The sequence below is a fragment of the Thermobia domestica genome, chromosome 4 (genome assembly GCF_964235325.1).
Source record: "Thermobia domestica chromosome 4, izTheDome1.hap1.1, whole genome shotgun sequence".
In the NCBI taxonomy this organism is placed as follows: Eukaryota; Metazoa; Arthropoda; class Insecta; order Zygentoma; family Lepismatidae; genus Thermobia; species Thermobia domestica.
Genome location: NC_137457.1, coordinates 270316880 through 270461058, shown reverse-complemented (window position 1 = coordinate 270461058; position 144179 = coordinate 270316880). Strand labels below are relative to the sequence as shown.

Here is a 144179-nt window from a genome sequence, read left to right as displayed (position 1 = left end):
TTCGTGCAGGTTAAGGATCTACCGTTGATAAAACAAACTTCATTCTTGTGTTAGAGAATGGCTTCAAGTTTATAAAGGTAGCTCTGTTAAATAATTTATGGTTATACCTGTCGTTGCAAAGCTAAGACATGCGTGTGTACAGATTAATTAATAGAACTATGTTTTATTTTGAAATCATCATGTATTAAAGTATTCTTCTTGTTCACTTCAACCATAGGTTAGTGTGCAACATGGAAATTTTAAAACTTTTCTCTCCCTTGGAAGAGTTGTTTTATACTTTGATAAGGTCTCTCTTTCGTAACTGCATCTAGATATTCTATCCTTTGTCTTTCTTCTGTCTTTCCCGCTATCAACACGGTGATCCTATTGGAATGCCGACGGTTAAGATGGGCAAGCATGCTTTTTCTTCTTCTTTCTATTATCTTCATGATCTGTCGTCCTTCATTAGCTTCCTTTAGTACGTCTTCATTCGTTTTCTTTCGGTCTATGATAGCGCAGCATTCTGCGCCAACATCACATTTCAAATGCTTCCAGCTTGGATATTTCAGCTTTTCTCAATATCCACTTCTCTGATCCGTAAAGTGCCGCACTCCATACCAGAATCTTAATAAATCGTTTACGAACGTCCAACGACACATTTCTTGATGTTAACAGTCCTTTCTTCCTATTGAATGCTTCTTTAGCCTGCGATATTCTTAAACTAATGTCTTTTTCATTTCTTTTGTCCGAGGATATTAGACTTCCTAAATAGGGGAACGTCTTCGATTTTCTCTCCATTGAGCCATACGTTTGTCCCTTCCTGTCTTGCTCTTGTGCACTTTATCACATTCGTTTTCTTCTTATTTGTCTTCATTTTGCATGTTTTTATCAGTTAATCGTTCAAGTTTGAAAGTGCTTTCTGCAAGTTCTTTTCGTTCTCCGCTATCAGTGCTATATCAGCTAACTAACTAACTAACTCTATGGCCTATGGAGCCCGGAGGTTCAGTGCCGCGTTCACAAAAGCTCTCCACTGACTTCTATCCTTAGCTAATTGGATCCAGTTTCTACTTTGTATTCCTATCTCTGCGAGATCCATCTTAATATTATCCTCCCATCTGCGCCTAGGTCTTCCTAATGGTCGTTTTCCTATCGGTCTACCAGTCAAGACTTTGAAAGCGTTTCTACTTTCTTCCATTCTAGCTACATGACCTGCCCACCTAAGCCTCCTAGACTTGACGACCCTAACAATGTTGGGTAAACCGTATAAACTATGTAGTTCCTCGTTATGAAGCTTCCGCCATTCCCCATTCTCGTTCCTCTTGGGTCCGAATATTCTTCTCAGGATCCTGTTCTCAAATACTTTCAGTCTATGTTCTTCCCTCAGAGTAAGCGACCATGTTTCGCAACCATACAGAACAACAGGCATGATTATCGTTTTATATATTTTAAGCTTCAAATTCCTCGACAGAATTCGCGACGACAAGAGATTTTGAACCGAATAGTAACACGAATTCCCTGCTTTTAGTCGACATTTAATTTCTTCGTGAATATGATTTTCGTCTGTTAATATTGATCCTAAATATTTGAAAGTATCCACTTTATCAAAAGTATTATTTAATATTTTAACACCTCCACAATTTGCCGTATTACGGTTCCGACGCACTTCCATGTATTTAGTTTTCTCTGCATTTACTTCTAAACCCATGTCCCTGCAAGCGTTTAATAATATCTCTGCATTTATTTCTACTGTTCTCCTATCATCCCCTATTAAATTTACATCATCAGCATATGCCATAACCTGGTGAATGCCGTTCAACTCTAGGCCCTGGTTGCTATCTTTGATTTTCCTTATGGCGTATTCCAGCACAAAGTTAAATAATAATGGCGACAACGCATCTCCTTGTTTCAGGCCATTTTCGACGTGGAAGCTCGTGGACAAAAATTTTCCTACCCGGACTTTACTTTGCGATTCACTTAAACATATCTTAATTAATCTAATTAGCTTTCTCGGTATTCCAAGCTCTGTAAGAACGTTGTATAATGTTTCTCTCCTAACCGAGTCGTAAGCCTTTCTAAAATCAATAAATAGTTGATGTACCGGGGTATTGTATTCCCACTTCTTTTCGAGTATTTGGCGAATGGTATATCAACAGCAAACCTTATTGTGCTGAAAAACTCGCCATTTACTTTCACACCTTTCCTGTTTTTATCAAAGAATTCTTTTATAGCCTCTTTTTATATAGACGTTGAAGAGGAGAGGTGGAAGTCCACATCCTTGCCTTACTCCTTTACTTTTTCTTGCTTCCCTCTGGTATCTTCCTATAACACCTGTCTGGTTCATGTAATGTTGGTATATTATTATTACGTATTAAAGTAGTAATAATAATAAACATGTATGGGTGACCTTATATTAATCACTTGCTATTCTGTAGGTCACTAATAGGAATAATGTAGAGATTAAGAGTATCTTGCTGTATATAATGACAAAGCATTGAAGCGAAAAGAAAGGGTGGGTTCTACTTCAAGATATTAGACCTTAAAATTTAAAAGATCCTACATACAAGATATTGGTTGTATCCACGTTGATACATGCTTTACATGTTTACTATCTTCATAAGTAAGTTTCCCCAACATTCCATGTTGTCGCAGAGTCAACAGTTTTGACCTGATCTGAACAAAAATAAATGTATATTTGACTTATAGTAACCATTTAGCGCAGGATGATACGTCATTTTTGTATGACTAATTATTTTGATATGTTTCTGGATATATTCTCTACACAAATAACAGCATGTAACAAGAAAAAGTTAAGTGTCATGAAGTGAGTCTAAAGAGATGAAAAATGGATAAAATACGAGAAAAAAAATTGTAAATGAGAAATTTTTGTGTAATTCAGAGGTTAAACTAACCCAGCTTTCCTCAGTAACAGAGAAAAATAATGTAAACTAACTACCTAGCCTAACCGAACTCACTGATAGAAGAAATAACAAAAGTTTAATGTTTTTAAATCTTAACAATTTGAACATATTCTGCAAAACAAAGGTTCAAGGAAATAAAACTGAAGAAAGTACTCGGGTATTAATTATTGCAAAAATGTTGCGTCAAAGTATTTTATCATTCATCCCCATTTTCTTCATCTGCACGTACTACCGTTGTAGATTTGCTGCTTTTATAATTGTCTTTCCTTTCTCCATTGCTGTTTAGAAGCAATATATTTTATTCGTAAAATTCTTATTTTAAGTCCTGTTCTGTGCACTGTTCCTAACTTGAACCCTATAACGTTTCACAACATGTTTCATATTTGGGAATGCAATAATTGGAAGGTAGTATAGAAAACACGATAGGTGAATGATACAGGGTGACAAAATTATAAGGATGGGTGCAATTAATACTATGATGTAGAAGTTCATTCATAATGGGATGGTGTATTTTGCTGTTGTTTTGAACAGACTATTGAAATTTATTTCGTTTAAACATATAATCCTTTTAATATCTCCTCAAAGTCTCTGACTCAACATCGTTTTATTTTCTCCCCCTTGTTATTGCTATTTTAACTTATCCTGTAATAATTCTCCTACAACGTAATATATCGGCTTCGGCATCTTTGAATTGAAATTGCTAGTCGATTTCTATTCGACTAAAGAAGAGCAAGACGACAAGTAGCCTTCAATTTTGATTTAAATAATTGAACATGATCCGAAGAACAGGTTCAGTGTAGTCACTTCGATTTGGTAGGAACTTCAGAGAGTCGATTAGCCGTGCGAGTAAGTCGTATTAGTGAATCGGGGCTTAATAGTCAAAGGACACTGACAACAAAATTTGAGACCGATCAGAGAAAAGACACAAGTGTTGTAATTATCTTTGAGGGAATGCCTTCCCCTCGTGCACTTCATGAAATCGTCTCTGGAAGTACTTATTTTTGTGTTTGTATACAATATGCTATACGTTACCATAAATATCGTTTTTCCTGGGAACAAGCTTTCTGGATATTTAAAGAACTACGTAAAGCATGTTCTCATTCTTTGAAGCAACATTGCACCTTCAACTACCAATATTATTTGATATTTTCCTACTGTGATTGCGGTAGTGATGATAGGGTCAATTACGAAGTCGAATCATAAGGAATTTAAGCTTTATTCGTATTATTTATTTTTCCTTTCGATCTTGTTATGTAGACATAGCGTTTTCCGGATTTTTTTTTTTTTTTTTTTGTCTCATTTTTCATTTCCGAGTGAGAAGATTACAACTTTCGATTTTCCAGGTACATGTAGAAGATTTAAAGCGATGCCTAAGTATTTTTTAAACTGCATATGAAACTTTGCTTTCCCTTATTATGGATACACAAGATTTACAGTGCCAATACGTTACGTTAATTTCTTAATAGAACATACTGATCAGTCCGACTTTTAAAATAGTTTATTCTCACAATTTTATGTATGAAGTATCAGAAGTCTGTTTCCTTTGTTGAATGTTCACCTTTGCTAATGTAAACAAGGAAATATAAATTGTGCTTTATCAAGTATTGTTTATATATATAGAAGACCTCAGGAAATCTCTAATATACATTTCCTCACCTGTATATTATCCCTGTATACGTATGCATTAACAAAATTTCATACTATGAGTACGTTTCTTTCTTCTTGCCACGCTTCCGCCTAAAGTATGGAAACCGCTTTGTTGCCATGCCACGGTTAAATTGCGAGATACAATAACACTAGGGAACATCAAAACGCCACACCACTCACAAATCACTGTAACTTACTTGCGCGCGTGTGGCAACTAAGCACTTCAAGTACCCGTCAAATAGTAGTGACCTCATTTCATGGACTGGCTGACAACTATCGTCACCTACACGAGAAAGCCAATATGACGTCTATTGGATTAAAACGTTCACGTGAGTGCTAGCAGAAAATGCTTCAAAAGCCAACCAAGTACGGGAACTGTGTCAAGATAAAACAACCGTACTCTAACAGTGAGGGGGTGACAAAACATCACTGGCTTTGCCCAGAAATATTCGAACTAGACTGATGCAATTACAGTTATTCAATATATTTCCCGCTGAGGTCTGTGTACAACCATGTGAAAATCGTAGTTCACGAATGACCATCGTACTTATTGAGGTATTCCGAAACAAAATTGGATAATGTTTCACATGCCTAGTTTGTTTTTTTAAAAGTCTGCAAATATAAGCGAGACGAACTTCTTAATCATCCATTAAGGGGAACGCCAGCTTCGGTCTCTTCCTACTGTTATAGAGATGTTATACAAAATAAAGTTCCTTGAATTATTACTAGTGCAAGGTGGTAGATTGTTTTCTCTAATATTCATAAACTTTACACTCTCTCATAGCTACAAACGCGTTAAAGGAAGTGGAACAAATAATAACATTCTGTTAAAAATATATTTTTAATTTTTAATATTACATCTTGAATTCAAATTTCAGGTCCTGCCATATAGATGTAAACGAAACAATTGACAAAAGTCACACTTGTGAGGAGTGTGGAAAAACGTTTACTAGAAGACGTAACTTAGTGGTACATCTCCGATCCCATACTGGTGAAAAACCATATTCCTGCTACCAATGCGGCTCAGTGTTTGGAAGAAAATCTTATTTAAATCGTCATTTACAAAGACATAAAGGTGAGCGACGTTTTTCGTGTCGAAGGTGTAATAAAAGCTTTCTTCTGGAACATCAATTAACAGCACATAATCGAACACACGCAGGTGAAAAACCATACTCCTGTCAAAAATGTGAAATTAAATTCACATCATCGATAGCTTTAAAGAAACACAAAGTCAGTCATGAAAACGTAAACAAATTCTCTTGCAATGAGTGCGCTAAGCGATTATCATCTAAAGCACACTTGAAAAATCACATTCTCATACATACAGGAGAGAAACCGTACATCTGCCAGAAGTGCAACAAGGTGTTCCGTTCAAGTTCTAATCTCAGGAGGCATATGTTCACACATACTGCTGAAAGACCTCACCCATGTCTGGAATGTGATAAGAAGTTTATTCACAGAAGTGCGTTACGATTACATACGATAACTCATACAGGTGTAAAGCAATACTCATGCCATCAATGTTCTATGAAATTTACTGTCAAACGTAGTTTGGAATCTCACATTCGAATACATACTGGTGAGAAACCTTACTGTTGCCAGAATTGTGGCCTGATGTTTTCTGAAAAGTCCCGACTTAAAGAGCATATGTTCACACATACTGATGACAAACCCTACAAATGCGTGGAGTGTGGAAAAACATTTTCTAGAAAAACCCGGTTAAGGCAACACATGAACACGCATTTTAATGTCGGAAAAGCGCTTGCAACTGTTATCCTATATTCTCTTTAAAAACCCAAGTAGCACGCTTCACTGAATGCAACAGATATGTGTGACAGTTCCCGAGCATTAATTCTATAATTTATAATTAAATTATTAGATCGTGCCTGAATAGCTCAAATTAGAATGTCGAATATTTTTGAAGTAGCTAAAGATTAATTCTTTCCTAAAAAGCTGTATTGAATTTATGTTCAAAATTAAGCCAGCAAATGGAAGTAATATAGTTTCAAATTTACTGCCTTTATATAACATTTATCGTTAAATTTCGGTTAAATCGCACACTTAAACTGTTTTACGTAAGTAAACAACTTTTGTATGTGCAGTATTATCTTGCATAACAGTTCTCAAGTATCATAATTCGAAAATTATTTGGAGCCGCGGTGGCTCAGTGGTAGAGCGTTCACCTCTGGTGCTTGGGGTTCCGGGTTCGATCCTAGCCCCCGCCAAGTGAACTTTGTGGTGGACAAACACCGTGTGCGTGGGTTTTCTCGGGGTTCTCCCGTTTCCTCCCACTTTCTTCATTCCACCATTTCATTCATTACTCATCATCACCGTCTCCTTTAGCCTAACCGGCATAACCGTAGGACGTAAAACTCAAAGATTTCATTTCATTTTTCGAAAATTATTTATTTATTGTAATAATACGTATAATGTCGGCGCATATATTCCTATTAGCAAATTATTCTTAAGTATTAAAGTGGTTTGATTGTGAGCGTGTGGCCCCCCTCACTCCCATTCCATTTTAAATTTTCCCAGTTTTTCTTGGCTGAATTGGAATGAGGCTGCATGGATTATACGTCGACGCAAACTTTGTGTTAGTTTCATCCTTTTTTATGAGTTGGCAGTGCTGTGAGCAGTAACTTGTATTTCCGGTTGACCGAACAAAAAGGATGTGACATGGTGATGTTCCGAAAAATAGTACCACAGTTTCAAAAGCCATCCTAAGATGTTTTTATTGATTTCATTATTTTAAGTATAATATGTTAATGGCAAGATTATTTAACACCCATGATCCATATTTTTTTTTGTAAACAATACTGCTTATGGATATTTTTTTTAAATAATCCTTTGGTGTGATTGGAGTAAGCTAACCGACGCTAGAGGAAGAAGGCGGGAACGGTGCGCGCGAAAATGGATGCCGTAGTGAAGAGAAGTGGTACATGGCACAGCATCAAAATCTTAAGTTATTTTAGCAATCCTTTGTGAAATCGCATCAATATAAATAAGGGTGAACTGCAGAAGTTGTGTTATTTTATAATTCACGTAAGTTACAGTGAAGTTCTACGAAAGTAATACAAAATGCTTCAAATCAGCCCAAACTAAGTACGAGCACACCTTTTCAGTTTTGTGACAACGTTGTTGTTCAGCCCTAAATTACAAGTCTAATGTTGAGTTTCGCTCGTGTTTATGATAAAGGAACATAGGTAAAACAAGAGATCAATATATTTTGTAAACTGTCAATCAGTGGAAACATAAGCAAGTACATTGCCAACTACACAGCTGAATAATGAAAATAGAAACTAACTTGGAAAACAGGACATCCCTTCGAAGAAAAATGGGAATAAGATTCTAGAAAATTGCCCTCCAATACATCTATTGGCCTCCCCCTCCTTTTTTCAACATCTCCAAAACCCCAGTGCGTGTGTGAATTGGTGATTTGTTAAGTAATTTGCCGGCTTCGTCGTTATAGTTGAAAATTCAAATTCAAGTTTTCAAAATCCTTTTTTTATTTTTCCAATAAAATTCATGGGCTTGTATTCAATATGGTAAATGACAAATGAAAATCCTAAAATATAAAAATTACAGAGGTATCAAACTAAAACGTTGAAGTAAGTATGTATGTTGTATGTATAATACTTGTGTTTAAGTAAATCAATATCATACATGCATTATGTTTCAGTTGCTCCATACCAGTTTCTCACGCAAATCACTACTGGAACGGTAAGAATATTTGGTTGGTGTAGAAATTGTACGGATGTGTATCGGGCGTGTCACTGAGCGTGGGTACGCGCATAAACTGATTTGGATCGAACCCAACTTAATTAATGACTACATGCAATTCATCCCACAATCTCTAACCACTACTGCACAAAAGAGAATCTTATACTCCGTTCCATCATTCACATTCATTACAAATGGAAATTCTCAGTGTCTAGATAAAATAATTATACTTAGTGAAATCCTAATACAGGCGTACCGAACAAGACACGAACCGGAACCGAACCCAACACAATCCAATTGTGTTATATGATAGTCACTTCATCAAATAAATTTAACATACCTCCTTCGGAGAATTACTTAATAATAATGAAAGTATTCCGTCGGTATGTTGTTTATGCACGTGTCTCTGGCGTGCGAGGCGTAAATTAATCTCGTCTATTAAACCAGCTAGCATATATCTAACGTTATACTATAGGTTCATTTCTCGTATGTATTTCTTTCTAAAGAGAGTCTACAGTCCCAACAATTTATTTGGGATAAGTGGTAAATCGCTCTTCTCTCCTATGAAGAAACGAAATCGCCATATTTCAAAATTCTAAAATAACGAGAAAAAGTATAATGTTATCTTAAAAATCGTGTAAGATTTACAATTTTAACTTAACTGTCCCTGCAGTCAGTTGCGTCTAATTGGTTGAAGATATATGACTGACAACAAATAGATACTGTATTTTCTGTTGTTTTACAAGATCAGAATAAATATTTTTGTCCTGCATATTATTCGATATGTTTACATGCTGCCTTCATCCAGATGTTGGTAAGTAGTCCAATATCTGCCTCATATTGTCTAAAAGTTAAAGCTCCTTATCTCAGTTGTTAGTTTCCAGTACAGTTACGATAACTCTAAGTATGAAATGGAAAATTTGTACCGCAGCAGGTTCGCATTGCCCGTTAGCGATAAGGAACTATTTATTTAATTGTCCGTAATCCACTGTACACGTATGAAAGCGAGACACAAACAGGTGGTCTACTTTTATCATCGGCAAAGTCTGACAGAACAAGGTTTTGAATGTTTCCGATAGTGTAAACATTTCAAATAAAAGTAACTGCTTTCTTCCTCTTCTATTTCCCATTTATTTCCATCAAAAATTTTGAGTGCTCTGTTGTCTGACTGGTTATGCTATCTTAACCTTTTTGGGATCTTATGGTACAATTTGTACCATACGGGTGTTCCATGGTACATTGCGTTATAACTCTCCTATTTGAGCTTTTTCGTCCGTTTTTTTTTTTTTTTTTTCCAAGTCCAGAGACATTGTAGAACACGTTACGTATGGTTTCACACCTTCCTGCGTCGAGAAATAGGAGGTGATGATGTCATAACTTTAAACAATATATTTTCTTTTATTAAGCCTATGTTCATTATTTTTTGGCGGGCTTATTTTTGCACTAGAGATTTTGCACAAACAGTCCGCCGAGTAGTATTTACCAGATTATTTTAAATTTTTGCGTTAGCAGCAGGGGGTCCAGAAAGGCAAAAAGGTAAAAAAAAATAAAAAAATAAAGGATATTTTTTTGCCAAAAATCCCTTTCTCACTATTTTTACGCCTCAGATACATGATAGACATATGGGAATGTTACCGTCTGAAAGGCAGTTCTATTATGAAGAGAATGATGTGCGAACCATGATCCTAGGTAATTAGGGATGTCTCAAGGAATTTTTACAAAATATCCTGTATACGGCAATAGGGGTATTGTCGGTTTTTTTTTTTTTTTTTTTTTTTTTTTTTTTTTTTTTTTTTTTTTTGCGGACTTACTTTTGCACCTAGAAGATTGAAATTTTGTACAAACATTCAGTCCACCAAGTAGTATTTATCAGATCTCTGCGTTAAAACAGGGGGGTCTAGAGGGGCAAAAATTTGGAAAAAAGGGATGTTTTTACCCAAAATTCCTTTTCTTCGGGATTTTCCCGCCTCAGATACATGATGGAGATATGTGAATGGTACCGTCTGAAAGGCAGTTCTATTCTGAAGAGAATGATTGGCGGATTATAATCCTAGGGTAAATAGGGATGTCTGAATTAATTTTTATCAAAATGTCCTTCTGTATAGGGGAATATAGGGTATTGTCGGTATTTTTTCTTTTTTGGCTTACTTACTTTTGTACCTAGAAGATTGAAACTTTGCACAAACATACAGTACACCGAGTAATATTTATCAGATCTCTGCGTTAAAACAGGGGCATCCAGAGGGGAAAAAAGTTGAAAAAAGGGATATTTTAACCAAAAAAATTTTTTTCGGGATTTTCCCGCCTTAGATACATGATGAAGACATGTGAATAGTACCGTCCGAAAAGCAGTTCTATTCTAAAGAGAATGATTGGCGTATTATAATCCTAGGGTAAATAGGGATGTCTCAGAATTTTTTTTACCTGAGATCAGGGTCTTTTGCGGCATTGTGGGGATTCATGATAAAATTTCTCCCGCCCTTACTATTCAGGATAGAAGCTTGAAATTTTGCACACACATTCAGTCTACCGAGTAGTATTTATCAGTTTTTTTTTTTTTTTTTTTTTTTTTTTTTTTTTTTTTGAGATCTCTATGTTCACACAGGGCTGTTCCAGAGGGGCCCAAAGTGTGAAAAAAAATCTCCCCGAAATTTTCCATTTGACCTAACTTTTTCCCTCTCCTGGTATATGGTATGGGCATGTAAGTGGTACCATTTGAAAGCCTGCTCTATTCTAAAGAGAATGAGGTATGAACCATGATCCTAGGATAAATAGTGATGATGCACCAGCTGCTTGACTGAAAGTCTAAAGAATACCCCAAAAACCCAAGATCCTAAAAGGGTTAAACGTTTGAGGAACTTCCAGTCTTGAAATTTACGTAATCGTATATTGAAAAGGAAAGAAAATCGTAAAGATAAAGTGCTCATTATGATGCGACTAGGATTTGTCATAACCTAACAAAAAAATTGTTGAAAATTGCTATCACAGTTCTAGGTAGTTTAAAATATAAAACTATTAAGCTGTACAAATGATCATAAATTAACTTCTACAATGAATTCAAAGTCTTAATATTACATCGTGAGTTTGGGTAAATGAGCTCAAAATATATTTCTGAATTAATAAAACTAAAATGGGAATCTAAAACATTACTAATATTTTAAACATTAGACCAAATGTGCAGATAAACAAACTAATACCAGTTTACACCCTGTCGCATTTGTAAGTACAAGTAGTTCAAGCTTTATAAAAATTATGTAAACAAAAAGAGAAATGAAATATCAATACATTCAAATTAAACAGTAGTTGAAACGGGATTATAGAAGAAACAAGATTTCTAAATTTTTAATTTACAAAAGTGTGGGTTGCCCAACCTCGAGAGTCAACAGCAGAGAAGCTAATTCACAGATTTACCATAAGAGGTAAACACTATAAAAGATGTCTTTAAGCAAAAGTAACTATACCTTCAACGAAATGTACTCAAACTTGTACATTGAAGCAATACTATTTTCCTTCCTCAAAATTAGTATAATTAGTATAATTTAGCTTCGTTAATTAAAGTTAATGCATATAAGAATGTAGCGATAGTTACAAATAAATATTGTTTACTCAATGTAATCATTTGCAAATATGGTAACTTTATCGAATTATTTATTTAGGATTTAAAAGTCATGTCAAGAAACTAAAAAGATTAAATACACAAAATTTCATTTCAAAACAACTAGCATTGCCATTGCTTACTCTGAATCTCACATGAGATGATGCATTGACAATACGCACATGAATCGTGGGGTGTACAAAAATTGCATACGTCTGTTTGTATTTCTCCCGGGATATTCACGCACACATCAAAATTGAACTAACTTTAAAACGAAATATAAGGAACCTACCAATTATAGGTAGCTTGCGTGCAAATCATTCCAAACTAATCGTATATGGCGAATGTTGGCTCCAGTACCTGAATCGGGATAAGAAAGATAACCACCAAATTAAATTAGAGAATCAAAACCTTACCACAGCAAAGAGGAAGCATATATATACACTCATGCACAGGTATTTACAATAAAACATGTACACGCTCACACACTTGATTAAAAGTTTGAAATGTAAAGATATGACTGAAAAATTTCGCTGTTTACATAAACTCTGGTGAACATATCGCCGATATCTAAATGAAGTTTTTTTGGAAATTCCGTAGAAAACAGGATAGTAAGAACGATTTCTTTTTAAGAAGTGGTTAAAGAAACAAGTTAATTTGTGTGCTAGAACATGGTAAATATTTGAAACAATGAGATAGTAGAAAAACAGCATTTTTACAATCAGACTTTAGTATCCGAAGAAACATAAGACAAAAATAAACTTTTCGCCATTAAAACGAAAGTAGTATCAATTTCCGTTAGGTAAAATATTGCAGTTAAAATGTAGTTTATTTCCATCATATCCATATCTTACCCTAGTAGCAAGAAAGCTTTCTGCCAGTTGGCGCGTGCTTGGCTTTTGGCTTTCTAGTCTTGCACTTGAAACGCATGCTTTCATACAATCTGTCTTTTGTTGTACGTGCAAGCAATACTTTAGATCCTTCGCAGAACGTCATAACATCACTGGCCCTTGATTGGCCATTGACTTCACTTGACTTGTAAAACGCTTGCGTCAAGCTTGAATGGAACACTGAATGCAAATTTGCCCCCATGTAACTTTGTTACTGGAATCCAGCTTGCAGCATGCTTGCATGTTTTCCAACCAAGCTGGATGCAAGTTGTTTCTGCTAGTAGGGTAGTATCATTTTACAGAGTCCCCAAAGGAAAGTTAACCTAGACTAATTTAGAACTCCAATCTGATTTCGAACATTATAACCGCAGAAAAAAAAACATACCAATGATTTATGTCCCTTGAAAATTGTACATAAAACAGTGAGTAAATTAGTAAATAGTGTATTCATTCTGAGGAGCAGGATACTGAAATTCACATCTACATCCTGATATTGGTCACTTGCAACTCCTACGTCAATTACCAAAAACAGCTTCTATATCACAACCACTGAAGGATAAAGTGATATCGATTTCTAGTGACTTAAATCTGCCTAAAACATCTTCAATACATACGTCGAGAAAGATGAAAATAGCGTTTGACCATCATCTTCCACAAAGATCAAAAATCTGGAAGTATCAAGAATGATATCGTACTCTAAATACTTTCTAACTGGTACCCAATACCAACTTTAGCATATAAAAGTCCAAAATGGTAAAATTCAACGTACGTCGTATGTACCTATTGTAGAAATCCGAATTTTAATTTTCCCTACAGTGTTATTTTTTTTAAATATCGGAATTTATTGAAAATTATATATATTAACATTTATTTAACCTTTGCAAGTTTTCGCTTACGTCACATAGTTAGACGTGTTATAAATTGGCTAGATTATATACAGGCGTAATGATACTGATGACCCAATTTCCTTTCTATTAAAATGTATATATTTAGGATTTTTTCTAATTTTTGCAAATTTATATCATTTTAGTATTATGGTACTCTAAATATTTTATTTCACGTAGTTTCAAAATTATTCACCCAGAAAATTCGATGATTTTTAAAACAAGCAGCTTATATTCATAGTCTTGCATATATTTACATTTTCATAGGTTTTAATGTAATCGTTGCCATGGAAATAGGCGTGTAAACCCTTTATTTGAGGAACGTCTCTGGTTGAGACTAAGAAGGTACATTCGCGAAGTGTCCCCTCGGGATTCTTGTAAAATTGATTTAAATGCAAAGTTCTCCGTGGTCCAATGTGCATTGTACTAATTTTAGCTGCCTGTACTGGTAATTTGCATATTTATGGGCCTTCACATATACGGAATTCAATCATACACTACTATAACGCTCGGACACAAAATTGCTTTTAGTTTCTTTAGATGTAACTGGACATGACTGTGAGTATATGTAAAACAAATTCGAACAATTAGTGCTTCTCTGACACACGTTACCCACCCCGGCCGCCATCATGTATCCGCCGTGTTGGATTCAACTTTCGGTTTTTCAGATGGGAATAACTGCAAGTGATAAATCTAATTCATGTACCATTTGCAAGATATTGCATGTTAAATGTTAGATACATCACGGATATTGAACAAATAGCAAGTTGTGCATGGCCCCGTGGGTATATGTAATATTTTACGTGATTTATCGTTGATGAAATATTTTACATACACATAGATGTCAATATAGGTAACCCGAATGGTAGGTCTTCATCCATATCTGGCTTTACGTTAGGTATTTTGAGCGTAACACAATACTTTCTTATTATAGTATAATATGGAAGTAATAACAATCACTCACAGAAATGTAATAAGATTATGACACCAATGTTGTAAAGTGTTTGTTTATACCTATAGTACTTTCCAGTTAGAAATTGTTTTGATTGTCAACATCAAAAACGTAAGCATAATTGATATTACTCTGCAATATCTATTCGCGAAGTGCCTTTACGGATTTAACATAAAATACCTTCCAAACGGTACAAGCTACAACAAAATTCACTACACCAGTGAGTTTCTGAGAAAATTGTACATGAGTTTGATATATCACTTGCACTTATTTCCATTTGAAAGACTGAAAGTTGGATTCAAGATGGCGGCCGGGGTGAGTAACATATGTCATAGAAGCAGTACTTCATCCAATTTGTTTTTCATATGCCCACATTCATGTTCAGTTAAATCTAAAGAAACTAAAAGCAATTTTGTGTCCGAGCGTTGTACTAAGGTATGATTGAATTACGGATATTTGAAATCTGTAAATATGGAAATTACTGGTATGGGCCTCTAAAATTAGTAAAATACACATTGGCCCGAATTAATTTTAGATAAATCCCGATGGGCACTTTGCGAATGTAGCTTGTAAATAGTCGGTGATCAAAAATGAAAGTCGGTCATAATTAGTTTTAGTTTCGGATTAATGTCAGTTAACTTTAGTTTTGTTAATTTTATCAAAAGTAAAATATGTTTAACGAGTGAAGTGTAATTAATAAAGCTTGAGAGAAATATTGAGTTGAATTTGCTGAAGAAAATCAATTAAATAGAACAATTTTGAAAAATGTCGTAAGTAAAATATACTTCTGAATTCTTCATTGACATAACTTGTTTCATAAGCTTGCTTATCAATAAAAACTTTAGTATTAACGGAATCCCTTATTTTGGTTAAGTAAACCTAAATGAAACGTTTAGAAGCTTTTGAAATGTTACACTTCAAATTACTTTACTGGCAGAAGTTGGAATTTTGAAAATATCGAAAAGGCAACAAACATGATTTGTGGCTAGTTTTTAGTCCCTTCATCCACACAGTAAATTGTCTGCATTTCCGAGCACTACACTACACATTTGAATATTTTACTACATATTTGAATTATTATTATTATTATCTTAGCAAACTGAAAGAGCCTTGGCGAATAAAATGTAATCTTGTACCTATAATTCAGTAACTGCAAAATTATAGTATTGATAAAATACTTCAAAGTAATTTTGTTCCGCAGAATGTTATTATTGCACATATAATCACAGCAAATTAATATCAATAGAATAAGTACTGCTTAATGCATACTTTTATTTAAAATATTTCTTCGCTGGTTTTCCCAAAATTAAGTATTACAAGTATTTAAATCTGATTACCACCCTATTTTGATTCCGGTGCAGATGCATTCTGCGGTCCAGGCTGAATTATGATTTGATAATAATTGTAAATAATAAAATGTGAATTATAGAATAAAAATATGTATTTTCTATTTGTATAGTGGCCAAAATTGGAGGAAGTTATACAGGAATCAGCATGAGAAGACCTCTGACAGATCGCAGCGGCGCTGCCACTACTCACGTGTGAAAGCTTTTTTGGTACATCTATAATGGCATTTTACTTCATGATGTGAAACAGATTGACTGTGGTTGATAATACTAGCGTCAAAGTATTAGCTTTATTTTCACTCCACACATAATAAACGTCAGCAACCATTTCGTGATGGCTCCTGCTTAGTGATGTATGTTATATGTACAAAACATGCAAGGCTATTACCATAATTTTGATTTCGTATGTATCTTGATGTTGCATGTACAGTAGGGAACAGGAATTCAATTAAATTCCTTCCGTACTGTACATTTTCAATTCAAATTTGAACTGAAAAAGAGACATAAAAACACGCAAGAACGTGAGGAGAAACTGAACCGTAACAGACACTAGAATGACACTTTTCAGAATATTCTTACATATTTTGGAATAGTTCCCTAATATATGTAATGATTTCTTTTTAGGTTTAGTAATTGTGCATCTGATGTTTCATTTTTGAACGAAATTACGATTCCACGTGTCTTTCTCTTAATACTTTTGGGAGAACACATTAATGATCAATACAAAATAGAACCGTTTTCCGGTTCGGTTCGGGCCCTTTGAAACTGGTTCATATTAGAAACCGAAACTGCGGTTTTATGACTCCTCAAACCATCGAGCTCTACCAGCCACTCACTTAATCACAACCTGATGCACGTCTATAGATAGATAAATAAACTAGGAAAGATAATCAATATGGCTGTCTGTAGGTCAACGATACCCAACGTTGTTTTGAACCCATCGGGCCACTTGAGCAGTTGGGATCATGTTGCGGGCCACAATGAACAACAATAAAAGGAGTCTCCTTTAGAAAATCCATTTTTAAAAACTTGTCAAAGTTTTTGTAAAAGTTAGATATCAAAACCAAAATTTTGTGGTTGTAAATATGGATTTAAAAGTTGTTAGTATGAATTTAAAGTGTTACGTATCCGTCAGGAAGGGCGAACATTTTTTTTAAGTGTTAAAACATTTTAAGATAGTGAAATGACTAACAAAACAAAAAAAAACAGTAGGCAACTAAATAAAACCTGACCCCGCATGCTAACACCCAACCTTTAAATAAATGACTAAGTGTTTTTTTAATAACTAAACAAAAGGTAAAAACAAAATAAACTTTCACATAAAAAAAAGGTGGGTGAGAACAGCGGGGTCATCTCTCTCTCATTGCGCCTCTTCTCATCTCGTCACTTTAGTTCAAAGCGATCAAAGATCAGACTTTTTTGGAGCATGGAACTGGAAACAATAGTGTAAGTCATTTCTCCGTTCCTTCGATCTCTGAGCTGTGAATTGGGTATCTAAATCGGTATCCCATGAGGGGATAATATATTCACTTGTGTCCACTACACTATTTGTTAATTAATTAATTACAATTTTGTAACTACAACCATTAATAAATCAAATTTCATTTAAATTAAATTTATTATTTAACAACCAAAGTCAACAGGCTAAAACATTATATATAAAAAAAAGAAACCAATCCAATTTTCAAAGATCGAAACAAAAGCGGTTTACTCCTTTTGCATTTCTATGGAAAAATGGAAACTGAAAATATTCTTGTGCTTGTGCTTTTCATTCGTAGCATGAATAACCTTTCCTCCTTTAGATTTGTTTTCTAATCCCTCGTTCTATTTCATCTTTAAGTCCATGGGCGGCGATTAGGGGGGGCAAGAGGGGGCAGTTGCCCCCCCCCCCACTTTTTTGAAGTGCCCTAATTTATATAATTTCATTTGGAAATGTAAACAGGGTGTCCATACAATTTGGAGAAAAGATCTCTGACTTTTCCCTGACTTTCCATGACAAAAGTTGTAGATTTCCCTGACCCCTGAATAACTTAAAAATATAGAAAAAAGAAAAAACCCAGCCTCTACATTCTCCATAGTTGGCCTTGTTCTATTCCACTTCTGTTTCTTTCTTTTTCAATTTTCTTTACAAAGGAATGTAAATTTACAAATATGTGCATTAGGCCATTATTGATTAGGCCTACATATTACACAGAATGTAAAGTTACAAACGATAGTGTGCAGTATACAGAGTACTTAAAATATGAAAAAATTACACATTATAATACCAATTAGACAGCATTATAATATTGCCTGTCGCAATAAACAGTTCATACATGATTTTACTGATTATTTAAAAAAAAAACACACACACACACACATTATGTAACACATACTTTTGCTGGTGCAGTTGTTAAATGCAACAAATTTAGAAAATTGTTTTCATATTTTCTCGCATAGTTTTCTTCTCATTGATCTGAATGTCCTTGTTTTCGCAGGTTAATTTTCTTTTCTTCCTCCAGCTCCTTTAGTTGTTGTTGAATCTTCCGTTTCTCTCTCCTCTTCTCGTCTCCAGCAATTATTTCTCTTTTCTTTTCCAAATACACCTGATATTGTCTCATTGAACTTCTCTCTGAATTTATCATATCTATTGTAATTATTAATTCTGATGATCCACCTATTCTCATCACAGAATCATATATGATCCCCTGAGCCACCAGAGATTCTTCTTGTAAGTTGTCAACAATGAGAATTTTATTTATTGTGAAACCACTTTCAAAAAATGCGTTTCCGTGAAAGAAGATAAAACACATTTCATAACTGACCATAAGACAACGAAGCTCTTTCCATTTCCTAAGACTAAGTAAAAAAAACTAATCAAGTTCAATACCATCTCTGTCATTGGCTATGAATTCATTCGAGTGTTCCTTAAATTCTTCAATCTGAGCTTTCACTGTGAGCTGGAGATACTATTTGTTCGCGTTCTCAGCCACTTGTCCAGATATCCTCTTGGCACCATGCAATTCTTCTCGAACAGCGTCTACCCTTTTGAGCAAATATGCCAGGATGCAGTTAGATGTGTTTTTCGCAGAAAATTAGTTTCAACGACTATATCAAAAAAACTTACTCCCTCAATATCATCATTGAGAACACCACATTTTGCATCCACTAACAGTAAAGAAATCAACCCTATTTCATAAATTCAATAATTGAACAATGGACCTAAATCGATTTTCTCCTGACTTTCCCTGATCAATCTGCCATTTCTCTGACTTCACCTGATACATTTTTACTTCCCTGACCTTTCTCTGACTTGCACTTATTTTCCAGAATGTGGACACCCTGGTAAAGGTTTTGTATGTATTACTGTTTCATAGAAAAAAAATGATGTCATTTGATATTTGCCGTTGCGTGAGTACATATTGGTTATTTGTCTTCCCATGGAGTTAAGAAAGCTACAGGAATTGCGTTTTAATTGCATATTTACTGCATATTTGCAGTACTTACTGTATTTCATTTTCTAAGACTAAAAACATTCATTTAATGGCATGTGTGGAATTAAAAGTATAAATTGTTGATTAATTCCCAGTTTCAATATAACTTGTGCAAAACAAGCGTCATTATTCATTATTATTATGATTAATATTATCTCTTCTATTTAATTATTTTGCAAATTTATCAAATAATCTGATCACACAATTTTCCAGACAGAATTTTAAGATGTTCATGAGCAAGAACTCAAATCTCTTCTTACACTTTCGTTGTTTAAGAGTATAAAGGGCTAGTACCTACTTGTATTGCTCTTATGAATTTACTTAATAAAACAGAAATACGATATACGGCATTTTAAGTGAAGAAGATAGTATCCTATTAGTTATACAATCTTTCATGAAACAGTGTTAGAAACAATCAGGAAATCTAACATTGATACACAATTGTTCAGATCATGTCTTGCCCCCCCCCCCATTTCTAACGTCCAACCGCCGCCACTGTTTAAGTCATTGGTTCAGTTTAAATCAGTAGTTGATGAACTTTATGTAGCTATTACCTGGTGCATTTTGACAGGTTTCAATACACTCTGCACATTAGTTAATGATATAATTACAATCGTATAATTAATATTTTTGACACAAAGAATTTCTTAATTATAACTATTGTTCCCTTATTTTCAAAGTTTAAAATATATCAACCCGTATCTTGCATTAGGTGAACCTAGTTCTGACTTCCGCACTCTTCTAAAATCTTAGCACAGTCCTAAAATCGTACTGCTAATTACGCTAGTATTCCTGATACACTGATAAAAGACTACAGAAAAATCTAGTATACGATACTAAAAAAGAACTTACCTTATTTCTAGGTTGCCATCAAACGAAATCGTTTGCGGACCCTGACAGATCTCTTTTTGTAGAGCTGATGCAAAATATTGAATTGGTTGCATCATGGATAGTGTCTTACGGGTCCTGATAGATTGTAATTTCATTCAACAGATGGGTCCTGCCCGATAGGAAGAGATAGGTTGTTTAAGAAAAGTAACAATTTACTCTTTCTGATTCATTCTTAGGAATAAAAATATTTAGAGATGATGAACTATCATTTTCTCAGGAACTTTTACAAGTATTATTACTAATATTACCAAACGTACACATTAACACACGCTACATTGACACAACCTACATTAAAGATGACTATAGTTCATATCCAATTTAAATTTTAACACTGCGAAAATTAGAAAATTCGTGCGTGCTAGATAGGAATTTTTAAACTATAAATATCTCAATCTGGTTGTCCGATATTCAATAAAATAAAGCATTGCGTACAAGAGGGTTTCGACAAGAGAATTCATCGATAACTTATGTTACGTTAAGACTGAAGCTATCGGTCCAAGCATTGTCGCACAAAATTGTACGGCGCTGGTTATTGATCTTATAGTATTTTTATCTTAATATCATATAACAGTAGTCTATGGCATTCTTTTCACCATTTCTGTTACAGCTGCATTTGGAGAACGCTGTTTCCAAAGCTAATAATAAAAATAATAGTAAGTACCTAAGAACATACATAAAACAAGAAAGTTTGAACGGACTGAATGATTTCTATTCAAAGTGAAAATATAAAGAAATCCACAAATATGAAATGGTGTAGGCTTTATTTAAAAGGAAAAGGGCATCTACGACGAAAAGTTCGTTTCTTTTAAAGTTAGCCCCTCCTGGCTGAAATAAGCAATACAGTGTGATTATAAAGGCAGAAAAATTGGTAATGGAATAATTAATCGATGTTTTACCTGACACCTCGGCTCCACTATCAAAACATTGATATGAGATCGTTCGGGGTAAAATGATGGCCAGTGTTTTATGGAACTCTGAGGGTATTCTTATGATAGATTCTCTAGTAAACCGTGATATGTGACTGGACTATACTATTGAGGACTATTAAGACGTGTAAGTGAAAAAATATAAGATCACCATGGAAAGCTATCTAAAATCATTCTGATGCACCAAGACAACATGAAGTTTATAGGTGTAACAACAAACTGCAAAGAAATAAAATGTCTCACCAAATTTAGTACCCTCGAACCTTTTTTCTGTTCCTTGCTTAATAATAATAATAATGAACTACGTTCTAGTGCCGATGAAAGAGTTATTGGGGCTGATAACGATTTCCTGAACACTAGAATTCCGGATTTCTTTCCAGGTTTACGAAAGTCTAATGGATCGATGTAACAATTGATTTACGCCAAAGAAGAATCACATTACGATATATAGGAAAGGTTATATGCATGTGCGACCTTTTATTTTTGGATAGATTAGAAAGTTTTCAATCATTTCCATGTAATACATAAAACTTTACCATAAAACCATGAAACTTTATGGCACGAATAACTTAAAAGCTACAAAGTACAAATAAATAAAATCACCCAGTAGAATTCGAACCAGGTTCAAAAGTATTAATTTCCCACAGCAAGAGACAACACACATGACTACGAACAACGAAAGAACTACAAAGCTTTCCTTGAATTCTATGGATAGATAATGAACATTTCAACTACCCTCCTTGTTCTCTTTTAACGATTTTCATGATAGAAAATTGTGTGTTTTGCCTGGAACCATGTTTTCTGCATTTGCCATGACCTATTTTGTTCTGAAAGCATCTTTACATTAAGTAATAATAGGGAAGCTGATTATTTCTAGCAGAAAATTGTGAGCTGTATTCGGAAGTCTCGTTATTTTTTTCTTATGACTTCTCTTCCTACTACTTCGAATGCGTTTTCCAAACTGACGGTTTTAAGAGACTTAGAAAAATTTAAGCCCGTAATTATATTTTGAAGAAGAGTGCATATGCATGTGCTAGAGCTGTACTTTATTATAGTTTGGTTTCCGCGTAAGTATGTCTTTAAAATTAATTAATAAATGAACGTCAGTTTATCCGAAAAGTCGATGCTTGCGATTTTTTCGATCACCTCCGATTCGAACTTTAAAAATTTTTTTTACAGTAAAAAAATCTAGTAACCCTCTTTCTGAAACAAATATTTATCTCCCTGTGGGTAACTGTTTTCTTCAAAGAAATTCTAAAAATTGTAAAATTCTCAAACACTGCCATTTTGGGCGCAATTCTCTCGATTTTTTTTTTCAAAATCTGTCATTTTCAGAAGTTATTCAATTTTACGTTAATAATAAACACACCAAATCTCATTATCGATCAGTGCTTCACGAGTTAATTACAGCCTTTTCAACTAACCAAAATTTTCTTTAAGTGTGATGTCTCAGTTAGCAAAATTAGAAACAATAATACGGCGATAATTGAATCGTGATTGCGGCTTGCATTCATTAACAATTAAAAATGTTTTTCTAAGTGCTTTTTATTTATCTACTTTATTTATTTATTTATTTATTTTATAAAAAGAGAAAAAAATTGTTAAATATCCCATCCTCCTGTATTCTTTAAAAGCAGTTTCCTTTTTACTTTCGAGCGAGATAGGATAGGAGAAAAGAAAGTATTTTAATCATGAAAGAATCGAATCGAGAAAACATACTTACACATTTACCTGTCTTCTAATCAAAAAGACACTGTAAGTTATAAAAATGACCCTCTCTCCACCCCTCTGTTCTCTCGTATCCTTATTGAAGTTCTCACATAGAGTCTAAGATGGAAATTATAGAAAGAAACACAAACTACAGTTTAAATCTTTGTCTAAAACAGCTTCACTGAATATTTTTTTTACATTGAAACAATCATTTGTTTGCTTAGTGTCTTCGCTAATAGCTTGTAACCGTGCAGATGCTCTGGTAGGGTAGATGCAGTGCAACTCGTTGCACATTGTTGAGTGTCGAAAAATACTTTTTTTCTATCGGAATCCTGTACCCTGTTGAAAGTCCATATAGAAGCATCATTTATTGTCATTTGCATTATTGCTGCTATTCATCACTGGTTATCGTGTATGCAGGTAACAAAATTTCCTCTTTGAGATTCCTTAAATTTATACCTTTAATGAAAGGTTAGATTTTGGGAGAACTATGAAGTAATTTGGTAGTAACCTGTTATTGCCATAAAACCTTGACAATTTTCCGCAAGCTAAAGTGACTTCGTTTAATGCCAGTTACTGGTGGTACCCTTTCCCTTTCTTGTAATTTTTCTTCTATTTTGCTCAAAATTGTTTATTTCAGTTTCTTGAAAAAAATCGAGAATAATGCCTGAAGATTTTGGCTGCACTGCACTCACGAATTCTGTAGTTTTAATACTGTATGTCTTATTTTGCGAAAGATTATGCCGTGTTGCCACGTTCTTCACAACCCCTCCAATATGGTCGCAGAGGCCTTTGCCATAACTGGTTTCAATGAAAATTAACTACTTTATCGGACCTTCCTGCATTTCGAACACCTGAAAGCGATTTTTACAGTGGGATGCTGAACTAGAAGAAATCACTAGTAGTGTTTGTGAAATCGTACACGCTTGCTATTTTCCTATGAGATTTTTAAGAATTTTGTCTATGGCTATGAGTGCATGAGCCGAAAACAGAAATTGGCATAGGTTTTTTTTTTTTTTTTTTTTTTCAATTACATCATTATTTTCCCATGTCATATGTAACACTCATTTTTATCAGCTCCAGTATTAAAAGATTTCACACTTATTTCATCCACTCCAGGACATTTACCACATTCGTAGAGGAGGCAGATGTAATTTTCTTCTGAACATAGAAGTAATGAAAATAGGTCATTCATGACAAACTCAATACATAATTTACCTTTTATTTCTTGCAATGTGCAATGCATCAGTAGCAAACTAAAATTTGCAATATATATATATATATATATTCCCTCGCTCCGTCCCACTCACTTCTAAGAATAAACTACCCCTTGTATATTTTTTAAAGTCATAAGAGTTATGTCATATTGTCAGGTTAATAATGAAATATGTATTTATGAAATATAAACAAAATCATCTGTGTAGTTTCTTTTTTTAAAAGAAAAGTCCAGTGGTCAAAGTGAGACGGTATGCGGTGGTAAGCCATACCCCCTCTGATTTTTGAGTGATGAAGACGCCATCTTTTGTTTTTTTGCGATCAAGACATACTTTTACTGGAAAGTGGATGCTAATATACCTTTAATAAATCAATTTTTGTACACAGTAATTTACCAATAGCTTTACACGACAAAGATTTTATTTCGTATGTAGAAATAATTTCTAAGTTGCCAAAACCGACAGTTTTGTTATTTTTCCTACCTCTTGTTTTTAGAATGAGATGTCTCACCCTCCAGAACTTTACCCCTTGCTCCTACGCAAGAACTCGTGTTGGTTGTAGGTAAGGGTCACAAGCAGAAACGAATGAATTATGGGCCCAATCTAAACGAAAAGTAGTGTATTAAAGCGACTCCTTTAAACAGAAATTGGAAAGTATTGTTATGAGTTCGTCGGTACTACTTTTGTGCCTACAATGATTTTTAAAAAAATACATAACTGAGTCCGGTATTTACGAGAAAAAAAAAATATAGTTTACAATCAAAATATTTGTTCTTTGCATTAAAAAGTATTTTTGCATCTCTCTAATAATCGAATAACACTGTGAATACGTATGCGGTAATTATGTCTGTGTGGGAGTGTATCCCTAGTATTTTGATCTTTGTGGCGATTGCTTTTAATTCAATCTGATATTGTTAATTAACGGAAGTTAAATATTTTCAATATGGAGAAGTTTTTAGTAGAAATAAGAATGCAACTCTTTTACATGTTTCCTCAATAAATTCATTTATCAGGAAGTTAATCGTCATGACATGAATTTCACTGCATTTCCTGCTTAATTTACTAATGCACAATGGGAGGCCAAATTTAAAGAACATACGTGGCTGATATGAATAATGGTGGACTTGGTTGTTCTATATGTAGAAGTGAGAAGGGAACTTTGGGTGTATTCAAATCTGAAATTTTAAGCATTGGCGGATTTATGAGTTGTCCGCTGTGGAGGGGGCGGACTTTCCAGTGGTGTGGCATACCAATCAGTCGAATGGGGAGTCCCGCAAACAATTGTTTAAAAATTGTTAATAAAAAAAAAATATTTTTGAGCATTTTCGTATGTTCATTTCTATATTATACAAGATAAGGGGATATTTGTTATTTTTCTCAGAAAGTTGGAGGCAGGGAGCAAAACCTGTCCATGCTGCCTTTCCCCGTAACTATGGAGAAGCTCTCCCCATTGTTTTGAGTCATTATGTAAACAGAAAAGCAATCTTTTAGGCAATATAACCTTACTATATTTCAAAGTTTAGATAGCCGGTATGTCGAGTCAAAATTGTAATAAAGCATATCGCTTCTGCTTTTTTTCCACTTCGAACACTGAGAAAATCCTAAGATAAAGCTTACCCCAATAACAGTATAGTTTTAATTAGTATTAAGTATGAAATATGAACAATAGGTCAGAGTCGGTTTCGAGAAAATAGCATTTTTATATCTTTACACCTCAGTAAATTACCCTCAATTTTGAGTGTAGAAAAAATTGTATTCCCCCGTTGAAGAACCATCTAAAAATCTTTAGTTTAAAATATGGTGCAGATACGTTGAGCGGCACAGCTTCTAGGTGAGTGACATATGTTCGTGGAGAAAAACGGACGAACAAACCAAAAATCTTTGGTCCATCTCTTTAAAGCTCAAAAGATGCAAGCTATGGTATTATGGCTAAAAATTCACGTTTTTCAGTCACAATAAAGTTTAGAAGAGGAATAGGGCATCACATCGATTATCTGTCAAGAATAATACAAAGTTAATGGAGAATGAAAATTACGAAGGATCATTGAAAACTGAGAATGAATTCCTTATAGATTGCAACAACGAGGAAGAAGAGTATTTATAAACTGAGAAGGATGGGAAGATGATAGACATAGAAGAAATACAAGAAACGTCAGTCTTGTGTAGTTCTGTGATGGAAAAGCACTTAAAAAGGGGGAAAAAAAGTAAAAAATTGTAGAAACGAAATTTACCAGTTCCCAACTTCAAATTTGTAAAGAAAAGAAAGTAAAACATTTCAGAGTACTATCTTTCTCCTTAGCAATAAATGAAATTGGTAAAAAAATATGCAAGAAAGGAAGAAAAAGTATGAACATCACTGAAGAAGGCAAGATTAAAGAACAGGAAAAGGAAAATCTCTCAAGAGAAATTGCTTATCATAACAACAAGAAATTTTCAATGGACAGGTAATTGTAGAGCAAACTCATGCAACTCATAAAAGTAACTAGACTTTAGAATGATATACACTAAAAAAGAGAGTATAGAAAATGACTTAATTTGGGTTATTTGGCTACAACTCAGTCTTAGGGCAGATGTTCTTGTTCCTAATAAGCGTTTTTAGGAGCGAAACGCTGAGAAAGTTAAAGAGTTATTCTGGTGGAAAGACGTTCGAAACAATGTTTTCAATTTCGGTGTAACCTTTAGTTTTTATAAGGAAAAAGACAGTACCAAGTTTGGCTTACTTGCGAGTTCTTTGGTCAAACAAACAGGGATTTTACTTCATCCGGATGTCGTACAACGAGTTATTCGTATAAAAGGAAGAGATGTAGCTGAACGCTTTCTACATTTCTTTTATACCTTTGGTTTTACTCTAATGTGACTTCTGATGGTCACTCAATGTTTACTAGTAAATTGTTGTATGAAGTACTTAGCATTCTCAAGCTTAAGTCAGTCTATATCAGTAAGTACAAGGCTAAAGCGATGAGAGGTATATTAAGGTTGTATTCAGGGTCGCATGAAGATTGGTCAAATGAGCTTCACTTTATTGAATATGCATTAAACAATAAATATGTGACTACAGATTTGAACCGTCGTCTTTACAAGTCGCAAGAAATTTTCGTCCGCTTCCATGTTTAAAATGGAAGAAGAAAAGTTGAAAGGGCATTGCAACACTGCGCTAGTCAGTATGCAGGTGTAGTTCAGAAAAATATAAAACAAAATAGCTAAAAAGGGAGAAAGACAAGTCTAAATATGAAAAAAAAAATCTAACTGTTGTAACAGAAGACTAGCACATTAATTTCAAGTAGCGCAAGAAGTATAGCTTAGAGCTAGGCGGGTATCTCGTATGCTTCAGAAAATTAATGCAGAAGTTCTCGCTAAATCCATTGGCCTCTATAAAATAGTACGGTAGATGACAGCAAATATATTTATAATTCAGCATATGTTTAGAATGAAAGAAACGAAAAGTAATTCTGTCCAGCTGAAGCCTTTTTTCACCCCTTATTATTGCAGCACATCTACCGTACAGTAAAGGAATTACGCTTGGAGGCTTAAAATTCAAGAAAAGGAGTTGGAGGATAGGAGAATGACAATTCCTGTCAAGGTTAGTTAGTCCGAAGAGATGCGTTAAGATAAGCTGCTCAATCTATGTTCCCTGAAGATCAAAGAGATAACCCTGTGGAGCCAACTCATATTCCAAGTGAATCACTGAGGTAAATCAAAGACAAAAGATTTTTTAAAAAAATCAGAAATTGTTAAGAGTAATGTGGTGTAAAGGTTTCTGCTTGTCACGCTACACAAAGGAAGAAATCGTAAGAAAAGAACTAAAGAATATTGTGATCCATCTCCTAGCTCGTTCAAGGAAGGCACAGACGAGGATGTTTCCCAAATCACACTATCTGAGAAGGAAAGGACATTGTTCACAATTTCTGGGGCGCAATTTAAACAGGATACTGAATACATCCAGTGGAGTCAAAAAAGAATGTTGAACTTCTGAGTGTCTATGAAAAGATATTTGCAAATGAAAACCGTGAAAACCTGTGCAAAGTGTTTGAAATTGAAGTGGGTAAGTATAAAAATCATTTAGTGAGTAATATACTCCACTGGACAGATTATTGTGTTTCTTGTTCGCCCAAAAGGAATTCTCAAAGACCCGCAGGTTTCGAGTTTGGTTACGGTAAAGTTCATTTCAGTGCCCTCTCAAACAATGATGTCGTCAGATTTATTTTGGGGGGCAAGCGGAAGGACAGAGACACTTTTGGGGAAGTAACTAGTTTTCGTGTACCGAAAAAGACAGTTTTATATTACTTGATTTGAATTAAAACACATCATAGGTTAGCGACGAAAAGACCCCCAAATCTTGCTAACCACTTCCGGTGTCGTCTATGTTCTCGATTCTCATTAAAAATTTCCGGATATAGTTCAATAACAGTTTTTATTACCTTCTTGGTACAAGTTGCGTCCTTGCAAAATTTCAATGCATATCTGAATCACCCTGTGTAATGCATTAATGAGTGATAGATTTGATTATCTGATTTCAATATTAAAATGAAGTCAGGCAAAATATACATATCCAAACAAATGAATTAATCCCTCTTTTACATATGTATAATGTTTCCTCAGAAACTAATTTTCACATCATATCAGTAGAATGAAGACATATGCTGAAAATAAATTGCCGCTTATCATTTTTTTAATGATTTTAGGTTTTTAATCAATGATAAGTAATAAGACATTACAATGTATTTGCGTGCAGGCAAAAATTTAAATAAAACAGAAATTTAATATGTATAAATAAATAAATAAGAAATTTATTTGTAAGTCTGGAAACAGCACAACTATTCACACATAAATGATCCACTCAATCAATCATGTACAAGTATATGATAGCATAATATTGTACAAGTTTCAAATATGTATGACTACCAGAGAAAACGATAATGTGTTGCAATTTATTGATCTATTCAAATGTATTTCTTTTGATATGAAGGGAGTAAGAAATGAAAGAAAATCTAAACATAAATAATATTAACATCAAAAAAACGAGAAATAGATACAACTAAACAACTGTTTCTGATCAAACTATGAAAGTACTTCAAAAGAAATGTTTAGTTTTCTTCTATTAAAAGCTACAGAAGACACATTTTAAGTAGAGTAGCTTTGTTCTAATAACAAACACTCATTCCATTATTATTCATTAATAAATATAACAATAAATTAACATCTATATCAAACAAAGAAATAATAAATACTATTTACAGATAAAAATGATAGCCTAATATTCTTCTCAAATTCTCAACTTCTGCTACGACCTTTGTTTTAACTTAATGATAACAAGTCATTTGTAATCTTCACCCATCATTAAAGACTGGCAGTTGTGGCATAATGAAAACGACAAGTAATGTGACAAGCAAAATTCCCAAATAAATTTCAAAAATTTTTATATTACAGATATTTTATGTCATTAATTTACCAAAGTTCACATTAAATATATTTATCTATATTAAGAGTTGAACTAATTAATAATGACTGGTAGTATCGATAATCAGAACACATCAAAGAGAAGATATAGAAATAAATATTACTGTCAAACATAAAACTGCAGAGAAAATATGCTAATGAATACCGTAGACTAAAAGTTATGAAAATAAAACTCAGTTTATATTAAGCAAACTCTACCTTTGCACCTCATAAAGCAGGCATGACATACAGTACATAATTTACTTCTGATTCCACGATATCATAAACATTTACTTCAAGTTACCCATATAAAAGTTATGTCGTCTGTCCATTAAGATGCATTTAAAACGTGAAAATGATCTTTACATTTGCTGTTGTAAAAGGTGCATATTTGCAGTACTTCTAAACTTTGGGATTATAGTAATATGTATTTGATGTACACCATTGGTTATTAAGCAATAAATGATTCATTTCCTCCGGTGAAATTCCATATCTCATTGATTTTCATTGCATGAAAACAGCAAATAAAGTAACTTGCGTTTCGAGTAGACAAGTGGGCAGAACGTAAGAATCGACCAAAAAATGGCAAATGATCACAAATGACATTTATTCATGATCTGTTGTAAAAATGACATATATATGGCATTTTGCCACAACTGCCAATATTTACTCATTATATAAACCATTGTTGTTCGTTAAATACTGACACAGTAAAATATTATTGCTTCACTTATACTTCTGTGATATGTGTACTAATATTTAAGTTCAGTAGTTACATTAGAAAGCTACAATGTTCTTGCTTCAAAAGTTTTGTATGTAAAATAAGAAAATATTCTTTATTTAGTTTCTGAAAAGCAAACTCAAGGAATTTGAGTGGTTCTCCCTGAACTATATACGTAATAAATGGGATTAAATGCTTAGTAAGTTTAAAATCATGTTATCATTAATCAGTGCGAAATATAATATATATCTGGCATATTTCTTAATACTTTTATATAATATTTCTGTTGCTATATTTAAGGAATTAATGGTTCTTTCTAAAATCTTATTTCTATTTTTTTAATTATGAAAGAGAATAATGAAAAAACTCATACAACAATCTTACTATGTTGTACTCAGATTTATAATGAACACTAAAGTGTTGTAGGCTACTATTATAATAAGTATCTTAAATACATGATGGAAAAATAAAATTATTTCTGAGCTTGGTAAAACTTTTGTTTGTAGTGCACTATGTTTTCAAACAGTAAACCGAGTGTTTCTAATCCTACTTCCTTAATGCTATTTCTAATTCACATTTATATTGTTAAGTAGTTCTATTTAAAAATAATCAATGTATCAAGATTCATAGTTGTATCACTTAACATCCGACAAAGCAAGATTCCGACAGATGAACCATTATCATATATTCCGAACTCAATAAAGTGTCATTTGTGGTAATTCATTCATTGCTTTCTCCACCATACGAAATAGAATCCTATTGTAACAAATTGGTACTATTATTTATATATATAATTTTCCGAGAAAGTATTACTGTTTGCAAATATTTTAATCAAGAACACTTTTACAATAGCTGTTAAGCTCTATGCATCGAACTACTTGCATCAGTAAGGACTTTATGTAGAATATTGTTCACGCATTTTGAGTCTCTAGATTCTAATTCAATACTTGTATTTTTTTTTCTAAAATTTAAAGATCTAATTTTTCTGCAGTTAATTTATAGAGTTGTTTAGTAATGGAACTCTTGCAGCTACTAGAAAACAGACAGATAACATGGCACAAAATCGTGCATACTCCAAACGGCTTTCTTGAAGTCGTGTAGTCTTTGACTGAAGTAGTGTAAAATTCATCCAGTTTAGTTCTGTAAAAAAAAACTTTAAAGCACTAAAACACATCTGGACAGTTCCTCTGATCCGTTCTGATGAAATAAGCTCGGCTTATATCGTTCCTATCCAGTACTGAATAAGCCTTCTGCATCACTTCCAATGCAGGTACTCGTTCTCTTGCTAAAATCCACACATTTCCTGTTTAGACAAAGAAAAGGAAATAAATTAGAAATATTAATATGTTAACATAGAAATAGGTTATCATATATATTTTTACAATTGAATCATTGTTTTCACGAGGGAGACGTGTCACACTTTTCATTAAACGTTAACTTCTTAATATTTACATTTCCAACAGAAAGAAAGTGCATGTCTGTGAATCTTTGAAAGCCTTATCAAATGATTCTTGATAACAATATACTATACAGGTACAAATGGACATTTTGTACAAGTAAGAAGAGCACCTAGAAGCTTTTAAAATATAGATGTGAAGAAAAACACAAAAAAATTAAACGGAAGTACTCAATCAATTTTTAAAAAATAATAATTTTGGAGATGCATTTTGCTACTTCGTGAACTTAGGAAGAAGGAAACTTTTCTGCTGCTTATTTCGAAACGATACCACCAACTAACGGGTTTATTAATAGAACATTAAACAATAATGATAAACCATATTGCATTCTACTAAACTTAGCGAGTACTAGTCTGGTAAGGAATCTTTCACTTGTTAAGAAATTGTCCGTCACATTTTTATTGTGTAGTTGCTGGGTAATATCAGATTCATAAACGAACAGTAAAACCTGTTAGTCGTCCTTCAGATATGATGTTTGTAAATCTCTTAGGCAGAGAGATAAGCCACTTGGCCGAACAATAATTGTAGCGATTGACAAAAGTATTAGTAATACAATTCGTAAGTTAAGCATTATCTCTTGTTCATAATTTTCAAGCAAATCTGTTATTCATTTCTTCTTCCAAATTATACTTTGATACTTTTGCAGCGTTGTAGCATTTGTCGTTGTTGTCATGTGCTGACAAAGGAATATTCTTTTTTCTGTTTTCTAAGAGATGTATTCACCAAGTCTTCTTCGTTTCCTTTGAAAGCACTCCTGCCCAGCCACCCACAAGCTGAACACACATTTCACTCATAATAGTGGTGCTAAAAAAATAAATAAATAAATAAAAAAGTTTCTTCCCATTTCAGTGTCCGCAATTGTTTCCTTTTTATGGGTGTTCATGTTCCTTTCTTCAATGCTAGTGTTTATACATATCACGTATAAAATGACTCTCGCGTTGATGTTCAAGTAATAAGTTGTACGGCGCCTGTTCGTTATAGTCAATATTAACATTTTCCAGCAATTTATTGGTAGCTTCAAATCACTTTAAGAATGCTCAACAAATCGTGTCGTTATCACCACATGATAAAGTGAGCAACGATCCAGTAGTCTCATATTTTAGTGTTTCTACTGTTGCTTAACAACTACTTTATGTAATAGACCATTGTTTCGTGTGCAATTACTGTTTGCTGTTGTTTGCAACAATAAGAAATTAATGCCTAGAGACAGTTGTTTTACATGTGCCTCTCTTGTTCATAACAAATATTATCTTGAGGTCTTTTTTTTACTCTTAGAAGCCATTACTTAAAGAAATAAATTTTGAAAATTATACATTATAATAAATGTAACATTCTAGCTTAAAATCTTTCACTCTATATAGCTCCCTAATCTTCTTATACCTAGTTAGACCCCCTTAATTCCACCCAACTCAATGTAATAAATACAAGCACCAAGCATTGAATGGCACCGAAAGCTGAAACCGAAATCTACTCATAGGTTTATCAATAAAACCAACAATTAGTAAATATAAATACAAGCTTCGATTTTCCTAATCGCAAAAGCTGTCGTTTTTTTCTTTCTTTCTTTCTTTCTTTCTTATGAACCTTTTAATTTTCCTATTTAGTTGTCATTAAATAGTTAGCTTTGCTCCTTCTGCGAAAGAGCTCATGTGTTTCAAATTCCACAACAAGCTGTAGATTCACGTTTCACATTGCTTTGGTGCTATAAATAAATAAATAAATGAAAAAGGATAACAGTAATGCAATATATAAACATGTGAAGGAGATAGGACATGAAATAAACTGGGAAGGTGTAGAAAGGTTGGAAAGAAAAAGAAGAAACATTGTAAGGAAATGAGAAGAAGCAGAATGGATACAAAAGGAAGAAAGCAAGGAACTTACGATCTGTAATAATGAACTAAATATACATAATGTATCGGGAAGGATATTGGATAAAGCGGAAAAGGAAACAAGAGGTAATACTGGTATATTGAATAGCAGATAGCCAATTAAAAGTTTGAGGTTCTCGAAAGTGAAATTTGTTCTTTAAAATAATACAGGTGTGTCAATTAAGGGGAAGCTTTCAAGTGAAAGATTTATCATTAAAAGTTGCAAATACATAATCAATTAAAAATTGTTAAAAATGAAAGTAATTTCTCTTATTAGTTTCTAGATATGACCTCCTCTCATTTCCTGAGATATATAAGTTGTAGTCTTAGAGATTGTTATAATGTGTCTGATGAAGGAAAAGATACTTTGCCGAAATCATAATGATATTCTTTATTAAATAGTATATGCTTTGGTCAGAATTTGTAGTTTATTTTTTTTTTTTTTTTTTTTAATGTTAAATTTGAAATAAATCAACCCAGATTTTTTTACAAGTTCTATAATATTTGAAATAAATAAAGTTCCAAAGCACCCTTTAAAGTCTAAGAAGCAGCGGTTTACGAAATCTCCTTTCTCCAGAATATATAAATTCGTATAATCATTGTAAATGTTCACCGATAATATGTCTTCTTCCAGCTTTTTAAAATCAAAAAGGGATTTGAAATGAAAACGTTCAGTTAATATTTTTAAATTATCTTTCAGTTAAGAATTATCGAAGTTCTGAATGCATACTATTGACTATTTCAAGTATGACCAAATCCAAAACATTCCACACAGCTCCCAAAATAATTAGTAACTGTACTCTGTACTCTATTATTTTTTTTCCACATATTGATTTAGTCACAAAATATATAGTTTTCGGTTTAAATTCATATAGATACTTCGGTTTGTTTTCATACGTGAAATTACCCTTTAACAAAATAATTATAATAGAAATTATTTTACAATCTACAGTTTTCTTCTCCCAACCTCAAGAGAACTTAGAAATTTTGCTAAGCATTACTCACGTGTGCTAAAAAGGCTGCTGAAACTTGTACAGGACCACACAACAGAATAGTTTCCATAATCAGTATCCAAAACCCAATAAGGAGCATCTACAGTTACTGGAAAAAGTTAAAGTATTTAAAATTTTAAACAAGTACCACAGAAAAAGCATGACGCAAGTCAAAGAGCTTATTAAATATACCTAAACGAACATACATATTTATTTAACAATAAAATTGTATAACAAGACAATATATAAACTTATCTTTATAAACTATCAGTTTTAGTTCTCTTATTTTATCATTGCTTAAAGTATGTGCAACTACAAAACTCGAGTTCACCTCTGGTGCTTGGGGTCCCGGGTTCGATCCCAGCCCCCGCCAAGTGAACTTTGTGGTGGACAAACACCGTGCTCGTGGGTTTTCTCGGGGTACTCCCGTTTCCTCCCACTTTCTTCATTCCACCATTTCACTCATCTCTCATTATCACCGTCTCCTTTAGCCTAACCGGCATAACCGTGGGACGTAAAACTTACAGATTTCATTTCATTTCATTTTTACAAAACTCGAAATTAAAATGAAACATGGATCTAAAAAAAATTAATTTACTTTCCAAACTATTTCTATAATTTTTCTGGAAATTTCTCATCTCTACAATCCTTGCAACAACTACTTCAGTATTCATATAATATTTACTTTAGTTTATTGAAAAAATGGATCCAAATTAGTCATTGTAAAAGGTTCTATAAACATAAAAAACCCAGAGAGTGAGACAAAATGTTCCGAGGAATCTCCCATGAACAAAGACTTCAGTGTGTAATTAATGTTAGTGGCGTCTCCTGACTTAGAATTTAGGACGTTGGCAATAAAGGAAAAATCTGTTAACCCCGAACAACTTCTAAATAAAAATTTTCACTTAATGATTTACCATGTAAAATCGCAAATATGAAGATTAAACAAAACCTTTTTTATTAAAAATATATTTTCAAGATTCCTAAGGAAGCCACCATATCCTCTACCTGTTATTGCCGTCAAATTGTCGAAGTCTGTACTTCACTAACATGATCAAAGCTTCTCTGTTTCCACTAACCGTATGCATAGGTCTAGAGGTAAAATTCAATCGAGTAGAAAATAATGATAGTAGCTCTTCCAACATTAAAGCAGAAAGTTCATGTGATCTCTGGAGAATGTGAGAAAGAGAGAGTTTGAGCTCTTTCTTGTATTCCAATGATTGTTTCATTCATTGCATTTATTGTTGCAATAATTAAATTCATTACATGAGCATAGCAATGCGTAAAGAGAGCTTTAGGATACTTTTTCAGTACTTTGCTTTGAAGTCCATTGATGTGGCTGTTGAACACCGAAGACATAGCATGAGCAAGTTATTTGTCCACATACTGATATGTGTCCATTATTTCATTAAACTCAGGAGTGACAGCGTTAAAGTGTTGCTCTCCAACAACTTATCAAACTGAAAGATTATTTTCTGTTCAGTAATATGTTAAGTGACAGGCAAAAACATTTTCTACAGAAAATTGAAAAATCAATATCTATGCTTATTAGTTTGTGTTCAATCTTTGTTTTAACATAAATATAGCCACGATTCTATGTATTACTTTTTCTTACATATACACCAATTTCTAGCGCTGTGACTCACTCACCTTGAACAAGCTTATTTCTATTAGCACATATGATAACGTTCCAAAATAAATTATAGGATAGGGCTATTAAATATTTACATCTTTACTGCATATTTTAGTGTATATTTATCGTTTTACTGCATAGCTTAGTGTATATTTTCGCAAATTTTAGTGTACATTCTGCATATTCTGGTGTTTTCAGAGAATATGAATCCGAACCCCATTCATAACATTTCCAAAACAACTGAATTCTTGTACAAGTGCTACCAGTGAACACATAATTTTGAAATGCGATCCAAGAGGGAAAGAACTGTATAATGTAGCATTCGTCATTTATTAGGTCTTCGAAACTTTAAAAGTAGAAACTTGAATTTCTGTAGAAATGTTCTCCTTGTACCTTAGACTGAGAGCAACACAAAATTTTACGAAAAGCGACCTCCACTGAAAGAAAAGTGGGACTAAAAAATATGTTCGCCATTTATGGGATCTCCAGAAGTGTTAGATGCAGAAAATGAATGATATTATTGATGTTTTGCCCAATCATGAGGCTAGAAATAGTTAAAATATTCGAAATACAACTTTTACATGAGGAAGGAGAAACGGATTGAATTCTTTTCGCTGTTCAGTAAATCTCCGGAACTATTGCTTTCAGAAACTTGAAATTTTGTAAGTATAAACGTTATAATTGGCCCTAAGCTAATCATTAAGATCCAAAATTCATGAAATATATCTTAATTGGAAAAGTAGTCGTTAGACTTTTTCTTCGACTTTTACCGGACCTCCAGAACTCTTGGATGCAGGAACTTACAGAGTTTTATACAAATGTTATTCTTGAACTTTGGGCTGAGGATAACAGAGTTTTAAAGAAAGCTACTTCTACGAAGAGAAAGAGGTCTTGAAGGATTTGTTTCATTTAACAAATATCTGAAACAGTTCGCATAAGAAACTTAAAATTTTATACAGTTCTTCCATTGAACTCTAGACTTAGGATAAAACGGAGTTTTAACGAAATGTGACCCTTAACTTATTCCGCCTTTCACCAGATATGAGAAACAATTTAGCGTAGGCAAATGAAATTTTACAGTAATGTTTCTCTCAGGCTTTTGATCATGGTTAAGACAGAATTTTCTGAAACTCAATATCTAAGAACATGGAGAAAGAAGTTATAGAGATTTATGAAGTTGAAATTTCGTTCAAATATTCTCTATATATCTTAAACTGTGAGAAAATAGAATGTCTATTATGTTCACACCGAGACATACATAGGGTGATTTAAAGTTTTGTCATATTATTACCAATTTGTTTTAACAGCCTCGAAATTTGTATACTATATATTTAGCATACAGAAAATGAATATCTCGTGAAAAGTCTATTTTATTAAGTTTTGAAACTGCGAAAAGATATTAAAGGAAACGTCATTTAGAAGCGATTGAGTGGAATTATAGGTAACTCCACTAAAAATTAAATTTGCATCACCAAATATTTTGAAACGAAAAAAGTTTTTTTTTTTTTTTTTTAAGATATTTTCCGTACTATAATTATATTCTTCCCCTACGAATAACGAACATTGTGTTAGTTATTTGTAAATAAAATGGAGTGTGATGATGATATAAATGTTATTAATTATAAAAGTAAGATAGATATTTTATCGTTTTATAGGTCTAGAGAATATAATCCCTTTAACCTTAATATTTTGCTTCCTCATATAAAGCTGTAGATTTTTGCTGTTTCATTATTTATACTAATAGTTTTAAATCGGCAAATTGGCGGCACAATATAATACCCAATAGAGTAAATAGAGACATCTATTAGAATTAGATAGGCTAACAATACCCCAGGTGCTAACATCTATTAGCGAAGTTGTTTACTATTAGTAATATAACATAATGCACAGACTGAGGTGTTGGGCCTTTATTATAGGATTTTTATTTATTTATTGTTATATGCATATGTTATATTGTTATGTGTGTGTGTGTGTGTGTGTGTGTGTGTGTATAAATGTTATGAGTATATGTATTCAAAGAATCTCTTCTCTAATCTCTTCGCTCGAACTGGTTGTTAAAATTGCCTCTTCACCTCTAGATTCAGAACGTACGAATGAAAATTGGTTCACTAGTACTATTTTTAAAAAATCAATATTCAAAATATTACCATAAGGCGTATGCGACATGACGTAATCTTAGTTACCACTATTAGTGTCATTAGAATAAATAATAATAATATAATCATATAGTAATAACACTAAGTCAACTTACTATATTGATCATAGAACCGGTTGTTAAATTACTTGAAGGATACCACTGATAACTTTCGAAATCTCTTTTTGGTGCTGCCTTCGCGTAGTAGTCCTAGACTCGAAGGCAGCACATCACCAGATATTTATATACATACAAACCGAACAGAGTTTTTCGTTTTTCATTTATTTATTTATTTATTTTCTCCATCTGTTTAAAAATGTGCATTTTCTGTTTCAAAGTCTTTCTCGGTTCTAATATCGAACATCGATCAATTTCATTATTGTTTATCACCCTTGTAATCAGAGTAACTATAGATAAATATGCATTTTTCCTGTTTTTGTAAATTATGCAACACACCGTCGTAAAATGCATGTAACGTTCGAAATTCTAAACAAAAGTTATAATTAGCGTTTCGTGAACCTTCAGCAGGTCCCACGCTGGTTACAGATAATTTTGTTAACGTATTTCACTGTTTTGAAGTAGATAATAAGAATAACTATTCATTAACTCTGTAGATGATGCTTCTTTACTGCAAGCTGCCATAGTTCGCTAAGTAACTGGTGTACTACGTGGAATTTAAGTTTAAACCCCTACAAATGTTCTATCCTGTCTATCTCTTTAAAAAAGAATCTGCTTCTTCAGACTTACAATGTCAACAATATACCTATTAAATGTGTGTCATCTCAAAACGATCTAAGTGTTGTCTTTGATGAAAAACCCTCCTTTACGGATCACATCTCATCGATCTCATCCAGAGCTATGAAATTACTTTGTAGATTTTCCGAAATACAAAGTCTCCCTGCCCTTACAATGTTTTATAAGGCTTATATTTCCCCGATCATTTGAATATTATTCACCTGTATGGAATATGGCAGTACCTACTTACCTATCACACATTGACTCGGTTATTTATAGCCATAGTTAGATTTAGAATTCCCGAGTTACGTGACCACTCGAAACAAGAAATAATGTCTTTAATGAACTTACGTGTCCCAGACAAACGACGCCGAGCTGTACACCTACTTTACCTATATAAGTTTATCAATGGTGAAATTGATTCTCAATGTTTACTATCACAGCTTAACTTTCGTGTTCCTCCCCGGCAAGCTTGTTCTCGTAATTTGTTAACTTATGAGACAACTAGATTATCAATTGTAAAACGCTCGTTGTTTTATAGACTAGCGCATTATTACAATACATTGCTAACAGGATGTAATATTTTTATCTCTGAACAAAACTTTAGAAGTCAGCTAAAGAGTACATTATAAATTTATAGGTGAACTTTCTGTGTTTGTATTTCTTTATTTTTTATTGTTTCTATCTTATTTTATTTTATTTTATTTGTTATTGTTATGTTGTTTAGTTTCAGTCAATTGGCTGTATGAAACTCTGTAAATAAATAAGTAAATAAACATTTCATGTATTTCATTCTTCTACCTTGAAAATGCTATTTCTACTTTAAAATAACAGAAGCTTCAAACATCAAGAATATTGGAAAACATTTTGATATAGATGCATACCTGGTAGTGAGGGAAATTTTACACTTAGTTTGGCTTCATCCAACTTCCCTACTGGTCGTATTTCTCCTTCGATAGTACTTCTAATACCAGAGCTGAAATACAGAGAAAAGCGTCATTTCATGTATTCTCCCTTATGGAAACGAACACAAACAAGTATTTCGCGAAATTTTAATAATTTGATCATGAAGTTTATTGGAGAATATTGCAATAATAAGTACCTGCTTATGGCAATGTGTAAATTCATGTAAAAAGAAGAAAAAAATGGTAGATAATGTGTTTGAATATATTGAGTTTTTTGTAGCTTTTGCAACATTATAAAATGGATTGGTTCTTACATCTAAATTTTATATATACGTACGTTATAATTTATATCAGTTTATGTGGGGACACAGAATAATATTAAAGGGAACGTCTGCTAATTGGTGTTAAATTATTTGGTATTCATTAATTATACGGGATAATGTTTAGGTGTCGTTAGGCCTAAAAAAATAAGCCTGATATAAGTAGATGCGTAAGAAACATGTAGAATCAGTTACTCAAAAAATTGATATGTCTAACAAAGTTCTGATTATAATCAAATATTATGATTGTAGTTACTGAACAGGTAACTTACAAAATTGAAACTGTTCATCTTGAGTATGAAGTCTGACTAGCACTAGTTTTCGATTATTACTGTCTTGAGAATATCTATAAGAACACTTATAATTAGAAAATAGACAAAATTTACGTTCAGATACGTATAAAGAGGTTAAAAACTTCGTCTTGAATGAACAAATTGAAAGTTTTCAGTGAATCTAAAAATAGTAGACATGGTTTTACTAACTCGAAATCTATCTATATTATAAAATTGAAAGTGACTATGTTTGTGATTCTTAATCTCTTGAACCGCCCGACCGATCTCGATCAAATTTTTGACATAGAAGCGGTCCTGGACTGGGGTTTTTTAGCTATTCACTTTGACGGTAGAACGTAGGGGAGGGGGAGGAAGAGGACTTACAAAAAGATAAGTAAAACTTAATGACTCCTGAACCATCATTCCGATCTCGATTAAACTTTCAACATAGATAAGGTTTGAGCCTGGAATGTTTCTTATCATTTCACTTTGACGAAGGAATGTAGGGGAGCGGAAGATATACTAAAATCAATATATACAAACATAAAAGTGACTATGTTCGTGAGTTACTAACTCCTGAACCACCTGATCGATCTCAATCAAAATTTCAACATAGATGAGGTTCGAACTTGGAATTTTTTTTACCATTTCACTTTGACGGTAGTTCTTAGAGGAGGGGGAGGGGAGGAAGGGAAATACATGAAAATAAATTAAACTTAACAACTCTTGAACCACCCGACCGATCTCGATCAAACTTTCAACATACGTAAGGTTCGGGCCTGGGATGTTTTCATCATTTTACTTGTACGGCAGGGGAGGGGAAGGGGGATATATGTACATACATACATACATATACATATACACACATATATATACAATTGCCTAGAAATAGTTTTTCTTATTTTCAATATCCAGACCATAAATGCTACTGGGCTCAAACTTAAAGATAATCAGAATATATTTGAATTATTCTTGATGCAAATATGAATTATATGGGAATTTTAAAAGTTTCAACATCCAATTGATTCTGATTTGTTAATTGAAGAATTAAGTCTAATGCAACATCCTTTAAATACATAGGGAGTAATTCCTTCCTTCTCTCAGCTGACCACTACTGAAATAGTGCCGAATGATCGAATAGCATAAAAGATGATCAGGGTGTTCTGTTATTCGTCCCGAGTATTTCGTTAAGTGTGGGATATTAAATGGTGCATGTAATTTAGAACCCTGTTCGGTCATGTTTTCTGTGTTCTTGATATAAGTATTCTTCCCAGATCTAGGTTGCAGCATAAATTCCTACCATACAATCTTTTTTTTATTTCTACCTTTAAAGGAAAGAAAAAAATATAGTCAATAGCACGTATCTAAAAAGTTTTAGTCCACTTTCTAGTTACTTAATAGAGTAATAGAGTATCCAAGTCAATAGGTTTGGATTGAGTCCGAGCTTCTACCATGTAAAAAGACTTTCTCCCACAACATTTTTATTATTAAAAGTTCCGTTATATACAATATAACATAAGTATCTCTAAAATCATGGTCCGGAGACCAAAGAATGTTCTGTAATGGTTTGTTGGTTGCTTGGTGGAGAGTCCCAGGGACCAGGCAAGCCATGAGAAAGAAAATTCCAGAACCCATGGAAGCTAAGGAGTTGCAGTGAAGAGTTCCAGTGCCCTCGCAAGCAAAGGGAATGTGGTTAAGTACTCACTGAGCCCAGGCTAGCTAAGTGAGCGAGGAAGGTCAGAGCTAGGAAAGCTAAGAGGTTTAGGATGGATAAGTCCCTCAGAGCTCAGCCAAGCTAAGAGACAAGTTTAGGTATGAACAAAGACATAACTTCAGTACTGGAGCAGTCAGTTTTAAAGCCAATCCTCGGTTATTCTAGTGGGTCTTTGTGGAGAGTGATATAGGGGATCTTCTTCGCTGTGATATTGATGTTGATGTCGATTATACTCGTCGTCTGCTTGGCTTAGTAATAGTAGAGAAGCAGGTATTGTTGACAAATATGAGGCACGTGTAGAACACAACAATATGCATTAGTTCAATTGCCTAGAAATATTTTTCTTTTTAATCTTCAGGCCGTAAATGCTAGGGGGCTGAAACTTAAAGATAATCAGAATATATTTGAATTATCCTTGATGTAGAGATGAATTTTATGGGAATTTTCAAAGTTTCAATGTTTCTCTAACACTGTCCAATTATAAATAAAACGAGATATCTTTTGTAATACCCGATGCAGTTACACTAAAAGCTACGATCTCTTTAGTATGCTTTCAGAAGTATATTTTTTGTCTACTTGGCTCAATTACATTGAAAGCTATGATTTGTTTAATAAACTTCCAGAGAGATATTTTTTGTCTACCTGATGTAATTACATTGGAAGCTACGGGTTCTTTAGTAAACTTCCAGACGGCTTCTTCAGTACACGTGCAATTATACTGCGGTGGTTTCTTAGATAAACTTCAATATCTATCTACAAATATGAACGGTGAAGAAAGATAATAATGTTAAAATTAGGTTTCTTGTTTCAATATCTTCATTCATATAGCTTACAAGAGCTGTTTAAAAATATTTCTAAAGTTATTTGGTATTGAATTACATAAATTGCTTGTATTTCCGGTTACAAGTTGAGAAGATTTGCATGATCATTTGAACTTTGTTGTGGGTTTCTATATTTACCAAGAAGTATAAGCAACTAACGCTTTTCATTTATCTTTTCCTCAATGTTTAGAGTAACATTGTTAGGGTCATCAAGTCTTGGAGGCTCAGGTGAGCAGATAATGTAGCCAGAAAGGAAGAAAGTAGGAATGGTTTTAAAGTTTTAACTGGAAATTCAATCGAGAAACGATCATTAGCAACACCTAGGCGCAGATATGAGGACAATATCAAGATGGATCTCACAGAAATAGGAATTCAAAGTAGAAATTGAATCAGTTGGCTAAGAACAGAAGTAAATGGAAAGCTTTTGTGAACGCGGCATTGAACTTTCTGGTTTATTAGCCATACACTTAATTAGTTAGTGACTAGAGTTTTGCGTTGAATGATTTTACTGTCGATATTTTCTTTATAAATGCATACTTATTTATTTGTCAAGTTTTAATCAAAAGGTGATTGTATCTTTATTCAAAGTATTCAAGATTTCTACCATTTCATCTACGTATATTATATTCTGTACTGACGAGATAAAGGCAGCTCAAAAGTCTAATCTTCCACCGATGAAGACGAAAATTGTATAGTGAAAAAGACGAAAATTGTCTACTGAAACAGTTTGGTAAACTGAATAAGAGAATGCTTTATAAGGTTTGTTTTTCAACATTTCAACGATATTATGGAAAAAAGCAGTTGTGGTCTAAAAGTTAAACTATATTTTTTATTATATTTACTTTTATTTTTATTTTATTATTTGTTTTAAAATATAAACTGTTCATATTTATTTTCATTTCTACATCGTAAGTCAATCAAAAATTCAACTACCCGCTTTCAAATCATTATTGAAAGATGTTAAAACTGAGGTACACTTTAACAACATATGAAAAAGAAAAGTATTTTCTGTAAAACTTCTGTATTTTAATTTTTATAATATGTTTGTTGTTCTTTCATTGTTCTAATACTGCCAATATATTTGAGTTTAACGTCCCATTGTTCTGTGACGAGGATAAGGAAGGTGATTAATGATGAGATGGATGATAATCGTGGAATGGCGAAAGTGGGAGGAAACAAGAAGACCCGAGAATACCCATGTACTATGACATTATTGGCAATGCCATAAGAATCCAGTGCAAAATCTTTAACTTTTTAATGAACCTCGTGTAAAAGCAATTCTAAGAATTTTTCTCTTCGCAAACAGACGACTATGTGTATGTGTGTGTGTGTTCTTGCGACGCCTAAAGCCCTCTCACTTCTCCAAACAAGGTGCTGAAATGTAACGTAGAGAGTAAATTTCCACTAGAAGGTCTCATCGTTAATTTTAGCTCTGACATCAATGGGTTGCATTGCGAGCCCCTCCGCTTAGTAGAAGCACGGAGAGCTAAGGAGAAAAAGCAGACCTGTCTAACTTTGAAAGGAAGATGAGAAACAACGTGTAACCATAAAATTAGTATATTTACTTATGTTGCTGGTGCAATATCTTAATAGTACAACGTAAATCACGTACACTATGTGGTTTACATAGATTTACATATCTATTAACAGTAAAATATCGTTAAAACATTTTAATCTAAATAAGAAAAATGTAAACAGTAAAACCAAGAAGCCTTCGGAATTACTCTCATAAGCTAGCTCCAAGATAATCTGAATAGAAGACATGAATTGGGAAAATATGGAAATTCAATCTTCCGACTTCAACTGCACATCCATGGAACCACCCAGAAATCCTCTTTCATCCATATCAATATGTGTGACCAATGAAAGTGCGAAATAACGGAATCAAATAATATAATGAAGTTCAACCAGTAGCCCGCAACATTCGCGACTCCCGCGATCGTAATGAAGATTATTGGGCCAAGCGTAAAATTACTATACCATATTTAAATTGGTTAAATCGAAGTGCGAAAGTGTAATCTAATTTGTGTCTGTGTAGTTTCAGTGTTATTAATTAAAACTAAAATATTATAATCGCACGTATCACAATAATTTACCATAATAATTACAATGGTCTAAATTTATGTTTTAAAGTCTAACAGAACAATTTACTTTTCCTTTCCAGCATAATTAGGCTAATGCTTATACAACATAATGATATTCATACTATTAAATTGTATCGGCATAGGAGGAACAATTAAAATCTGCCTTTAATGTCAATTTCCAGAATGTTCTGACCCGAACTCTGTGTTCCGAACCGTACTATCCAATGGCTATATGATCAGTTTTGGTAGAAGTTCCGAACCAACGTTAAACCTAAATAGGGACGACTAACGAGCTCGAACCTGAACTGTATAGACAGCTGCCTTTCGAACGGGAACGTCCATGGATCGTATCCTGACCAGTTATAGGTGTTTTCCCGAATGGAGACAACCAGGGAACGAACCCAGAACAATCATAGATGACACCTGTACTAACAGGAACGTACAGTTATTATGGCTAAACCCTTACAGGGACATAGACTCCTGAACCCTATACAGTCATAAATGTCGTTCCCGCACAGGGACGCGAACCCAGGACAGTTATATGTCTTCCCGAACAGGGGCTAGAGAATCGAACCCCATATAATTATAGTATACGGTATTTGTCCACCACGAAGCCCACTTGGTAGGAGCTGAGACCGAATTGGGGACCGTACGCGTCAGAGGTGAGCACTCTACAACTGAGTCACCACAGCCTGTTACTCCCAATATTGTTGTTTATATGAGCTGTGTAAATACTGATTTGTTCTTTCCAGTTTTTAAAGTATGACAAGATTATTCTTATGCTTACATCATACCTGTGTTTTTTCTAGGGAATTCCCGTTTCTTCCCACATTCTCATTCCACCGACGCTTTCATCATTATTCATTTGCCTTAATCATCCGTCTCGCTTAGCCTCAAAGGGCTAATCGTGGGACGTTAAACTGAAAGATTTCATTTTCTTTTCTTTTTTTTATGCATTATAATATTTTCAACACAAGTTCGGTTCTAGCTTTACAAGATCTAATGAAATCAGCTTATATAAATTACTGCAGGTACATTTTCTATTAGAACTTGTGCTGAATCTAAAACCACCAATTTCTCTGAGAGTGTCCCAACCTTCCAACATAAACAGTCATAATGTGTGTGATGCAATCTACATGAAATTTAGAATGGTTATTATACTTACAATGAACTTATTTGCCTGTTTATAACTCCAAATTTTCCATTTCCTAAGTCCGTATAGTTGGCTATTACACAACGTCCACCAAATTCGAACACAGCAAAATATCTCTCGATTTCATACCAGATACCAAGATACTGAAAAAAAAAGATTTGAAACCAAACAGCATGAAAATAATCTGTGGCTAGATATTAATCTCAGTTGCTTTCTATCAAAAAAAAAAAAAATTTTGTTATGAATCACATATAGAAACAGAAGACGTGACTAGATTACATTAGATTTATTAATCATTCTGCAGATCATGTTCCGTGTCTACTTACTGATACAAAATGATATAGAACTCCAAATGCTTAATTAAAAGATAATATGAAAGTTCTATATTTGAAACAAGTTCTCACAGAGTAATAATAAACAATTATGTAAGAAAATTATTAAATAAATATAAAATACAGGTAGATTACTTTATATTTAATTCTATCGCTTGCAGAAATTTGCTTTTGATAAATGTGTCTTTTCAAGCAAAGTATTGAATTTTACCTGTAAATCTTCCAAAATGTGGTACTCCAAAAGTAAACCAGCATCTAAATTTATATTATTTTTGACAGGATAACTTATTGTCATTGTTTATCGTTGATATTGTGCAACCATCGACAAGAAAATATTTAAAATACGTGTGTGATCAATATATGTCAGTGAACAACGAAACAAACAGTCTCAGGAATAAAGTACAGAAATAAGTTTTTTGATTCACAAGTTCTACAAATGAACTGGAAACAACGTATTAAAAAGTTCTAATAATCATATTTATACAAAATATTTACGTTATCTATACACTTAAAAAGAGATAATCTTAGTTGTGAAGAAGATAGTTATCACTAGTTAATACTAAGTTAATGAAAGTATTCTTTCTTTGATTATTTTTGATAGAAGTATTCAGAACCACAGTGAAACAGAAATCAAGAAAATACTGTTTTGCTGATATGTTTGAACATATCTACCACTTGCAAAAGCCTCACTTGCTGGATCATTTTCTGGTATTAAGGTACGAAAATTTCGTCAGTCATACAGGTGTTCACTATATTTATTTTGATTCTTCTAGCTTCTCTCTAGATGGTCCACTGTAACTCTCACAGTTCTTCATACGTGATAGCAATCTTGCACTTCGAAAGAAATTTTGTAAACTTTATAAATACAAGCCATGTATGATCATATGCGACAAAATTATAGAATAACCAGTACATTATTAAAATACTTTTTCAGTTATTCTTGTAGAAATTTCTGTTTTACAATTTCCAGTCATTTTGTGAGCTTTTTATTTATTATTTTTTTTCAAGAAAACATCAAAACAGAGAAATTTACCAGAGAATATTTTAAAAGGGTAAGACTAATAAATAAACAAGTTTATATAGACTCACTAATTTCATGACTCTTTGAATCGAATTTGAAACATCTACTAGTCTGCTAGAGCCATATTTGACACTGAAGTATTTTTTTTTTTTTTTTTTTTTTTAACAATAAAACTATGCTAATCAGAATTTTTAATGAAATGGTTTATGTACTGAACTTGAAGATCGTTTCATTTGTTATTTTTACATTTAATTTAGAAATTCGATTAAAATAATGAAATACTCAAAAGCCTATGTCACTCCTGGAGTATCGTATACCACGTGAATCTGACAGATCGTACATAGGGCAAGGCAAACTGGGCGTATTACAGAACAACAATGCAAAGAACACAGAGCTACATATGACTTGAGCAACCCGAAAAGTCAGGACTAGCAAAGCATAGCTTAGAGCTGGGACATAGAATCGCTTTTACAAATACCACCGTAGTAGCCAAGTGCAGCAATTTTTGGGACAGAATAATAAGAAAGCCATCTGACTTGAAAGAACAGTCTCAATAAAGACAACGGGTTTCAACTCAGCCCTATTTGTTTAGCCCTTTTCAGAAATCAAAAACAGGCGTTCAACAAAGCTATTTTTCGTAGCCACAACAACAGTCAATCAGGAGCCAGCATTTTCCTCAGCCAATCGCATTCTCCCATTCATAGCTCCGGCCCTAAACATATGTATGCCTACATATCTCCGCTCTCTTCATCAGAATACCTGAAGATGAAGGCAAAGTCTTCATTCGAAACGTCGGATGGCAATATCTTCACCTGGCTGATAGCTCGAAAACATTTACTATTTATGGTGTTTTCAATTTTTTGCTTAATAAATATCACTGAAAATATATTTAAGAAGGCAATTTTTTAATGTCCAATGGATAAAATCCGTAATATGTATTTAAAAAAAAAAAAAAAAAGATTCTTTTAACATAATTTTCACCATTTTTTAAACATATATTTTCTTCTGTTCTACGATACTGTTAGTTATATGAACAACTAAAATTAAAAATAAAATCAAGAAAAAAATATCACATCTTTCATTATCTTGATTCAACTGTATTTTATTATAGCATCGTCAGCTTTTTAGTTTGATAGTGAGCAAATAAATATGTTTAAAGACTAATGATAATGTAATATTAGTTTCATATCTCCATTAGCTTACCCTGTCAATATCAAAGTCTTCAACTGTTTTGAGAGTAGGACACGAACCCAACTGAGGAACTTGAGCGTTGGCCAAGATGATAGCACCAGTTGTTAAAATAATTAAGACTCTAAAGTTCACCATGATTAATCTGTAAAAAAAATTAATTAATTAATTTTTAAAAAAGTAGATTGATATTTTTAAAATTCTTCCCACAAATATCTAAATAATGAAACTTACGTTAGTCCTTCAATCAGTAGCTTACGCAGGAATTTATTTCGGGGGGTCCGGACTCAATATGAGAGTATTTTATATTAAAATTCCTAAAATTGCCCCTAAAATTAGGCTAAATTTACACAAAAATCGAAATTTCGGGGGTCCGGACCCCCAGAACCCCCCCTGAGTACGTCCCTGCCTTCAATTATAAGTCCTACCTTGCAGTAGTGTATACAGAAATTCAACAGAGGCGACTTCAAGCTCTCAAATTATATCGTTTCAGGACTTTTGTACACATTTTAATATGGTGAATGTTTTTTTTTTTTTAATTATCTTGTTCAAAAGACGGCTCTTTGCGTACGTCACTTCAACCTTGCATCTATTTTTTGTAGTACCGCGGTACTTTCGCAACAATTTTTATAGAGGTAGTTGGTGAGTACTTCAAATTAACTTCCTGTAGCCAAACTCTCTCTATAAAAACTGCCGTGTGAGTACCTTAGGATTCTGAAACATGTTTTGGATAGCGCACACATTAGTTCCTAAGTGAAGTCTTGATCCGACTACGCTAGGTCCCATAGCTATGGAACTATGGACCTTTAAATTTCATTTTTTTCATGTTTTCGGCTGCCTATAACTCCGAAAGGAAGCATTTGTGCAGCAAGGTTGGTCTATTCTTTTTGTCTTATCTTAGTGTCAGAAATCACCTCCCAAACGTTGTTGGTGTTGTTTTGAAACACTCTGTATATGTATCTTGCATATTATAGATAACATTGACTAAGAGCATCACGACAAAGAAAATAATTTACGTAATCTGGAGCGTAAGTACATGACGGTTACTTACAACTGTCCAGGAGTCCATAATGAGTAGGAGTGCGAAGGAAATGTTTTTAATGATATAAAAAAGATAATAGTTCAGCAAAAGACACAGGCTTTATAATCTTTTGGAAAAATTGAGAATTTGTATAAATATGACATACTGTGGTCATCAAACCAGAGGCTCGATCATTCTAAACTATTTTATTGAAACATATATTGGTTCGTTTAGCCTGGATTTCGTAATGAGGGGGGGGAGGAATATGAAATACTGAAGGTCCAAGAGCTCGATCAATCTAAATTACTTCATTGGCAACATATATTGGTTTGTTAGAACAATAAAATGAGGATATGTGTGTAAGTGTTTTAATAACAAACTATGAAGAAATCTCGAGTAAAATAATAACAAAAACGTATTTTAAAAAATTTACAATATTTACGTTCTTTCTCTCTTCATCCAAATATAAGAATTTTCCTTCTATTGTGACCTCAACTATTACAGGGTGTTTCAAAACAGCACCGACAACGTTTGGGAGGTGATTCCTGATATCAAGATGAGACAAAAAGTATAGACCAACCTGGGTGCACAAATGCTTCCTTTCGGAGTTATAGGTTCCCGAAAACATAAAAAAAATGAACTTTAAAGGCCCATAGCTCCAAAAGTATGGGACCTATGCGCCCTATGCAAATTTCCATGTTTCAGAATCCTGCGGTACCTCCGCAACAATTTTTATAGAGGTAATTGGTGAGTACTTCAAATTATATGTCCGTAACCAAACCCCCTCTATAAAAATTGTTGTGGAAGTATCTCAGGATTCTGAAACATGCATTTTTGGATAGGGCACATAATAGTTCCTAAGTAAAGTCTTGACCCGACTACGATAGGTCCTATAGTTGTGGGGCTATGGACCTTTAAAGTTAATTGTTTCATGTTTTCGCAGCCTATAACTCCGAAAGGAAGCATTTGTGCACCCAAATTGGTCTATACTTTTTGTCTTATCTTGGTGTCAGGAATCACCCCCCCAAACATTGTTGATGTTGTTTTGAAACGCCCTGTATAAAAAGTACATTCTCTATAATGTATTGTAAAATATTTTACAATATCTGCGTTCCTTTCTCTGTTGAATCAAGTGTTAACAGAACTTTCTTTCCACATAAATGTTTGTTTTTATTATTCCGTCAACTACTGTCTGGTCCAAATGACAGGTTAAAAGAGCAGCAGAAAATTGTTTTTGAAATAACATATTTGATACTGCGGAGAAGCGATAACAAAATATTATTATAAAAAATGTCCACGCTGTTACACAACGGCACTATGCTTTCGGAAGCTTGAAATATCCCAGACTAGAAGCAGAAATTCTGAGAATTTCGTAACTTTTCTAGAAATTTCAAATTCCCTGATTCTGCCAGGATATCTCGCTCACCTCACCACCATATATTGCAAGTAATACAAATCCCCTCATAGGAAAGAGTAACCAAAAGCTTCCTGTAGTTTTTTTTTTAATTTTTATTTTTAACGCTGATCCTTCTTTTTCTCATTTCATTTTGTTTCATTCTTCCTTATTTTTTTCATTTCTTCCTCGAAGGGGGGGGTGTCCGGAACCCCCCCCCCTTGGCTACGTGCCTGGCTTGGTATATTATAAATAGACGTTTTTCGATAAACTATAGTGTGTAGTACCGGTATATAGTTTTTCTCATATTTCTCAAAACTTGTTTTTTCTTCCATGTCTTGTTTTAGAATTGATCTCAAACGGAGACAACACGAAGAACATTGTAATAAGCCGAAACGATAACTTCATAATAACACAATAATGCATGGGAAATTAATAAATTTAAATACTTAGGTGCAGTACTAACCAATAAGCACAGCCAAGGAAGAAATAAAAGTCGATTCAGGAGACAAATTCATGATACTGCTACGAATAAAATCTTTTAATATCTATTCTGTGGAAGGAAACGTTTCTAGCTGACATGTAGAGAATAAAAGGTTTCAAGAGTAAAGTTTTGAGAAAAATATTTGGCACCGAAAGAGGCGGAATCACGGGTAAATTCAGAAAACTAAACAATACTGAACTATACAAATCTACAAATCAAGCCGAATAGCATACGGACTATGAAGTCAAGATTCGAAGATGTTAACTCTAATGTGTAACAAGCAACACGCATGGGATTTCTAGTCAAAAGAAAGAATCCAAAGGGAGAAATATTTTTGAGTAGACGAGAAGAAAGTGGAAAAATAATAAAAAGTATGAACATACGAAAGTGAGAAACAACAATAAGGTAATATAGAGTATGATCTTAGGAAAGTGGGGAACAACAGTCCAGAATTAATATACAGTAGAATCTCTCTCATCCGCCCTCAGCTGGTCCCAGGGCCGTGCCGTGAGGGGGAGCGAGCGGGGCGACGGTCCCGGGCGCCAAATTAAGGGGGCGAAAATTCGGGAGAGAAAAGGAAAAAAGATAGGAAAAATTGCTTGGAATATATGTATGAGGGCGCCGTCGTATACTCTCGTCCCGGGCGCTGATTTTCCACGGCACGACCCTGGCTGGTACGCTACTCCGGTTGATCCGACCGTGCTCGAGCCGAACTTGTTCCTACTCGTCAATGACTCACGAGACCCATTGTCGTTTAGTGCCGTCGCGGCATTGTTGTTTGCTTCCTGTTACCGCATATCCGCTTCAGTACTCCGTCATCTCTTGTGTCGTTTCTTTCGTTGTGCGTGTTTTCGGTACTATACTGAGTGGCGTAGCAGCTGCCCCCGCAACCCCCACAGTGCGGGGGGCCCCGAGGTATAGGGGGCCCCGAAGTCTTTCTATGAATAAAGATTTAAAGAAGTAGAACTTCAATCTTACTTCTATCGGCTTTACAACTAGAGTCCCTTGTCTATACTTTGCGGGGGGGGGGGCGTAAAAGTGTACTACGCCACTGACTATACTGATCAGTTTTACAACTGTTATCATGATTCCTGTTTTAAAACTGTTATTAACAGTCTTACCATCACAGGGGTAGAACCCCATGACTGTTATAACTGTTCGTTTGTTTTTACTGTATAAAACAAACCAATCATTTTTTGAGTTCAAAGATTGTTTATATTACTGTAAATCCGTAATTTTCTATATTTTCTGTTAATCTAATCTTTTTCGCGTTCCGACCATACCCCAGTCCCAAAGGTGACAAATTAGAGAGGTTCTACTGTACTTGCAACAGAAGATAATTCAATTAAGCTTTGCTAAGCTATTGGAATTACTGAAAGCGTTTCACATATATAAACTCACCTAAGAAAATTAAAGAGGTAAACCTACATTTTTCTTACGTGATCTACTAATCAAAACTACTTGAAGTTTTAATGCTGACAAACACGATGTTCTGTGTTATCTGTATGCCTTCTCTCATAAGAAAATGAATGGGAAACAAGAATTTACGTGATCTACTAATAAAAACCTACTTGAGGTCTGAATGCTTACGAATACAACATTTTGTTTTGATTCAAGTTATCTATATAGCATCTTGCATAAGAAATTGATGAGAAACATATTTTCACGTGATCTACTAATGGAATCTATTACGACAAGAACAATGATCTGTGTCAATGCTGACAAGAACAATCTTATGTTGTGTTCCATATTATTTATACAAGTTATTAAGAAAATTAAAGAGATATATGTTTTCTGATTATCTAGTAATGAAATCAGTTTGGAGTCTCACAATGTGCCAATCACAGCCATTTTGGTTCAAGCTATCAATAAAGCCTCTCGTCTAAGGAAATTGATGGGAATTATATTTTCACATCTTCTATTAAGGAAATTTACTTGAGGTATATCAATATTGACAAGCATAACATTATATCCTGGTCCACCTTGTTTATATAGCCTCTTCTATAAGAAAATTAATAGACAGCAAGTACCGGTACCTTATATTTTCTGCAAATTGAATTTGTTCAAGGTCACGATGATAACAGGGGCATGCTTGCCTCCTAGTGTACAAACTTTTAGCCTCTCCTATCATAAGGTGAATTGAAAACATGTGCTTCGATGACTTAATAATCGGGTCTGTTGCAGACCTCAATTCTGATAGCCATAGCTTGGTTTTAACGTCCTAAAGTTGTTGTATGAAGGAAGACAACCTGGTTTGGCATCTCATACAAAATACAGTTGAGCAAAAAAGCATGAATTTCTCATATAGCATACAACTTTTTTTCCCTAAGGTGTTTTGGCGAAAAGTCTTTATTCTAAAACAACCTCTAGATATAAAAAAGGCAATTAACCAAAAGGAAGTCCATACGTACAGTATGTAGACTTGTATTTGACAAAGAGTACTAATGACTGGTAGTAAACTAACAGAGAATCTCGATCTATTCAACTCCTGGAATATATATATATATATTAACAAGTTTCCTCACAAAATTCAAAAGAAGAAAGTAGTACGAAGCATCAGTACTGTTTAAACAGAGGCGTTGCCACAAAAAATCTCCAGGCCAATACAATTTTATAACGAATTGTATGGCTGAAAAAAACTTGAAAGTTTATAATTGAGAAATGCATGTCCCGCATGAGACAATCTTCTATTCCAATTCAATCTAAAACAAGAATGTTATTGGGGTCGTGGTGGCTCAGTGGTAGTGCGCTTATCTCTGGTGCGTGGGGTTCCTTGGTTTGATCCCCGGCCAAGTAAGTTTATGGTGGACAACATCGTGTCCTTAGATTTTCTCAGGATACTCTCGTTTCCTGACACGTTTGATTCCATCACTTCTTTCATCATGATTCACTTCCCTTAATCATCCGTCTCCCTTAGCCTAAGGGCATAATCGTGGGATGTTAAACTAAAAGAATACATTTCATTTTCATTCTTGCCAAATTTAAAGAAAAAAAATATTCCTTTCATTAGTGACTTTTAGTGAGTATTGTCCTATTGTTTAATTACTTCTGATATTTCAGCAAGAAATAAGTCCATAACTACGATTATAGTAATACCGTAAATTTTCATAAAGTGCCCCCCTTTTCAAATCTGGGAAACTGGGATCCATATGCATGAAGTACTTTCTTCTTGGAGGAGGCGACCATATGACCGATTTTAAATTCTTCAATTTAGAGAGTCCTCCAAACAGTTGTATCGGCAAGCATTACATTTCAAGAACGCTACTTTCATAATGGATGTGAAGATCGTGAATATGTTACCAGGGGTGTCTACAGATAGATTTTAGGGCGCAGTTGCAGCCATGAGATTTTTTTTTTAGGGGATACAATTTTCCATTCAAAATGGCACGATCGACCTTTAATCATACCATAATGATCAGTGGCGTATTTAGGGGGGGCTTCCGGGCTTAAGCCCCCTGAAATCTTACTTACCATAGTAAAGTATATGAAATATCTTGCAGAATTTTTACATTTTCAGGCAAATCCCCCCCCCCGAAAGTTAGAAAAGCCTCCCCCGAAACGAAATCGTAAATACGCCACTGATAATGATCATTTAACAACGGGAAAAGATCCGAAATTGAATAAATCTTAATTTATAAAGCGAGTTTCGTGGTTTGGTCACAAATAATTTCTGTCTCCTCTACTATTTCTTTTCTCTAGGGTGGAAGGAGAATGGAAAATTAGCGGGATTATGCCCAGGCGCCTGGGGAATACGAGGCCTGTCTAAAAAGTATCCGACCTTAATTTTTTCCACGCAAAGTAGTGATTCTCAGGCGGCGCCACCGTGCACAGTGGAAGGAGGAACCTTAATGCGCATGCTTGAATTTTTTCACCGCGTTCGCGTGTGCCAGTCGTGAGCTGGTGGTCGCGAAGTGAGGTGCCGTTGGTAGTGTTCGTCGGATTTAGTGTTTCTCGCAAGATGACTGAACGAATTGAGCAAAGATACTGCATCAAATTCTGTCAAAGGCTGGGTGATTCTCAAAGCCAAACAATTCGTAAGATTCAGCAGGTGTTTGGAGAAGATGCGATGGGTGTAACACAAATTAAACAATGGTTCAACCGATTCAAAGATGGCCGCACATCAGTCGAGAGTGAGCAGCGTAGCGGCAGGCCCCAAACTGCTCGAAATGCAGATGTTGTTGAGCGGGTGCGAAATTTGGTGATGGCAGATCGCCGTTTGACAGTGCGGGAGATTGCAGAAGATGTTGGAGTGAGTAAAGATTCTGCACATGCAATTTTGCGTGACGATTTGAACATGAAACGAGTGGCTGCTAAATTTGTACCCAAGTTGTTGTCTCAGGAACAAAAAGACACCCGTTTTGACGTTGCACAGGACCTTCTGGACACCACCAACACTGATCCTGGGTATCTGAATTCCGTGATAACTGGAGATGAGTCATGGGTGTACGGGTACGACCCAGAAACAAAACAACAATCGTCTCAATGGAAGCATCCCGATTCTCCAAGGCCGAAGAAAGCGCGACAGGTGCGAAGCAAAATCAAGGTGTTGCTGACTGTTTTCTTCGATGCCCGTGGAATTGTGCATCACGAGTACGCACCGGAAGGACAAACAGTGACAAAGGAGTACTATCAAGATGTTCTCAGGCGACTCCGTGACGCAGTCCGGCGCAAAAGACCAGACATGTGGACAGCGAAGAACTGGCACGTCCATCATGACAACGCCCCAGCACATTCATCCCAATTGATCCACACGTTCTTAGCCAAACATGGAATTACAACCGTTCGCCAACCTCCCTACTCTCCAGACCTGGCTCCTTGTGACTTCTGGTTGTTTCCAAAATTGAAGACGCCTCTGAAGGGATCCCGTTTTGAGAGTAGAGAAGACATAATGCGGAACACGACGACGGAGCTGAACAACATTCCAAAAGAAGACTTCCAGCGGTGTTTCCAGCAGTGGAAGGATCGGTGGGCTAAGTGTGTGGAAGCACAAGGGGCCTACTTTGAAGGGGATTAGGGTTCCAAATCTGTCAGGTATTCGCAACTATTTTTCTGGCCAAAGGTCGGATACTTTTTAGACAGCCCTCGTATTTGCGTGGTACCAGATATGAGAGCGAAAAATAGCCAGTCTTTAAATACTTCTTGATTCTAGTGATATACGAAAAATGCTTGTATAATTAGCACTCATGTCACAATATACTAATCCTCTGATAGTTTTCTTTCGTTCTGACGCAAGAATGATGTTACAGTTCTACCTAATCAGAATATTGTGGACAGTGACGGCGATTGGACGTTAAAAGTGGGAGGGGGGCAAGACATGATCTGAATATTTGTATATCAATTTTAGTTTCCCTGATTGTTTCTAACACTTTGACGAAACGTTGTATAACGAATAGGATACTATCTTTTTCGTTTAAAATATCGTATGTCGTATGTCATACTTTACTAAGTAAATTGACAAGTGCAACTGAAGTAGGTACTAGCTCTTTGTACTCTTAAACAACGAAAGTGTAAGAAGAGATTTGATTCCTTGCTCATGAACATCTTAAAATTATGTCTGGAAAATTGTGTATTCTGATTATTTAATAACATACTTGCCAAACAAATAAAAAGGATAATGTTAACCATAGTAATGAATAATGAGGCTTGTTTTGCAAAAGTTATATTGAAACCGGGGGATTAACGAACATCTTAATTTTTAATTTCACACATGCCATCAAATGTATGTTATTACTCTTAGAAAATGAAAGACAGAAATACTATAAGCATATGCTACGGCATTTAAAGAAATATTTGCTTTTACAGCTTCTCGAAATATGTTCGTTGCCATTAGGTGCAGTTTTCAATTTCTTGAAACACATCAAAACACAATACTTAGAATCACTCCACACTCCAGTTATTGTATATACACTCGTACACCCTTAAATACACTCGTATATTACACTTCACTCGTATATTACACTGCAAAACAATGGAAAAGGTAGAAGTCGTTTGTTATTACTGTCTTTTTAATCAATAGGTTATTCCTTACTATTAGAAAGAAGAAAAGACATTTTAACAAAGTATCCGTCGATTTTTGCGAAATTAAAGAATAATTTGGAAAAGTTTTTTTTTTTTTTTTCGAAATGCTCTCTATTAGTTTGAAACCTACTGATTAAAATATCGTGCCCTTGTAAGAAGTGACAGTATGCTGGAATGCTCCAGTAGGTTAATTTTGGGGTTATTTTCCGTTTGAGTTGATTTGATTTGGAGTTTAACTTCCCTTTCAGCAGTGAGGCTATATGAGAAGAGGAACCACACGAGCCGTGGCAATTAAAACGCAATATCTGTACCTTTCTTAACTCCACGGAAAGACAAACGTACTCACGCAAAGACAAATATTATATGTCACAGTTTTTTTTCTTTCTATGAGCCAGTAATGCATACAAAAACGTTACATCTCCAAATGAAACTACATTAATGGGTTACTTCAAAAAAGTAGGGGGGCAACTGCCCCCCTTTGCCCCCTAATCGTCGCCCATGATTGTGGATCAGTGAAACAACAATACATTATTACTATAACTCCACCTTTAACACAGTAAAAATATAAAAGGTTTTAAAAATTATTGTTGATACCTGATTTTATTAAGTAAACACCACAATTAATTCTTAGGTTCTTAATCTTTTTACTGTTTACCAGCTATGTAATAGTTGATTATATGTTTTACTATATTATTGGAAACACACTTAAGAATACTTCATATACATTTGTCTGTCCGTATTGGCATATTTAAGGGGGGGGGCTTCCGGGCTTAAGCTACCCCTAAATTTTATTTACTATTTTAAAGTAAATTAAATATCTTGCAGAATTTTTACATTTCCAGGAATAAAGTTAGCCAAGCACCTCCCCCACCCCCCACCCCGAAACAAACTCGTAAATACGTCACTACCTGTTCGAACGAAATTTACAGCATGATCAATGGAGAGTACGTTAATTCGAAGATCCTAGTACATCGGATATGGTAGAGGGTAGGTTGATCGCAGTGTCTGTAGAGGACACAGCTTGAAGGGTCGTCGGACAGCTCGACAATGTAAGTGTGCGTGTGGATTTGTTGTGTGTGACTCAGAATGAATATTTGCAATGCCAGGACGACGCCCTCTTGGGCATAATTATAGTAGGGTTGGGGGAGACCAAGTGCTAATTTATTATGCAGAAGTGCATGGATACGAGGTGGGAAGCAACGGGAAAATACCGTACATCTCTACTTTCGCTACTTTGCCGACAAAAGAAAAAGAAAATATGTATGATAGCCTACCACCGTTTTAAAGATAGTTTCAGGGATAAAATATTCACCCATTCGGATCACCGGAAGAGGAATGTATTTGTGTGTTTGTCTAGCATAGTCCTAGGAAAGACTATAACTATGTAGGGACGATCAATGGAGGAAAAACACGAGCAAGAGCAGAAAGATATTAAACTCATGTATTATGCTAGACAAAGGAAAATTACAGAGATTTAAGCAAAATAATCTAGATTTTGTAGAACGTTGTGAAGTTAGACGAGAAGGTGCTGGGGAATTGATAAGCGAAGGGTATAGGATGTTTTAATCAGCTATATAATAAGAAGAGCAGTCCTAAAGAAGTTCGAATAATTCTGGGCCGCTAGTAAAAGTAGTTACATGATTATAGTGTTAAGACTTAAGAGTCTTCATCCCGGCGAAATTAAAATACCGCTAATTTTACAGTAATTATGTGATATCTTCAAATAGATAAAAGATAATCGAAATATGGAACAAGAGCGCCCTAGATAATATTATTTTACATGAGAAACCGTTATCACGATTCACTTATCTGCTTTCGATTTCGAGCCATTTTGAAAATCGGGATTTATTTTCGCGTTTCTAAACAGCTGAATACGGAAAGCCACTAGGTGACTTGTGACAACGGTACCTCACGCAAAATAATATTGTGTAGGGCGCTCTTGTTCCATATTTCAATTATATTTTATCTATTTGAAGATATCACATAATTACTGTAAAATTAGCGGTATTTTAATTTCGCCGGGATGAAGACTCTTAAAAGAAAAGAGAAGGATTTAATAATGATAGGGATATATGTACTAACCACCCCGTAAACAACTAAAGGGGAAATTATAAGACAATAGAAGAAATTACTCACAGAAATGAGAGGGATATATGTATATAATGAAATGTTTTAATACAGTTATGAGGAGAAGACACTACAGAGAAGAGGAACTAGTCAATTTCTACAAACAAAATTACAAGTAATTCACCAGTAAGAAAATCCATAACAGAAGTAGAGAAGTAGGAAACAAGGAGTTGCATACTGAAAAGCTGAAAATTGAAGAAGTACAAATTACCTTGATACGAAACTCTAAAGAATGACATGAACGAGGAAATAATAGATGAACACATCAGACTCTAGAACAACTAATAGAGTATTCTGAAAATCAGGAAAGGAAGGTTTAGAAACAAATCAATATAGAGAATGAAAGATTTAAATAAAGTTAGATAACGAGTTACAGAAAGGAGGAGATAGAGCACGGGAAGAATTTTACAATAGAAAATATGACAGTATAAAAAATTATAAAGAATAGGGAAATATAGAGAGAAATATACAAGGAGGTGAAATGTATATAAATTTGAAGAAATCAAAGAGATAGTATGTGGCAGTATAAAATAAGGATAGAAAGGAAGTAGACGAGAGGAACGAAGTTTTCGGAAAATAGGAATACCGAGAAGTGGGAATGGAAATGGAAAAATGGGAATGGATATACCGAGGACGTGTATCAGAGTAGGGATATACACGTAGCCTAAAAGTTGTAGAGGAAAATATAGCATTATAAAGGGACTACTATACTGTGAGACAGATTTTAAACAGTTATAATCAAGGTGAGAAATAGCAAGAAAACCGGAATAGTTAATACGCCGTATTAATTGAATTAATTAAGAATGTGAAGGAAAAGAGCAAGAAATAATTTGTTCTGACTCTGTAGTGAAATACAGGGTGAGCCAAAAGTAGGTATACACCCCTGCATTGATCAAGTATAACATCCTAGCATATAGGTTTATTTGCTTCGATTGTTCCGAGCTTAAGATGTAAGAAAAAACACATTAAAAACAAATAATAAAGAAACTAAGTCTACCTTATGGAGAACAATAAGAAATTATATAAAAAGCAATGCGTTGATCAGTACGGAACTGTATACCTACTTTTGGGCCACCCTGTATATGAAACAGGAGAGTGACTAAAACATTTCTTGAAGACGATAATGGTACAGTTGACTAAGAGAATGAATCGTGAAAGACGTGAGGAATAAAGAACTACTGTATATAGAACACAGAACCACATAAAGTCTTACATCACATGCAGCAAAAGAAATGTTTTGAATATTGAAGAAAACACTGTGTGGTAGAATAGATGTAGGAGTTGAGGAGGTACCGTTCGAATTTAGGAAGAATATATCTGCTAGAAGTTCTATTGGATTATTAAGAGTAAACAGTGAAAGATTCATAGAAATAGGGAAGAATATGTATGTTGTGTCTGTGTCCATTGATTTTTTGACTGAATGAATTAGTAAATATTGATGAGAATTCTAAAAGAGAAAAAGAAAAACGAGTTGGAATGGAAAGATTGAAAACTCATAAGAAACTTATTCATGAACTAATAAGATAGTGTTGGAATAAAGGAAGAAATGTCGTAGAAGAATCAGTTAAAAAAGGAGTTCGACAGGAATAATGCGTCTCACTGTTATTTAATATGTATCTAGAAGGGACGCGAGATTATTACTTTGGTAGGAAGCAGTAGCATATTTACGATTTTGTTTCGGGGAGGCTTCGCTAACTTTAGTCCTGGAAATTGAAAATTGTGCAAGATATTTCATTTACTTTAATATAGTAAATAAAATTTCGGGGGGCTTAAGCCCGAAAGCCCCCCTTAAATACGCCACTGGTAGGAAGTAAAAGGACAGTACAAGAAAGACAGTGCTTTGGTAGAAAGTAGAAAATAATTATGTTTCTTCTTGCGAAAAATAACATTAATATGATGTTTTAAAATGTTTAGAATTAGCTGTGAAGAATATGGAATAAAAGAAAACGTTATTAAAACCGAAACACTATGATCATATTAGAACGATATATCAAATATAGAAATACGATGAAACAATACCCATATTACATGAAATGTGAAGTGAAAGCAAGGGACAGGAATGGTGAAACACTTAGGAAAAAGAAAACTCTATTTTATGGGTCTTACGAAAAAGACAAACTGTTTCATGTGGCATATTATACTGTACGGGAAAGATACATGTATACTACACAGAAGCCTCGAAAAAGAACCATTTTCGAGATTTGAATGTAGAGAAGAACGAAAAAAAAAAAAGATAGATGGGTCGAATGAGAAAGTGATGCGAGTAGGGTCTACTAGAGGAGAGAAGAATAATATTAGATGTAATAAAATAAGGAAGAGAAACAGGTTGGAGCATTGGCTGAGAATTTACTGGATATTGACAGACATGATAGAAGTTATTGGGGAAGAAAATATATGGAGGAATAGAAATAAGTCATAATTGATAGGTATTAAAACATAAAATTGTTACGTCAAAATAAATAAAGAGATCGATTGAGAACTACTATGCATGGAAGCTTCTCGGTTTGTAGTGAGTGGTCTGCCAGTAATTACTGATTACCAAGGATGATGATGGCTACACACTTTAGTACTAACCTGCAAAGAATTGTGTAGATTGATGTACTTTTGGTATATGTCCAATATTCTCTTAAACAATCTTTATATATATATTGCGTATTCAATGGGTTTTACATTCCAACTGTCAAACATGCTTCTATTGCAAGTATCACATATTAACAAAATGCTACGTTTCAACGTAATTTCAACAAATGCAAGAAAAAAATACAATTTACATCTTTTGAATCCTCTCCAAATGCAATACGTATTATTGATATTCAAGGTTCCTTTCCTCATAGGTAACCTTATATAACGTGATGATGGCCGCCATTATGTTACGTAATACTTGTGAATTACAATTGATTTTGTCAATATGAGTTGCAAAACCAAAGTGGTTTTGTTTTTCTTGTCATAAAATGAAATATTGTAAGATGCCTACAGATTTAACAAAAAAAAAAAAAAAAAAGAACATCCGGTATGTGTTTAATTTTGTTAGTTTTGTGAATGCTTAAGAAAATACACAAACACTTAGAATATTCAGACATATCTAACTTGTGGTCAATAGGGGGTCTAACTTGGAATGTTTTATTCACTTCTGTATACACTATTTAACAAATTCACAATTCCTGCACATGAATAAATTAGAAGAAGCATTCCTCAGTTGCATTTGCACTCATCGTAGTTATACATTTAGCTTTACGCGACGCAATGAAAGTCTTAGAAATGTATATTATGTAATCTCCCTGTCCATTGTGCGGTTTTGTTTCGTCTATTTTCAGGGGTTATTCTCAATTTTAAAAACTCTCGCCTTCGGTGTGAGCGGTCCCGGGTTCGATTCCCGGTGGGGGCACTCGGTCGAAAAAGTGTAAAACGCTTTTTCAGGCCAGCCACCTTGAATGTGGTTTTCCTGGATTTTTCTCATTCATAACAGGCGAATTCCGGGGTGGTACCCAATTTATAGGTCCCAGACCGCTTCCTTTCTTCCCCTATCCTTTCTTCGTTCCTTTTCCCCGGGTAGTGTGCTCGCCGAGGGATGTCATCCCTCTAACGTAAAGGGCTAAATGGCCTTAGATGCCGAAAGCCCAGAAATCTAAACTCCTAATCCTAATCAATTTAAATAAAATGTACTTCTTGATTATTAAGGTTTCTTTTCAGCTCTGAGGCCATATGAGACGTGGGAACCACAGTTTAAGCTGTACTCCAAACGATTACCAATGCGCTCAAATTTCAATACTCTCCCATCAGCGGGGATCAAATTTGGCACTCCGTGCACCAAAGGTGCGAACGCTAGTCAACTCGACCAGCATGGGGAGCCTAAATGAAAGATACGTAGGACCACCGAATCAAACTTTCTCGTTCACTGTTCTTAAATTAAGTCTGCATGCTCGTATTACTGAAGGATTGACCATGAAATATGGGCAAAATCATAATAGGCCTTATTGGAAAACTGAAATAATAACTCATCACCAATGTAAACTATCCATTCGCTATTTTTTTATTAGAAATAACCTATACTGTATTGTCAGCTCCTAATGAAATATGTATTCATGAAACACAAATAAAACTGCCTAAGTCATCAAGAAAATCACCCGAAAAGAACTTTTCAAGAGTAAACTGTTCTTTCTTCTTTTTTCAGAAAAATAATTTTATAGATTTGTTAATGAAATATTTATTAAAGAATAAAGAAAACCCATACAGTCATTTTCGAAGAAATCTAAATTGAACCCTCCAGTAAAATATCCTTACTTTACTGAAAGGTAGGAGGAAAACACCAACCCTGTTTCCAGTGTTAAGCAGTGTAAAGCAAACAATGTGATTTGCGGAGTGCGACCAAGACATGGGAGAAAGCTTTACTACAGAATCTAAAGCCAACAATTTTAAAAGCTGCTGGCAAGTTTCACCAGATAATTGGTTTTAGCCAATTAGGTTAGCCAAATATGAATATTTAAGGAGTAAGATCCAAGTAAATATATGTAAAAGAATTTAAAGAATTGTTACGAGTAGGGTTACCAGATTTTGTAAACGAAAAACCGGGACACCAATCACTGATTATATATAAGGTCAGGGTTCCTACTCATTTAGTCAGCATTACTTAATTACCTGTCTTTTCCAGGTTACTCTATATACCGGTACTGACCATTTTGCAGTTCATTCTATATACAGTTAACACAAATGAAGCCCCACACGAAATGTATAAAGAATGTGAAATGTAACATAAAAAGGGCTGCTTGGCCCTTATTCCGAATTCCGATTTGTTGTGTTTAACAGGTTCTAAATATTGCTCCAATTACGACCCACCCTCCTCATATTTATGATTGACGAGGTACTTTTATCTTCATTGGGTCATCACCTGAGTCAGACACTACCCTAAAAGAAACACAAATTTAGCATTTAGCAAGAAATATACATTTACGCTAAATTCAGAACGATAAACAAAAACTAAATCTCTTTAAAGACTTACGCAGGCTCAGGGGTGCCCACAGAGGGGGGCTATGACGCAAACTGCGTCATTGAAATATTTGGGGGGGGGTTAAAATCCATATAAATATGTTTAAGGGGGTGTAAAAATTAATCGAAAAGAAGATTTTTTCATGGAAGAACACCTACGGATAGACAATTGGGGGGTGCGTCATGGACATAAGGGGGTGGTCACCACTGCGCAGGCTCTTCAAAAGTTTGACCAAAAAAAAAAACTGGTATAAAAATTAAACAAGACATAGGGGTCTATCTTTACGCATTTAACTGCCACTTCTTGTGCTAGAGTAAGTTGTTGCGGAATTTTAACCTCAGAATTACTGAAAAATTTATCAGATAAAGGAAAAAATATAAATCCAAAATTATTGAGTGGATGCACAGCAGCATCTTTAGAAATATTTAACCACACATGGGAAAGCATATTAGACAACTCAGTTCTGTAATCGCTGAAGTGGGATTTCAAATGAAACTTCGATAACCTTCCGTTTTTACGTGAGAGACAAGTTCTTTCGGGTTTAATTTTTTCAATCTGAAGAACGAAAACCGGGCAACCCTAGTTACGAGTATTGCAATTTCTCAATTGGTACAAATGACAATATGGTCATCCAGGGGAAGACGGACAGTTGGGGAATACCTACACTTCTAAGCTTCCGACATGAACAGTTTCCGATTTCTTATAACTAACCTTATTCGTACATTTCCCACAAGCTGTGGTTTTAAATTCACGCTCTGTCAAGGCCCAGGTTTCAACAAGGAACAAACTGGAAATATAATAATATTATGTATTTATGTACTTATGTATGTGTGTAATATGTATAAATTTATTGTCTTATTGAAGCTTTCGTAATCTGGAAATAAACTTTTGGTTTGCTTTAAATATTTTGCAGTCCTGTAGAAAAGTTTGCAGGATACACTCCTAAATGACTATATAGTGGTTTCTGCAAACATATTGTATTGCATATTACATTAGTAATTTAGCGTTATTTGTTGACTTTTTTCTTATACATATCAACTCTATCAAAACACACTGTGAAATATAGTAAATGTATTGCATAATAAATGTTCTTTGTTCAATTTTAAATTTACTGCGTTCTTAATGTATACAGTTGGTATTTAATGTTCCCTCGTGAAATATCTATTGGGCTTTTGTTCTAATTAAGTAAACTTTGGTGGATTTTTGACATACTCTTAATAAAACACACTCCACAGAGTATATATTGCAATTCTGAATGCTTGCTTGGTTTCAGAACAGTCTGGTAAAATATGCTTTTTATACATTTTTATTTAATTCTTTTTTTATTTTTTATTTTATTTTATTTTATTTTATTATATTTTTAGGAATTTGTCTTGGGATTAACGTATCTCCATTTGAAAGATACGTATTTCTTAACCAATTATATAATTAATTCTTAGAATGAAATAGGTTATATTATGTAATTCGTGTATAAGTGCAGAACAATAATGATAATAATCTTAGTAGTACAAATATAGCTGTTACCGTTGGAATTAGCTACGTGCGTAGCATTATCGTCTACTAGTTGCTGCATCGTCGCAATATCGTGTGGTGCTGGCGAATTTCAGAACTGAGGCAAGTGAATGAAAAAGGCATGTCCTAAAAATCATTTCGCGGCACAAGTACTAAACGGCACTGGTCCTAAACAGCATAAGTCTTAACCCTTTGGGGATCCCATGGTACAATCCGCGGCAAAAAACCTGCAACATGAGGATGTAAGTTTATTGTGAAACTACGCCTAACAGCACAGGGAATGAACATAACGTCTAAGTGGAATGAATCACGCCAGGATAAACCTCGGCCTCCTCCCGTGCACACTTATTTTGCAGCAAAAGACTTCGTTATTTCACAATGAACTTATATGCTCATGTTGCAGGTTTTTTGCCGCGAATTGTACAATTTGTACCATACGGGGTGTTTCATGGTATGATCTGTCAGGAAAGTAAATGTACACCTATTTTTCGAGTCTGGCATTCCTGCGCTCCATCCGTGGAGAGTATGAGAATTAAATCAATCAAATGTTTACTGAGGGGCAAAAAGAAAAGCTTAATCTGAATAAGACATTGCAGAGGGGCACAAGCTGTGAATACGAATAGTGCATTGTGTAAATAAAGGACGACACCGAAAGAGAAAGCCAGAAACAGCTGTTAAACTTACAAAAAAAGAGTAAAAATTGTCGAAGTGGGAACATAAAACACAAATACAACAAATACGCCGACAACTAAACGGTCACCATGCCGTGATCTTGGTGTAGTGGTTAAGGTGCTGGCTTACAAATGCAAAGGACGCAAGTTCGAATCCTCGGCAAGGACATTCCTGAAAATTTTTGTTAATAATACATACAACTCATGAGAGATGGTAAAAGAGGTCGTATTTAGTTTTTCGTAGCAATTATTATTGGTAATGTTTAGTACTGATAATACTTTGTCTTTGCGTATTGCTTTTATTCTTTTCTTCATTTCAAAAGAGAAGAATATCCGAACAAATGCCACCAAAATTCCTCATATTTTGAATGTAAACGCCATTCGCAATTAGTAAAGAATAAAAATTGAACGTTCCGATGTAGCTGCAAAAAGTAAAAAGAAAAACATGGAAGTAGACCATACTCATGGTTATTAAAAATACAATTTCTACATGCCTTACACCTCCCGACCACGTTTCTACGTTAGCAAGTAAGAGGTTTGTGTTTAGGTCAGGCTGGTCAATACGTTTTGCAAAGGGGCCCGGTTTAGCTCTGACGCACCACAGGTGCGAGAAGGGAGCAAAACACTTTTTCTCTCTCCCTCTGTGTGTCTATTTATCTATCTATCTGTATATATATAACGCTATTTGTGAATGCCATAACCACCCTAATTTTCAGCGGATTGAGAAGAAACTTGGCACAAACATTAATTGTTGAAATATCTTGATGAGTTCGTTAACCAGAATAATCAGATGAAAATGTTCAAAATGACGGCCCTTCAAACTCTCAAAAATTTCCAAGGGAACCAAATTTCGCCCATAAATAGGTATTTAGAAAGTTTGAATAACTTTTCCTCTTTTACTGAAATATTTGTGTGCAGAGACTTATTGAAATATTGGACCCGATTAATCGCATAAAGCATGTTCACGCCCTTTCGCTACGGTCAGGCTTTTTTTTTTTTTTTTTTTTTTTTTTGCAGGAGAGGGTTATTTTCGTATCGGAACAAGATGATTGTTAGTGATGATATGAAATTACACATTGAAAGCGAAGTAACTTGTGAAACGTGTTATTTGAAAGAATAATATAATAAATGTGCTTTCCCCTAACACAGAGAACTGTAAATCATGTATTTCGAGTTCGGGGGCGCGAAGGGCGAGGAGTGTTACTTGATTTGATTTGCTTTTTAGTAACACATTGCATTGCAAATAAAGGTAGGCAACATTAGTGGTAAGTAAAATAATATAAACAATAATAATCATAATAATCATAGTCATGGAGCCACGGCAGAGCCCTCTTTAGGCAAAATGTCGATAACTTATATCGAGAGAACAGGAGGTGATAGTGAGATGGGACAACCGTTGGACACCGTGGACCCATAAGGCACATCGAAAAAATTAGGGGGGCGGGCGCCAGCCAGCCGTACTTATTTCCACATAATAATATAAAATTATATTGTCGAAATAGACACACGAGTTAGCTAGTAATATTTCATATTATTATTATTATTATTATTATTATTATTATTATCGACAGCGTCTTTTCATTACGTGTGCATGTTTGACATGAAGCCAAAGAGAAGATCCATCATTCCTAGAAAGAATAAGAGTAATCAGTTACTTTAACTGTGAACGACAGCGAAAAATACGAAAAGAGTGATTACCTGTAGCCAGGGGCGGATCCAGGGGGGGAGATCGGGGTGATAGCCCCCCAGATAAGGGAACTTTTTTCATTATATATATATATATATATAACCCATCTCAAAGTTTGGAGCCCTCAAAAGTAACAGTATGACAACCCCCCCCCAGAAGTCGGTCCTGGATCCGCCCCTGCCTGTAGCGAAAAGAAACAATACTTTCTCTCAAATGGATAAAAAATCAAGCCGAGATAGATTCGAACTCGCATGGACGGCGCGAACAGCCAGTTCCTTGTCCATTTTTTTTCTTTAACTGACTCACCGAACGTGTTTCAGTAACTTACTTATTGCTAATTTTACTTGCTTCACTCGTTTAACTTGCTTTTTCTAATAACTTATAACGACAGGGACACGAACACAGAAACATCGAGGACAGTTAAAAATCATAGATGCTCTCCCGCCGGGAATCGAACCCGGGACACCATACACCAAAGGCGCACGTGCTAGCCACTAGACCAGCGGGGAGGGCACTGCTCACTCTCTGTGTCGTTAGGGATTACGACCACTGTATTGCCAGCTATCACTTCTGTGGGTTGTATACTATGATCACATGTTTCTTCTTTGCTGGAAGAGTTAAACCTACATTCTATTTAATACATTAGGTATTTAGACCTACATGCTCTTCATATAATGTAATAAAAGGGTCATGCTGGGAAGAAGAAAAAGAACATTCCTTGGACAAAACGGGAACTATTGGCATCAGAAATATTTATCTACGAGGCATGCGCAGTAATATATTTCAGAATAGTTACTGTTTAGTTCAGTAAACGAAGAAAGGGGTATAAAAAAGCAAATATGTCGCGTCAACGAGATCGACCAGAGTTGACAGAGGCGGAGCGGATTGATAATTGGTTCTTTATTCTGTAGTAGATCGTATCACAACTTTACGGGAGAGCAGAGAAAGAATTACTAACGCTGTCATATAGTAAGCTTTAGTAACACGATCATACAGACACAAATGGATGTAACTGTGAGTACTACAACTTGGATTTAACGAAAGCCGTTTAGATATTCAGTGGTTTGCAGGGTTGTATAAGACACAAAAAGTTAAGACACAATACAATTCTTCATACCTCAGCTTCCAGTAACTAGATACATGCAATTTCAGGATAGATACTGAAACTGCTGTCGGATTTTAATACATGACGTATTGCAGGATACAAAATGCTTTGCATTACTTGTTTGTTTGTAGACAGCTACTAGCTTAGTGTTCTGAAAGGTTTGTATAAGCTAGGGATAGTCAATACCGGAATTATCACTTTTCGGACTCCCGAAAGTAAAATCGGACAAATTCCGGAATTCGGAAAATTCCGATTTTGGAATAATTCCGGAATTCGGAAAAATCCGGAATTTAGAAATTTCTGATTTCGTTTACATTCCGGAATTCGGAAAAATCCGATTTTTTTCGAAATCCTGAGTTTTTCTCGATTCCGGAATTTTCTAAATTCCGGATTGTTTCCAAGTTCCGAAATTATTCTGAATTCCGGAGTGTAACTGAATTTCATAATTTTCCGAAATCCGGAAAGTGAAAGTTCCGCTTCCGAAAAATGAATTTATTTTGGTTAATATGAATCGTGGCGGAAATATGTCTTTGACAAGGTAATGGCGACTGCTTTGAAAGAAATGGGGTGTATGAGAATTCAATCAATATTTGTAGTTTCGTGTGGAGAAAAAACAAACTTGTGAACCAACGGTTTAAGAACAACTCAAGTTATTAATGTAAACTTTTCCGACTTCATAAAAGAATTGCGAAAGACATTTTGAATCGAAGAAATATAACATACAAGTTTGCAAGCGGAGAGAAAGAAACCTAACGTAACCAGACTAAAAACGAATCTTTTACCGCGTAGCGATCGCGGTTCAGTGGTCAAGGTGCTTGTGCTAATGCACCTTGTATATTTTTTTCTTTTTTGTTTTTTTGTTTTTTACTTTAGGATTTTTGATGGCGATTGATCAGCGATAACATATGTTTTATTATATTCAGACATTTGAATACTCGGATGTTTGAATATTTGAACTATCAAATCTTCAGGAATAATAATAATAATAAACTAATAATAATTATTATTATCTCGTAGAAGATTAAAAGCTAGGAGCTAATTATCGCTCAGGTCATACCATTACAAGCAGAAACGTGACATTTGGAAAGAATATTTCGGTTTGGTTTAATGTTTGCAACCTCCAACTGTTCGTCCCCCAATGACTAATTCACCATTCCTAATATAAAAGAATCACCCCGGGAACCGAACTTGTGTCCACAGATTAAAAGCGGCTCATTAACATCTGTGTGCACCCTGGAGGATTAGCATAATTGAATAAAACAGAAAAATCAAATAAAAACGAGCCCCCAAAAATCTCTCTCCAAGCAATGTACCGAATTCGGTTTAGATGCACCAGATTCAAACAAAAAAACTTCAATTACACCAAAACAGCAATCTAATAGGTAGATCCAAAAAACCTTAATGAGGAAGTTAATAATATGAAAGGATTACGCCCAAGGATTAACTTATAATAAATCTTTATTCATACTAGTAAATAAAAAAAAATTCTCGCATCGTTCATTTCGAAGAAAAGAATCCAGCCCTTTATAGAAGAGAACCATTAATCACGCATATCTCCCCAAAATTTGCCGAAGGATGCTAAACGAATTATCTTAACGAAAAATTTGGGTAAGCCTAACTTCGCCTCCTTCGTGAGGTGTCAAACGGGACTTGAACCCCTAGCCTCCCCTCCCACTAAAGGAGTGGCGTGGCCCCCGAAGCCAGCTTAAAAAAAACGGTTCAGCGACTTAATTCGCTTTCCCCTTCACACAACCCTTTTGCTGTGTGGTACAGTTTAAGACCAACAATTTCCGTAGCCCCCCAGACTCTCTTCCTCTTAAGAGAGTTGTGGTCTGAAATTATGTCAAAAACTAAACTTTTCGCATCGCGGCGATACAGCCCTCTTGTTGTACCATGTCAATCTCTAGCCGCCTCTTCGGCTAAGAATCTGAGAATTCCAGAAAAGAGATCTCGTCCCCTCTTTGGACAGAAATCCTAACCATCTACCTCTTTAGACGGTCGAGCTGGAATCCTCCCCCACCTATGATTCTCCTGCTCTTATATAGAAGATACAACCAACGGTCACCAGACAGACGCTTGGTTTAAATATTTTAAAATTAACAAACAAAAAATATCAACGGGCAAGATAGCGTTGGTTTCTGGCACTCCCCTAAGTGAGCTGTTTTTTTTAAAAAAAAAGAAAAAAGAAATCCTGTTGGAAAAAAGGGAACTGCATGTTAGTTAACAAGCCATAGAAACAAAATCACACAAAGACAAAAATAAAAATATAGATTATATGAAATGTAATAATAATTTTACCCGGCCGGGATTTCTCTCTAAAACTATATTAACTGATAATACAATACACAAGAATAATTAAACAAGGTAATATATACAAATATAAATAGCAGCTCCCAAAGAGGGGGTTGCATGTTGCTCACGAGAAGAGGAGTTTCTCATCTCGTTTCTAAAACAAATAAAATAACATGAGAATTAACATTTTATATTCGAGACGGGTCAAGACTAACTCAAACTTTTTGTCTCTGTTTGGAGATGAGAATCGAGACGAGACGAAAAGTATCATAAACATATCCCGTCTTGTCTCGATTCTCGAAATAGTGTATGTCCATTCTTTAAGTAACAATTGCTCTGTAGACTGAATCTCATAGGCTATTTCGTTACATTATATTTCAGAGCTCATTGAATTATGCTCTGTGTAGGTATTTTGTATCAAAGCTTTTATATTTACCTCTGCATATCCTAAAAATTAGTTTATTATATGCCTTACTGTTGCGTGATATTCAGTTATATTTATTACAGTTATTTTCCTTAAAACATACAGTAGAATACTTTCTACATGAAAGTTCAATGGAACGTTGTAGTTTAAAATGTTGGTAGTTGCAGAGGTGTATCTTGAAGCAGTAGCGTAGCCAGGATGTGTGTTTGGGGGTAGGCCAAGTGCTATTATAGGCACATATAGAAAAATTACAAACAAAAAATTTATAAACATAAAAATATATAAAAAAATTACAAACATCAAAGTACCAAAGTACATTGCCGGACCTCTTTGTAGGGGGCCTGCCCCTCCGGGCCCCCCCTTCCCTGCGCCACTGTCTTGAAGGTACGGAACCCTTTCCCCGAAATCTCTACTTTTAAGTAAGTTTTGCCAAATTTCAACGGCAAGTTTTAAACTTTTATTATTATTATTATTATTATTATTATTATTATTATTATTATTATTATTATTATTATTATTATTATTATTATTATTATTATTATTATTATATCAACACCGTGTATAATCTTTAAAAGATATACGGTTTGTATCTGAATAGTAAAAGCTAATTGACTGTCGATCTCGGTCGTCGAGAAGTCTTCAGGAGGGAAGGACATCGGTCACGTTCTGGGTTTGAGTTCCGAAGGGGCAAGTTTTCGGGCTCGAGCCAAAAATTGTTAAAAGTTAGTCTTCAGCCAAACATGTTTAAAACAGCTGGGACCGGGTTTAGGCTTCTCAACGGCTCGAGCGGCTCGGCTTACAGCTTATTCACTATTGAACCGAACCAAGAAGTGAGCCGAGCCAACAGCTCACCCAACCGAGCCGATTTGAGCCATCGGCTTAGTTGAGCTGAATCCTAACGTGCCGATGGACTAATTTCAACTTAGCTGGCTTGAACCGGTTCACATGAGCCGAGTAGGGGACCCATCCCAACCGAGAAAGCTCGAACCATCGGCTCAATTGAGCTGAGTCGATGGCTCGTTCCAACAGAGCCAGCTCGGGTCATCGGCTCATCCCAACTGTTCGCTCAGTTGATACGAGCCGAGCCGGTTGATATCGCTACCCGAGTTGGTCTTCTGCTTGGGCTCAAAAATTCGACAGTGCAGGTCTCAGCCTTGATTTTCGGAACAACAGTATATACTTATATTGGTGATTACGACATTTGAGGCTGTCTCGTAATAATAATAAAAAAAAACTTGTCTTCTCGTTATCTAGACGAGACGAGATACACAAAAATTGCCCCACGAGATGCACTCAAATTACGAGACGAGACGCACCCCTGTCGTGAGCAACATAAAAAAGTATTCCACATTAGTGCTTACATTTCTCATGGCTTTCGCTTTCCAGTCTAATCAGGCCATTATTTAAAAAAGAGTTAAAACGAGCTGAACGAGCGAGCGAGCCATTATCAAACTCGACTCAACTCGAAACTCGCCCTGGAAAACAGCTTGACCTTGACCGCTACGCGGTAAACGATTCGTCTTTAGTCTGGTTACGTTAGGTTTCTTTGTCTCCGCTTGCAAACTTGTATGTTATATTTCTTCGATTCAAAATGTCTTTCGTATTTCTTTTATGATGTCGGAAAAGTTTACATTAATAACTTGAGTTTTTCTTAAACCGTTGGTTCACAAGTTTGTTTTTTCTCCACACGAAACTACAAATATGACAGATTGAATTCTCATACTCTCTATTTCTTTCAAAGCAGTCGCCATTACCTGTCCAAAGACTTATTTCCACCACGATTCATATTAACCAAAATAAATTCATTTTTTGGAAGCGGAATTTTCACTTTCCGGATTTCGGAAAATTATGAAATTCAGTTACACTCCATAATTCAGAAGAATTTCGGAACTCGGGAAGAATCCGGAATTTAGAAAATTCCGGAATTGAGAAAACTCCGGATTTCAAAAAATATCCGGATTGTTCCGAATTCCGGAATGTAAACGAAATCAGAAATTTCTAAATTCCGGATTTTTCCGAATTCCGGAATTATTCCAAAATCGGAATTTTCCGAATTCCGGAATTTGTCCGATTTTACTTTCGGGAGTCCGAAAAGTAATAATTCCGGAATTGACTATCCCTAGCTTATACAAACCTTTCAGAACACTAAGCTAGTAGCTGTCTACAAACAAACAAGTAATGCAAAGCATTTTGTATCCTGCAATACGTCATGTATTAAAATCCGACAGCAGTTTCAGTATCTATCCAGAAATTGCATGTATCTAGTTACTGGAAGCTGAGGTATGAAGAATTTTATTGTGTCTTAACTTTTTGTGTCTTATACAACCCTGCAAACCACTGAATATCTAAACGGCTTTCGTTAAATCCAAGTTGTAGTACTCACAGTTACATCCATTTGTGTCTGTATGATCGTGTTACTAAAGCTTACTATATGACAGCGTTAGTAATTCTTTCCCTGCTCTCCCGTAAAGTTGTGATACGATCTACTACAGAATAAAGAACCAATTATCAATCCGCTCCGCCTCTGTCAACTCTGGTCGATCTCGTTGACGCGACATATTTGCTTTTTTATACCCCTTTCTTCGTTTACTGAACTAAACAGTAACTATTCTGAAATATATTACTGCGCATGCCTCGTAGATAAATATTTCTGATGCCAATAGTTTCCGTTTTGTCCAAGGAATGTTCTTTTTCTTCTTCCCAGCATGACCCTTTTATTACATTATATGAAGAGCATGTAGGTCTAAATACCTAATGTATTAAATAGAATGTAGGTTTAACTCTTCCAGCAAAGAAGAAACATGTGATCATAGTATACAACTCACAGAAGTGATAGCTGGCAATACAGTAGTCGTAATCCCTAACGACACAGAGAGTGAGCAGTGCCCTCCCCGCTGGTCTAGTGGCTAGCACGTGCGCCTTTGGTATATGGTGTCCCGGGTTCGATTCCCGGCGGGAGAGCATCTATGATTTTTAACTGTCCTCGATGTTTCTGTGTTCGTGTCCCTGTCGTTATAAGTTATTAGAAAAAGCAAGTTAAACGAGTGAAGCAAGTAAAATTAGCAGTAAGTAATTTACTGAAACACGTTCGGTGAGTCAGTTAAAGAAAAAAAAATGGACAAGGAACTGGCTGTTCGCGCCGTCCATGCGAGTTCGAATCTATCTCGGCTTGAATTTTTATCCATTTGAGAGAAAGTATTGTTTCTTTTCGCTACAGGCAGGGGCGGATCCAGGACCGACTTCTGGAGGGGGGGTTGTTATACTGTTACTTTTGAGGGCTCCAAACTTTGAGATGGGTTTTATATATATATATATATATATAAAATGAAAAAAGTTCCCTCTTCTGGGGAGGCTATCACCCCGATCTCCCCCCCTGGATCCGCCCCTGACTACAGGTAATCACTCTTTTCGTATTTTTCGCTGTCGTTCACAGTTAAAGTAACTGACTACTCTTATTCTTTCTACGAATGATGGATCTTCTCTTTGGCTTCATGTCAAACATGCACACGTAATGAAAAGACGCTGTCGATAATAATAATAATAATAATAATAATAATAATAATAATAATAATAATAATAATAATAATAATAATAATAATATGAAATATTACTAGCTAACTCGTGTGTCTATTTCGACAATATAATTTTATATTATTATGTGGAAATAAGTACGGCTGGCTGGCGCCCGCCCCCCTAATTTTTTCGATGTGCCTTATGGGTCCACGGTGTCCAACGGTTGTCCCATCTCACTATCACCTCCTGTTCTCTCGATATAAGTTATCGACATTTTGCCTAAAGAGGGCTCTGTCGTGGCTCCATGACTACCCATGACAATGACTCTTCGTTCATTTTGCATTGAAATCGCTCATTTTTCTGATTACTATGAGTGCATACTGTCCAACGTTGCTCCCATCATTCAACAGTTTCCCGTTCTCTCGATATAAATTGCTCATATTTGGTTGTAAGGGAGTTATGGCGTTACAATTATTACGTTTGAAGAAGAATTGAGGAAGATATTGCCTTGCCTCAAACAATACCTATTATTTTTATTTTTATTATTATTATTATTATTATTATTATTATTATTATTATTTTTATTATTATTATTATTATTATTATTATTATTATTATTATTATTATTATTATTATTATTATTATTATTATTATTGTTATTATTATTTTACTTACCACTAATGTTGCCTACCTTTATTTGCAATGCAATGTGTTACTAAAAAGCAAATCAAATCAAGTAACACTCCTCGCCCTTCGCGCCCCCGAACTCGAAATACGTGATTTACAGTTCTCTGTGTTAGGGGAAAGCACATTTATTATATTATTCTTTCAAATAACACGTTTCACAAGTTATTTCGCTTTCAATGTGTAATTTCATATCATCACTAACAATCATCTTGTTCCGATACGAAAATAACCCTCTCCTGCAAAAAAAAAAAAAAAAAAAAAAAAAAAGCCTGACCGTAGCGAAAGGGCGTGAACATGCTTTATGCGATTAATCGGGTCCAATATTTCAATAAGTCTCTGCACACAAATATTTCAGTAAAAGAGGAAAAGTTATTCAAACTTTCTAAATACCTATTTATGGGCGAAATTTGGTTCCCTTGGAAAATTTTTGAGAGTTTGAAGGGCCGTCATTTTGAACATTTTCATCTGATTATTCTGGTTAACGAACTCATCAAGATATTTCAACAATTAATGTTTGTGCCAAGTTTCGTCTCAATCCGCTGAAAATTAGGGTGGTTATGGCATTCACAAATAGCGTTATATATATACAGATAGATAGATAAATAGACACACAGAGGGAGAGAGAAAAAGTGTTTTGCTCCCTTCTCGCACCTGTGGTGCGTCAGAGCTAAACCGGGCCCCTTTGCAAAACGTATTGACCAGCCTGACCTAAACACAAACCTCTTACTTGCTAACGTAGAAACGTGGTCGGGAGGTGTAAGGCATGTAGAAATTGTATTTTTAATAACCATGAGTATGGTCTACTTCCATGTTTTTCTTTTTACTTTTTGCAGCTACATCGGAACGTTCAATTTTTATTCTTTACTAATTGCGAATGGCGTTTACATTTAAAATATGAGGAATTTTGGTGGCATTTGTTCGGATATTCTTCTCTTTTGAAATGAAGAAAAGAATAAAAGCAATACGCAAAGACAAAGTATTATCAGTACTAAACATTACCAATAATAATTGCTACGAAAAACTAAATACGACCTCTTTTACCATCTCTCATGAGTTGTATGTATTATTAACAAAAATTTTCAGGAATGTCCTTGCCGAGGATTCGAACTTGCGTCCTTTGCATTTGTAAGCCAGCACCTTAACCACTACACCAAGATCACGGCATGGTGACCGTTTAGTTGTCGGCGTATTTGTTGTATTTGTGTTATATGTTCCCACTTCGACAATTTTTACTCTTTTTTTGTAAGTTTAACAGCTGTTTCTGGCTTTCTCTTTCGGTGTCGTCCTTTATTTACACAATGCACTATTCGTATTCACAGCTTGTGCCCCTCTGCAATGTCTTATTCAGATTAAGCTTTTCTTTTTGCCCCTCAGTAAACATTTGATTGATTTAATTCTCATACTCTCCACGGATGGAGCGCAGGAATGCCAGACTCGAAAAATAGGTGTACATTTACTTTCCTGACAGATCATACATTGCGTTATAACTCTGCTATTTGGGCTTTTTCGTCCGTTTTTTTTCTCAAATCCAGAGGCATTGTAGAAGACATTACGTATGGTTTCACACCTTCCTGCGTCGAGACATAGGAGGTGATGACGTCATAAGTCTAAAATTTATATTTTCGTGTAATACTTTTTGGGGGGGGGGTTATGTAAAGTATTTTTGGCGGGCATATTTTTGCACGTAGAAGATTGAAATTTTGCACAAACATGCAGTCGACCGAGTAGTATTTACCAGATTTTTTTCAGATTTCTGCGTTAAAACAGGGGGAGATCCAGAGGGTCAAAAAGTTGAAAAAAGGGATGTTTTTACCAAAAAATCCCGTTTTTCCTCATTTTCCCGCCTTAGATACATGATGGAGACAAGTAAATGGTACCGCCTGAAAGGCAGTTCTATTCTGAAGAGAATGATGTGCGACACATGACCCTAGGGTAATTAGGGAAGTGTAAGGGAATTTTTACTAAAATTTACTTCTGTATAGGGGAATTTTAGACATTTTCGGTATTATTTTTTTTTTTTGCGGGCTTATTTTTGCACATAGAAGATTGAAATTGTGCACAAACATTCAGTCCACCGATTAGTATCTACCAGATCTTTTTTCAGATTTCTGCGTTAAGACAGGGGGTACAGAGGGGCTAAACGTTGAAAAAGGGAAATTTTTACCAAAAAATCCCTTTCACGGGATTTTCCCGCCTTAAATACATTATGGGGACAAGCGAATGATACTGCCTGAAACGCAGTTCTCTCCTGAAGAGAATGATGGGCGAAACATGACCCTAGGGTAATTAGGGATGTCTCAAGAAATTTTTTACCTGAAATCATGGTGTTTTACGGTAATTTGAGGCATGGTGGGAATTCCTGATAAAATTTCTCCCGCCCTTGGTATTCAAGATAGAAACTTGAAATTTGGCATACGCATTCAGTATACCAAGTACTATTTATCAGATTTTTTTTATATGGCTACGTCCACACAGGGCCGCTCCAGAGGGGGCCAAAGTGCGAGAAAAAAATTTTCCCTCCGAAATTTTCCCTTTGACATCATTTTCCCCGCTCCTGGTATACGGTATGAGCATGCAAGTGGTATCATTTGAAAGCCAGCTCCATTCTGAAGAGAATGGGGTATGAACCATGATCCTAGGATAAATAGTGACGATGCAGTAGCTGCTTGACTGAAAGTCTAAAAAATAGCCCAAAAAACCAGGTGCCGGAAAGGGACGGCACAAGACCTAAAATTTAGGACTAGTGCTTATATTTTTAGCTCATATGCCGTTTAAGACTTGTGCCGTTTAGGACTTATGTATGTTACCCCTTTTACAATATACTACTATAAACCTATTGTAACAATTGTAAAACTATAAAATGAAAAACTTTTATAATCTAGAATAAAATTAGGCAAAAACAAACTTAATAAACCACCTACAACCCTGCCTATACCTTAACCACTTTGCACCGTTAGATACCCTTCAGCAAGCAAGGTCAAAAAGCTGTTTTTAAGTCTAATTTGTCAAAACGTACTTGTTATAATTTATTATAATGTTATTTAAAAGGTTAACTTGTTTTATCTACTTAAATAACGTATTGTTTCATCGCATAGATGTTATTTTAACTATCCACAAGCGCACTCCAATCGATTTAAAGAAATGTTTACCAATATACATTTCGTTTCTTTCATTTAAAAAAAAAAATCACTGTCGTCTTCATAATTATAACCAGTTGAGAATACTCGAGGATCATTGCCAGAAGAACTTAGATTTCTGTTTTCAATTTCACTTCTTTCGAATAGTTTTTGGTGCTCTATCGAATGGAGGGCTCAAAATTGAATCATCAACAGCAATATCATACCTCTATGACTTACGGTTCCTGAGATATGGCTCTTCAAATCTTCTGAAATCGGAACGTTTTTAGCCAATACCTCGTAAACGGAGAGTGATGCAAAAAAAAAAAAAATTCCATCCTTTTCTCAGTTTTTGATACTCTATCGAATGGAGGACTCAAAATTGAAAAGCAAATCGCAAATAACAGACAGACACACAGACAGAGAGAGACATAGAGAATTCAGTAACGAACATTTTAAGTTCGTTGAAAATAATGGTGTGATGCTATGCTGTCCTTCATTCTACCAAAATTAAAGTATTACAAAAAGTTCGTGAATGTTGTTTAACTTCATCAACAAAACTTATATTTACTTTTTATATATTTTTTTAATATATGAATTTTATCTTTTATTCATAGTTTGTACTTTCATTACACTAGAACCTTTTTATTTCAAGTGTGCCCTCCGAAAATAGCTGGAACATGTTTCAGCTCCACCCCCACTGCCATTTTACGAAGGAAACTTTCCCTTTGCTTTGGTCTGTCCACATCCAACTATTGAAGGATCTCGGTCACAGCAACTTGTCTCTTCTCTTTTGATGGAGGCGGGAAAACACTAGGGATGGCCAGAACCGGTTCCTGGTGGAACCGGTTTTCGGGTCTGAACGGATCCGGTTCTAGAAGATCCGGTTCCGGAACCGGTTTTTCGGATCCAGGCCTGGAACCGGTTTTTCGGATCCAGGTCTAGAACCGGTTCTTCGGATCCAGGTCAGGAACCGGTTCCTCGCGGAACCGAAAATTTGTGACCATTCCTACGCTAAACCCAAGCTGCTGGCAAGCTGTGAACAGTATGCCAGATGAAATGGTGGAAGCGACAGGCAGGCGTCCAGGCGGCGGCAGCTTGTCTCGTTTGGCTAAATAAACTGGGTAACTGGCAAACTCATTGGCTAAACAGGCAAACTGGCCAACTCACTTGGCTAAACACCCACTGGTGGACCAAAATTTTTTTCTGGGGGCACAAGCGGGTCTGGGCGGGGAAGGCACAAGCGCATGGTTCTCTTTCCATTATTTTTGAAGGTGAACTTTGCCTCCTTTACGGGTCTTTGGGGGCTTTCAGATCCAGATCTGGAACCAGGTTTTTAGATCCAGATCTGGAACCGGTTCCTAAGATCCGGTTCTGGAACCGTGTTTTCAGATCCAAATCTGGAACCGGTTCTTAAGATCCGGTTCTGGAACTGGGTTTTCGGATCCAGGTCTGGAACCGGTTCTGTAAACCGGATATCCGAGAACCGGTTCCTCGCGGAACCGGTTCTGCCGGAACCGGAACTTTGTGGCCATCCCTAGAAAACACACATCGACGGCAGCGCCAGCAGGGGCACACTTGAAATAAAACGGCTTTAGCAAATTTATCCATGATTTTTATAACAATGCCTTACAATTAAAAAAAAAAAAAACAGAATTACTTTCACGATATTTTAGACATAGTTTTCGAAAGAAATTTTCTCAAACACAGAAAACTGAAAATGATTTCAGCACTAATTAAGCAAGAGTTTTGAAATAAAACTTTAATAAATTAGCATAATCTAAAAGTAATTTTCACCAGCATAATTTAGTTGACTTCTCAAAACAAAGTCTTTCACACGAAAAACTTTGGAAACATTTTCTTATTATTGTTTCTCATTCATGGCTATCGAACTATAGCTTTCAATTAAGTAGAGAAACTGAAAATAATTTCTAGTAATAAAAATAATTTCACTATGACCTTTGAAGCCAAACTATACAGCTGATAATTTTCAACACTGGATTAGGCATAGTCTGAAATTCTTTAGCAAAACAGAAAGCTGTTAAAATAACTTTATTTCGCCACGGGAAAGCAGATTAAGCCAAAATTTACTGAAAGTAGTTTGCGTGCATTCAAGCCTTGGTTTCTTGTTTCCTTCCTCGGGATTGATAATTTAAAATATAAATTCAGTGATAATTAAGTACGATACGAAAATAACTAAGATACAAAGATAACTAAGATACAAAGATAACTAAGATAAGTAACCAAGATTCGCACTTCGTTTGAAATGGAAGATGTGCTTTTTATAAATAAATGACAGCCAATAAAGTGTGAAACAAAATGAAAATTAGGCGAATTAATCAGTAAATCTAGGATTTTGTAAGAATATCTATAAATCTGATCATTTTCAGCACTGGATTAGACATACTCTTTGAAATAATGCTTTAACAAAACAGAAAACTGTTTAAAATAATTTTGTGGGGCCACGGGAAAGCGGATTATATCAAACTTGCTAAAAGTAGTTAGTGTGCATCCAAAGTCTTGGTTTGATGCTTCCTTTCTCAGGGTTGATTCTTTTTATATATATAAATTTAGTGATAAGTAACTAAGATACAAAGATAACTAAGGTAAGTAACTACGATACGAAGATAATTAAGGTAAATAACTACGATACGAAGATAACTAAGATTCGAAAATAACTAAGATAAGTAATTAAGATTCGAAGATACTAAGATGAGTAACTTAAGATCTGAAAATAATTAAGATAATAAGTAACTAAGATTCGAAGATAACTAAGATAACTACGATACGAAGATAACTAAGATCCGAAAATAACTACGACAACTACGATACGAAGATAACTAAGATCCAAAAATAACTAAGATAAGTAACTAAGATTCGAAGATAACTAAGGTAAGTAACTACGATACGAAGATAACTAAGATCCAAAAATAACTAAGGTTACTATCGATACGAAGATAACAAAGATCCAAAAATAACTAAGATAAGTAATTAAGATTTGAAGATACTAAGATGAGTAACTTAAGATCTGAAAATAATTAAGATAATAAGTAACTAAGATTCGAAGATAACTACGATACGAAGATAACTAAGATCCGAAAATAACTACGATAACTACGATACGAAGATAACTAAAATCCGAAAATAACTAAGATTACTACGATACGAAGATAACTAAGATCTGAAAATAATTAAGGTAAGTAATTAAGATTCGAATATAACTAAGATACGAAAAGAACTAAGGTAAGTACTTAAGCATTTCACTTAAAATGGAAAATGTTACTTTTATCTGCAAATGATAGCTGATAAAGTGTTAGACAAAATGAGAATGTGGTGAATGGATCAGTAAAACTATGAAATTTTACGGATTCCCTTAGATAATGAGCGATCTTATTAGTTGCTTGTTCTAAGTACTAAATTACACATTATAACGAAACATTATTGTAATATTGTAGTTTTGAGAAAGAAAAGACATTCAATTATTGATAGAAAGTCAATTTAGTTCTCAAAGAGGATATCTCAAACCCTAGTAGCGAGAATACAATATATCAGGGGCGGATTCAGGGGGGGGGGCAATCGCCCCTCCCCCCAGAAAAGGAAACTTTCTTATTTTATATATAAATAAAACCCATCAGAGAGTTTGGAGCTCTTAAAAGTAGCTCTAAATAGCAGTAATACAACCCACCGCCCCCTTCCCCCAGAAGTCCGTCCTGGATCGCCCCTGCAATATATTATTATTATTCACTTTAAACGAGAGGTAACATTTTTTTATTCTGCTTCGAAATGTAAGCAAGGAAATAAGAACCTTTGACTTTCAAACGTTTTTTTCATATTCTGTTTCCTCTTAGAATCGCTTGGAGCTATAGCTCATTATGTAAAACTGTCCTCGTCACAACTTCAAGGTTACGGGGATGAGTTTTGGAAGTGTGTTTCAAACAAAGTAATGTAAAAAAAAAAAAAAAAAATATGTACAATGAGTGTGAATAAAAACATAATAATTATCGGGACTCAAGTTATTTGAATATATAACATCATCAGGGCCGGATTTAGGGCTTGAACCGGTGCACGTGCAACCTCCTCCCCTTTTCTTCTAAATATATACTATCTGAAATGAGAAGCTAGTAGTGAAAATAGCAACTTTCCGAAACTTCCTGCGTCATGTTTCCGTTTAAGGTTCTTTTTTTAAAAAAAAAAAAAAAAAAAAAAAAGTTTTGCGAAAGCAATAGTTTAAGTCGATTTTCTGAAGGTTAAAGGAAAAGGAGTCACCAAGCAAAGCAATATTCTTCATTCACACCACAGATGCCTAAAGGCATTAAAACATTCAAATTTAGTTCAAATGTAGAGGTACTTATTGGTGTACCCTCCCCACCCCTCGTCCGAAAGTAATGATTTCAATGTTATGTCTAAAAGATTCTAGGATTTAACAATTTTTAACATGATTGTCAAATACTGAATAATAAGTTGTCTTTTAAAGTTGAATCAGCGCTAATAGTGTTGTCTGTTAAGGATTGAAAATAAAGGTAGAGTTGTTGTTTAGTAATTTTGTGCTCGCTTGCATTTATTATGCAATTTACAAACTAAATAAAATATAAGAGAGTAATTGACAGAAAGAGTACACAATAATAGCTTTAAGATGGTAACTCGTTGACATGATTGTCATTATAACTATTCTGCTATCACTGACAAGATTTTTTGGCCTTATTCAGAATTGTTTTTAGCGTCGTATTACGAGTATGATTAACGCGCAGGGCCGGATTAAGAGGGGGCTATAGCTCCGGGCCATCAGGTGGATAGGGGCCTCTACTCTGATCGAAATCTCAACTGGCCATCTAAAAAGAATCATAAAGATACAATCATCATCATAAAATCAAATATAACCAGAAATATGAAACATATTCCCTTAACTTTCCTACTGTACTTTCACAGAAATGTATTACAGTGAAACCTCTCTAAAGCGGACAGCCGTTGGGAATCAAAAAATGTCCGCTATAGAGAGGTGTCCGCCTTAGAGAGGTTTCAATATTTTCTTACGTAAATTAATAAACAAGGTAATATGCAATTAGATTTTTTTTGCATGAATCACGTATTTATGAATATTACCGAAATGTTACTGTACCTGCATTATCTTGCGCCATCCAATTCGAGATACAACATGGGAATAAGATGTTATAGTTCCCTGCTCTTTACACTTATCGCTACTTACTACGTTTTCGGTGTGTTGCTTTAATTTGTCAGTTAATTGCAGTCCAGCAATGATTTTTTTTAAAAAAAAAAAAAAAAAGACTATATGCGTACCCGTGGTCAAAAATAGAGATTCTAGTGGGACAGTAGAATGATGTGTCATTCCAAACAGTGGGCAACTGTCAATCACTTTTGTTTCTGAAACAGGTTGGGTGGAACTGGAATGCAAGCAAAGAATATAAGGGTGTTGTGAAACAGAGACTCTTTCTCTGGGTTGCTGAACAGTCAGTTGAGGAGGCAAAATGTCATACCCACACTTTCTTCCTTGGTGACATACATATGGTTTACTAAAAGTGTATTTTTACTCCACTTTCCAACTTGCTTCTAGAGAAAGTGTCCGTAATACGGAGGTAAATAATACCTATAAAAGACAAGAAAGACTGTCCGTGTCCGTACTAGAAAGTGTCCGCTTTAGAGAGGTTTGCCAATATGTTTTTTCCTATTACAGTGTTTGGAGATTACAAAATATGTCCGTTATGGGAGGTGTCCGCTTTATAAAGGTGTCCGTTAGTAGAGGTTTCACTGTAGATGAATTCAGCAGGGCCACACATTTTTGCTAGCCCCGGGCCTCCAGATGGGTTAATTCAGCCCTGCTAACGCGTGATGCTAACTTCCGTATTTACAAACACGTTAGCGAAATTATTAACGATTTTGAAAATGGCCACCAACGACTTTTTCGGAGAGTTATCCAAACACATTAGGAGAAATCAAAGTAAGGGTGAATTCTCATTTACCTTAAATCTCCTAATGTGTTGGACAACCCTGCGAAAATAAGTCGTGGCTGCTGGCCCTTTTCGATATAAAGTATTGCTAATTTCACTAACGTGTTACTTTATACGGAAGTTAGCGTCACGTGTAAGTCAAGCTCTTAATACAGTGTTAAAAATGACTCTGCTTATAGAGTTCTTTATATCGCACAAATCTCTCGAATTTTGATGTATGAATTGACCCTCTGTATTGACGTTCACGATCCGTAATCGTCTTTTTCCCCTTCCCTTTAACTTGTACCATATCTTCCGTTGCATCCCTAATAAGATAAGTGCTATCCAAAACAGTATGTTCTTGTTCTCCTAGGTTATACCAAGGGCGTCGTTAGCGAGGGGTCGGGGGGACGCGTCCCCCCAGATTTTAGTCAAATAAGACAACTTTGTATATATAACTTTTGTCGGAAAGAGGGTTTTGATTTTGATTTATCCGACTCCCCCAGATTTAAAAAAGGTAACGACGCCAGTGATTATACAGGGTATTTCAAAATGAATATCGGGGTTTTAAGGCTGTGTAGTATTTATTACAATTGTAAATAATTCATCAAATAAAAGAGCATCTCAAATAATTTTGTACGCACACATGCACATGCACTGTTTCCTCTGTCTGCCGTTAGAAAGCGGCAGTAGCAAAGATGGCGACTAGTGAGCAGAAAGGTTTTTTTTTTTTGTGTGTGTGTGTGTGTGTGTGTGTGTGTGTGTTTTACACAAGGATGTTATAAAAGAGAGGATTTGCCCATATGTATCTTCATCATATGGACTCAATGAAGCCAAAAAAAAAAAAAAAAAAAGACAAAAAAAACCGAGCATCATCTAAGCTGGCACGTCTGATTGGCTACTCTGGTTTACACCATGATTGTTAGCTCGAAACATCGCGATCTTAGTGGCGCGAAGTGGGCAGAGTAGGTGTGGCGAAGCTGTGACGTATGGCTTCACGATTTTCTTGTATGGGCAGATCCTCTATTTTATAACATCCTTGGTTTTACAGTCCAACTGTCTGTGTGGAGAATTTTAAGAAGATGCTTACAACTACGTCCTCATCATTTGCAGTTGCTACAAGCTCTAAAGCCTACAGACTACGGTTTACGTTCCAACTTTGCAAATGAAATGTTGCTGCATGACGATGAAAATTTTCTGGATGGTGTCGTCATCAGTGATGAATCGACATTTCACCCAAGTGGCGATGTGAACACTCATAATGTTCGCATCTGGGGATTAAGAAATGCCCACGAGATGGTAGCCTACAGTTGCAACGAGACTCCTCAAAATTAAATATGTTTTGTGCCATATCCCGACGGAAAGTTTATGGGCCTTTGTCGCCTATTGACTCGATATGTGTCATGTGACGAATGGTGCTCTAACATTGCATACTTGTAACAAAAACTATTTGAGTTGCTCTTTCATTTGATGTATGATTTATAATTTTACGTTAAATGCAATAAATACTACTAACATAAGCCTTAAAACCCCATTACTCATTTTGAAACTGGTATTATTTAGGTAACTTACTCCACTTTTTTTTAAATATCTATATCTCGAACAATTTTAGTCCTTTTTCTTAATATCCACGTTTCTACAATAATTTGTAAATAATTTGATTGACCTCAAAATGACCTCACTCTCAATTTTGGAAAATTTCTGACTTTGCAGGAAAAAAAAAACATTTTTATTATTCCTTTATAGAAACTTCATATGTTTGTAGTTTATGATCTCCATTTAGCAATAAGGCTATGCAGATAGTTATCAAAACATTGGAAGTGTCTGAAGAAAAAGCGATTTATCTGCTTCACACAGCGGGGTTCACCGTTAACCTGCAGAATAGCTGTCATTCGTCATGTATTGGGGGTATATAGGACATGAATGATTTCCAGAGGAATACTGTGTCATTCCTCATCCAGTGCAATATTCAATTCCATCAACAAGGATGAAAAGTCTGAACTGCAGAACTGACCATAGATGTTCAATAATGTTGACGTCTGGACATGCCGGATTTAGGTTTGTTGGCACCCTAATGCCTCTTTCACATTATCCGGCGATTTGCCGGATCCGGTTCCGGCTGTTTGCCGGATCCGGTTTCGGCCCCTTTCATATTATCCGGCGTTTTGCCGTGGATGAAAAATATGCGAGCAGGGTTGCTGTGCAACTGAAGAAACAAAACTCAGTGACTCTTGTCGTGTTGTGGTGGTTGTAATGGACAGACGCAAAATGTGTTTTCTACTCGCCTTGTTAAGACACGGGCAGAAAAAAAAGTCAGAGACACATATGGGTTCACCCTTTTTTAGAGAAGCGGTACTTGAAGGAGATTTTTCTATACTGTTTCCACAATTAAGGGAAGACGAAGTAAAATTCTTTAATTACTTTCGTATGTCTATCGCATCTTTTGATGAGTTGTTGGATCGCGACGGACCCAGCTGCAGAGGCAGAATTCAAAATTTGAGAACTGTATTCAACCTCCAGAAATGTTGGCTGTAACATTAAGATAAGATAATTTGTATTTTTTATACACATAGATAACGTTAAATTTAATGTAATTGAATAGATGGTTGAAGAAAGGATCTGAGTCAATTTCGTATAGTCATAAGTTATTGAACAAAAAACATGTTAAAACATTTCACTACAATATACGAGACGAAACACTCAACACAAGAAGTTAATTCCTTTATCAATAGTACCTTTACATATATTCGCAGCTGAATTTCCAAGGTGATGGATTCAGGTCCTTTCTGTAATCAATAGAATAGTGTAGCCAGTGACGGATCTAGCCTGGGGCCAGGGGGGGCCTAGGCCCCCCAGTTTTTTGAGTGACAATAATAATTTAACATATTATATATTTTTGTAAGTTTATAGTAAACTCATGATATATCTATGATAGCCTGGGTTCTGGCAGCCCCCCCCCCATGTTTTCCCTTCAAGATCCGCCACTGAATTTAGACTAAATTAGTAATAAAAATAATAATGTATGGCTAGGCAGAGTATAAGATTTCTATAACATTTTTCCCGGGGCCCCTTTTTCCTTGTGATAATTTCGAATTCTAAGGAGGAGGGGAATAATTTCACGCCAAAAAGTCCTTTTTTTCAAAGACCATTGAAAAGGGGACTTTTTTTCTTAGGTCTACTAATTCAAACCTTTGGAACCAATTCATCCAATTTGTTTTAATTCTAAATTTTTGATTCTGTTATTTTATTATTATTATTATTATTTAGATCATCATAATTTTCTCCCAAAATTCGTATTTTTGAGTTAGAAATGTTAGGCTCGGCCATTTTGGATTACTCCTGAGGGCAAAATAAGTTTCCAATCAAAAAAAAAAAAAAGTCCAAACTTGTTGAAAGTAAGCAAATACTACATGATCCTCAGATTCGACCGTAAATTGACCTGCAAAAGGCAGATTGGAAAGACGGGTAGCAACCTCCTTTTTTTCTTTTTTTTTAATTTTTGAATATTTTCTTAGAAAGACCTTTTAACACATTTTAGGTCTCATTTTTTCCCCCTACAATTCATATTTTTGAGTCAGGACCGATTATCACGACCAAGTCACGATGAAGGGGGTTATAAATTAAAGTTTTAAATCCAAATCAAATATTTTGTCTTAAATACTGTCTCTCTTTCAATTCAGTACGCGAATAACTTTCGACGAACATTTATTGTGTTAAAAGAATTGTGAAGAAATAAGTTAATGTTAAATTGTTTCACTTCAATAAAACGAGGGGACCGTGGTGGGTAAGTGGCAGAGGATTCACCTCTGGTGCAGGGGTGCTTGGTTCGATCCCAGCTTGCGCCAAGTGAACTTTGTGTTGGACAAGTAACGTTTGTGTGGGTTTTCTCGGAGTTCTCCCATTTTCTCCCACTTTCTTCATTCCATCATTTCATTCATTTCTCATCATCACCGTCTCTTTTAGCCTAGCCAAAAGAACCATAGGACGTAATACAAAATGTAGAACCTTATTACTAGAAAACTTAATCCAGTAGTTATATGTTTTTTTTTTTTTTTTAATGTATTTGAAACTACATCTTGATTGTGTGTTGTCATTTCATTCAAAGCTAATGTAAAATTAGTTCTTCAGTTCTAGTACTTCCTTTGCCAGTATAATACTAGTAGAATTCTTCTTACGACAAATAATAGGTATGACCAAATTTAGTGTGTGGTTCTAAAGATTTTCCGAAACCTGGAGTTTTTCCGAAATCCGAATATTTTTGGTCATCCTTCTTCTTCTTCTTCTTCTTATTATTATTATTATTATTATTATTATTATTACTATTTCGTGTTTATTCTTTTGTTTTAAGCGTTCCGACTATTGACTCAAGTCTCTTTAAAGCACTGCTCTAGTCTCTGAATTCAGAGGACTATTCAAGAAATTACAGCCAGATAATTATAAAATATATAAAATACGGTATATTTATCAAATATCACATCATGAATTCTCTCTTGCTTTGCGTAGCAAAATAGTACATAAATATATAGCAAAAGACTGTATTGCTGAAATATTTGATAGTGTATATTTCAATTTTGGGTCACCACAAATTTATAGAAGGTCATTTGTCCAGTGCTACACGGACATCTCCCAATCTTCTATTACATAGAAAAATAATAATTTATATCGATTTCGACACTTCGGTAGTATTGGTAGTTTTCAATTAATTTTACATGTCATCTTTCCCCATATATTGTATATACAGGTTTGGTTAATTACTCCAGATGTACTGGGCTAGAACATAACCACATACACAAACACACTTCACATAACACACAAAACCACACGCCCCCATATTATAGCAGCCACTTTCTGCTCTTTCCTGGCAACACTTGCTTCCTCCCCCAACACCCATCCGGTAGTTTGCCGCGTATATGTGAAGAGCGCCATTGCTTGTAATGTTCCGCTTGGCTATACACGGCGATTTGCCGCGCCGGATTCTAGCAGGGAGATCCGGCTGTTTTTGCTCGCCGGATGAATGTCCGGTGACCGCCGCACATATGTGAAAAGCTTCATTGCTTGCAATGTCTTTCTACCTCGTCCGGCAATTCGCCGGAACCGGATCCGGCAAATCGCCGGATAATGTGAAAGGGACATAAGCTATTGAAAGGGGCCCTTTATACGTCAAGCTTTGTTTTTCACCGACAAAATATGGCAGTTTCTTATGTTTGAATATATGCTATTTGCTAATTTATGAATCTAATAAAATGTCTAATGGAAACAAAATCCCATTACAAGCAGGGCTGGAAAACGGGAGCTCCGTTATAAGCGGCGCTGGATAACAGGGGCCTCATTACAAATGGTGCTGAGAAGTATTACTTGCTTCAAGCCCCGAAGCATGTAGGGCCCTAAGCTATAGCTTGGTTTAGCTTATATGTAAATCCGGCACTACATCTGAGGATTGGGAGGACCAGGACAGTAATTCATCTCAATGTTCATGAAACCACCCTTTAACACTTCGAACAACATGAATTGACATATTGCCATCTTAGAAAATGCGTCATTAGTAGAAACACTGCACCATAGAATCCACATGGTCACCCAAGAGGACCATATAATCACTGAGAATAATGAGTTCCTTAAACGTAACCAGTATACCCATGGAATGCCCATGTAATCATGGCTCAAAGGGAAGGAATGAAATGAAATAGGAATAATCGGATCATGTTATGCGTTTCCAATTATCAGCTATTCACTTTGCATGTTTTTGGAAACTTTCTTCGCGCCAAAGGATTGTTGTCTGCGATCTGTGATTTGGAAATTGCAACCCGATTATGAACGTAGAGGTTACAACTTGCGTTGTACTGTGATTGTCGCAATAAGCTGTTCAGGTGCTGGTTGAGTTCCACCGTTACTTTTGTCGCATTCGCTTTACGATCCTTGATGATATTCCTCTTCAATCAATAATCAGCAATCCCTGCCACTGATGTTTCTCTTCCGTTTACTATTACTTTATACTAACATTGTTTGGTCATGAGTTATGTAGCCCATCATCACCTTAGATACACTATTCTTCGCGGCACATTTAACACACTGCCCATTTTTAATACGCTTGGACAATACGATTTAACCTGCTTGAAACTCAGAGGGTTCCCCATTTTGCATTACCTTCGCCTGTCTGCTCCAAGACACGCCTATGTTCTACTCCGCCTGACGTATTACACACAATTAGGGTATACTTAACGTAACATTAACAACGTCCAGGGGTTGTGCACGCATCCTCGTTGTAACTGCCTCACACATTTTACGTGTTGCAAACTACAGATGATTTCATTATTTTGATAACTATCTGTATGTCAGACGTGGGCCTGAGCTTAACCTTAAAGGGAGCCATATATTCTTATCAGCAAAAATCGAACGAAGATCCCACACAATACACACTAGGACGCTAAATTTTAGTACCGAGGAAGCTCAGGTACATGTAAATTTTAGGGAGGCGCGGTGGCTCAGTGGTAGAGCGTTCACCTCCGGTGCTTGGGGTCCCTGGTTCGATCCCAGTTCGCGCCGTGTGAACTTTGTGGTGGACAAACACCGTGCTCGTGGGTTTTCTCAGGGTTCTCCCGTTTCCTCCCACTTTCTTCATTTCACTCATTTCTCATAATCACCGTCTCCTTTAGCCTAACCGGCATAACCGTGGGACGTAAAACTTACAGATTTCATTTCATTTCATGTCATTTTTACTTCGCTGAGCAATGATAATACGATGGTTACGTTTCTCACTGTTATGTATTGTAACATTATATGTTTGATTATTTCCACTAGAACCTAAAGAGATAAATAGAATTCGATAATGTAGTGCCGGTAGATTCATCACACTATTTCTTAAGTGCCATTGGATATATGTATTCAGATAAAATTCAATATGGTGGACCTAAACACAATCAAAGCAAATTCACATGTAGAATCATGCTGAAAAAAAAAAATTCAAAGAATGAGGTGTTGGTATAATTGTCATATTCTCAGAAATATTGCTTGTTTTGCTTGTTAGATGATGTCACGTAAAATTCAATATGGCTGACCTAAACGTCATACTATTGAAAAATGAAATGAAATATTTCAGTATATCAGTGGTGCCCACCCCACCCCCTCATATCCATGACGCACCCCCCCCCCTCAATTGTCTATCCGTAGGTGTTCTTCCATGAAAAAAAAATCTTTTCGATTAATTTTTACATCCCATCAAACATATTTATATAGAGTTTTAACTCCTTCCCCAAATATTTCAATGACGCAGTTTGCGTCATAGCCCCCCTTTGTGGGCACCCCTGAGTATATAGTCCCACAATATGCTCTTTAGGCTAAAATATATTATGATTAAGTCAAGTAAGTAATGATGGAAGAATTGATGGAATGACAATGCGGGAGGAAGCAGAAGTACTCCGAGAAAACCGACAAACACGATGTTATTAACCATAAACTTCCTTGGTCTGGTATCGAACTACGCATCTCACACACCATATGTAAGCTCTCTACCGCTGAGCTACTATGATCTCATCAGGGCCGGATTTAGCATTTTGACGCCCCTAGGCCCAATATTTTTTTCCGCCCCCTAGTCTGGTTTAAGTTTCTTTCCTAAAAACCTTTATTAAAAAATTATATCAGGCCTATATGTTAATTGCTTAAACACCAATCCACGATGCAATTTTATCATTGCAAGTTTTTTGAGGAATTTACTTGGTTCTGGGCTTAACAAAATACCGTTAATGCATTAACAAAAGATTGGTGAATAACTTTGGTTTTGTTCAATTTAGCCATTTGGGCAAATAAATAAAAAAAATGTAGTAAAAAATAAGTAAATAAGTAAAAAAAAAAAAACAGCCAGTTCTCCCGTGTTTGAGATCAATCAATGTTGTAACGAAGTTGATGCATAATGTTGAAAAATAGTTTAACTTTACCAGCAATTATTTGTTCCAATGAACTTCAAAATCAGAATGCTTTATTAGCCTGATTTATTTTTAATCAATTCAAAAAATGTTAAGTTATGGCTATTTATTTTTATTTCTAGATATTTTTTAATTTTTTTCTCTCGGCCGTGCGCCCCCTAGGAGCTTGAGCCCATAGGCCCGGGCCTATTGGGAAATCCGGCCCTGGATCTTATGACATGTATTAAAATAAAAATTTAAAAATGGTAAACGCCCTGAAAATAAATTGATGAAAGAAGTGTCGGTGTAATTGTCATAATCTCAGAAGCAACATTAGTGATGGCATCACAAGAAAATTCAACATGGCGGACATAAACATCATAGGTTTGAAATGTAAATTCTTTTTGATTACAATGATGCTCCCGAGGAACTAATAGGAGTCAAGTTAGACCGCAAATACAATCTACCACGAGTGAGATGCACTTAAAATTCTCAGAATTACGCAGGTACTCGTTTACATACACATCAATTTTCCTATTTCTTTCCTGGTTATGTCCTTCACTCCAATGATTCTGCATTATCCTTTTTAAAATGATTGTCCTGTAAACTGGATTTTTTTTTTTCAGTTCGGCTCGAGTCATTCGAAAAACCATTGAAAGTATATCCTCAATTTATTTATTTCAGAACGTTTCAAAATATAGCCCCTGAGGCCAATTAAGGGTCTTCACTACAGCGAAATTAAACTACCTCGAATTTTAGAGTTTTTCTGTAATATCTTCAAAACAAATAAAAATATTCGAAAAACAGAAACGTAGTGAACTAGATAATACTATTTTGCATGTGATATTGTTATTACAACTCAGCTATCTGCTTTCGATTTGCAACTGCAGATAGATCTAGCAGTTTTTGCGGGTTCTGTAAATAGCGGCATACCAAAAGCAGATAGGTGAATTGTGTAAAGGTATCACATGCAAAATCGTATTGTCTAGTTCACTACGTTTCTGCTTTTCGAATACTTTTATTTGTTTTGAAGATATTACAGAAAAACTCTAAAATTAGCGGTAGTTTAATTTCGCTGTAGTAAAGATCCTTAAGAATCAAGAAAAACAATAAGAAGTGAGGTGGAAAAACGTTGGCCTTGAGCCCTTGAAAGTACCGTCCCGACGTCGTCTAGTAGAACTGAGGTTATACTCTAGAAGAAAGTAGAGAGTACGCTTAAGAATCTTGAGAGACCGTTTATCAGTGCACCGAGAACATCTTGTATTAAAAGTGAGAGTTTAGAATTCTCATTAATAAAGAATGAAGGAAAATAGAGGAGGTTGTATAAAGCGGAATGAGATACTATAGACCTACCTGTTGTTTTTCTTATGAATGAGAATTGTTAAATCTTATTTTTAAGAAAAGGCTATCACGGTTTCTCAAATTTCAGAAAGTATTTTTAACAGTGTAGCTAGCTGGCAAAGTCGAGAAATCTAAAACCTCTCTCGTAGGTTCAAATCCCGCTCAGGCCATGATTTGACACATTGTATTTTCACCATTCATTTCGTTGTCATTTATTTCACATCGTCGCCTTGACTCCTAAACGGTAGTGGGGCCGCGGTGGCTCAGTGGTGGAGCGTTCACCTCTGGTGCTTGGGGTCCCGGGTTCGATCCCAGCGCCCGCCAAGTGAACTTTGTGGTGGACAAACACCTTGTGCGTGGGTTTCCTCGGGGTTCTCCCGTTTCCTCCCACTTTCTTCATTCCACAATTTCATTCATTACTCATCATCACCGTCTCATTAGCCTAACCGGCATAACCGTGGGACGTAAAACTTTAAAGATTTCATTTCACTTTTTTTTCCAAAAAGGTAGAATCGTAAAACTCGGTAATACAATAAGACCGGTTAGGATGATGGCCGTTGTATTTGAACCCAAGAATTCCAGTTTGAGAAGCAAAAGCGCTAATAGTAGTCTGTGTCCTGTCTGTATATCGTGAAATTATGATTTTGATTTCTGCTTTACTTTCGCATTCAATAGTAACATTATGGAAGATCTGGATTTAAACCATTACTCGGTTTGGAGTCGAATTGTTGTACACTTAGCTTGATTTGATCATATACGTATAGCAAAGAGAAAACACTAGCTTTGAAATCGTATGAAAAATATGAACTAAAATATGATGTTTACAGCAAAAACTAGAGAGTGAGTTTGTACTTACAAAATATTAGAATTAAAAATAATCAAGGAGTAAATTGTTCCTACACAGTACAAAATATATGTTTGCTTAGTGGTACAGCACTTACTTCTGATACGAATGTCACTAGTTCGATTCCAAGCCATGGGAAGTTTTAGCGGACAACATTGTGTTTGAGTGCCATTTAACACATCAAACAAGTTTAATATTGAGTGCCTTTTCTTGCCGATCATTAAATAATAATAATAATAATAATAATAATAATAATAATAATAATAATAATAATAATAATAATAATAATAATAATAATAATAATAATAATAATAATGAGGAGGAGGAGAAGGAGAAGAAGAAGAAAGAGGAAGCTATTATCGTCTCAAGTTCTATTACGGTACTGATCACTTGTAAAATAATTTCCAAAGATTTTATAAAGTGAAATTGTGCAGCATAGATATACAGAATATGTCCAACTATTCACGATATGAAATAATACAAATAGATTAATTGTTTGATTCCCGGTGGGGGCACTCGGTCGAAAAAGTGTAAAATCCTTTTCAGGCCAGTCATTCTGAATGAGGTTTTCCTGGGTTTTCTACATTCACACCAGGCAAATGCCGGGGTGGTACCTAATAGCTATATAGGTTCCAGGCCGCTTCCCTCCTTCCCCCATCCTTTCTTCCTTCCCTTTCCCCGGATCGTGTGCTCGCTGAGGAACGTTATCTCTCAAACGTGACGAGCTAAAATGGCCATAGACGCCGAAAGCCCAGAAATCTAATTCCTAATCCTAATCCTAGTGACGGGCTAACATAGCCATAGATGCCGAAAGCCCAGAAATCTAAATCCTATACCCTGGCCGGTGAACGATGATTTCTGACAGCTTTGCACAAGGCCACGCCAAGCGAGCAGAAGACAGCAGGTCAACCAACCTGAGACTCAGAACCTGTCGCGTCTCCATGGTAACCACCGCACATTGCCAAACTTTCACTCACCCCCTTTCATCCTCAACGAGGGAGCAGACGATTCTCCCCTTGCCCGAGAAGCACATGGCAACACCGCAATCCTCAGTCGTCCTCGCGAGCTGAGCTGTCAGAAATCATCATTCAGCGGCCAGGGTATAAATAGCTTAATCTGTATTGTTTCACAGGTATGAGGGGCCAAATCAGGTAGGCACCCAATACACAAATTTTCACTCAAAAATTACGGACATCTCTGTATTTAATGATTATTGCCAAAAAGAAAAGAAAAGAAAGAAAACAAAAGAAAAAATAAATAGAAAAAGAAAAGGAAAGGAAAAAGCAAAATTTTCAAATCTTGTTGAGGTGTAACTTCCAATTCGTCAGCAAATGTACTATAATAGTACATTTTGTATTAAAATTTACATTTGCTGATATTGAGACAAAATTAAAATTAAAGTTTGATATTGTTAATTCAAGGAGCAATTTACGTATTAAGAAATATACAATGTTCCAGTTTTACGTCCCACGTTTATTTATTTATTTATTTATTTAATATACAACACAACAGGCTTAATACCCAATTACAGTGTTGTGTACATACAGCAAACGTTACATATATACATTTCTTAATTATTACTACAGAAAATTTCTTGTTTCACATATGATCTGAATCTGTTTTCTGAAAGACTAAATGCTAAAAGGGAGGCAAGGGGATTACTGATAGAGTGCTTACCTCCGGTACGTGGGTCCCTAATTCGATCCCCGCCAGGTAAGTTTGTAATGGACAACATTATGTTCGTCGGTTTTCTTGGGGTAATTCTGTTTTCTCCTACATTCTCATCCCACTAATTCTTCCATGATCATTCACTTGCCTTTATCATCCGTCTCCCTTAGCCTAAAGACATAAACATAAGATGTTAAACTAAAGGATTTCATTTCATTTTCTAGGCTAAAGGAGACTAGTGATTAATGAAGGTAAATGCAGGGGCGGATCCAGGGGGACGATCGGGCCTACCGCCCCCCAGAATAGGAAACTTCCTTATTTTATATATAAATAAAACCCATCCCAGAGTTTGGAGCTCTTAAAACTAGCTCTAAGTAGCAGTATTACAACCCACTGTCCTCCCCCCAGAAGTCAGTCCTGGATCCGCCCCTGGGTAAATGATAATGAAGTATTTGGTGAAATGACAATGCAGGAGGAAGCGAGAGAATCCAAAAATCCCACGGACAAGACACTGTCTACTACAAACTCACTTGGACTAAGATCGAACCAGGGACCCCTAGCACTGAGCCACCACGTCTACCAACCCGCAATGAAATTAAATCTTTAGTTTGACGTCAGATACTTATGTCCTTTAGGCTCAAAAATGACGAAGAATAAAAGCAAGTTGAATGATTATGGATAAACTCGTGAAATAAAACCTGTACAAATTAAAACAAAAGAACGATATGATATAACAAAAATGGAACGACTTTGTGCACCTAAGCTTACATGCTTGGAATTGAGTTAGGAATCTTTCACATCAGAGATCTACCACTGAACTACTATGTTTTACTGTATCCCGCGAAAAAAAATTAAAATGGCACCAACGTCATTTTGGAATACGTTGACCAATTTTCAATTAGCTCATTCTGCGTATAAAGAACGTGTGAATTGCTTAAATCAGTAGATTACCATGTTTTAACACCTCTTCACCTACAACAAGATATTCTGGGGAAAACGCTAGGATATGAATACAGTATTTGTTAATGTTCTGGTTAAGAAAGGTTTCTCTTCCAATTCTAGGAAGCATTAAAAAGTTAATCAGTACATCTTATTAATATTATTTAAATATCACCTACATGAACTTAATGCTTGAATCCACCCACCCCCACAACTGATGAAACTTTGAGTACGCCATTTCCCTACACAGTATTCAAAAGTGTATTCCACTTGGTCGATTTGTGCCGAAGTTATGAAAAGAAAAATATCCATACGATTTTTTTAATTATTATTATTGTTCACTGTGTGGCGGGTATTTTAACGTTTCTCAGAGCATTACTAAAACTTTCATTTTAAAAAATAAATACACAACTGACGAATTAAGTACTTAATATTAGAATCTAAAATAATCAAGTAGTACTTCTTTGCCACTCAGTGATACAATCAGTCATGATCTCTGGCGTGAAGGGTCAATAGTTCGATTCCAGGCAGTGTCCATGGGTTCTCTCTGGATTATTTCGTTTCCTCCCATTATCATCATTCACCCTTCATCACAGACGTTCATTAATCATTCTTACTTGGTTTGTTGGATGTTTGCAGAGGTAAAAACTGTGGGGGGGGGGGGGGCAACCAGACCACAGACTTTATAGATATATCATGAGCTAAATATACACTATCAAAAATACATAAATAATACCTTAAATTATTTTTGTCTTTCAAAAACTGGGAATGTTTAGGTCCCCCGTCCCCGAGCTAAGATCCGCCACTGTTGTTTTGCGTTCCTTAATCCTTTACAGCACCGAGATATGTGAGCTCGTGGCTCTAGTTTAAGGCCGTGACTGAGGCCGTGGTGGCTCAGTGATAGAGCGTTCACTTCTCGTATATGGGGTCCTTGTTTTGATCCCAGCTCGCGCCATGTCAAATTTGTGGTGGACAAACACCGCATGCGTGGGTTTTCTCGGGATTCTCCCTTATTCCCCAACACTCTTCATTCCACCATTTCATTCATTTCTGATCATCACCGTCTCCTTTAGCCTAGCCGGCATAATCGTGGGACATAAAACTTAACGATTTCATCTAATTTAAGGTGGGATTCAAACCACCATAGTATGTCCAATGCTATCTCGCCGGGAATCGAACTCGGGATCCCGTGTTCCACAGTCATGAGCGCTAGCTACTAGACCAATAGGTAGGCCTAAATAAGCTTATCGCACAGTGCATAATCAAAGGACAAAGAACTACATATAGCATTTTTACCAAGCATCACAACAAGCGTAGTTCTCACTAATTTCGAAGTTTGCCAAAAACAATCTCTTTAAGTACTGAAAATAAATTATATCATTTTCTCATATTTAATACTATTAATTTTAAAACTTAATATTAACTTTAAAATATACAAATAATGCTAAAATTTTGACATAAGTATTATTTCGCTTGGGATTCGCATATTTATACGACAATAAAAAAAATATCAGAGCAGTGCTTATCAGAGCACTATTATCCTGTCATTAATATTAGTTACCTTCATTCATAACAACAGTAATAAATCATTTTAAAAATTTACATATTTTAGGATTTTAATGTTTTTATAAATTAAAACTAAAATTTTACAAATCACAGAAATGTATTAATATTGTTATTATTCAAGACTTACCTGTTGCAAGTTGTGAATGGATTCGGAAATAGGCGGAAGTAGTTTAAGAATTATCCTCGCGTCCGAACACCAGACAACCTTCTGACAGGTCCCGCTATGCCCTCTTTACTTCTCAGTTTTGCCGATAGGAGGAGCTAGTTGCAAAATGTTGCTTCGTCTTAACTCTGAAGGAGGTTTCAAGGCTCAGTGAGGAAGAAGAAGAAAAGAAAGGATGGGCATAATGAATATTATGAAAGAAGGTAAGTGGTGACAAGAAAACGAAGAAGAAATCTTCTGAGAAAGGCTAAAGGGAAAGGGGAGGAGATAAGGAGGAGACACTCAAATCATTGTTGCCAGGATCGTGTGATTTACTGTCCTTGAAAATCAGGTTCTAATGTGAGTACCAAATCTCAAAGATGAATATCACCAGTGGCGTATTTAGGGTGGGGGACTATCGGGCTCAAAACCCCCTGAAACAAATTTATTAGTTTTTCGCATTCCACGTACAACAATTATCCTTCTTACCATTTCTAAGAATTTCATTGGCTTTCCATTTTCTTATGCTCTTTGTTCAGAAATAATACTGTATTTATCACGTTTCATTCCATATAAAAACTGCGTTTTTTTTTTCTTTTTTCGTCAATTCTACTTTTCTGTTCCTTATTCTTACAAGGGACCATTCCGATTTGGTGAATTCAATTGCTGAAAATGATTGCTAGCACTGGATTCAGCACCAAAAGAAGCAGAGAAAAAGAGGGCGTTTAGTAGCAGACCGTATACAGGATGGGAGATAAATGAGGGCAAAGTGCGAAGATAGAACGTAGAAAATGTCTAGAAATGCCATGTTAATTTTGAAACGAGTAGAGGGATTGAGGTCAAAGGTTGGATATGAGGAATGCATGTAGAGCTCCACTGAATAGGCGTAATGTGAACAGTGTCTTAACTGCCAATTCAGGGGCGTCATTTCAACTTCGCTTGAAGGGGGCAAAAGCACTACCGACATAAGGTTATCACGTTTTGTACTTTTATATTAATAGCCAATCGATTAAAGTATATGTATTCGTCAAACTCCTGGGTGCAATTGCCCCCTCCTGACCCCCTAAGTGACGCCTCTGTGCCAATTATATGTAACTGGTTGTGAGAAGAGTCACCAATGTTATAACCTGCACGTTTTGTTGGAGGGGGTCATTAATATATCAGAACCCTGAATGGGACAGTGTCTTTGTGCAAGGTACCACGCCAGCATTCATCCAGTGGAACTACTTCTCATTCCGTTACACTTCGCAAACATTCTTCTTGATGTTCCAGGATTCGATTCTATCTCTTTCTACCCTTCATGCATGTAACGTGCTCATGGACCATGCTACAGGATCTCTAGTTTCTCGTTCACATCACCTTTACGATAGTATTGATACATTGCCATAGCGTGGAATGCCTCCTGTTACAGAGGTCTCAAACTGTATTGGCCACTATTGATTTCAATTGACAGTGTGCGTCAAGAGCCATATGTCACATGACCCTTTCCCATATATTCTTCTTGCGCTAGTTCCAACATGGCGGCTTTAGAGATGTTCCCCATAATTCACATTACGCCTGTTTAGTGGAGCTCTACATGCATTCCTCATATCCAACATTTGACCTCAATCCCTCTACTCTCTGGGCGGCCCTACCGGGGGAAAGCAGTGGCCATGGCCCTTCTCCCAAACGGCGACCTACACGTGCTGTTGGGTCCGGGAAGAGATACTCAGTATCTCAGCGTATACGTGGTACTTCAACACGTAAAAGAGAGGTAGTCCCGTATTGCTTGGACGAACCTACCGGGAGAGGAGAGTCGGATTCCTGCCTGCCAGGAGGACCAAACGGAAACGGAAAAGGTCCAATCCCAGATATCTGGGCAACGGTACCAATTTCGCGGAAGGAAGGTAACCCTACAGGAAATGGGCCGGCTCCAAACTCAAATGGTGACTTACACGTACCATTGGATCCGGGATGAAATGCACTGCATCTCGACGTGTGTATGGTACCTCTACACACGGCGGTTGCCAGTTGAATGATAGAGGTAGGCAGGGCCGGGACACAAGCCCCCTCGGGCATTGCCTGGGGTTCCCGGATTGGGTTGGACTCTGCCAGGTTGTGGTCATACCGTGGGATTCGGTAGCATATGGGAACTAATCCCAGGAACCTGGGTAACGGTGAACATATGCGAGAGGTGAGCTCGCCTTATAACGCTCGGGCACCATGCCTGCAGAGTATGGTAGGTCCTGACTCGCTAGCAGGACCGCCTCCACCAGTAGGTCAACTGGTAGGCACTCTGGCCTTCGGTCTGGCCGCGCAGTGGGCGTATCCCACTCCCTCAGAGAATGGGGGTTACACACTTAGGTGTCAAGATTAAGGGACAAATCTTGGCAGTGCACTTGTGCACGAGGACATTTGTCCAAGCACGAGCAACTACGGGCGGGGTGCATTACATTCTTGCGGAACCCGTCCATTAAATAGTCCGAACGGTCGCGGGCATGCTCTCCATGCATGCGATTAAGCGTGCCATAGTAGACCACTAGCAAACAAATCCCTCTATTCGTTTGAAAATTAACGTGATATTTTTAGACATTTTTTAGTTCTATCCTCGCACTTTGCCCTCATTTATCGCCTACCTTGTATATGGTCTGCCAATAAACACCCTCTTTTTCTCTGTTTCTTTTGGTCCTGTTGGTTCTGAATCCAGTGTTAGCAATCATTTTCAGCAATTGAATTCACCAAATCGGAGTGGTCTCTTGTTAGTTGTTATTTTTTTTCGTTTCTGCTATCATACTTTCGATCGTTGTTAGTTTGATTCAAGTCGCCCGTCGTCAGTAACACCAAAACTAAGAAGAACTGATAAGCGAAACTGGTGTTCTACACCAACTTGCACGGATATCAACATAACTGGATTTTAGTTATTATAGCAAAGGGATATTTACATCATTTAGGAAAAGTAAATGTTTGAATTAAAGAAAATCAAGAAGGGACGAATGAGTAGCCCGGGAATTTAAGTAGGCCAAGAGGTGCTTCTCTTTTCTTCTATGAATAGAATAAAAGGTTAGATTCACTGCTAAATTTCTGTATCATATCACATAAGATCCACCAATCTGCAATTCTTGCAATTAAAACTTCAATTTATGCATAAATTAAAATACATTCAATTCTCAAATTCAGGTAGGCAATTGACCCCTCTTCTTCCCCGTGTTGTGCATAGCCCTCCCCGAAACAAAATCCTAAATACACCACTGAGTATCACAGTGCAGTAGATTATCGATACTCGGCCTGATGTGGCAGAAGGGTACGCCGGATAACAAAAGAGCCGGGCAGGCCACAGTTCTATAGTTACTTTACTCTTGCCCTGTTCATACCATTAAAAACATTATTTATACCAAAACACTCAGATATCGACTACAAGAGATCAACAAGAAGTTTAATACAGTCGGTCTCCAAGATCTGTCACCATGGTATGCCACCACGGATGAAATCCAAGAATATGCCCCCTTGGATATTTTCACCTTCATTAGAGGATATCCCCAAGAAATATAGACTATTATGATTTTTTTAGATTTACAAATTACTCTTTCTTCCAGTACGGTTGTAGACTGGCTATGTCGACGTTTATCAAACCAAAAATGGTAAGGCATAGGGGGGGGCAGTTTTCCAACATGATTCAGAGTTCTAAGAGGGCTGCTGGAAATGTTTCTGCAGTCACTTCAAAATAATTGTGAAATTTTAGAATTCGTTTAATTGTTTTTCGAAGTATTGCCTTTATGATGATACACTTGTGCATACACTTAAACCAATTTTGAAAGTTTTTTTTTTTTTTTTTTTCAATCAGAAACCGCTGTTCGGAATGCGTCAACAGCTGTTTCAGGCGACATAAATCTCATCCCCCCTTTTTTTCTACTGCAAACGAAGAAGATAGAAACCTGCTAGAATTTCTGGTTTCAATACTGAGTGCTCCTGGTCTCAAAGTATACCCTAGTTTCGCAATGTAAAACGAAATCCAGCCTTCTTAAGTGTAAAATTTATTTTATTATTATACTGCTCGTGCCCTAAAAGCTGCAACTTATTCAGGTTAAGTACTTAAGTACATTAGAAACTTCTATAACACGTTACGAAAATAGTAAGCTGTTTTGGTTACTCAATGGCATACAGCAAAAGCGAAATAATCAAGTTTTATCAATTTAAGTCATATACAAACTCATAAGTCTGAAGCTCACGCTAATGAATCATTAAAAACTACAAAAAGAGTAGGCCTGACCCGCAAACAACTCGCAGTACTTGATCCTCGGGTCAAAGTACCGTGTTTCTATGACGTAATTTTTGGAAAGTCTATTAGTTGCTGGCTTCTAGTACTCGCGAGAAGTTGTGTATCAGAGAACCGAAGAAACAAGATGACGGCGACTAACACTCAACGAATATGGACAAGGGTAAAGACATGCCGAAGATACCTCGTGGTCGAGGTTTAAGTCGCGGTCGCTACCTCGATGTCTAGGTCATCATGGATGAAGGGTGCACCTAGCGAAGAGGTCGTGTCCTCCTGAAAGGAGAAACAATGCTGTATCGCGTGTGAAGATTTATTATTATTATATCAAGAGTCTTCATTGACCTATGATATTGCTTCACATCTTAAAAGTCGCTAAGAAACCACATTTTGAAATTGAAACGATCAAACAGTTTATAAACAGATATGGACGCGAGACGAGACATGAGAAATGCCAATCTCATCTCGTGTTTCGCAAACATATTTGAGCCTCATTTAGTGTCCATCCCTATCAATAAATCAGACTTTTACCCTTTTTTCAATTTTCTGTGAAGAAGCGCCCTATTTATGGACCCAGGCGAAAAAAAAATCATTTCCCAATAAAATCAAAATCAGGTATGGTTTCAGGTTTCGGGTTGGAAGGGATATTAACTTCACCAAATGAACTTTCGTCACTTCAATTCCATTAATTGATATTGCCTCCCTATGGATACGTTCCTGTCTGTACAGCTATTTATTTACCTTATATTAGTAACGAATTTAGAAGAAATACTTCTTTATTAATCTCGGAAGTTTTTAAGCATAGATATGATTTATACTACCTTCTTTTTTTCTTTATAAATTCCGGAATTTGGGGGCTTCAGCCGGAAAGCCCTCCTTCCCGTATATTATACTAGCTGATATACCCATTCTTCGCATGGGTCACATAAAATATCTATGTAAACAAACTGAACAACGAAAGGAAAAAATATCAATCATTCTCTACTGCTTTTACATATCCCGATAAACGCCCCCCGAGAGATTCACTGGTTCGATTTTTTTTAAAAAAAGCCTCTAGCTCCCAGCCGATAGGGACTGTATTTGGAAGTCAACGCCTGTGGGAGTATCACCATTCATCTCAGCGACCGCGAAAACTATAGATTTGACACTTATATCGATCATTTTAGGTTGTTTTTACATATCTCGGTATCCCCCCGGTAACAACCGGCGCTCAGCCGAATGAGGTGAATTTGGAAGTTAATGTGATCGGAGTTTCACCGTTAATTTCAGCGACCGCGAAAAGTATAAATTTGACACTAATATCGGTCATTTTCTACTACTTTTACATGTCGCGGTAAACGATCCGCTGAGACTCCCCTGGTTTGAATTTTGAAAGAAAACGCTTCGTCTTGATCTGGAGTCTGGACCAAGGTACCCGTGACCAAAATTTGCTAACTCTCGGTCCAATCGTCTGGTCCCCAGATAGCACATAGACACACACAAACGAACTCTTTATTTTATTTGTATTACATACTATATACTACCGTATATAAAGCTACAGTATAATTCTCAAATCAAAATGAATAGCTTAACTCATGTTCCCATTTCAGTTGTTATTTTCTTCCATTCTCTATTTAAAACGTGCCTATTATGATGTTGTTTGTGCCTCTTATCCCATATTGCTACAAAATGCCTTACTACTTTTATTAATGTTTTTCATAATCAAATTTAACAGTGCAGCAAACCCTCTCGAGCATAGACGCACACAATCCCCTGCAGACGAAGTTCTGAACAAATAAAGATTTTATTCGTGTAGAGCTTCAAGACCTAGTGAACACGAACCAATGAGATCACGAGCCACAGAGATGCTTCCACTGAACATTGATGTAAAAACAAACTTATCTGTTTATCATCGCGACCATTAATTCACTATCGCGGTCGACCTCTAGGTCGCGATGTAGCGTATGTTTCCGGCATGCGCCTACTCATTTGAATGCATGTGTTTGCACTATCACCGAGGCATAGACCGCGACCTAAACCTTAACCTTGACCGCAAGGTATCATCGGCATGTCTTTACCCTAAAGCTAGGTTGCCATGCTGCAAGTATCTTGAAGCTGTCATTAAAAAAAGCTTGCAACCCTACAATATTTCACCATGTAAACATCATCTTGAAAGGGACATGCAACAATTTTTTTTATCTTGCAAGGAGTCAAACCATGTGCAACTTTCTGGGTCGTCTTGCTTGCTACCTGCTATCGACCTCCCATTGACATAAATAAAAAAAAAGACAGTTTCGATGTTTCCGAAACGACAGATTTTTGTGAACATGGAGGGGAAGCGATCCAAAATACACGTTTTTAATGAGGAGGTTCACTATTTGTCCACTAAAGTGCAGTGCTGCATATCTTTCTTGCTTTCAGAAAGTTGTACTGTGTAAACAGTAAATAGAAAAATGGGGTTGCAAGTCTGTAAGTAGGATACCACGTCTAGATTCAAGGAATTCGTAAAACTGTCCACTCATACCAAAAGACAGAATCTCAATTGTCCTACTCCAGGTCATAAGATGTGTCCACTAAGACACAAAGAAAGTTTGGGGTCTGAATTATGATGTGGATTAGAGACAAGATTCAGTAATCCTGACAAACGTAGTAATTAAGATAGAAGTGCAGTGGTAAGTTAAGCAGTTGGTAGGGATCTATCATGTCTCTCAACAGGGCACAAGGTCAGTAATTAAACGGCTCGAGCTAGAAATAGTAACAAAAAGATGTACTTCGGCACTTCCCGCAAAGCTCGTAACTCCCAGTACTGAGCACACACCTCAATTTTGTTTCCAACTTCCCGTGCAATTATGCTACAAGGTAATCATGCAAAGGTGTAAATACTGTTTGTTCCCGGGTTCTAGCGCTCATGAAAGGCTAAGGACCGTTAGTTCCCCACATCTAGCATTCGTGAGAGGCTAAGAACTGCTAGTTCCCGGCTTCAAGCGCTCGTGAGAGGCTATCTACTAGTGTAATCAGAAGCAGTAAGTACGCCAGAAATTTTTACTTGGGAAGGTGTTCAAAATAAATGAGGGGTGCTCTCAGAATAGTGATATACATTTTTTAAACAAACTCAAAGAAAACAGTATATTTTGTTACGCACCTATGCAATACTACTAGTACTACTACTACGACTAGTACTACTACTACTACTACTACTACTACTACTACTACTAATAATAATAATAATAATAATAATAATAATAATAATAATAATAATAATAATAATAATAATAATAATAATAGTAGTAGTAATAATAATATCAGCTCATCGCAGTGGTAGGTTCAATAAAGGAAGTTCACACATTTGGGCATTTATTATTGCTATTAAACTAAGTAATACAGTGAAACTTCTCAAAACGGACATCAGTGGAACCGATTATTTGTCCGTAAATGACAGGTGTCCCTAAAAGGAAGGGTTCTCTCTCAAAACACCACACCACACATATTTATGGCATGGAAGAATAAGAAAGTTTGTCCTCTTATGAAGATGTCCACTATTGAAAGATGCCCGTTAAGAGTGGTTTGACTGTGTTAGGAATTAACCACCACTATTTTACCCAGTAATTAAATGTGAATTGATTACATACGAATTATTGTAATTATTTTGCAAAATTCTGCCATTATTTTAATTTATTCACCCCCAGCAAGTTTTAGTGGGTGATATATATATATATATATATATATATATATATATATATATATATATATATATATATATATATATATATATATATATATATATATATATATATATATATATATATATTTCAAAATATTAATGTCCTCGTCCCATGCTGAAATCACATTCGTTTAGTAATTTATACTATACGTAGTTGCAATTTCGTTATTTTAATATTCTAACCCTGTTGTTAACGTTAATTGTTGTAATATTATTTGATCTCTTAATCTTCGTTCCTGCCCCTTCCTGGCTACGTTATTGGCTCTGAATATCTTTCATAAGAAAATTATTCATTGATTTAATTGTTTTCCAGAAATCCAGTTTTCCAATTTACAAATATTTTGTATCTTTCTGTTTTGTATTTTTTAATATAACCTAATTTTAATAATCCCAGGGCTCATAGTGGTCTGGTCTCTTGTAAATAGTTGAAAAGTGACCAAAAACACACGAAAAAGTTACCAAAAAGTCACCAAAATCTCATCGTGCTCCTTTTTTTCCTTAGTCAATTTCTCCATCACTTCTCTCTTTGTTGTTTTGTTTCTTCTTTTTGAGCTTCCTCCTTTCTTAGGTTTTCTAAGTATGCTTTGTAGTTACGGTAAGCAGACTTAGCAGATGTAAAACGCTTCTGAGTAAGTGGAACCAGTTCTGGCCTATTTCCGAATTTCTTCATCCCAGACATTATATTTAACTTAGCATTGAGAGTTCTCAAAACCGTGAAATATTCAAATTCATCACCTACTCTTAAGAAGAACACACAAGAAGCATAACACAAGACGAACATGATGAACCACACAATCACACACACACACATACAACGTTGAGCGGAGCGTTAACTATTACGAGAGAAAACTAAAAGATTATTATGATAGGAAAAAAATAGATACAGAAGAGTTCTCAACCCCCTTGAGCGTTTAAGTATCCACCAACCATCCACTGTGCTTTAGAAAGAATAAAAGCTAAAGTGACTGTTTTACATGTGCCAGCAAGTACTGAAGCTCTCAGAAGAGTAATGAATAACAAGTTTCTACCTTTTTCCATTGTTTTCATATTTTTCTTAGAAAACTGCCAATGCAAAACATAAATCACACGAAAAAGTCACTCTACCTCCCAAAAAAGTAACTTTTAGTGTCAAATTTGAAAAAAAAAAGTAACTTTCAGTGATCAACTTGAAAAAAAGTAAATTTTAGTTAAAAAAGTGACTCGCTATGAGCCCTGTTTCGCTCAATGAATTTATGTGAATAAAAATATACTTTACAAAAACTTAAGCTAGCGACAAATGCGTTCCTGCTTAACACTAGACTCAGTCTAAAATATATATATAATTCTTACTTTGATCGATCTCTTCATTTCTAAAAACGTTTTGGCTACACCTTTCTAACTTCCGTCCGTTGATACGCCACTTACAGAGCAGGCCTGAAACCAGCCACAAAGCTTTGGGGGGGGAGAATATGTTAGAAGGGGCCAAGTCATTAAAAATTCTCTTACAAATATCTAAATTGTGCATTTTGTATTGAGGTCTGGAAGGGCCATAGAAAGTTTAGGGATGGCCAAGTTCCTCTAGCCCCCTTATGGTTGTGGGCCTGTTGCAGAGTAACACTTACCAACTGAATCTGGTATACGCTTATTACTATATTGTCACATTTTTCCTTATTGAGGAGGAGGTAGGTGAATGACCGCTGAAGACATTGCCAATTTCAGTCATCTGCATCTGTCCATCAATCTTTTTATCGGAAACGACCGCGGAGCCCAGGAGGGTAGGTATGAGCGGTCTGTTTCATTAATTGTTTCCATCGAAACACAGCCCGAAACAATGAGGTCATGTGGTCCTCGAAGCCGTACATGAAAACGAGGTCACTTCGTATTTTGAAGTCAAATAAATAAGAATATTTGCCTTCTTTCCTATACGCTAAACCTTTTTAAACTTGATGTAATTAATAACCTATGTGATAGAATTGGATTTGGGGGAATACTCCTTTTCCATCCAGGGGTGTGTGTAAAGAAATTTGGGGGGTGTTAGGGGGTGTTGGGTGGTGTAGATTACTCCCTGTCTTTTATTACTATGATTTGGCATGAAACCATTACTTTTAAATATAATGTTTAGAAGATAATAATGCTTTAATGCTTAAATAAATAAACTGAGCTTACAATATAACCTACTATTCAAAATGATCTTAGTTTTAATTAAAGAAATATAGTTTTCTATGTCTGCGTAAAAAAAAAACTGGTTTTCTACATGATGTATATTAATAGTAAATTACGCATAATTTACGTAAAATACGTAACAAGTAAATTACCTTGCCAACCCTGGTTGTACCAGAATGTGTTGTTTACTTGTATTGTACAGTGTTGTATATACTGTAATAATTGCGAGGTGATCTAATTCATTATATTCTTTGTTAGGGGGTTTACGAATGGTAGCACAGACTATTTCTTATGAAGTTAGCTTAGCTTAGCTTTTTGTCTTTTGTCCTTTTAGCTGAGAGATATATACTATTATGTTTTGGTTATTTTCAAGAAGAGTTGTGTTTTTTCTCACATTTTCTTTATCATTGCTATGGTTTGCTTCTTGTTTGGTGGAGACTAATCGAACTCCCTTTGATTTTGCTGAGGGAGAGTCTGAGCTTGTTTCAGGATTTTTAAAAATGAAATGAAATCTTTTGTTTTTACGTCCCACAGTTATGCCGGCTAGGCTAAAGAAGACGGTTTCAGGATTTAATATTGAGAATAGAGCTGGGGGGAGGGGAAGTTGCACTTATTTTTATAGTCGAATATGCTAGAATTTTATGAGTTTTATTTTTAGGTCCTGATATCCTTTCTTTCTTTTTTTGTAGGGCAGTGCTTATTTCTTTTGGTTTTATTTGGGTACAAGGAACCCTGTCCCTATTTTGTTATGAGAAGTTAGTGTATCTTGCTTGAAAGTGCCTTTTGCCTCTTTCCCTTAATTCTCTTTTGTTTTTACGGGGTATGAAACTTTTCATTTCTTTCTTAAGTACATTATATTAAGGCTAAGTTGTATGTTTCGAAAACATATGCTTATTCTCAGCCAAAGAACTAGTTTTTATTTAATAAAAAAGTCTCATAGAGTGGGTAGATAAGGAACAAATAAGAAATAAGTGAGGTAAATAACTAAGAATCTGCCCTGTTAGAATGTAAGGGTCTTCTACAAGGCCAGCTCCAATTTAAATTAAAAGTAATACTGTGCATACTATGATTCGGAATATAATTTGATTAATGGAATAAAACTAACACCATCCCCAAGATAATGAGCATGTATTTGGTCTAGGAATTAATTCGTGCGGGTGGACAAGAGATGGCGCAACGAACGGAGCGTCCCACAGTTCCGTGTATCCACACATGTGTTGCAAACCCCTGTCATCGCGTATCGTTCGTAGTATAGGGCAGTGGATTAAAGCGTCAACAACACCAGTTTGTAGTTAAGTGAACGTGGCGCAATTTGTGCCTGATAAAGTATTTTTGCGGGGTGTCCTGCTGCATTACTTTAACATGCAGGAAAGTGCGACTGAAAGTCATCGTATTTTGGTGGAAGTGTATGGTGACCATGCTCTAGCTGAGCGAACGTGTCAGAAGTGGTTTGCACGGTTTAGAAGTGGTGATTTCGGCTTGGCAGACCAAGAGCGAGCTGGACAGCCAAAAAAATTTCAAGACGAAGAATTGACAGCATTGCTCGAGCAGGATTCGTGTCAAACGCAGGAACAACTTGCAGCAGCATTAGGCGTTGATCAAACAACAGTCTCCAAACGCTTGAAAGCCATGGGAATGATTCAAAAGATGTCACATTGGGTTCCACATGAATTGAAAGACAGAGACGTTGAAAGACGAAAAACCATTAGCGAATTGCTGCTTCAACGACAGAGCAGACAGGGGTTTCTGCATCGAATTATTACGGGTGATGAGAAGTGGATCCATTACGAGAACCCTAAACGAAAAAAGGCCTGGGTGAAACCAGGTGAACCATGTTCATCACAACCAAAACGAGATATTCACTGTGCAAAGGTTATGCTGTGCATATGGTGGGATATGAAAGGTGTGGTGTACTATGAGCTGCTGCAACCGGGTGAAACTATGAATGGAGAACGTTATCGACGACAATTAATGCGTTTGAAGCAAGCTCTGGCCAGAACACGACCAGAATGGGAGAACAGACATGATAAACTTATTGTTCAACATGATAACGCTCGCCCACATGTCGCAAAACCGGTCAAAACCTATTTAGAAAATGTCGGATGGAAAGTTTTACCCCACCCGCCGTATTCACCAGACGTTGCTCCTTCGGACTACTACTAGTTCGATTGCATAAACAACGATTTGATTGGACAGCGGTTTACTTCTTCAGAAGATATCGAAACATGGGTCTCTGACTGGATCGCTTCCAAGGATGAGGACTTCTTTCGCCACGGAATCCGTACATTGCCTGACAGATGGGCGAAGGTGGTGGCTAGCGATGGACAATATTTTTCTTAAGGTATTTATGTATTTTGTGTTTGTACTACAGCTTCAATGTGTGCGTACCAACCGCACGAATTAATTCCTAGACCAAATACATATAAGTATCCTTTATAGATAATGGTAACTAACATCATCCCCAAGATAATGAGCATGTATATATAAGTATCCTTTATAGATAATGGTAACTAACATCATCCCCAAGATAATGAGCATGTATATATAAGTATCCTTTATAGATAATGGTAACTAACACCATCCCCAAGATAATGAGCATGTATATATAAGTATCTTTTATAGATAATGGTAACTAACACCATCCCCAAGATAATGAGCATGTATATATAAGTATCTTTTATAGATAATGGTAACTAACACCATCCCCAAGATAATGAGCATGTATATATAAGTATCTTTTATAGATAATGGTAACTAACACCATCCCCAAGATAATGAGCATGTATATATAAGTATCTTTTATAGATAATGGTAACTAACACCATCCCCAAGATAATGAGCATGTATATATAAGTATCTTTTATAGATAATGGTAACTAACACCATCCCCAAGATAATGAACATGTATATATACGTATCTTTTATAGATAATGATAACTAACACCATCCTCAAGATATATATAATGGATATACATATATACATATCTATTTATGTATGATGATAATTAGCAAGATCTCCAAGATGATTGATATAGACATATACATTTTCTATTTCGAGATGATTGATATAGACATATACATTTTCTATTTCGAGATGATATAATTAGCAAGATCTCCAAGATGATTGATATAAACATATACATTTTTCTATTTCGAGATGATATAATTAGCAAGATCTCCAAGATCATTGATATAGACATATACATTTTCTATTTCTAGATGATATAATTAGCAAGATCTCCAAGATCATTGATATAGACATATACATTTTCTATTTCTAGATGATATAATTAGCAAGATCTCCAAGATGATTGATATAGACATATACATTTTCTATTTCTAGATGGTGATATAATTAGCAAGATCTCCAAGATGATTGATATAGACATATACATTCTCTATTTCTTGATGATGATATAATTAGCAAGATCCCCAAGATGATTGATATAGACATATACATTTTCTATTTCGAGATGATATAATTAGCAAGATCTCAAAGATGACTGATATAGACATATACATTTTTCTATTTCGAGATGATATAATTAGCAAGATCCCCAAGATGATTGATATAGACATATACATTTTCTATTTCGAGATGATATAATTAGCAAGATCTCAAAGATGACTGATATAGACATATACATTTTTCTATTTCGAGATGATATAATTAGTAAGATCTCCAAGATGACTGATATAGACATATACATTTTTCTATTTCGAGATGATGATATAATTAGCAAGATCTCAAAGATGATTGATATAGACATATACATTTTCTATTTCTAGATGATGATAATTAACAGGATCCCCACCTTCATATTTTATAAGTAGTATATAATCTTAAGTAGAGATCGAAGGTCAACTTCTTACATTGTAACGAACGTAAGTTGTTCGTTGATCCTACAAAATGATCTATTCCTACGCGAGTATCATATGTATTAAGAATCACTTTGATTTTGCGTAGGAGCGGTATCCTGCTGAAGAACCACTAACGATTTGGTATTGAATACGAATAGGGCAAAAATGTATCAACATTTGACTCTGTAAATCAAATACGTAAGAAGTCAATCTTAAGGATAGTCGGTCTATGAGCCCGGGATTCGGAGCATTTTTTGGCGACGTGCTCTAAAAGCTACCTTTCTTCTGAAAAGAAATTCGTGTAACACTACTCTTTTCTTTCATTATTAACGGTGTAAATGGTGGTGCTCCAAACATCTAGTCCAAGTGTGCAAAAAACTGTGTTAAAAATTGAATTATGTATGTGAAAATTTAATTATTTGATAAAGAGTAAAAATATTACTAATGACAGAACGCCACCATTTGCACTTATTGGACGACTTTCAAATCATATTCCCTAAATCATGTATTTAATAATTGATAAAAAGTAGAAATATAAAACGATTAAGTTAGGATTGGATGTTGAAAATTTGAAAACCGAGAGAATAGAAAAATTGTCATAGTAGGGAATGTACGATCTTCAAAATCGAGGAGTTCCAACCATGAGAAAGGATCGGACACCATGATGGTTGGGGCAGAAAAATTGGAAATAGTGAAAAATTAGTAAAATAAAAATGTCTATGATATTTATGGATGGTGCATATGTAATTGTTGAGAAGCATAAAGAAGTATGTAATGTGTGTATGATTCCCATTCCTCTTCAAAGTACCAAATGAGAGATGTTATCACTTCCGCTACCACTGCCAAAGTGCTATGACAGTTTACATTAAAAGAAAGTCGAGATGCTCGTTGCCTTGCAACCACTTAAGTAATCATAACACTACTTCCAAACAATGTATTTTCGTCTTTGTTGTTTTTATTTGTTTACATTTTTACATTCACCCAAAAAATAGTAACAAAAAAATTGAACAAACGTGATATGTAACATGAATTTTTATTATTTATAATATCAACCTCAACTTCAGCTATTAGGCGTTGAGACGACAAGGGAATAAAGTCCTAGTTTTAAAGATAAATTAGTGATATTTGATGAAGAAAACATTCACTCGGACATCTTTATTTACAATCATACTAATGAATTCATGACTATAATATCGATGTTTCTGTTTATTATCAACGTCTTAATCCATGTTGCTCCTTGTCCTCTTTATCTGATCTTCCGAGAAAAAGAGTAACAATTATGACAGTACAGAGCATTCAGTTGAAGTTAGTCTATAATTCGTCAACTATTCCTATTATATGTGTTATGAACAACTATATAGTATTTTATTTTGTTATGAGTTTTCATATTACTCTCAATGTATAGAAATTATTTTACTTATGCATAATTGATATAAATATCCTTCTAAGTCAATACAAATATTATTTACTTTGTATCGTAGTTTAATGTTAACAACGAAAATAATATTCAAGCACCGTGAAAACTTGTATGGTGTAAAATAAATAATATATTGAATGGCATGTCGAACAGATCAATCGAATTAGGTCTATAAACTTTACTAAAACACATGACAAAATAATCTTCTTATTCCTTTCGATATGGCCTTTAAAGATATAAATCTGGAATGTGAAATCAATTGACATTAATCAATGAAATATGTGTGCTTTATTTCTAAGCTTTCTCACATGTAATATTTCCGTGCAGTATTTATAAAGAAAATAAAAATACGAAGTTCAGATTCATGGAAAGCAATTTAGCTTATGCTCCGAATCAATTATTGTACGCAAATAATCTAGGATCAATCGCAAAGACACGAGTTCGAGGATATAAGTACTGTCTATTTTAGTTGATGTCTTTACTAGATTAGTGAAACTTTCTTCTTAGAAAACTTACATCAAAGATCATACTTGAATTCACTTTAATTTTCTACTCAGAGTTTGGGAGCTACAGAAAAATCGTGACGGATAATTACAGTTTTTTAAATGGTGAAATTTGGAAGAAACCAATGATGTGCATTAGAAGTGCATTTAGCTCGAGGCTCCGTGATTTAATTCTGGGTAAAGCCCTTTTTTGTTCAGTCTCGTCTTTAAGCTGGGCTTTGTGTTCTGGAAATTTTAATACCAGCCTATAATAATGGCTGGGATTAGGCTGTAAATTTAAGTTTTGGTTTAGGATGCATATATTTCGGAAAAGGTAATTTCCAAATTCATGACCAAAGTTTTATTTTCAGAACAATAATAATATTATGCCAGGTGTATACCCAGAAATTTGTGTTGGATGGTCCGAAATCGAGAGGTTGGAGGGGATAAGGACCGAGTGCTCCCTTTGTAAGTACTCCTAGTGTAAACAAAAAACTAGTTTTAACAAAAAGAAGTACGAAATTTTTAGGTTGGGAGGCGAACTTCTTGGGTGCATCCCTGACCTTCATTAACAGGAACCAACTGATACAAACTGTTAAGCCTCCGTGCGCTATGATATGTTAATCTTTTAGCACTAAAATAAAGTTTAGCCTCTTCAATAATATATATCAATTTCTCTTCCCTTTCCTCTTCTTCCTTCTGTCATACCCTCTACCGCGTCCCTCATATTATATTTCTTTTTTTCTTTTCCTCTTTCCTATTTACCAACATTCACAAGAGGGCATTCTCTTCGTTCCTCTCTCTTATTTTCAGACTACTTTCCCAGCAACCTTGGGCTGTAAACTATACTATGCGTATTTCCTATCTTTATAGGATAGCGAAGAGAAAGAGAAAAATTTAATCAATTATTAATTTAGTATACTAATGTTCTTGAGTAATGAGGGAAAAATTAGTGAAAAAATGTAATTAGAACGGCCCGTGAGCTGATGTAATTTTACAAAAATAATTATGTAAAACATATGGAGATGAAATCTATTCTTCAAACGCTCAAATAATATAAAATCCCATCTCGTTATCAGATATTACGATTTTGCTTTATGGAGCAATATCTAGTAATACTGATTAAATTAAAAACACAAAGTAAACTGACAAACCATAGGAATTGAGTTTCGCATAAGAAAATTGAAGAAATTTCGGGAACAAAAAAATAAGATACATATGCAGATACTTGGGGGTGTAGATTACTCCCTGATCAGAAGCAAAGGTGAAGAAACTGAGTTGAAAATGGAAGGATGAAGATTAATGAAACTCAGCTAACTAGGAAAACCATCCCACGTCTAGATTTTAAGAATTGGTTAATTTAGCGTTTACGTTTCAAAGAAACTATTAGCAAGGCATATTACTTAAATTTGCTAAAACATCTAGTTGATACCAACTGGAGATTGCAACGCGATTCAATCCTTAATACATAAAGAATTCCTAGGTCCAGTTGGAAGGCGCGGTGGCTCAGTAGTAGAACGTTCACTTCTGGTGCATATATGGTTCACTGGTCACTGGTTCGATCTCGGCTCGCGCCAAGTGGGCTTTGTGGTAGGCAAACACCGTGTTCGTTGGGTTTTCTTGGGGTTCTCTAGTTTTTTCTCACTTTATTCATTCCACCCTTGCGTTCATTTCTCATCACCACCGTCTTCTTTAGCCTAGCCGATATAATTGTGGGACGCAAAACTGAAAGATTTCATTTTACTTCACATCACAGTTCACTGTAATTTGACGATGAAAAAGTACCATCGCTTTTGCCAGTGAATACTAATCTTAATTATGAAAATTTACAATGTTGGCACTCTGTTGAAGAAGTGCTCACCAAGTTTTTCCAGAATATTTCAATAAAGATTTGTTTTACGCGAATTTATTTTAGTACATTAAGTCTCCCAGACGTACTGGTTTACCCGGGGCATGAACTAACAGAATATCTTCCGTACGCACAGGAAGAATACGTTTCATTTTGGACATAAAGGGCTGCTTTTGGATTTAAATGGCATCGGAAGTGTCACTCTCAGGGACTCCAAAAACTATGGATTCAACGCTAATATCGGTCATCTTCGATCATTTCATATGTCTACCCCTCCATCTCCCCTAAGTTGCACCGTCAAAGTAAAATGGTAAAAGCCGTCCCAGGCCCGAATCTCAATTATGTTCAAAATTTGATCGAGATCGGTTGGATAGTTCAAGAGTTATTAAGCCACAAAGAAGATAGTGACTTTTATTTTTATTTATATAGATTAGGAACTATATGTGTATTCATTCGGCATCTATAGTCTATCTGACAAAAGTCCGTCATGTATAAGGAATGATGTCCTTCGGCGATTACACTACCGGGGAAGTGTAAGATTGTTGATTTGTTTTTGATTTGATTTTAGAGTCCCTTTCAGCAGCGAGTCTATATGAAACGCAAATATACAGCTTAATATGGGATCCTAACCACGTAAGCTCCTGATGGGAGTCGAGCCCGGGCCTAGCAAGCGCGTGTGCTAACCGCTTAGGCACGAGGAAGCTCGACGAATAGAGAAGGACTAAAGGCCTGAGATCTTTATTTTAGGTACCACCCCGGCATTTGCCTGATGTGAATATGGTAAACCCTGCAAAAACTTCATTTGTGATTACTGGGCTGAAAGGGCTTTTACACCTTTCCTACCTAGTGTCCCCACCAGGATAGCAATCCGGGACCGCTCCCACCAAATGCGAGAGCGTTAATGACCACGCTAAGCAGGGCCACCCAAAGGAATTGTTCGAAACTGTACATGTCCCGGTTTCCTTCCAAAACATATTAATATCATTCGCGCAATATTTAAAAATACCGCTTCAATTAGTCACCAACACCCAACTAATATGAATAATCTAGTCTCTGTCACCCACTTTTGGTGAGTGTTAACCTGTTAATTAATTAATTTTGATATTGCAGCAAGAAGCAAGTGCAAGCTATGAATATACCATTTGTTTATAAAGTTTCCTGCTTTTTAAACCTAGAAATATGGGAACCCTATAATATATAATAAGCCTATGTTTATATTTCAGTGTTCTGCCCGAGAACAAGATCCATCCCAGTTACCCTAACATAGTTACGTAGGGACACTAAGCCAGAGGAACAGGAGCAGGGTGACCAGTTTATTTTCCCTGTGCTTCAAAAAGAAATATGGCAAACTAAAAATAAGAACCGAAATTCAAAGGTAGATTGAGAATTAGATTATAAGATACCACATATTCAAGTTATGTAGAATTATGGCTTCATGATTCCGGTAGACACTTATACGTATATGTCACTCAAAATGTCTCCGAAATAAGGCACTGTGATTTTTTATAGTGTCAAGGAGAAAGAGCTTACATAAAGGATGCTGTTCACGGTGTCTCAGTGCTAGAGCCCTAACTTTCAATTTGAGGGATACCTGGGTCGATCCCAGGTTATATGAGTTCATAGTAGACAAATCCTCTTTGTGTTCTTTTTTGTATCTTCTGTTTATTCCCACATTCATAATAATTTGTCTTCATTAATTTGAGGACTGCGGGGTTGAGTAATAGAGTTGAGTTGAGTTGATTTTGAGTTTAATGTCCTCGTTCAGCAGCGAGGCTATATGAGACATGGGCCTACTGATTAACGTGGAATCCGAACTACATGATCTTCCGCTGGGAATTGAACCTGGGACTGTTGAGTAATAGAGTAGTCACGTATGGTCCATGAGGCCCCAGTTCAGTTCAATTTTAATTCAATCCCAACCGGGCTTTGTGGTGGACAAACACCACGTGTGCGAGTTTCCTCAGGATTTTGCCAATTTTCTCCACTCTTTTCATTTATTCTTTATAATCACATGGTCAATCACCTTCTTTAGCCACGGTACACACACATGGGACATTAAATTAAAAAAGAAAATAACTATCAGCCACACGAAAAAAAAAATAAAAAATTCTGTGCAGCGGACCGAATATGAGTTCGAGGTATTTTGTTATACAGAATCCAAATTTCGAAACCCTAGACCGTGTCAATTTTGTTTTATAGGCGAAACAGATGTGTATCATTCCTATCCAAAAATCTCACAAAGTTTTTCACCCACAAAAAAATAATTGATACGGTCAGTCGTCCTGAGCTTTCGAAATTTGGATTCTGTGTAACAAAATACATCAAATTCATACCATGAGGTTGCTGCACAGATCTTTTCTTTTGTGGTTTTATCTTAAAGAACATATATATTCGTGGGACGTTACACTAAAAATTTCATGTTATTCCTTCATAGATAGCATATAAAATATATTTATATAAATTGGACCTTCCGGAATGAAATGTTAAGATTCAAAACTAATTATATGTTGTTGTTTTTTTTTTTTTTTCTCTCTGGGTGTCGTATCTGAGCCTCTTCCACAAGGCAAGAAATGTATCCACAAGAGAAGTTTCCAGCAAATTATGTGTGTCAAGTTACTCTTATGAAGAGAAACATTAAATATCAAATCTTCTGCTCTGTTTAAAATAGAGTGGATTTAACTTGTCCAGTTTCCTTATCAAAGAGCGTCATCTAATGAAACTTGTCTCTCCACATTTAACAAAGACACGACAAAACGGCCCACGTAGGATATGGTTTGGCTGTAGGTTATGTTACCAGGTCACACTACAGCATTTTGATGGGCTGAAGTGGCCAAAAACAAGTCTAGCAACAGAAAGAAAAAAGAAAAAAACAGATGATGAAGAACTAGATCAACGTAAAAAAATACAAACCTTTCTCTCTTAACCTACACGAAAGTTGAACTTATACAAGCGAGAGTGGGATGTTTTCATTATTTAAAAAAACAAATGAAGGAGAATGGCTTTTGGATTCAATTTTGCATATGTATGTAGTGCTCCAAAGTAATCCAATGTTGTTTCCTCAGCATCTTAAGCAGTGTGCGAATTAGGCTATTCATATTAAGGCAAATAAAAAGCTTTTTACATTTTTCTTTCTTTTTTTTGACTGAGTGACCGCACCATCTAACAGGCTACTCAAGTTTGAGGATGGAGTCGCGGTGGCTCAGTGGTAGAGCATTCACCTCTGGTGTTTGGGGTCCTGGGTTCGATTCCAACCGCCCGACAAGTAAACCTTGTGGTGGACAAACACCGTCTGCGTGGGCTTCCTCGGGATTCTTCCGTTTCCTCCCACTTTCTTCATTCCACCATTTCATTCATTTCTCATCACCGTCTCCTTTAGCCTAGTTGGCATAACCGTGGTACGTAAAACTCAAAGATTTCTTTTTATTTTTTTTTTAAGTTTGAGGATGCAATAATTCAAAATGAGGCACTCATGAACACTTGCTCCTCCCCTCCCGAACGTGCACATAAATATGATTATCTGACAATATCAATAAACGAGAAAATTAAATCAATCAATTTAAAAAATAAATTAATTATGTATTACCTGAGAAACTCACAATCAATAGCGTATGCAGAATTTGATCAATGGGAGTCCAAGTACTTAATCTCATATCATTTCAGGAAAAACGTTAATATCTTAATACAGTAAGTGTTTATTTTTCTATAATAATATCTTGCTCAAAAGGGAAAGTTCAACCCCGGAATTCCTCCCTTGCGTAGCCCACTTTCCGCAACTAACCTTTTCGCATCTAACCGAGTGGGTTTGAATACAGGATTGAAAATATCTTACAAGTGTACAAATGCAAGACTACAGTGCAAGACGTTTGCAAATCCATAGATGACTTCGTTATACGTAGTTAGTACAAGATTGTCATCTATATTCACTCCAAACGACAAACTGAAGCGTATGAGGGTACGATTACAAGTGATAACTGTACTCATAATAAAATAGTTAAACTAGGCGCAAGTGAAAGCAGAGAAAAAGAATGTGTAGACCTATATCGTGGTATCTGTGAGTTTAAAATTGGAAGAAGCGAAAGTGAATACTTTACATCTTTCATCTTTCATCAGTTACCATATCAAAATTACATGAAAGAATAAAAACCAACGGAAGTTGACGAATATTTTCAAACGTTTTAACACTAAACATAGTTTGGGAAAAACACAAACATCCTGGTAGAGATCCTTCAGTTAATTTCTTTGCGGATAGTCAAAATGAGACTGAGAGTGCAAGATCACTCACTTCCTTAGTAATTCGCACTTTTGTCTGACATATATGACTGCATCATAATGATGAAATTTTTGTGTTCAGTGTTCCCAGATCTCCTTATTCTAAACTTCCGATTCTTTAGAAACTTGTTTTTTCCCTCGATTCATAAAAAAAAGGAAAAAAGGAAAAAGAAAGAAAAAGAAAAGAAAAGAATATAAAAGTTAAGCTACAAAATTTCAGGTAGTGAAAAAATTTTAAACAAATTTTTCCAGCAAAAATTTTTAAACAAAAATGTAACAACAACGATAAAAAAATTTAAACAAAGATTTTCAGAAACTTCAGAAACTAAATAAAAAATAAAAATTAGAAGTTTTGAAAACTTTTGAATAAGTGCACAAAATTTTTAAACTAATTTTAAACTTAAGCATTTTTATTCAAAAATGTTCAAACAAAAAGATTTTAAACAGTTGTCAAAAATTTCAACAAAAATTTTCAAAAATTTTGAAAGTAATCATTCAATCAAATTACACCAATAATAACTTTCCACTAACAATCTTAGACTATGATTTGTTTCTTAAGTTCAAAACTGTGGAATTGTTCTTGCACAACAATCGGTTTTATTAATCAGCTATTAGGTTTTAGATCCCAACATTTTCCATCAGTAAACTTAGATTATGAGTCGTAATTACAATAAGTTCAAAAATTTCCAAATTATAAAAAGTTTTGAAACAATGATCTAAAAGTTTTTTTAAAAAAAAAACTTTAAAAAATCATTTTGAACATTTTAAACAAAGATATGAATGTAATTAGCCAATCAGATTGCACCAAAAATCAGTAGCGTAGCGTGGTATTCCGAAATGGGGATGCCAAAGTTAGTCACTTGTGCGATACAATACTACTAAAATCAGCAACACACAACTATACCGATGGGAAATATAAGATTGTAAAAAAAATTAGGGGGGAGGCTCCCTAATTGGTGGCCTAGTGGGGCATACAGAAGCAAATACGTGGATTACGTCAGAAGCCAATAAGCAATTGTCTCAGCTTCTTCTTACCACTACCGTGTGACAATGTTGTATGAACATTGTTTCCAGTATAGTTCCCTTTATTTCTTTATCGTGGGCAGCTTCTTTCTCCGCATACCATACTTCAATCTCGTTCTTTAAAAAGTCACCCCTAGAAATTTGTCATCTTGAGTCCGAAACTCAGACACCCATTCGTGAATATGGGCCTGAGTGTATACGTATATCATTTGAAGATGTAAATAGAAAACACTTAAACCAACTGTGGGGGCCTATTTCTGAGTATGTATTTCGTTGTCAGATATCCAGATACTGAAGGCAGGGGCGCAAATCTGTCTTCAACATTCGGGGAACGGGTAAGACCGTTCCCGTTTTTTAAAGCGATGTTCAAAATATTTATGAAGTTGAAAAACAATGCTGTGGAGGATCAGAGTTGTCTTCAACATTTGGAGGAGGGCAGATTTGAGGGAGGAGGGCAGATTTGAGGGAGGAGGGCATATTAGAAACTTACTCTGGGGGGAGGGGTGATGAAACTCATATTACGGTAGATGAATCTGATTTCTGAGGTTAACCTGTTGTATATTATATACCAGGCGATGTAGATAAAATTGTGATACGTATCAAGTGTCGTGAACACATTCTGCAATCTGAATACATGCATATTTATAATTGATATGTTTCTATTTACGCATCCACATTAAAATTTTAGGACACTTGTTTTGTAATAATATACATAATGACTTCCCCAAAACTATGAAAGAAAATCAACTATGTATGGCGCAACAATACTCTTATTTGAGCAAAATTATGATGATCACAATAGCATTATAGGAATCGTTACAGGAATTAAACAAATAGCCCTAGTTGAAAATAGACTAACAATAATATATGATAATGAAATATTAAAGAAAAAACACGATTCTTTTTTAAAATGAAACAAGTCAAGGGAAACAATTTCATCCCACTTTCCTTTGTGGCATTCAGATACAAATCATCACAATTTCAAATCGGGTGGAGGGGACATGTCCCCCTCATCTCCTCGGGATATGTGCTAATGACTGAAGGGCCCAAGCAATCTTTGCGAGGGGCGAGAATGCTGGCTCTCTTGGTTTACCAGATCGGTGACCGTGATTCTACAGAATGCTTTATATTTATGCTTGTGTGTGTGAGCTCCCCCAAAGAGTTTCTGGCCACGACACTGGGTCTACTATGTATTTATGATGAAGATTAATAGTTTGTTTTTAATTACGATTACAATTACGATGCATTTAACTACGATTAAAGCATAACTACTTTTATACTATTATTTACATAACCGACATGCTTCAAAAAGGCATTAAACTAGCCATTTCTGTTTTGTTCTCTTTCCTTGACGTTAGCGCTCGTACGTTCTGTACAGAAACTATAGCTTAGTTCAAAATAGATAGAGTTGGAAATACTTGAAGATATGCCAGCGTATATCTAAAGCAAAATGTAGAGTTGCAAGGGGTGAAGGGAGTTAAAAAAAGCAAGTAGTCGCGCATGCGCACTCCACAGAAAGCAGACGAAAACCCCGTTTCTTGCAGTAGGCATGGTAGCAATAAGACAAGGTAAGTCCATCAGCGAACGCGTTTGCGTCCTACTCGCGCAATGACGTCACCTTCGACACACGCTCGGGAAAGTAGTCGCGCTGTCGTCTGCTTGCTTCCTTATATTCTCTTTGGAACCTCAATGTGAAATTACTGTTTTCTCCTGACTTCAAGATATCCATTTGCTATTTCTGATTTAGATGCCTATTATATTACTGAAATTTTATTCCGGCATGGAAATATATTTCATTTTTTTTAATTGCACATAAAAAGAAAAGTAGGGTAAATCAAGTATTTCAATATACTCTTATTACATCCAAAACAATCAAACTTTCATCTTATACGGTATAGACAAGTTTCTCCACAACCCTAGAAGTATTGTCCGTCGTGTTTTTTTTTTTTTTCTCTTCTTAAATGGTATCCCCAGTTGGCCTAATCCACTTGCATTTACCACAGTTTTTTTTTTTTTTTTTAACTGAACTAAATTTTCTCACTTCACTTTCATCATTTTCTTGTAAAATATTCTTTTGCGGGAAGAGTTTTTGAGTTGCTTGTTTAGTTCATTTATTCTTATGCATGTTCTAAGTCGGATAAAATATGTTAAAACTTTCGGTTCACACATTATCAAATTCATTTTTCATGATACTTGTTAATTGTCTAATGATGCCCCGTTTCTTTCCAGATAAAATTCTCATTCCTTTTTGAGATATGCAAGAAAATATTTGTTAGCCACTTTGATTGTGTCCAGACGTTCCTTTGATAGAAATGTCAGTCCTCCTTTTGAGATTAATTTTGTCCAGTTGTATTGCAGCAGATTCTTCGACAGAGAGCTGTGAATATTTGAGTTTAAATTTGAAACCTACCCGGCCAGCTATAAATTCAAGACTGTTCTTCAAGGTCATGCATATTCAATGAACATATTTGATCTTCATTTCCATTTTTATTTTCTTGTAAAATATACATCAACAGTTGCACTGTTGTACATAATTCGCCATATAGTATAGAGTTTTTCAAATATATATCTTCAATTAATGTAGAACTTACTGTTTCCTGTTGCGTAGAAGATTCTTCGATAGCTTTGACATTTTTACCGTGAGTAAATAAAGCAGCAGAATGCTTTCTCATTATATACATCCTCTTAGTCTGTACTTAAATCCTAGAGAATCCGGATGATCGTTGCTTGGACTCATCCCTCTGATATAAGAAAAAAAAATTCTAAACTATCTTGACTTAATTTCCTTGTCAAGAGCAATTTTTTCTCTATATTGTTGTACTTTAATTCTTCATCAAAATGAAAGGAACAATGCTTTCTTTTTCCCTATTGATCTAAACAAATACGTAATTTTAGAAATAACAGGATTATTAGAAAAGATGAAACATGTAACATATTAAAGGGAGTTGCTTAAGATTGAAATTATTGCATAACAAAAGCTATGAAAATAGTCGAATAAATTATCTTCTATTATCCTGATAAAGAAAATAAAGTTGACATACTGTAAATGATATAAAAAAAAACATGTTAATTTAAATATAAATTTTCATTCCAAAATACTCTCTTATAAACCACTGCTGAATATTAGGAAGTAAGTTACGCATATGGATTGAAGTTACGTAAATAACTTGGAGCTTCAAAAACAAATACCCAGAAACCGACGTGTAAAGTCTAGCTTATGCATATTTTTAATTTTTTTTTTTTAATTGAATAACTGCCTTCGGTTAGCCGGGTACTTCGCCCCCAGACCCTGCATTTGCTTTTCCCACGGCCTCTCACTTCTCATATCCCTAAGAACCCTAATCTTAAGGGATTTTGAGATATAATATTGAATTATAACAATGGAAGCGCTTAGAATGAAAGTGTTATGTTACATTTTTCGAAACAATAAATTTTGGCGGTTCATGCACGTGGAAAGTCATCTTACGTAACACATCATTCAGTGAGTCATCGTCCCAGTGAAAAGATTTGAAAACGATGAGGGCGATGAGGAATGTACGAGGATCATTCAATAAGTAAAGAGACAGTCTATATTTTTAACACTAATCATTTTTTTTGTTTCAGGGGTGTTAGCTGGCAACCTTGGGATATGCTCTGATCTGCTGTTTCGTAATTTTATGTCAACATAACTTCAAAAATATCAATTCATCATGACAAGTCCTCTAGAAGATTGCACCTTAGAAGAACAGCGCTCAGTCATTAGGTTTTTAGTCGCAGAAGGTGTAAAACCAAGTGAAATTTTTTCTCGAATGTTGAGACAGTACGGTAACAGTTGTATGAACCGTGCGAATGTGTACAAGTGGGTTGATCGGTTTAAAAGTGGCGGAACAAGTGTGGGTGATGAACCCCGATGTGGACGTCCAGTGGAAGTCTCTGGTTCTTCGTTGGAATCGAGGATTCACGGACTTATTAGTGATAACAGAAGAATTACTGTTGAAATGATAGCTGAGGAAGTTCAAGTAAGTGTTGGAACTGTTCACAATGTCATTAGGAACATTTTAAAGTACAGAAAAACGTGTGCGAGATGGGTTCCCAGACAGCTTACTGACGCTCATAAAGAATCAAGGCTTTCCATTTGTCAAGCCTTAACGCAACGAAGTTTGATTGAAGGAGACGCTTTTTTTTTTTTTTTTTTTTTTGAAAGAATAGTGACTTGCGACGAGGCCTGGATCCATCACTACGACCCTGAGATCAAAAGGCAGAGTATGGAGTGGAAACACACTAGCTCTCCAGTTCGCAAAAAATTCAAGGTTCAACCTTCCCCTGGTAAAGTGCTGCTGACCATCTTTTGGGACTCACAGGGTCCAATCGATTGCGAATTCCTTGAAGATCAGCGAACTATCAATAGCCTATACTATTCTGAGATGCTAGAACACAAAGTTAAACCAGCTATCAGGAGCAAACGCCGTGGACTCTTGTCAGAAGGAGCCATTCTTCAGCACGATAACGCCCGCCCTCATACAGCCCAGCTGACCCGAGATAAGCTTCAAGAATTGGGTTGGGAGGTCTTACCTCATCCTGCCTACAGCCCAGACCTCGCCCCATCTGATTTTTATCTGTTTGGACCACTCAAAGACGCCCTACGTGGAAAAAGATTTGCTAACAATGAGGAAGTTAAGGCAGCGGTGCAAAGGTGGCTTCGGGGTAAATCGAAAGATTTCTTCGCCAAGGGAATTAGGAAGCTGCAAGAAAGATGGGACAAATGCATAACTGTAAAGGGTGATTATATTGAAAAATAGCCTTAGTTTTGAAAGATTGAAATAAATCTTTATTGAGCTACAGCAATTTGTCTCTTTACTTATTGAATGCTCCTCGTATGTTAACGGATATAGTGTACAATTTCCCGAAATGTACAAATTGTTACATACCATCTTTATCTTCTAACCGCTTCAATTGCTACTCACAACTATTTTCTTCCCGTCTTTTTTCTTTTTAACGGTAATATCAAAATCGCTTAAATACACAATTAATTAAGATGTTTATTATCTTAAGGGATTTCGGGAAATGGTTATTTTATTTTACCAATTACAACTCCAACCCCTTTTCTATTTTCTAAGGAAACATTAAAAAACGCAGAAACATGTCTTTAATTGTTTTAAATTTAATTATTTTAAATTAAAAACCTAAACACCAATTTTCATGTCGATAACGTTAAGGAATTTCATGATATGGCTGTCCAATTATAACCGCCCTGGTTTGTTTCCTTCTAGAGCAAATATCAAAAAACGCATATCGAATTTCATGTTTCTAACATAAAGGCCCAAAGGGGTATTCTCAGAGCTGGTAAAAATTTAAGCATCTTAGGAACAACTTTGACCCCCTCTTATCTTTATTCAGTTTTAAAAACCAATACATTCATTTAAACTAACACACATTATATATACAAAAACAATAGTAAAATGCAATGGTACTTCGTAAAAGAAATTTGTATAGTAATAGGTATATGTATAACTCTATTCAGTTCCCTTCTCTCTCTTACTACCTTCGTTCTGACTGTTACTTCTGTTACAACACATATCATACAACCTTTTAATACTCATAGTTGTGTAACCCTCAATAAAATACAAAGTTTTAATAATCCAATAATACCCAAACAGACAAGTCAAAAACTAAAAACGTTATCAAGTACACCACAGACCAAGTTATGAAAGATAAAGCATAAATAATAACAATAAAAAAAGAACTATCTATAATTGTACTAAATTTTTCCAAACATTTATATACAGCAACAACATTATAACAAGTAACATGATAAAATTATCCAACCAACATTTCCAGTATAAAAAGGCAATAAATAAATATAATGAACAAGAAACCAATTATTAAAATACCTAAACTCATTAAAAGCCTTTGATTCTGTTATATATAAACATAATCGTCTCAACACTACATTAAAAATTTCTAAATCATCCTTGTTTGTAAACTAATAAAACTAGTTGGTATAATCTAAATGCGCATTAAGAATTTCAATACTTGATTTCAGAGCTAGTACAGCAATACGCTTGACAATAAAATTAAGCACATTAAATTCTTTCAAAAATTTTTTAGCACTTTTACTAATTGCTCCCCTGGAACCAATAATCACCGGAATTACCTTGAATTTCTTGTTATCATTAAATTTTTCCTTTAAAACTTCATATTTAGTAATTTTCTCTAATAAAGCTGTCTGTTCCATATTAGCTTCTTCAAATCGAATAGTAACATCAAGGATATATCTATGAGTGAGATTTTCAACTACGAGATCCGGTTTCAGTTTACCCTTACTGGTATCGAATTCTAACTCTTTGCCAGTTCTAAACCCCTTAATCTGACAATGCTTCTCCAGGATATTAACTACTTGATTGTGTCTAAATATACGGCGATTAGCATGTTGAATACATTTTCCCAAAACATGGGCCATAGACTCAATCGGTTCCTTGCAAATTCTACATTCAACATTTAAATTTGGCTGAGCTCTAGCCAGAGCTACCCTAACGCCATAAGTGTTTGTACGCATCTTCAGTGCGTCTATAAACCGGTTATCTGGAAGAACCTCATTGTCAAAAAGGAAACAATTAGAGATAGGGTCATTATGAAAATACTGAATACCTTTCCCTTGACTTTGCTTCCCCTTCCATATTTCAAAACATTTGTCTTTTAACTTTGACTTCATTTGATTTAACACTACTAAATTACATGGTCTTTCGATATCTAGTTTCTTTATAATCTTATCTTCAATTTTATTTAAATTTGATACCTTTACCAATTCAATCAAAAAGTTATCATTTTCCAGGGATCTTAATGTATAAATAAACTTGACCTGGGCGAGCAATATAATATTGTGAATATTGGGGAACCCTAGTCCACCGTCTCTTTTCTTTGAATAAAATACACTGTCTACAGTTGAGTTTACCAAATGCAACCATTTTTTAAAAAACTTTCTAATTAAGTCATCAACAGAATTCAAAAATGAAGGCTCGCTAAAACTAGCAATCCAGACGTAAAAAAACTTAAGAGATTCCAAGATATGGACATCTTACTATAATAATTCTAATTCCCACCCCTTTCTCATTCTCACTTCTTTTCCTTCTCGTCTAGGCAAACTATCACAAAACGCTAAAAGATGTGTATAATTGTTTTAAATTAGAAGTTCAAATGCCAAACTTCGTGTCTTTAACATTCAAAGATTCCAAAATATGTACATTTTAAGATAATAATTTCTACTCCTCTTTCCCTCCTACCGCTTTGGATTTAAAAAAAAATCTATGCTCTGTTAGGCGTTGATCAATCAGTCAGTCAGGACTTGATATTTTATATAGATATACATAATAAGCAAATTAATGCCAAAAGCAGTATTTAAAGTAGTAGTAGCAAAGAACACATATGTTGTGTTACTGTATAGCTACAGTATATTCATTTATTTGGTAAAATTCTTACAATTGCTTAAATCCTCCTGCTTTGGAAATGAATGGAACTTGGCATTCTTTTCACTAACTTTTCTATTGTGTTCATTTTACAGCCATACACAGCGCATGAGGGCGTTGTTAAAGCTTTTAGAGTAAATGTAACAAATACAGATGAGCTGCACAGTACAAAATACAATATTTACACATACAAAAGTCATACACAACAGCGTTAACAAATTAACCAAAAGTTAAAATCAAAGAAAACGTAGAAAATCTTCAATAGAAATACAGCTAGCAACATGTCAACTGAGAGGGAGCGACAATAGTATCATCTTGTTCGCAGGGTCAGTGATTTGGTGTCGAAGGTGACGTCACGCGAACGAGCAGGCTGCGCGTGGGTTTACCTTATCTTATTTCTACCATGGCAGTAGGCCTGGATGCCCAAGGAAGATAGCATACGACAAGACGAAAGATAGAAAATGTGCATCTGAGTGACGAGCATGCGTAGGTTCCGCTTATCAAAGTAAGGCGAGAGAGCACATCCAGAAGAATTGCAGTGGAAATAATTGTGTTAATTACAAGCAAACAAATTATCTACAATGAAATACGTATCTTTTCTTATTAATAGGGGATGCCGGGCATACCGGCGTTCCCTTACGCTACGCCGCTGCCAAAAATAACTTTCCACCAAAGAACTTAGACTATGAGTTACAAGTAAAATTCAAAGTGTGAAATTGTTATTGTCGTATTTCAGTTGGTTTTAATAATTATCCATAAAGCTTCAAGTCCAGTTTTCTACCAATTAGCTTAGACAATTAACTACAATACTACAATCCTAAGATTCAAAGTCAGAAATTGCTGTATATCAATAGGTTACAATAATTACCTATCAGGTTTCAAGCTCAAAATTTGAAGTTAGAGGCAGGAATTAACCAAACAGATCTCACCAAAGATATTTTCTTTTGCCAATGACTAAGACTGTGTCCTATACTCATCTACATATGACCATATGATACAGTAAAGTCCTTTATCTTAAATTAAGTCAAACTCTCCCACATTATGTTTTACCAATGCAACGGATCAATGTGAAAATAGTAATTGGCAAAAATAAAGACCCAAGTCTTAGAGACTCATTACCACTTTCTCTTCAATTTATTTTTGACAATTCCTAAATTTAAGGTTGTGCCAAATGTACCCTCTCCGAAATTCGAGAAGAATATCTCAAGGTACACATGTCCAATGAAATAAAAAAAGAACTTGCATTTTCTCGTAAAATCATGTTTCAATAAAACCACATTTTAGAATATAAATTAGATCACTATTCTCCCAAATTTCATCTTTTAGCAATTTTTTGCCCATAGAAGAAAACAACATGGTCAATTCAAATTTAGAGGAGTATCTACCTCATTCCTAGACACTATTCCCCGAATTTTATTTTTGACAATTTCTAAAACTTAAGGGTGGGTGAATATACACTTCCCCCCCCCCAAAAAAAATCGGAGAGATGTATCATGGTACCCATGCTCTATTCAAGAAGAGAAAACAACGTACTCAGCCCTATGTTCACATCATGCAACAAAGCTTCATCTTAGTGGAAATTGAAGTACTACATTCAAAATTCCGTCTCATGCTAACTCAAATTTCCCGCCAAAGTATAAAGTGTTACTTACAATATAGTTTGGCACATTCTTTTATTATAGGATATAAGGAGAACCCGCCAAATTTATATAGATATATTTTGCATTCTGGAGAAAATTTAATATTTTTTTTACCTTTTTGATATTTTCCAAATTTAAAGTGGTCCAACACACATCCCTTCCAAAATTTAAGAGGTGTATTCAAGATACCTGTGTCTTCTGTAAAAGAACTTACCCATATATTCAATCATATAACCATGTCATATAATTAAAGACGAAACTTTTTCGCAACAATTTTGATATTTTGCAGCATTAATTACCACAATTTTCGCATTTATGTCGCATTTATTTTTTTAAATGTAGCACAAGATTTTTTAAAAATAATGTTCTTGTAAACACTATATATTTGGTAGTAAGGTGTATCTAATACAAAAATAAGGATATACTTTGATTAAGTGCACATTTTTGCTAAAGTATTCACTGAAATTTAGAAATTAATGCAAAATTTTAAACACTTCCTCTAACCCCATCCTTAGTTAAAAGATAACGTGCAGCAAGACATTACCAATTCTTCTTTTAAGTTTGTTGTCCTGGTAGTAACAATCATATTATACTTGGAGAAGAATCTCTTGGCGTTAACACCCGAGACTGGCAACTATATTGGACATTACATGCTGACTGCAAATGACCTGTGATTAATTTTAAACTGTGTAACAATGATACAATGTCAACTTCCTTATCCTCACTGTCGGGAACTTCAGTAACCTTACTTTTAAATTCACCGGAAGCAACCAACAGATCATGAACATTTTCATCATTAAATACAGTCAACTCTTTAAACAACAATTCAGTTTTGTTGATGTCTACATCTTTATGAAGTGAAACAGTTTCTGGATGAAATAGCTCGCAGAGCTTTCCGTAAACTTTCCACACAGAATTGTCGTCACTTGCTTGCTTGTAATTTTGCAGCTTTAACAATACCTTTGATACGCAGATTTCCAACTTCAACTTCAGCCTAGTGAGAAGCATTACCCTTTTTAATTCTGCAGTAGGAGATCCAAATTTTCCTGCTTGAGCTAATTCTGATTTGTTTCGCAAATTTTTCGTTTCCCCTACAATAAGGTGAGCATAAGGGTCCCGGCTGGCCTTAGTGACACACAAAGGGGCGTTGAAAATCCTAGAAAGTGACATCACGCCATGCAAGCTCAAGGATTTTATGGAGAACTTAATTTAGCGTCGTGCACTTTTCCGGTAAAATGAAACCAATTTAAGTTAAATAATATTTGAAAGGAAAAGCGCTTTTTAGTTATTATTAGCAATAATTAGCAAGAATTCCACTTTTTTGCTTTTATTCGCATTTTTTGAAAGTAATGCCGAATTTCGCGAAAATTCGCTATAATATAAACGTGATTCCTGGCTCTGAAACGAAAAGTTTGAGGTTTCCTGAAACATATGCGCAAGTTTTTAACGTTTCGCACATATCGCATTAGCGAAAAAGTTTCGTCTCTAGATATAATAAATGCTTATCAAAGATAAATTAGATCAACAATAATCAACCATATGATAAGCACATGGCAATACAAATACTTAGATAACTTTTTATCCATATGAAAGGAGGCAAACATGACAACCGAAATTTACATAGTTATATCCGAGTCCTAGAGAACATCGATCAAATTTTGCTTTTTAACGATTCACAAATTACATGGTGGGCCAATGTACCCCTCCCGAAATTTAAGAGGGATACATAATATATCGATGTGTTATGAAAGAGAATAGACCCCTATACTCATAATGTGATAAAACATCATTAAAGAAGATAAAATAGATTTTAAAAACTCCGAAATTCGTACATCCATTAATTTTTTTACCCATAAAAGAGATGAACCAACCAAGGTTACATGTATATATATATATATATATATATATATATATATATATATATATATAGAGAGAGAGAGAGAGAGAGAGAGAGAGAGAGAGGTTCTATACTGCGATACAAAAGTTTTAAATTTGGAGGGCACCATGGTATTATTATTATTATTATTATTATTAAGTATTCTGCCTTTTGATAGGTTCTGGGACTAATGAGTATTTTTTTTAAGGTTTCTTAATCTTCAACTTCTTCTTTTAACTCACAATATTTTCTTCTATTTTTCAAATCATCGACCAGTTGTCTCCTTCTTTTCCTACTCCTCGCTTTCCTTCCATCTTCGCTTCTATGATGGTATAAAGAAGTCAATTTCTTCGCAAGATGTGTCCAATCCGATTAGCCTTCATACGAAGGAGCTGGCTAAAAGCATGGCCTCTTCTCTCCTATCTGTTTTAAAACATCTTCGTTTTTATACTCTCTCTCTCTCTTGCATTTTATCTTCTCCGTCTTCCTCCCTTGAAGCTCTCTAAATATTTCTTCTCTAACTTCCATAATGTCTAAATCTCTGAACCATATAATCCAATACTCCATATATAACACTTGACCAACTTTATCCTTTGTCCAGTATTGTCTGTTAGTTAACCTTTTCTGACCTGAATTATTTTTTTTGGAAATGAAGATTTTTTTTTTTATTTCAATGGAATATATGTTGAAGTCTAAGGAAGGAAGAAAATCAATTTTTTCCCCTCAAATTATAATTTGCCAGGACGGTATAGCTACGTATGGGACAACTTGGAATCATTCGGCACAATATATGCGCTGTGAAAGCCAGGGAAACTTGTGACTCCAAATGGAATCACACGGTCAGAAAAGGTTAAAAGTGATCTTTTGTTCTTCAACGCTTTTTTGGATATGGTAATTCTTGACCTGATCTCTTTGGTCGAGTAAGCGTCTCTCGTCAAAATACTTTACAGATATTTGAAATTATCGACTCTTAAGGACTGACCCGTAAGGGCTTTTTTGTTTTTTACGGGATATTCTTAAGAGCTTCAATTAGCCTTATGTGTACTTCACGTCTTTTATTATAAAGCTATTTTGTATTAATTGCACGTAAAATTTAGACATTAATCATTCTTTCTGATCAACTGGCTACCACGTATGACTTTGCTTCACAGGGTACCGGTTCAATCAGCGGTTGAAGAGCCTTTAAATCTGAACGCATTATCATGATTCGGATCCCATCTTTATCTCTAGGTCCATGTCTTGTGTAAGTTAAGTATTGATAACACAAACTAAACCTCAACCACCAATTTTAACAGTAATTAACTTCCATATTAGAATTAAAAATTTGGAAGTAGTTTTGTGCTCCAAAACCCAGAATTTCGTGGAATGCTTGTTGTGATCTCACTAAACCTCACTTACAGCACCCTCCGCCCTTGCCCTTGCCCTCACCTTTCATCCCGAAACAGGCCCGCAACAAGCCACAGAGGTTCGGGGGGTCATGAATAAGATAGGAGGGCCAAGTCATTAAAAATTCTCTTACGAATATCTAAATTGTGATTTTTGTATTAATAATAGCATTTTGTATTGAGGTCTGAAGGGGCCATAAAAAGTTTAGGGGGGCCAGCTCCCCTGGCCCCCCTCTAGTTCCAGGCCTGTCCTCAAAACAAAGGTATGAAATGAGGACTGTATTCCAAAGACCATCTCTGGTTAAGGCAATTGCTTGCATCCATCGATTATTATTTAATATGTTTATGCCCGCATGTCTCACGATTTGCATCTTCGCCTGGCAACGCTGCTGAAACAGAACAACTCCGAGAATTAAAAAAAAAAAAAAAAAAAAATTCTTCATGACGTCACGGAAGGTCAGTACCCTCTGGGACTCTAATGGGACAAATCCTCGTGTTTCTTCCTCCAGCAGCATTTCCGTATTGAGGCTGCCTGACGTAGTGGCGTGGTTTGAAGGTCAGTGCCAAGTTTTACTACTCACGCTTCTATTCATTACACGAGCCATGTTCTACTTAGTTACACAACACAGCAGGAGTTTCTTCTCAGTTACACAATTGTATTCTATCTGCATTCTTTTTTTTTTTTAATTCTACTGAAACATAATCCTAGATCTGCTTCGTCAAACTTACCCTACATTCGCTCGCTGTATGGTTAACTCATATGTAAAGAGCCATCGTTAGAGAGGTCCCTCCAGCAAAGAAAGCAGAAGCAATTACTAGCAGAAGAAAATTAGAATAACGCGTGAAAGTATATCATTTAACATCAGTTTTAAAAAAAAAAAAGATTTAAAAACATATTGACATCGTAAATTTAATGAGAACACTAGTGAATTTAATTCCAGTTGTTTGGCCATTAGTGGCTCAGTGGCAAAGTGATAGCCTGAGAGATGAAACTCAAGTATAGTACAGTGGCCAGCAAAACTATTACTTTCCCAACTTAAAAATCTTTTCTTTGTTTGAATTACTTTGAAAAAAGAGTTTTATTAATTTTAATAAGATTTTCCGAAAGGTAAGACCAATTATTTTCTATCAAGAAATAAGTGCAATTATTATTCCCTATAATGGTAATAGTATACATGAGAACCCCCTGATCTGCGTTTTTTCTGTGCTCTATTACCACTTCTACATGAAATACCATAAATTTTCTACGTAGTGTTATAGTAAGAAGTATCCATGTGCACAAGACATGCGATATGCATTAAATCCCCCTCCCCCCACACACAGTCATAAATAAAGTACAAGGGCACTACACATGCAGATATAAAGTACAGTACGTTTTTTTTTTTTTTATTTTCGTATCAGTCGATAAGTAAATAAAAGTCGCTCTGTTACCCCCTTTGTAAGTTCGTACATACTCAATGAATAATCCCTAAAAGTATGAGCGTCCTGCTCCTTCGGGAACTGATGCAGCTTCATGTATACTATATCCCCTAGAATGTTTTATCAACCACAATCTTCTTCTTGTTCTTCCTCTTTAATCTTCTACTATTATACCACGTTCCTAGTAGAATAACATCTGAAGTAAAGTCGTGATTAGTTTCCTTTGAGCTATTTCGAATAATACTTCTTGTCTTGTGCTGCTATTTTGAACATTTCTTTGTTTGTTTCTCCGTTTATTACTTTCTGTCTTCATTTGTTCCATTGAACTAATTTTTCTTCATCCTTCTCCATACTCACATTTCGAATGATTTCAGTGATGTCAAAATACTATTCCTATTGCTGTTCACAATTCCAAATGACAAAAGTATTTGAAAGAAGCTAAATATAACTCTTGTTGGTTGACTGCACGTCAACGGTCAGCAACAGTGTCACATGTATACCACGTGAAGGAGTTTGGTTTGTATGAAGCACTGTTCTCAAAATTAATATTGAAACCGTAAGCGGTAGTAGATTTGTACAACTTCCGGTTTTAGTAGAGAGATACACCTACAATTTAACTTGAGATCCGAACTAAATGTGCTCCTACCGGGAATCGAACTCAGGTCTTGCACGGAAAAGGTACGTACGCTGTCCACATAACCACGAGGGAGTTTTGTAGTAGAGAGATAGGAGTATATTCTTGGGACGCTTAATTGATTGCAGAAAATCACTTCACACTATCAACGACGGTTTTCACTATAGTGATCAATGGTAAAAACCACAAGTGGTTGATTTCTATCGCTCACTATCGCGACTATCGTCCCTGTAAACAAATTCATTTTCTGACTTCTGATCCTCTACGTTCTAATAAAAATTAATGGTGATCCGTCAAGTGTTCTTGAGACTTTTCTCTCTTGGGTGGACAGATAGGGTAAGTATATAAAAAGAAGTTTTCCTTAGTAAACCAGACAGAGAGAATAAATATATAATGGAGTTTTGGTTGGTAAAACTAGACAGATAGGGTAAATATATAAAGGAGTTTTGATTGGTAAACCAAACAAACATGACAGACATATAAAGAAGTTTAGATTGGTAAATCAGACAGACAGGATAAATACAAGGTGCTACCCAAAATATCCGACAAACTATTCTTACATTCTAATGTCCTCCATCACCTTCAAAGTAGTCCCGTCCGGCATGTATGCAACGATCCCAGCGTTGTTGCCACTTTGGAGGCACTCCTGGAAGTCCGCAGGATGAAGAGTATTCAGGACCAGTTGTGATTCCACTTGGATGTCTTCAATATAGTCAAAATATTGCCTTTTCAATGCGGGACTAGATCAGTGGAATAGGGAGGATCGTGGACTGTTGCCATGTTGTTTTGGCCAGGAACTCCCTCCCAATGAGCGAGGTGTGTGCGGGCTCGTTGTCATGGTGCAGCAACCAGTCTTTCGTTTGCCATAGCTCTGGCCGTTTGTGCCGAACATCTTCCTTCAGTCTCTTCAAAACCTCGCAGTGAAACTTCCCGTTGACATTCTGATCAGGTAGAAGAAACTCCTTATGCACAATTCCTCGAATGTCGAAAAGAATGATCAGCATCGACTTGATATTGCTATGAACTCGTCGAGCTGTTTTCGACCTTGAAAACGATGGCGTCTTACTTTGTGATGATTGCTGCTTCGTTGCTTCGTTTCCGGATTATTACCATAGACCCAAGATTTATTATCCGTAATATGACTCTGGATAAAAAGTTTGGACACTCTCGAACTCTTTGTAGTAGCAGCTCAGTCCGCTTCTGAATCCTGTTTTCTTTCTTTCTTTTTTTTTTAAATGCTGAGAAGGCGAGGGAGAAACTACGCTGCAATTCGTCTCATATACAGTTCATCGGATAGAATTCGTTAACACGCACCGTACTACAGTTGAAGTCTGCCTTCAAGATGAGAATTGTCTGCCTTCTGTCTTTGCGAATCACATCACGAACTTTCATGATCATTTCCGGTGTTTTGCACGTTGACGTTGATCAGAATGTTTCTTATCTTCCACAGATTCGCGGCCTTCTTTCAAAGGCTTGAACCACTCAATGGCTCAGTGGCAGAGCGTTCACCTCTGGTGCTTGGGGTCCCGGGTTCGATCCCAGCCCCCGCCAAGTGAACTTTGTGATGGACAAACACCGTGTGCGTGGGTTTTCTCGGGGTTCTCCCGTTTCCTCCCACTTTCTTCATTCCACCATTTCATTCATTACTCACCGTCTCCTTTATCCTAACCGGCATAACCGTGGGACGTAAAACTCAAAGATTTTTTTTTTTGAACAACTCAAATGTTCTTGCTTGACTCAGTGCATTCTCACCAAATGACTCTTTCAGCATCCAGTGGTTTTCGGCTGCAATTTTCCTGAACTTGACAAAGAACTTGATTCTAATTCATTGCTCCGTAACGTCTGCGATTTGACATATCGCAGAAGCACTGAAACACCTCGTGACATGCACAACTACATCTCATAACTGAATACGCCAAAGATAACGCAACTTTGTGGTGCAGTAGTTCATATATGCACCTCAATACATCTAGGGGCGGAATATCGTACTGCTAATAATGCGCTCGGTAAAAAGAAAATTGGGTATTTTGGGTAGAACCTCGTATATAAAGGAGGTTTGATTAGTAAGTCAGAGAGACTGATTAATATTTAAAGGAGTTTTGGTTAGTAAACCAGACAGACAGGGTAAGTATATAAAGGAGTTTTGGTTGATAAACCAGATAGAGAGGATAAATCAGGGGTTTTCAAACTTTTTGTAATTGAGGCTCCCCTCAACCACCAAAATCTGAACGCGCCTTCCCTGTCAAAAATGACATGTGTCCCTAAAAGAAAGACTATGACTATGATAAACTATGTTTTATTTATTAATCACTAATGGAAATATCTCATTAACACACGTGATGAGGGACGCCGGAACCGGGGGGCAAGGAGGGCAGTTGCCCCTCTTGAAATTTTCAGAGGGGACAAAATACTCGTTTTGCCCCTTCACTTTCAGACTGTAAGAACATCACACAACACTGATTATAAGAACTAAATTTGGCTTTTTATGGAAATTCTCTATTCCAGATTCATCTTTCTCTTTGAAACAAGGACCCGTCGCTTTTTCTGCTCCCGTGTTAGACAGAAAGAGTTAGGAAAAAGAATTGAAAATTCTCTTTATTTTCTTTGGTGTACATTCTCAAAACACTGTAAATTCTTTAAAAATTGTTATTTAAGTAATCTTAAGTCATCTGATTACAAGGATAACAAGGAAAGAAGTGGTGCAGTTCAACAACACGAGAACCAAAATTTATAGGAAAAAGCTATTACCGGTATGTCACTATGAAATACCAATATATGAGGGTCACATATACTCAAGGTGGATAAACCTAATTAAAGTAAAGTGGTAAAAATACTACCCAGGTACTTATGTAAGATTATTATCTTATAAGCCTACTTAAATGGAGTAACGTACATTGTATACATTCCGATATTTGCATGCACTTCACTACGCTTTCGGCACCCTGTATCTCTCTTGATATACACCCGCTGTGTTGATATGCACCCGCATGCTTCCCATTGCGAAAATGGTTACTGAGTTACCAAACAAATTCCCTCGTCCAAGTATCAACATAAAAAGCTACTAACAAGTAACACTTCCCATGTGTAACACTCCGATTTTGATAAAATGTGGCAGGTAGATACTACGCATAAAATACACAAATATGTGGGTTTTTTTATTATTTTCTGCGGAAAAACGATTTTTGGGGCAAAAGCCCCTACCCAAAAGTTTGAAACTTGACGCCCGAAAGACAAGAAAAAAAAAAGTGGACCGAAGTGAACGAAATTGTGCAGAGATATTGTAGACGTAAAATGAGGGAATACGTGTTTCGTATTTTCCTAAAAGAAAAGGTTAGGTGGGGCACGGACCCCTCCAAACCTTTGATCATGAAATTCCAAAAGTGCTAGTAACAGTATGTCAGATGTGTGTAAAGGATATGAAGAATTGCAACGAAACTTTGTGTATTGACAATACGCAAGAAAAATAAACGAATACGTTATTATTATTATTATTATTATTTTCTGCGGAAAAACGGTTTTAGGGAGCAAAAGAACCTACCCAAAATGTTGAAAGTTGACACCCGAAAGGCAAGAAGAAATGAACCGAAGTAAATGAAATTGTGTACAGATATTGTAGACATAAATTGAGGGAATACGAGTTTCGTATTTTCCTGCAAAAACGGTTAGGTGGGGCACAGACTCCTACAAACCTTTGATCACGAAATATCGAAAGATCGAAAGTATTCAGATGTGTGTAAAGAACATGAAGAATTGCAACGAAACTTTATGTAGAGACAATACGCAAAAAATAAATGGATACTTTTTTATTTTCTGTAGAAAAACGGTTTTAGGGGGGGGGAGTCCCAATCCAAAATTTTGGAATTTGACGCCCGAAAGGCAAAAACAAATGGACCGAAGTGAAAAAAAAATGTGCACACATATTGTAGACTCAAAATGAGGGAATACATGTTTCATATTTTCCTGGAAAGAAACGGTTAGGTGGGGCTCGGACCCCTCCGAACCTTTGATCACGAAATATAAAAGAGCTAAGAACAGTATGTGAGATGTGTGTAAAGAATTGCAACGAAACTTTGTGTAGGGTCAATACGCAAAAAAATAAACAAATACGTTCTTTTTTTATTTTCTGCGGAAAAACAGTTTTAGGGGGCAAAAGCCCCGATCCAAAATTTTGAAAGTTGAGGCTTGAAAGGCCATAAGAAGTGATCCAAAATGAATGAAATTGTGCACAGATATAAAACTTGCTTTCCGAAAGAATATTCACACACAACGATATACTATAACTTATACTTAAATTTCAACAATTTTACTTTTAACTGTTTTCAGTATACCAAAAATTATTAAACATATTTTATTTTTATTTTTCCTGTACTTGTTTATATTATACTTAATACAAAATATCGTAAGTCATTGTTGATAAAACTAGATTTTCGATTCTTGTGTTCACTGTTGTAGTTACTAAGAGCTGGAAAATTTAGTGCGGTGATCTAGTTAGACGTACGAGAGAAACACTCTGAATTTTATGATGGCTGACTATTTAAAGACTTCCTTTATTGCTCTTTAGTCAAAGCAAATGAGATTTCCGTTCATCGATAACCCTAGGAATAACATCAGCTGTGACCGGCGCTGCACTGAGAATCAAAGTAAGGATGCGAATGGAAATATAATATACACTTATAAGTATGATGAAGAGGTGGTTACTCATGTTTTTATATACACTTTGCGTGCATACTCAATTACATGGTTCTGTGTTAATGACATGTGCGTAAAATGTATGTTACTATATGTCAGTATCCGCACTGATTTACGAACCTTTGTACCACTTCATCAGGACCTTCCATTGAGTATGTTCCAGAAGATGCTTCCTGCGATCCAAATGCTATTGAAGATAACGAGAGCGATTCGGCAGTGTTACTATGCGCCGATGAAGAACTCGATTTCGTCAACAACATGCCTGAGCAAATAATACATTGCAGCAGTTCAGTTACAACAATAGCTTCAGATGATGATAAGAGCGATGTCTCAGATAATGATGCGCTAAGTGACGTCCCAGAATCAGAGCTCGATGGAATCATATTCAATTCCTCTCCTGAGAAACAGTGGTTAGATGACATCCCGGAATCAGAAATTGATGCAGTCATACTGAATTCCTTTCCTGAAACTTCAAAGCATCTAAGGAAGAAAAGACCGTTGGCAGCGCCTACTGTGTTGCTTCACAGGAAATCGATGAACATTAAGTTAAGAGGCTCTTTAAAGAACTACTGAAGCCTTTGCAATAGGGTTAAAACTTCAGCTATTTACACCTTTGTGCTGTCACTGTTTGATGTTTTCAAAAGTAACGCTGATTGTTACTAGATGCTTTAACGCACTTCACTCTTTTGGAAAACAAAACAAAAGAAAATTTTTACTTGTAGCTTCCGTGCCTTGGCACAAATTTTCTTTAAGAAAAAAGAAGAAATCTTGGAAACATTTTGATATATACTGAAGATTATTTAATCACAAAAGGAAAAGAAAGCATACAGAATGATGAACGAGAAAAGTTTCCAACTACGAAGAAGTGGGAGTTATCAGTTTCTTCTGTTTGAAATTGTAAAAAGCAATTGAATCTGGTTACTAGGAAATGGTTCGAATTTCTTCATGAATAGGCCTATATATATATATGGTCTACCACATGTGGAAATGTTATGTATTGTATTTTTTCATTGTACTTTGTTTTATTGTACTCTAATTGTGAAGAAACGTTGTTTCTGATTATTTAAATGTATTGATGGCGTAATGTATTAATGATATTTTGTCATACGTCATCACCTGTAAACCCATGTGACTGCCCATATTGAATAGTACTGAAGAAAGGGAACATTTTTGAAAAAAAAAAAAGCTTATATTTCGAAGTAATGCTAGGACCTAGAGCAGAGGACGAAAAAGACGAGAAGAAGCTGATATTGTTATGGAGTGTTGATAACTGGATAAAAGTTTTCTGGAAAGTTCATTAAATTATATCTTTCAAGAATATTTGGAAAAGTATTGGAGCGAGTTACCCTGTTAGTAATATTTAGAATATTATTCAGCTGAAAAATGAAGAAAGCAAGAAAGAAAAAAGAAAGGAAAAGAAAGAAAGTAAATCAATCGTTACTGCTGATCTCATACTATCTTAAATGAAACATCTGCGATAAATTTGTCATAATTTTTGGTCTAAAAAAAATATTAAAGAAAACCGTTGCTAAAATTGGCTTATTATTTATAATGCTTTTGAAACGGTAGACAAGGGCCATGTAAACTTACATGGTCATAGTATAACAATAGTACCCAACCTTTGTTTATAGCATGAACAATGTATAAGCATTAGAATTTGCTTACAATGGAAATAACAGATAAAAGCTTTGATAAACAAATAGTTCTCGACTTACGTCAATAGACTTCATGACTCTTTGCGCAAGTAGAAATTTATTCAAGGCCAAATTTTATAAGCTAAGAGATTTGTCAAAACCA

General features: G+C 35.5%; 2 protein-coding genes across 5 annotated transcripts in view; one reads left to right on the top strand and one right to left on the bottom strand.

Moving 5' to 3' along the window:
- Window positions 1-8210, top strand: part of LOC145684063 (uncharacterized) — a 14615-nt gene extending 6405 nt beyond the window's left edge. For all 3 annotated transcript variants that reach the window (XM_081755904.1, XM_081755907.1, XM_081755906.1), the window contains one exon: window positions 5423-8210. In XM_081755904.1, coding sequence (XP_081612030.1) covers window positions 5423-6335 — 913 coding nt within the window. In that variant the 3' untranslated portion in view covers window positions 6336-8210. The remainder of the gene's footprint in view (window positions 1-5422) is intronic.
- Window positions 8211-31400: 23190 nt separating this feature from the next.
- Window positions 31401-100460, bottom strand: LOC145684062 (apolipoprotein D-like). Of its 2 annotated transcripts, none has more exons than XM_081755902.1 (6): window positions 100291-100460; window positions 48947-49076; window positions 46403-46533; window positions 40006-40097; window positions 34633-34728; window positions 31401-31605 (listed from the first exon to the last, which is right to left on the bottom strand). In XM_081755902.1, the coding sequence occupies exons 2-6, from the start codon at window positions 49067-49069 to the stop codon at window positions 31466-31468; spliced, it is 582 nt and encodes a 193-aa protein (XP_081612028.1). In that variant the 5' UTR covers window positions 49070-49076; window positions 100291-100460; the 3' UTR covers window positions 31401-31465. The 2 variants fall into 2 exon arrangements, with proteins under 2 accessions (XP_081612028.1, XP_081612029.1); XM_081755903.1 differs by lacking the exon at window positions 100291-100460 and adding an exon at window positions 97668-97799.
- Between the last annotated feature and the right edge of the window lie 43719 nt (window positions 100461-144179).

What these genes read in the sequence shown, in the direction of transcription:
- LOC145684062 (XM_081755902.1), bottom strand. Translation starts at nt 49,069, where the DNA reads ATGGTGAACTTTAGAGTCTTAATTATTTTAACAACTGGTGCTATCATC. An exon ending in AAGACTTTGATATTGACAGG is followed by an intron (nt 46,534 to 48,946) that starts GTAAGCTAATGG and finishes TTTTTTTTTCAG; the next exon opens with TATCTTGGTATCTGGTATGA. An exon ending in AACAGGCAAATAAGTTCATT is followed by an intron (nt 40,098 to 46,402) that starts GTAAGTATAATA and finishes TCTGTATTTCAG; the next exon opens with CTCTGGTATTAGAAGTACTA.